Genomic DNA, 144,179 nt, shown 5'->3' with positions numbered 1-144,179 from the left:
ACCTGGGTAATTGTGTGCTAACTGAGCTGAAGCTGTGCTGACTTGAGTGAACAATATTGAGTGCTAGTGCTTTCTATATGACAACATGGTGTAGGCAATGAGAAATGAAGGGATTTGTGTGTAGAGTTTTGCAGTGACAGTTCAACAAATTTGACTCATGTGTCAAAACAGGGAATAGTGTTTATAGTTTAGTGAAATGGGTGTGCTTTTTGATAAATGGCATTATGGTTTTGAAATTTTAGTTCAAAAGCCTGGTTATAGTGTATAAGCAATCGAGAAAAACTGTAAATAAATGTAACTGTAACACTTAAGGAAGCAATTGCTCCATACATGTGACTCAAATTTAAAAAAAAAAGAAAAAGTGGAACAAAGGAATACAAGATTTAGTCAGTTTCTGCACCTGGAGCATGGGGAGATCACACAGTTAGTAGTGTAGCGTAGACTACACTACTAGACTCAGGTAAGGAAGCATAGCAGTCCATGCAGTTGGAGTCGTAGACGATATAACAGTCCAAAATAGAGACGAGACCAGACAATCTCTGGCTGAATCCACAATCCCTATTCCCTACATTAGTCTACTAACACTGTTCACTTGAAGGAGTGAATGAAAAGGAGTGAGCGAATTCGGACAGACGTTGAGCGTACATAGTTGTACACTCGTTATTGCAGTGGAATGTGGGATTGAATAAGTGCACTCAAGAACGTCCACTATGGTTTCGGACACCACTACAAATAACTCCCTATTTGAGAGTATGGGGCAATTTCGGATTCAGCCTCTGTGTGTGGTGGCTTATGTAGAGTGGTAGAAGAGGGTGATGACAAACAGGTGTGGTAATTGTGAAGTGAGGGCAGGGGATAACCAGGGAGGATTGTGGGAGATGTAGTGATAATATCTCATAGCTCATAATATCTGTGATAAATTTCAGTCTGTTTTTCGTAAAAACCATTCAACTGAAACTACCCTCCTTAGGGTCTCAAATTATATTTTGATGGCTGCATGATGCAGGTGAATGTTCTGTGATCTTGATAGATCTCAGTGCAGCGTTTGATACTGTTGATCACTACACTCTGATTGATAGACTGAACTCTCTAGTGGGCATTTCTGGATTAGCTCTGGATTGGTTTTCCTATAAGAAGTTTTTATGTGTCCATAGGATCTTACATGTCAGACTTTGTCCCTTGTTCCTGGGTAACACTTTATAATAACGTTCAGTTGTAAGTCATTTATAAGTGGTTAGTTAATGATAAACTAATCATTTACAAAACATTCCTAAATGATTAGCAAGTGATATACTAACATTTTATGTATGTTTTGTAAATTGTGTTACAAGTCATTTACAATTGATTAGTTAATGATTAACTAATCATTTACAAAACATGACTATGCATTCATAAATGATTAATTAGTGATATGTTCATTATTTTATGTATGTTTTGTATTCAGTTATAAGTCATTTACAATTGATTAGTTATTGATTAACTAATCATTTACAAAACATGACTATGCTTTTCATAAATGTTTAATAAATGTTAAAAAATGTTTGTATGTTTTTCTCACATCAGGTCCACAGTGGTTAAAGACTCCATGTGTTTCAGAGGAGACAGCTGTCTATACCCTCACCAGTCAGCACCCACACTGCAGTACACACTACAGTGTTCAACACCTGTTATAGATGTGTAAACGCATGAATAAATAATTTACAACTCTTTCTGCATCCCCTAATCTAAAGTGTAAACTATTCATCACTTGTAAATGTCTTACACTTCATTTGTAGATTACCACTTCAAGAATCAAAAAGGCATAAGATCTACGAATGTTATCTACAAATGTATATGTAACACATTTACAACTGATGAGTAGTTTACACTTTAGATTAGGGGATGCAGAAAGTGTTATAAATCATTTACAACACTTTCTGCATCCCCTAATCTAAAGTGTAAACTATTCATCACTTGTAAATATGTTACGCTTACCTGTTACAAATGATCTGTACGTGTATTCAAGGCATTTACAACACTTTCTGCACCCTCTAATTGCTACATACATACAAAAAAAATGTATAATAATAATAATAACATTATTTATTAAACATTTATGAAATGCATATTCATGTTTTGTAAATGATTAGTTAATCATTTACTAATCAATTGTAAATGACTTATAACTGAATCTACAAAACATACATACAATAATGAACATATCACTTATTAATCATTTATGAACGCATAGTCATGTTTCATAAATAATTAGTTAATCATTTACTAATCACTAGTAAATGACTTGTAACAGAATTTACAAAACATACATAAAATGTTAGTATATCACTTGCTAGTCATTTATGAATGTTCTGTAAATGATTAGTTCATCATTAACTAACCACTTATAAATGACTTACAACTCTAGTTTTAAAATATCTTAGCACTGTTATGCTGATGACATCCAAGTATATATATCTTTTAGTCCAGATAGATTAGATAAACTGTCCCTTCTGCAGAATTGTTTAGTCTCCATTAACAAATGGATGACAGACAACTTTCTGCAACTTAATACAGTCAAGTTAAGTCAAGTCATCTTCATTTATATAGTGCTTTTAACAATGTAAATTGTTCCAAAGCAGCTTTACATTGATAATAGGAAATTAAAGTAACAGAGATTGTTTTGGCTTTATAGCAGCTCTAGAATAAAGTTATTGTCCAGCTAAAGTTAGTTTGATTGATTCACTTCCGTCGCAACGATCATTAGTTATTAACTTAGAGGCCGCTAACACGACACCGTTTTAACAGAAAACTCTTAAGTTCTTTCTGCGCAAACTTCAAAAACGCGACCCAGTGAGAATGCCGATGGCGTGCACATGCGTATTACGAGTTTAGTCTACAGGCATGTGCGCTTGAACACGTGCGCAGGCGCGCAGTCCCTCCCCACAAATCAACCCTTAACATACTACTTGTCTGGCCTTAAAATAAATAATACAGAATTTTTATTGCTTCCACGTAGTCACACGAACCGGAATTATCCCGACAACGCTTTATCCATAGATAGGTAAAGGGAGTGGAGGGAGGCCTTCACAGAGAAGAGCCTAGTTGACATTTCAGGACTACACTGTCGTCACTTCCAGATGCAGCTCCTTCATCAGATCTGGATACAGCCTGGATCCGGCGGACTGCGGTAAACCTCGGGATAAACAGAGAGACTAATATTAGCGTAGCCATTCTCCTTATGATGTAATGAGTACATCAGGATTCATGGGAAGTGTTCCCGGTTCCGGCTGACCTAATCTATGCAGCCTAACATTGAATTATAAAAGTCTATAATGTGTTATGTGTATGCTAGGTCAAAGAGATGTGTTTTTAGTCTAGCTTTGAACTGACAGAGTGTGTCTGCTTCCCGGACAATGTTAGGAAGATTGTTCCAAAGTTTTGGTGCTAAATAGGAAAAGGATCTACCGCCAGCAGTTGATTTTGATATTCTAGGTATTATCAACTGGCTGGAATTTTGAGATTGCAATAGATGTGAAGGACTGTAATGCGTTAAGAGCTCGTTCAAGTACAGCGGAGCTAAACCATTTAGTGCTTTGTAAGTAATCAGCAATATTTGAACGTTTATACAATGTTTAATAGGGAGCCAATGCAGTGTTGACAGAACCGGGCTAATATGGTCATACTTCCTGGTTCTGGTAAGAACTCTAGCTGCTGCGTTTTGGACCAGCTGTAATTTGTTTATTAAGCGTGCAGGGCAACCACCCATAATAGCATTACAATAATCTAGACTTTTAAGATGGAAAAATGCGGTTTTACAGATACTAGACACGTGACTTTCAAATGAAAGATTGGTATCAAAGAGCACACCCAGGTTCCTAACCGACGATGAAGACTTGACAGGGCAGCCATCAAGTGTTAGACAGTATTCTAGGTTATTACGTGAGGAAGTTTTTTGTCCAATAATTAGAATCTCAGAATTAAGTAGTAGGAAATTACTAGTCATCCAATTTTTTATATCACCTATACATTTCGTTAATTTTGTGAATTGGTAAGTTTCGTTAGGACGTGAAGAAATCTAGAGCTGAGTATCATCGGCAAAACAGTGAAAACTAACTCCATGCTTCCTCATCTCTTCATTTACTGCAACAAACTGATAACGGTCAGATAAGTATGATTTAAACCATGTTAATGCAATTCCACTAATGCCAACATAATTTTCGAGTCTATTTAAAAGAATGTTGTGGTCAATAGTATCAAATGCAGCACTAAGATCGAGTAACGAGTAACAGTCACTGCGTTTACATGCAGCCAATAACCCGTTCAAAACCGGGATATTAGCAATAACCCGGTCGCGCACGGCCATGTAAACACCGGCAAAAACCCGGATATGCTCATATCCCGGTTTTTAAAAACCCGGATATTACCCCTGGGGTACCCCTTTTCTAACCCGAATATTTGGTCATGTAAACGCGTATCGGCATATCCCCATCAAAAGGAACATTGATTTGTGTTCTGCGGATGTTCTATTCGCAAGGAATCTTGGTCTTTTGAGTAGAGGAACTTCTTGTATGCGCCAGAAAAACCCGCGTGCAGGAAGTAAACAGAGGTTAACATGGCGAGACGCAGCACAGCACCACACTTTTGGAGCGAGGAGGAAACAGATTTCTTTCTTAGTGTGGTGAAAACCATGAATATCATGTCTTTTGTTGACGGCAGAAAGTACCGAGATAGTGATATTTACAAGAAGGTGACCGAAAAGTTACGCGAAGCAGGGTTTATACGGACGCCAGACCAAATTAAGTACCGCTGGAAGACGCTGAAAAAGGCGTACTACAAGGCGAAGAAACAAAACGGTACTAGCGGGTCCGACCCGTCTTCTTTCCCCCAGTTCGACATAATGGATGAGATTTTGGGGAATAGGCCCATCACTACTGCCGAAAACAGCGGGGTAGATGTCGGCTTTGAGGACGAACAGGAGCAGTTACCTGGCGACCAAGGTAGGTTAGCTCGCCTTATCTGAGCAAAATAGCTACGTAACTAAGGTCAATTGTATAATAAATAGTAATACTACTCATTAGTACCACAACTGCTGTCTAACATGCACTGTCCCTGATAAATAAGTAAAATAAACGTCAAATTAATGTAAAGTAACGTCAGTGTAAGGCAGTGTCTTGCTATTTTGCGGTCTCCTCATGATGCTGCGTAAAAAGACGTCTCTTGTTTTTTGTTAATTTTATGCACATAGTATTTATGCTATTTTGCAGAGAGTGATGCAACGTTTGACCTGACAGACGCAGTCACCCCTATGTCTACAGCAAGCAACGCAACAAGTGGAAGTGGCTCACTAGATCTTGAAGGAGAGGATGATGATAGTGTGGATGATAACACAGGTAAGTGGTTAGCTTAATAGGAGAAGTCCCTGAACAATAGCCTTCCCAACTATTCTAACATCAAGCTTTAATGTTTTGCTTATTTTTGGTGGTTTTTTTTGGCCAGATGCAGAGAATGGAGCAAGTGTACCTCCAACACAACCATCGGATGCCACTGCAGCTACTCCTGGTAGGATTTCTAAATAGTGTTACAATACTATGCTCTAACCAGTTATGCCTTAGTAATACTCTTAATTACTTAGTCAATCCTCTTCCTTGTGTAATGTCTAAAAATATACAGTTTCTTTAATGGTCACTTTGATTATAGTGATTAAGAAGAGATATTATGTAGTATACCTGATGGTGCAAGCTAAGGGCTGTCTTGTCTGCTCTAGGTGGATCAAGTCGCAGGTCCAGGCCCAGGCCCCGTGGAACTGCTTCACTTACTCAACAACAACAGTTCATGGAGAGAATGCAGCACGCACAGAACCAATGGAGTGAGCAGCAAAGGCAGTTGAGCCATGCCAGGGATGAAGCACTCATGTCTCAACTGATCGCAGAAACAACCCGTTCAACGGGTATCTTAGTAACCCAACTCCTTTCAGGGTTAGCTGCCTTATTCCAGCGGCCAACTCCTCAACCTGTCTTTACCAATTCTCAGCCCCAGCCAATGTATCAGCCATACAACAACCATTTTGACAATTACAGGCAACCCCCTGCTCCTCCACATCATGTCCCCTACTCACAAACACCTCAGCCTGAACGTGATGACAACGATGGTGACCAAGGTTTTACAAGATTCTTCCAACTGTAGTGTCCCACCTTTTAATCTATACCACTTTGATTAATGTGACAGTTTTGTTCTGTTATTGCGAAGTATGTACTTGAAAGTATTTTTGTAAAACATTTACACCTTGCACCTTTTTTTTAAACAATTTTTATTTATTACAAAACATTTTCAGAGGCACTTTGTGCCACACTTGGTCCATATGTTTAAAGCTACTACAAAGTTGACCCTTATTTGAACCTCAGTTTTACCACATTTGTAAAAACAAAACAAACAAAGCTGTTACTTTATGAATTATTTTGAATAAATGATATATAAAAGTTACTTGAAAACTTGCATGTGCTGAACTTCTAGTAGAAATTGTAAACACAACTTTTAGATACCTCTTCTCTGTCTTTCATAATTAGGGAGCAACAAACTCAAGCTGGTTTCACACTCCAGAGAGCAGATAAACATTTAAAGACCTTAGAAAAAAACAATGCGATGCAAGTAACAAATCATAACCTTAGATCCGCTTCCTTCCCATCACCCCCCATTCATCTTACTCTCTCGCGCTCTCCTATAAGCGCCTATGGAGTGGGACATGTGCAGCAAGGTAATCCGTTAGTGCCTGTCTGATGGCTGTGGCTGCACTGTTATTGGCCCTATTGGCCTGTGACACAGGCTGTGGAAACTGCCTTCCTGCAGATGTTGCCTCCTCTGCCCATCTGGGATTCACATGCTCCTTCTCCATCTCACAAAAATTGTGCAGAGCACAACATGTTGCTACCATGTATGGCGTAAATGTGAAATGGAAATCACTGCGCTTCAACAGAACACGGAAACGAGATTTCAGTCGACCAAATGCTATCTCAATACTTGTTCTAGCAGAACTCAAATACACATTGAAGGATTCCTCCTGTGGTGTCAGTCTTGGAGACTGCAGATAGCCCTTCATTAGCCAGGGCATCAGAGGGTAAGCAGGATCTCCCAGCAGGAAGAAATCCACATCCTGCCCCCCGATCTGCACTGCTCTCTAAAACGGGACATTGAGATATAAATATTAGTGTCTGAAATGATGTCATAACACATTTTAATTTTGTCGCAAGTATAAAATCTAAAACTCTGGTTTAATAACATTAATAGAAAATTAATAACATACCTCTTACATTTAACAACCAAACAAGATTTCAAATGCTTTTTTCATGCATTACCTACCTTTGGGAAGGAGTGGGCATTCTGGAACAGCTGGGACTGCCTGAGTGCATTAGCGTCATGCGCAGAACCAGGCATTTTGCAGCTCACACTCCAGAAGCTATGGAAAAATTATCACAGTGAATCAAAGTGTAATTGGGGCTGCTTGATTATGGCAAACATTATAATCCCAATTCTTTCAGGTCAATAATGACATCATAATTATTTGAACATGAAGTATGTGATTTTTTTTTTAAACTTCTATTTTTCTTTTTAACAGTGGACCTCCTTGAACTGTAATTTCAAAAACTTCGTAAAATATTCAATAAACGCTAGGGAGGGGTTCTATTATAGCTTAGTGGAGTATGTCTGTCAACATTATATACAATTATTATCATCATAAACTTTAATATAAAAGCTGGGAATGGCAAAACACTTACCAGTATTTGTCATCACAGACTCCCTGGAGGATATAGGAGGGCCATCCCTTCCTATTTATGAAGTCCCTGTAGCCATCACTTGGAGGCAAACAAGGGATGTGACTCCCATCCACACAGCCTATGATAAAAAATAAAGTAAAAATACGTTTACACACTGCAGTGTAGCCTACACACATAGTACAGTTCACATTTAGCCTACTCTCAGAAAACTGCACTGAAATTATCAAGACAAAAGAGCAGGACATATTTTTACCTATGATTTGAGGAATGGAGTGGGCCCGTTCAAATCTTTCTGCGATGGCACATGCCTCCTCCAAAGTTGGTACTCTGATAAGTGTTTTGATGACAGAGTCGACCATTCCGTGGCAGAATAAATACACCATCTTCTTCACGGTGCTCTTGTGCACTCCGAATTGGTTTGCGATCACACGGTACTCTGCGCAGCTTGCTAGTTTGTATAGCACCATGGCAACACGCATCCCTATAGGCACTGGTGTGCGAATGGTTACTTCACAGGGCTCCATCACTCTCTCCATCATACGGCAAAGTTTAACAAAAGATTGACGTGACATACGAAAATTGTCACGCCAGTCCGTGTCGGTGAACTCCATCATTACAACCCGTTCCCACCAGTCCTGACTGCGCACCTTCATCCAAAGTGTCCGGGGGGCTCTGGTGGTAACGGGTACCGTGGATATGTGTGGCACAGCTCCAGCTACATTTCCCATTTCTTGCTCACCTTCTCTCCTTCTATTAATGAAGACCATGAGGCACAGTAGTGTCAAGTGCTGCTGGTGGATCAGTACCAGCGCCAAAGCGCAAACAAAGGCGATCGCTATCTGCCCCGAACTACCGGTATTCATTATCCGCGTGCTGCTGTTGTTGTTGTTGTCTTTGGATACAGGAAGCAGAATCGGAAATGACGCATATTGCGTCTTAAGGTTGCCCGTACGTCCAGACGCTAACCGTGCGTCGCCGTTTACATCGGGATATTACCAATTGATTACAAATGCCATGTATACAGGAGTAACTCTCTCTGCTCACGCATGTAAACGGGTTATTCCGAATGTTTCAGAAACCCGAATAGTGACCTTAACCCGACCATAACCCGGATATTGGCTGCATGTAAACGTAGTCACTAATAGCGAGATACAACCACGATCGGATGATAAAAGCAAATCATTTGTAACTCTAATGAGAGCAGTCTCAGTACTGTGGTGCGGTCTAAATCCTGACTGAAAATCCTCACAGATATCATTTCTTTCTAAAAAGGAACATAGACTACGTTTACATGCAGCCAATATCCGGGTTATGGTCGGGTTAGGGTCACTATTTGGGTTTCTGAAACATTCGGAATAACCCGTTTACATGCGTGAGCAGAGAGAGTTACTCCTGTATACATGGAATTTGTAATCAGTTGGGAATATCCCGATGTAAACGGCGACGCACGGTTAGCGTCAGGACGTACGGACAATATGCGTCATTTCCAATTCTTCTTCCTGTATCCAAAGACAACAACAACAGCAGCAGCACCACCCGGATAATGAATAGTTCGGGGCAGATAGCGATCACCTTTGTTTGCGCTTTCCTTCTCGCTCCAAAAGTGTGGTGCTGTGCTGCGTCTCGCCATGTTTACCTCTACTTCTTGTTTACTTCCGGTATATTGCACGCGGGTTTCTGTATGCGCCGTCTCTACTCAAAAGACCAAGATTCCTTGCGAATAGAACATGCGCAGAACACAAATCAATGTTCCTTTTGATGGGGATATGCCGATACGCGTTTACATGACCAAATATTCGGGTTAGAAAAGGGGTACCCCAGGGGTAATATCCGGGTTTTTAAAAACCGGGATATGAGCATATCCGGGTTTTTGCCGGTGTTTACATGGACGTGCGCGACCGGGTTATTGCTAATATCCCGGTTTTGAACGGGTTATTGGCTGCATGTAAACGTAGTCATAGTTGTGAGGATACCGCCTTTTCTAGTATCTTTGACAGAAAAGGTAGATTCGAGATTGGCCTGTAATTGACCAATTCTGTACGATCAAGTTAGAGTTCTCCAATAGAGTTAAGAATGTCTTTAAATGCCAGTCCCAATGCATCTTTTTCGTTATCTACATGTATATTAAAATCCCCAACAATTATGATTTTATCTGCTACCAGTACTACGTTTGATAGAAAGTCAGCAAAACCTTTGATAAAGACTGTATGGTGCCCTGGTGGCCTGTATACAGTAGCCAGCACAAATCTCAAACGTGATTTATCATTTACACTATATATTGCTATATTAAGCACCAACACTACAAAATAATTATATTTGAAACTAGACTTCTTAGTAATTCTAAAAATATTACTATAAATTACAGCAACACCTCCCCCTTTGCCTTTCAGACGAGGTTCATGTTTATAACGGTAATCTTGTGGGGTGCTCTCATTTAAAGTCATGTAATCGTTTGGTTTTAGCCAGGTTTCTGTCAAACACAGCACAACTAGATTATAGTCTGTAATCATATCATTAACAATAAGTGCTTTTGAAGTACGGGATCTAATACTCAGCAACCCAAGCTTTATCATTTGCTCATCTGTATTATATCTGTTTTTTATTTGTTGAACATCAATTACATTTTTACCCTTAGATAGGTTTGGAAGTTTTTTGTATGTCCTAATTCGGGGAACAGACACAGTCTCTATATGATGATATCTAGGTGAAAGAGGCTCTATGTGATGGGATTTATCTGACCTTGGTGACGTGAGACAGCTAGCAGACGGTCGGTTTAGCCAGTCTGTCTGCTTCCTGACCTGAGCCCCAGATTGTCATGTTTGAGTTCTAAGACTATGTGCCATATTACTAGAGAGAAGAGCAGCACCATCCCAGGAGGGATGAATACTATCTCTTTTCAACAGGTCAGGTCTGCCAAAACAAATACAGATAAAACAGAGGTGATGATTATTGCCCGAGACAACATTACCCCTAAGATTAGGCTGGCAATTGGGGGTTTATCATCCTCTGACTGCGGTGATCAGTGATACGCGGGTCAATGTATAAACAACCCGCACCCGACCGACGTTTTCAACTAAAGCCTAGTTCACACTACAGGATTTTAAGCCTGATTTAAGCCCGATTTGCAAGTTAACAAGCTTGCCGACAGGTCGGGCTGTAATCGCGCGCAAATCTGCGGGTGATCCGCGCTCGCCAATCTTTAAGTGTGAAATACTAAACGACGCATCAAAAACGCTCGCTGACACATCGCCGACGCGTCGCCGACGCTAGACAAATATCTAGCATGCCAAATATCTGGAGCTGTCGGCCGACTCGATAGCGTGTGGTGTCACGTGTCGTGGCGAGCTACAGCCAATGAGAGAGCAAGGCATAGGTTGAGGTCACCGAAAGAAAAATAGCAGCAGCACCAGCAATGGCTTCAAGGAAATTATGGAACCAAGAAATGGAGCAAAATTTAATAGAACTGTGGCAGGAGCATAACTGCCTCTACGATATTTCAGACGAGATGTACCACAACCGAGCTGAGAAAGAGAAGAGGTGGACAGAAGTCGCTAATGCTCTTCAACAGCCAGGTGAGCTAACGTCAAATATGTTAATTCATTAGCACGATGAGAGATAGATGGAAGTTGTGTTGTAATAACACAATATTGTATGTATTAATATTTCAATGGACATTACTATTACTTTATAAATTGTAGCATAATTGTTGTACTTACATTTATTTTCATCAAATGTACAGTTACAGTTGTAGTCAAAGGCAGGGGCGTTTCTAGCCTTTTTGGTTTCTAGCCTTTGAGATTTCTACCAACTTTTTTTTTTTTTTTTTTTACAGTTTTCTAGTTTTAGAGTACTCACTGTATTTTCGGACATCACGGTATTCCGGACACTTGACCTTTTTCCGCAAATTCTGTAAATAAACACTTTCAGGTCACGGCATCAATATATATCCGTGTCGGTGTCATCTTTGCCGCCTCGTTTCAAAGAAATCAATGTGAGTTTCTAACGTACACCAACGACTGTTCAGACATATAAAAAATATAAAAAAACTCTTGGTGGGGCGGGGGCTCTCACTGGCGCCCCCCAGCTGTTTGCACCCTAGGCGACCGCCTAGTTTGCCTGTGCCTAGAAACAGCCCTGAGTCAAGGTGTAGCTATGATATTCATTTGCATTAAGCTATAATTTGCAGGATTGTGGTTGTAATGGTGATGTGGTCTTTGAAATTGAGATTTTATATTAGGTGAGGATGAAAATATCATATATTCTTTTATTGCATCTCCATTGTACTCTGTAATGGTAACATAAATATAGGTTCAATAAAATTAAAATGTTAAAATAAAACAAAACAAATGTGCATCTAGGCCTAATGGTACCTGATTCATATTGCTGGATTTTTGTGGTCACATTGTTCAAGGCAATTTGAAACAGGCAAATCATTTCTGGACTGCATTAACAACTGACAACTATAAAATGTATTATTTTTTTTCCTTCTTCAGTTGAGGACGTTAAGACCAGGGCAATATCCCTGCGAACGCAGTGCTGTAGGTTGCTAAACCAAAACCGAGTGGGAGTGGCAGCAAACCCATGACACCAAGGCAAAGGTGGCTCCTCAAGAGTCATGGTGTCATGAACTGCATGGAAGCAGAGACGGTAGTCGGATCTAAATGCAGCGATAGAATTTAATTAACAAAGACTTGGTAAAACGCAGAACTAGAACAGGGAAAACTCACGGAAGATTCATACATTCAATAACTGACCCCTAACAAGAGAGCACACAAGGTTTAAATACACAGCGGAATGAGGGAACGAGACACAGCTGGGGCAAATGAGCACAATAATCAGGACCATACAAACTAACAAGACAACACACCTGAAACAAGGGAACTAATAATTAACATGACTAGCAGACTAGAGCTGTGTCCCAAAGTGAAGGCTGCGTCCTTCGAAGGCCGGATTTGAAGGCCGGATGGCCGCATTTGAAGGCCGATTGCGTCACCGCGGCGCAACGAAGGACGTCCCAATTCAAAGGCTGCATCCTTGGAAGGTCGCATTTGAAGGCCGATTGCGTCACCGCGGCTCGATGAAGGCTGTCCCAATTCAATTCTCCATCCTTCGAAGGCCGTATTCGAATGCCGGTTGCGTCATCGCGCCGCGACGAAGGCTTCTCTGATTCAAAAGTGACGCCAAATGCACCCTTCGTTTCCCCGTGAAAAGAAGGATACATAAATGGACACTTAGCGGCCTATTTTACCCCATAATTCATTGCGCGCCGTTGACGACAGCATTTATTTATTTATTTTTAAAGGCGGCCGAGACTAGAGATCGGTGGTGGACAAATTCACATTTAAATGTAAGTATTATGTTTTCATTTACTCAAATAGCTAGCGAAACCAGAGTTAAATTTTCTTATAAACTTCTTCTTAACTCCTTCGTCACCATTGCGTGGCTTCATTTGTCAGGTAGTTTTAGGCAAAACTTGTGGTAATAACGTTATTAGTTTAACGACCTATTTGTAATATTTGCACTTGTGTATTATAAGAAATATCACTCACCCAATAAAGCCCAAAACAATAAGAAAAGCAGTAGATAAGGCAATGGGGTTTCACTTTTATGTGTTTTTGTAGTGCTGTCATGCAAGCTATGTGGTTTTAACCAAATTTTAGTATACAGAAATATGATTTCTTAAGTATTTTGTATGCATGTCTTGATGTGTCATATTTTGCAGTGTTAACAATGCACTTAAGATTGCTCCTCTGTGTTAAGTACCCTTTTCTGCTTTTTTAGAACAATTCAGGAAAAAATGGGTCTATATATATATATATATATATATATATATATATATATATATATATTAAAGAAAAAGTAATACACACATCTTTGCTGAAATGTATTGTCCTGTTGTTGTTAACAAGCCATGGTTAATTTGGTCTGCCTTAGGATTGCACGTGTCCTGGGACAGGAGAGGGTGTGAGTGGGAAACCCACTGCTGCAACTTGGCCCTGGATTTGTCCTCATGGATGAGATGTTGGGACAGAGGCATTGCACCAACCCCCCTGTCCTCATCGCCTCAATCCCTGAGGACACACCAGGGCCAGTAGTGGGTGCCCACGGTGAGGAGGAGCCAGGGGCAGCAGCACCAGCATGAAGGCGGCGAGACAGGACGAGTTTTTGGACTTGATCAGAGAAGAAATGCAACTACAGAGGGAGGCAGTGGCGAGGAGTGCACAGGTAAGAAGGGAGAGGATGGACAGGCTGTTTTCTCTTCTTGAGAGAATGATTGAAAAATATATATATTTTCTACATATTCTTGTTTAACTTTTTTCACTTTTATTTTTTAAAAGAAAAATTATGTACATTTATTTTTATGCAACTTTAATTGTGTAAATAAAAGAGAATGAATTGTTCTGGACATTGTTTATTTTTTTAATGACAGTAATACTTTCTGCATGAAACAAATTCTATACCTTTTTATTTTTTCAAATAAAATTGGTAAATGAAAATCATTTGTTCTATAGGCTACATTAAAGTACTTTTTCCAACTATTTACAAAATACGTTAAACATATCAAAATCAACATAAACATTTAATTGTACAATACAAAAAATAAGAAAAAAATGATGTAGACTCTATTGAGCTGAGCTGCTGGACCGGGATGGGCTGCCCCTGGTAAGGCCTCCTGCTGGTGGGACATCATCTGGGATGGTCTCCAGAGCGTTTGAGTGCATATTTCCACTATCCACATGTCTACCAACAGGTTTGCAGGGCTGATTCAATCGACGGCTTTCTGAAAAAAGTACTTTTAATAACTACTGCATTTATATTAGGCTACTACTGCATTACTGCGTAGGCTATGTTGCATTTTACTTCTGTATATTTTCAATATACAGTAATATCTGGTTGTTACATTATATACTTTTGTGTAGTGTAATGTAATCACATTGTGATGTGAGGGAAAAAAGTACTTCAGGTTACTTCACATTTGTAAGTGAATACTTAACGAAATATGCAGTTCCGAAAATTAAAGTAACAAAATGTAGGCTTATTGTCACAATATTAACAAATTGTTGCTAACTACAGCAGCGTCCCATATCAAAGGGCGCATCTGACGCGCTCGGACCGGTCGGACTTTTTATATTAAATTGGGTTTTGTATTCAAACAGGGCTAAACCTAAAATACATGATCCGGCAGCGCCGGGGCACACCATGTCCTCCAGTAAAATATAAAACATAAAAATGACAATAGCCAATTCTGGCTCCCTAGCTGTTTACTCAGTTATCAAAATGAATGATCATAGCAGCTGTCCTCTCGCACCGTTGCTTGGCGCCAGGAGCGGTGATCGGGAACACCTGGTTGCACAATTAGGAAAACCTAGGAAGGCTACATGGTGCGTCCTTCAGAGGACGCATAGGCTGCATCCTTGAAGTCTGCGTCCTTCGAAGGATGCAACCTTCAACTTTGGGACACAGCTTCTGTTACACTTTATTTTAACATGTCATTGTTATTGTATAATTATATATTTAAGTAATATTAATTAACTACATTTACTTAGGGTTAGGGTAGGATTAGGTTTTGGTGAAGGTTTATGTAATTGGACATAATTTAATTACTATGGTAAGTACATGTAATGTACAGGTGCTTCCCAATAAATTAGAATATCGTGAAAAAGTTCATTTATTTCAGAAATTCAACTTAAAGTGTGCAACTAATATATTATATAGACTTGTTGCATGCAAAGTGATATATTTCAAGCCTTTATTTGTTATAATTGTGCTGATTATGGCTTACAGCTTGTGAAAAACACAAAATCTAAATCTCAGAAAATTTAAATATTACATGAAATCACACAGTAATCCCATGGTCATTGAACCAGGTTTTTGTTATTTTGCCAGTGTGGGCAGGTGCACATCCTGCTGGAAAATGAACTCAGCATCACCATAAAGCTTGTCTGCTGAAAGAAGCATATAAAGTGCTCTAAATGTCCTGGTAGACGGCTGCGTAGAGTCAACGCAGCCGTCTTCCTGGTTTATGGTGATGCTGAGTTCATTTTCCAGCAGGATTTGCACCTGTCCACACTGCCAAAATAACAAAAACCTGGTTCAATCATATGGGTTCAATGACCATGGGATTACTGTGTAACTACTGTGTGTTTTCATGTAATATTCTAATTTTCTGAGATTTTGATTTTGTGTTTTTCACAAGCTGTAAGCCATAATCATCAAAATTATAACAAATAAAGGTTTTAAAAAATATCTCACTTTGCATTCAATGAGTCTATATAATATATTAGTTTCACATTTTAAGTTGAATTCCTGAAATAAATGACCTTTTTCAAGATATTCTAATTTATTGGGAAGCACCTGTATTTAACAAGGACAATGTAAAATAAAGTGTTACCAGTAACTTTCATAATCATCTCTCTTCCAGCTTGGTGCTTCATTCAGCGAGCTGGGTGACGCAGAGGAGCAGGATCTTTCGGAATCAATACCGGACTCACCTTTAGCACCAAGCCCATCATGTACAGCTTCAGTTGAATCATCACATGAAGGAGCTTCACCCACAGCTGTTGAGGAAACTCCTTCGACTGCCTCAACTGATCGGATGGCAGCGCAAAATGTTTTTAGCACCAGGGGAGGGAAACGCAAGAGGATGCCAGAAACGGATGTAGAGTTGCAGAAGCTTGAAGTCCTAAAAAGGATGGCTGCTAAAGTAGATGTTCAACCAACTCCAGATGCATTAACAGCATTTGGGAACCAGGTTGTACTGGAATTGAGGCAAATTCAAGACCCTGGATATTTAGCAAGACTGAAAAAGAACATAATGATCTATGACGCTCAGGAGACTGAAAGGAACAGATCCTTGTCTTCACATGCACAAGTCATTTCAGCTCCACCACCGGCACAGTCTCATCCTTGTTACTCATCCTTGTTACTCATCAGCTTTGAGTCCTCATCCAACCTTTTTGCAAACACTGCAAGATATTGGCCATTATGAAAGACTGTGAAAAGCTTACATTGTTACAGTGTTTCTGTTTACATATTGTTGTGAATTTATTTGTCATTTTTTTGCACTATTGCACTTGTAAACACATTTGAATATACCAGTCAAAAGTTTGGACACACTTTCCCATTATCTTGGATGTGTAAGTATGTCCACATTTTTGACTGGTACTGTCCATAACTGTTCTCAAAGTCTATGTTGACATTGCAGTGTAAAGTAAAAGCACTGATGGGTTTTGCACAGTAATATACAGTGTTTTTTTTTTTTTTTTTTTACTTTAATAAACTGTATTTTTTCAATAAATGTTTGAAAATCAATTTACAAAAACAGCATGTCTGTAAATTTTTTTAAAGCCATTGCATCACAAATTTCATAGTGTCTTTAAAGCCTGTCAATACATTACATTTTTACATTTTCTTTATATGTTTAATTGTCTGTTGGCCTTTTAAACACATTTAAAAAATATAGCTGCAAGCAGCAATACGGGGCCAAGCCACTGTAGCACAGTAGGGCTGTAGCAAAGTGCGGAGCCAGAAGAGCAAAAACAGCAGAAATAGAATGTACATGAAGAACAGTGGGTTCAGAAGTACAGATAGGATGAAATCAAAATGAACAGAAGTTCTGATGAGAAGGAAAACAGAATGTAGAAAAAATCCCAGTGTAGGAAACATAAGTACAGCTCTTATCCTGATAATAAAGGAATTCAAATGACAATTTTATACTCAATTTCAAAGTTGCCCCAGATAGGACTCGAACCCACGACCAGAATGGTTCGGAATTCATGACACATGGTTGAACAGATTGCGCCACTCAGAGGGTGTGTTTTACAAAGCTGTAGATGAGAGGGTTCAGTGTAAAAATAAGCACACAAAATCATGTTAATGAGATTAGCATGCTAAGCTAGCTTAATGCTAATGTAGCTTATGGTTATCCTGATAGCTGAAGAGCCACATTAGAAAGAATGGCATCTGGTTAGCATGCTAACCAATTATTATGCTAAGTTAACCAGCATAAGGCAAAAAACGCAGGCTAGGTCAACTTCGAAGATGAATATCTCTGGAACGGTAGCGAAAATCAAAAATCTGTTCACTCACTTCTGTGCGGCTTGGTCCAAAGATCATCTGATCAAATGTTGGACAAAATTGAGCAAGATTTGAAGGAGGAGTAGCGAAAAAACAGTTTTTCATTTGTTCCAATATGGCGGATAGTCACATTGTTGGAAAATGACAAATGAGATATCGACGGAATCGGCATAAGCCAAGGAACATAATGACGTAAAGTAAGTAACAGATCCGCACACCGAATAAGCTCCCATTCAAAAAAAAATTTTATTAGTGACGTTTCGGGCCTCACATGGCCCTTCCTCAGACTAACAGGAAGTGAACAAACAGTTACCCCTTTTTAAAGTCTGTATCACGTGACCCCACCATCACACAAATTGGATACATCCATCAACATACATTGATATTTACATATTTATACATCGTGTCCAGCAAAGATTAAGAATTATATATTAACATATTTACATATTGATCCCCACTGTTAAATTGTCTAACATATATTTTTTCATATTCCAGTGTAAACATATCAGATGGAACATCACACTTATTACATCATTTGTACAGAAAAAAAACTAAGAAATTCAAAGAGACTATATGTATTACCATTCATAAAGACTATCTGTACGTCAAGACAAAAAATATAGAGAATCAACAATCATTATTGAAAAATCCCTATTAAGATAAAAGTCAGATGGGGATTCGGACAATTTTCAAATTTGATCAGACAAGTAAAAAAGCATCTGTTATAAACACAGCATTTCATTATTTATATACAGAGGACCAAGTTATTCAAAGAGACTATACCTATAAATCAAGAGACTGTATAGAGAAAATAGCAAAGTAGAGAATAAAAAAAAACAAAAAAAAAACATATTGTTATTTAAATCATCCATTAATTTAGAAAAGGTCTAATATCAAAATCCTCATTGAGGCCTCTGGGAGCTAAAGTGTTTAATGTGTAAATCCAGAAAAGTTCCCTTTTTAAAAGCAAATTATCCACATTACCACCCCTTCTAGGACATTTGACATTCTCAATTCCCACATATTTTAAACTAGATACATTGTGTTTGGCATTCATGAAGTGTACAGCCACAGGGCTAGATGTCACACCATTTCTAATCGCACTACGATGTTCTGAGATTCTAGTTTTTAATGCTCTAGTGGTCTTGCCTATGTATGATAGTCCACAAGGGCATGTCAACATAAATTACATTCATAGTAGAGCATGTGATTATCTCTTTTATCTTGTATTTAATGCCATTATGTGGATGGTTAAATGTATTAGTTTTGTAAGTAAAGTGGCATTGTTGGCATCTTCCACAAGGGTAGTTACCTGTAGGTAAATCGTTTAAGAAATGAGGTGTAATCAAAGAAGGTACATCAGCTCGTACTAATCTATTGCGTAGATGAGCTGTTTTTTTAAATACCACTCGAGGAGGATATTGAAAACAGGATTGTAATGCTGGATCTGTATTAAGAATGTGCCAATGTTGTTTTATGGTGCCCTCTATAGCTTTAGCTACCGGTGAGTACTGAATGGCACAAACTATTCTATTCTCATCCCTCCTGATCTTTTTCTTTTTTAAACAGTCTGATTGTGATACATTTTCAAAACGTGTTGATGCCTCATCTATCCAGGATTCTTTATATCCCCTTTCTGTAAAACGTTTTTTCAAAATCGATCCCTGACACATAAAATCATCATCAGAACTACAAATTTGTCTAATCCTATTAAATTGAGAGATAGGTAAATTTATTTTTAAAGTGAATAGGATGGTATGACTCACCATGTAATAACGCGTCGTCGGGAAAACTCAATTTGCGTATCTACCCCGAATTGATAAAATAAAATTCTGAATCAAAACTATAAGGAAACACCAGTAATTTGTTTAGGCTTGGTTTGTAGGGAATTCCAAACCTGCACACATATATTCAAACGCACATAACTATAGAACCCGTTCTTAATGCGCATCTGAACGCCATCAGCGTTTCTCACAGGTTCGCGTTTAAAGTCTGTGTAGAGAGAATGGTGTCGTCTTGGCGGCCCTGATTTAAAAACAAATGATCGTTGCGACGGAAGCGAATCAATCAAAACTAACTTTAGCTGGAAAATAACTTTATTAAAGAACCGCTATAAAGCCAAAACAATCTTACGTTAAATTATAGCCTACATTTATCTCTGTAAAGCTGCTTTGAGACAATCTACATTGTTAAAAGCGCTATATAAATGAAAATGACTTGACTTGACTTGACTAAGATGGAATTTCTGTCTGTGGGTTTACGATAGAGATCAGTTTTCAACCTGTTATTCTCCTTAACAATCAAAATGTCCAGAAAGTTAATTTTTTCTTTATCCGATGCAATAGTGAATTTCAAATGTTCATTCTTGGAATTGACAAAGGAAAAAAATTCTTCTAACAGTTTTTCAGATCCTGTCCACAAGAAAAATATATCGTCGAGGTACCTGCTCCAGACTGATATGTGGTCCAGGTAAGGATTTTCTTGAGCGTTGTAGATACTTTCCTGTTCAAACAGTCCAACATATAAAGAAGCAAAGCTGGGTGACATTTTTGACCCCCGACACCCGAGATCTGAAGAAAAAAGTCATTGTCATATAGAAAGGCATTAGATGTCAGTACCTCTTTAGTCAACTCCAACAAACATTGGGTACTAGGAATAGTCTCAGATCTGGAATTTAAAAAAGTCTGTGTAGCCCGTAATCCCTCTTCAAAAGGCACATTGGTATACAAGGATTCAATATCCATTGTCACCAGTAGATCGGATTCAGCAACTATTTCGATTGACTTGATAACTTTTAAAAAATCCATAGAGTCTCTTGTATAAGAGGGTAATGTCATAACCAAAGGTTGTAGAGAATGATCAATGAAGGCAGATATCTTTTCTGTCAGTGAGCCCATGGCTGATATTATAGGTCTACCTGGAGGTATATCTGTGAATGTTTTATGAATTTTTGGTAGAATATAGAGCACTGGCATAATCGGAAATTCAACCTTCATGAAAGCATGTTCCTGTTTGGTAATCATGTCCCTTTTTAAACAGCTGTCCAGGAGATTATGGATTCGTTTTTTAAATTCATTAGTTTGATTAGAGTTCAATTGTTGTGGAATAAAGGTCGATTTACCTCTAAGACGGTAGGTTTTCTTAGAGGCAAACGTCTCGGGGATGTGTTCAACACAATCAAGTGTGGGGTCCGTCTCCATATTTCGCACATTAACCTCCGGTATAAAAAAAGAAAAAGATCAGGAGGGATGAGAATAGAATAGTTTGTGCCATTCAGTACTCACCGGTAGCTAAAGCTATAGAGGGCACTATAAAACAACATTGGCACATTCTTAATACAGATCCAGCATTACAATCCTGTTTTCAATATCCTCCTCGAGTGGTATTTAAAAAAACAGCTAATCAACGCAATAGATTAGTACGAGCTGATGTACCTTCTTTGATTACACCTCATTTCTTAAACAATTTACCTACAGGTAACTACCCTTGTGGAAGATGCCAACAATGCCACTTTACTTACAAAAGTAATACATTTAACCATCCGCATAATGGCATTAAATACAAGATAAAAGAGATAATCACATGCTCTACTATAAATGTAATTTATATGTTGACATGCCCTTGTGGACTATCATACATAGGCAAGACCACTAGAGCATTAAAAACTAGAATCTCAGAACATCGTAGTGCGATTAGAAATGGTGTGACATCTAGCCCTGTGGCTGTACACTTCATGAATGCCAAACACAATGTATCTAGTTTAAAATATGTGGGAATTGAGAATATCAAATGTCCTAGAAGGGGTGGTAATGTGGATAATTTGCTTTTAAAAAGGGAACTTTTCTGGATTTACACATTAAACACTTTAGCTCCCAGAGGCCTCAATGATGATTTTGATATTATACCTTTTCTAAATTAATGGATGATTTAAATAACAATATGTTTTTTTTTTTTTTTTTTTGATTCTCTACTTTGCTATTTTCTCTACAGTCTCTTGATTTATAGGTATAGTCTCTTTGAATAACTTTGTCCTCTGTATATAAATAATGAAATGCTGTGTTTATAACAGATGCTTTTTTACTTGTCTGATCAAATTTGAAAATTGTCTGAATCCCCATCTGACTTTTATCTTAATAGGGATTTTTCAATAATGCTTGTTGATTCTCTATGTTTTTTGTCTTGACGTACGGATAGTCTTTATGAATGGTAATAGGCTACATATAGTCTCTTTGAATTTCTTAGTTTTTTCTGTACAAATAATGTAATAAGTGTGATGTACCATCTGATATGTTTACACTGGAATATGAACAAATATATGTTAGACAATTTAACAGTGGGAATCAATATGTAAATATGTTAATATATCATTCTTAATCTTTGCTGGACACGATGTATAAATATGTAAATATCAATGTATGTTGATGGATGTATCCAATTTGTGTGATGGTGGGGTCACGTGATACAGACTTTAAAAAGGGGTAACTGTTTGTACACTTCCTGTTAGTCTGAGGAAGGGCCATGTGAGGCCCGAAACGTCACTAATAAAAACATTTTTTGAATGGGAGCTTATTCGGTGTGCGGATCTGTTACTTACTACTACATGGATTATACTGGTGATCCAGCACCCGTAATGAAAGTAAGATGTGCGTGATTTACTCCTGTGAATACATAATGACGTAAAGAAATCAAAATTTGAACAATGTTTTCAAAAGTTATAAGCGTTTTTGCAAAATACCTTATATCTCTGGAACACTAGGTGGCGCTGTGTTCAGTTTTCTCATGTACCTTCAGGGCATTGTGTCGATCATCCAAACTAAATTTTGTGAAGATATGTCAAATAGTTTAAAAGTTATTGCAAATTATGACAAAATTCAAAATGGCGGACACGTGGTACATCCCATCCTGGCAAAATCGGTATCCACGAATTTGGCTTGACGCAAGGAATCCATAGATACCACATTTATGATTTTCTGACAAACTGTTCAAATGTTATTGGCTGTTCCCAACTTTGGCATGGACCCTCAGGTCATGGCTCCGATGAAGCGTACCAATTTTCGTTTCGATTGATCAAACTTTGGCCGAGATACAGCCTCTGAACCAATTTTGGGTCGACCTCGTTAACTTTGCGACATCATAACTTTTTTTTTTCCAGTATAGCAAAAAATTCTGTTTGGTCATTTCTGTGCGGCTCAGTCCAAAGATCATTTGAGCAAATTTTGGAGAAAATTGGACAAATTTTGTAGGAGGAGTAGCGAAAAAACGGAATACTGTACTTTTCAAAATGGCCACTACTGTAATGGGCGGAGTCTTAATGTAAGGTATTGGTTGTGATCAGCATGATGAGTGGAATCAGGTGTACTAAGTTTTATGTCTCTAGATCAAAGGGTTCAAAAGTTATAACAATTTCAATGTTGAATTTTTGAACTGGTGGTGGCGCTATGGAGTTGGTGCTAGAGACTCAAAAATCAAATTGAGTTTCAAATCGCGTTCTTCTTCTTCTGAGGTAAAGCCAATGTAAGCTCACGGCACGTCTTTCAAACTCGACGAAAAGCTGAGACTTGTGAAGTTTGTTGGTGCTTTGTTTTTGAGGTAATGAGCGCGTTCGCGTTCCATGTGGAGATTTGCATGTGAATGTCTTTTGCGCTCGTAGGCGTGGTCAAATTAAAAAAATAATTAGGAAGCGTTTGAGAAGCTGGACATCTTGTTGGTTTTATACAAATTACTTAAACATAGAATATTTGGTTTCAGTTTGAATCCGATCATTTAAAAGTACACACTTAAATGTTTATAAAGGTATATGGCTCATAAATGTGTGACAAGTATTCGCTGAGTTTTGTTTCAGTTTATAGACGTGCTCAAGAAAAAAAAGTTCACCGCGACAGGGAGGCAGAAAGCACACCCTGTTTATTTTCTTTATTTTACAAAAACACAATGTTTTGATTTGATTGTAAGTGGACACATACAAAAGTAGAAATATCACAGATTATTTTTTTTATATTTCTTTTTTCTGTATGACCATAAATGACGGAGTAATTTAAGTTTATAGTGCTACAATGTGAAGAAAATCCAGCAAAAGAGGGTCAGAGGGTTAATCTGGGACCTCAGAGGGTTAATCGTTATCCGTCTTATCTGCTATCCCGGGTATGTTCGAACAATACCTGAATCATGTGCTGCGGTTGAGCGGTTCAGCCTTCACCGTGGGTGAGTCTGATTATGACATCACTGCTCAACCACTGTCACCAGCCATCTTCATCGCCACACATATCTTTGTCCTGAGTCCAGGGTCTTGTCCCGCCGATACCACCCTACCCCTCTAGAGCTTCTTCACGACGTGCCTGCCCAGCCAGAGACTGTTCACATCATGCCTGCTGTGCCTGTGTCTTCGGACAAGATGGCCGCCGTGCCTGAGTCATCTCTGGAAGATGCAGCGCTGATTGTAGTGGCCACAGCTATTTTGATGTGTGGGCAGCACACACATCAGCTACAACCCGTGAGCCCTCTGCAAAGATGGCCGCCGCCACTCCTGAGTCGGTTCCTGAGCCTGAATTCCCACCCAACCACCCTCTCCCGCCCCCTCTCATCCAACCGTCATCCTCATCTCCTCTGCCTCCTGTCAGCCCCATCACTCGCCCTCTACACGCTAGTGAAATGGTGGGTTCGCTGAGGGGCTTCCAGTCCTCAGTACCATCTTGGACTGTGGATGCCTGGAATCCTACTCCAGCCACCGTGTCCAGGATTCCACATCGGCCCATCAATTCACTAGCTCACCCTTGGCTTCTACCTCCTTCATCTCCACCGTGGCCCATCAGTTCTCCAGTTCCACCAGGCTCCCTCGCCCCCCCGGATCCGCCTTGGTCACTCTCACCTTCCATCACCTCTGAACTGCATTCCTCTGGCTTCGACTCGTCCCTTCGTTCCCCCGGCTCTATTGGACTCCTCACTCCCTTCTGCTCCTCCTTGGTCCTCATTCCCTCTGTCTCCACCGCGCCCTTCTCTGTCGCCATCTACACCTCAGTTGCCTAAGCCAGCAGCTTCCCCGTGTCCCTCTGAACCCTCTGCTCCACCATGGCCCGTCAAACTTCCGTCTCCACCCTGTCATCCTTCCCCATCGGTTCCGCCTCAGTCCGTCATCGCCCTAGAACCCTCTGCCCTTCAACCTCCATGGCTCCTCCCTCCATTGGTTCCACCATGGGTCACAAGTCTTCCCATTGGATACATCTCCCTTCTGCCTACACCTTCTTCTCCCAGTAATCCACGACCTTCTCCAGCCCTTCGACCTGTTGCCAGTCCTCCGCCTGCTCCTCCCAAACCCCCGCCTTCATCTCTTCCGTTACGGCGTGAGGCCGCACCTTCCAGGAGGGGGCGTACTGTCACTGTGTCACCTGTCTTGGACTTTGTTTTGCCTTCTGTGTTTGCACCATGTGTTTCCTTGTTATCGGTTTCACCTGTTACCTGTCATCATCCTCATCAGTCATCGCTCACTGCGTACCTGTTGTCACTTAGTCTCCTCATTTGTCTGTGTATATATTCTCCCTAGTTTCAGTTCTCCTTTGTCGGTTCTACGTCTTTACTGCTTGCTATGTGTGATGCTTGTCTTGTTCATAAATAAATCGTTATTCGTCTTCCTGAACGTGCCTCACGCAGCCCAAGTGTGGCAATATGGTTTGGTGTTTATTAAATTTATATGGTATTTGTACAGCTGTTATTTTATTTTTTACTGTAAAGCACTTTGTGACCCTTCCTTGTCTGTGAAAGGTGCTATATAAATAAACTTTACTTAGTGCGCAGAGGTGACAGGCATGGTGACTAGTGATCCTGACAAATATAATGACAAGATTAATTTCATGTTATCAATCAGGCAAAACAACTCAGATGATTTTTCATATTAAACTAACTATAAATTATTTGAAAATTAGAAGAGTTGCAGGGTTTTTTTTTTTTTTTTTTTTTGAAAAGGGACAGTGTACATTAATTAACATTCATAAATGTAAATGTACCTAAATTAGCCCGAAGGCTAATATAAAATATATACTTAATTATCCTTTAAACAAGTTGCTATTCCAAGTCTCCATGAAATCAAAATGGAATTGTTTTAGGCCTATATGTTAGCCTTAAGTAGGCTATGGCTAGTGCTCTCCAAAACATTGACAAAATTCACATTTAGAAGATATAATCATTTGAATCTTGGGGTCTCTCACTTCTGCCAATACGAATCAACGATTTTTTTTTTAACATATTCTGCACTTCAGCTTCTCATCAGATTTTCTGACCAGTCAAATGCTCTCTATAATCTGAAGTGCCCCCAACATTATAAATATAACCTTGCCAAAGTTACTGTTGAGGGAGAGAAAAGAAAACTACGACTATAACCTCTGTTCCTTGAGAACAGAGCACTTGCACTGCGTCGATGACGCTATGGGGAACGCCCTCCACATGAACAGGAGTCTGAAAAGCTATCCAATCACGGCAATCGATATTGACCGGCGACAGCCTATGACGTCACTACTAGTGTGACCCGGAAGTCTAAAATGGGTGCCTAGAGAACATGTCATCCACTTATCGTCTGAAGGGACTGTTCAGCAGGCATCCCCGAGGCATGGCGAATGACGCAGTGTCTCGTTCCCTGTCTGATTCACACTGAGAATATGTTGTGAGACAAAAAGGTCTAGGGCTAAAGGGGCAAGGAAATTGGGCACAGTAGTTTGTGTTTGTTCCTATATTCAGATGGATCAAAGGAACCTGAGAATGGAAACTTTGATTTTGTTATTCCAGATTTTAATATAAATGTTAAGGAACGAACACCAGATCATGTAATATAGTTGAGATGTTAGTCTTAATAGCATTGTAGAACACAAATTAAAAAAGATTATAATATGTTCAGATAGTTTATCAACGTTTATATCATTGCAATTATCTCAAAACAGACTTGATATTATCTATGAAATCTGAAACTAAATTTAGACTACAGCTACATCATCTGGGTGAAAAAGTTTTGAAGCAGGACATAGACTGATTATATAGAAGTATTTTTTAGTAAGCCAGCAACAATAATTTAGCCTAGTATCATAATTGCCTGCATCAATGGGATGAAGGACATAAAGGACATCATAAAATAAATCAAAAAGTGGGGAAAATGGAATCCGTAGAAGAAACCGAGAACAAGCGATCATATTAAGGATGAGAATAGGGCACACTTCGTTAAATAAAACAATAGTAAGAAAGTGATTGTGGAGATGAAGAGTCAGTTGAACATGTAATTTGTCACTGCCTTAATTATGGAACACATAGGATAAAGTTAAAGGAATAATTAAAGAAATATGAGGTGAGTTTTCTAAACCTTAAGAATGTATTAAAATTGAAGAAAAGAAGAATAACAACTTTTTTGAAGGGGGGTTTAATAACTATTGCTGTGTTCGAAATCGCCCCCTATAGGCCTTTTCAGAATGTTTGTAAACAATAGGCACCGAGTAACTTCGGGGTGGCAGAACGTGAGCGGCTTCCACTGACTAACTGAAGAGATCCAGCCAGCGACTGCAGCAGTTACATAGTTAAAAACACTGCTGTTGATCAAAGTTGAAACGATGATGAAAACGTGTTGTGTTTGTGCTGCCAGATATACAGCAAAAGGAGTAGGGCAGTGATCTCAAACTCAATTCCTGGAGGGCCACAGCTCTGCGCAGTTTAGCTCCAACCAGCTCCAACTCACACCTGCAAGGAAGTTTCTAGTACTCCTGAAGACCTTGATTAGCTGGATCAGGTGAGTTTGATTAGGGTTGGAGCAAAACTGCACAGAGCTGTGGCCCTCCAGGAATTGAGTTTGAGATCACTGGAGTAGGGGTTTCATCGATTTCCTGTGGGTGATAGGTTATAGCGAGTGGACGTTGTGTCGTCAAAAGTAGGAAATCTTAACGATCCCCTAAATTATATGATTCATCCAACGTTTACATTTCTGCTGCCAACCCTGCTTGCCCTTCAACTCTGCTTCGTGTATTCTCAAGACGGTCCATCTACAAAATCACAGCAGAGCATTTATCTTCCGCTGGGGAAATTCGAGACTAATATTAGTAAACTTGTCTCTTTTGATGAAGAGACTCATTGCCAGTCACTGCCTGAAGTAAAAGAGGGCTGCCCACTCTCACACATTCACCATGAGACTCACGCAATTGTCACTTTTCGCACGCTCTCACGCCACACATTTTCTCACACAACTTACCGAAAAGTGTATATTCCTCATACATAATATCGACCAATCAGTGTTTTTCAACCGCGCAAAGGTCAATATAACAGCTGGAGAACAATTGTCACATAACATTTACCTCAGGAAAGCCATTTAATGACTATGATAGGCTATATAGCACGTTATTTTGGCTAGAAAAAAGAGCTATAGAGAGTATTTTGCTAATTATGTGTAGGCCTACTATATTACATATTTATTATATTTTTTTACTTATATCATTAAACAGTTGTTATTATGATAAAAAAAATGCATTATATTTAATTAAATTTTTTATTTTTATTACATTTTTACTGTCAATAAATTGTTAATATTGTTAATAATATTGCTATTACAATAGCCTCCCTTCCAAGCAATTTACTAGCGTTGCCATAGGAACGCTTAGACTTTTGCCACCCGGAAGAACGTCTATTACTGTTGTGACGTCATGGTGAATTGTCTTATAGGCCTACCTTTATTCACTAGGCTATTCCTACATTAATCCACTAATATAGTCCGCTTGAAGGAGTGAATGAAAACGAGTGAGTGAATTCGACACTGAGTGCGTATGGAGGTAGATTTGTGTCTTTATTATTCAATCAAAAAAAAGGTTGCTTCAATCAAAAAATATATTTTCAATCAAAAAAACCCGTTTCAATCAAAGAAAAAAAGTGTTTGAATGCAAAAATATATTTGAGACTCAAAAAAATGCATTTGAACACTATTTTTTTTTGCTTGAAAATGTTTTTTTTGATAGAAGTGAAGGTTTTTTTGTTTGAAGCAACTTTTTTGATTGAAGTATTGTTGTTTTGTGTTTGGGCCATATTATGGGTAGGACATTTGTGTCTTTATAATTCAATCAAAAAAGAAGTTGCTTCAAACAAACAAAACATATTTTCAATAAAAAAATCACTTCAATCAAAAAATAAACCTTTTCAATCATAGAAAAAATGTTTTTGAATGCAAAAAAATATTTGAGATTCAAAAAATTGCACTTGAACACTTTTTTTTTGATTGAAAATGTTTTCTTTGATTGAAGTAATCTTTTTTGTGTTTGGACCATGTTATGGGTAGGACATTTGTGTCTTAATTATTCAATCCCAAAAAAGTTGCTTCAATCAAAAAAAAAACATTTTCAATCAAAAAAAAATAATTTCAATCAAAGAAAAAACTGTTTAAATGCAAAAAAAAAAAAAAAAATCATTTGAAGTGTTTTTTTTTTATTGAACTTTCTTTTTTTTTGAATGAAGTGAAAAAAGTTTTGAAGTCGTTTTTTTTTTAAATCATTTTGACACAAACGTACCGCAGTGGGGGCGGGTGCTTCCCCATTGGTCAGACATGCTTGAGTGACAAGTGTCTACACCAACGACGTCTTTCTGACAAGCAAGTCATGGTCGCCACTCGCCAGCGAGCCAGGAAGCAGTGGTGGAGTTGTTGGTAAGTAGATAAAACCGTATTAAAATGATTGGTGTCACGTTATTAGCCTACTCTGTTTGATATTTCGATTAAACATACAGCTTGCTAACTTAGCTCACGTTGACTAATTTGTGTGATGGTGTTAGATATCTGACGCCTCATATTGTCAGGCAGGCTAGCAGGGTGCGCTAACGGCTAATTGAATTGTTTATTTCACTTAAGTAACGTTACAGAGGCTTGCTATGTGCTAGTGCTATATTGTGTTATAATACGTAACGTCATTAGTGGTCAAACAACAGTCCACAGGCCAACTGTTGCCCACAGCGCTGCCTGTTTAGCAGCAACAGGTCATGCAGAGCCTGAGTCTATCTTCTCACACAGCCCACAGGATTACAGCTATTTGACCGTCCCGCTCTCTCTCTCGCTCACGGGTAGTGGTCTCCCCACCATCACAGTCAAATGCTCGCAGACACAGAGGCAGATGCTGTTATTTTGAGAGCGGGGCTTACATATGCCGTCCCGTACGGAAAATAATGTTGCATACCACCGGTAACATGAATATATATTCCGTTGCTCGGTGCGCAAACTAGCTGTGTCAGGCATTATTTATAAGTAGCCTAATGTCCTGCACAACTTCAGACAACTTTCACTCACACACCTTCTAATAAAACATCTTACATAAACATGTCAATAAATCAACACTGAATAAGGCAAGACTTGTAATGGGTTGACAGGACAATACTATATGATATTAGAAATCTAAATAAATGAATACTAATTAAACAAACCATCTTGTCTTCTTTTCCAAAGATTTTCATTAAACTAAGAGCTTTTGTGTCTCAACTGAATGCCAAATTTACCAGAAGGATCATTATTGGCACAATACTTTAAGCTAGTAACTACTTGTACACTATGTCAGACAATAAGCATCACTTCATTGAACTGCCAGTTTTCCATGTGGAGTTGTGCAGGACACTAGCGCACCCTGCTAGCCTGCCTGACAATATGAGGCGTCAGATATCTAACACCATCACACAAATTAGTCAACGTGAGCTAAGTTAGCAAGCTGTATGTTTAATCGAAATATCAAACAGAGTAGGCTAATAACGTGACACCAATCATTTTAATACGGTTTTATCTACTTACCAACAACTCCACCACTGCTTCCTGGCTCGCTGGCGAGTGGCGACCATGACTTGCTTGTCAGAAAGACGTCGTTGGTGTAGACACTTGTCACTCAAGCATGTCTGACCAATGGGGAAGCACCCGCCCCCACTGCGGTACGTTTGTGTCAAAATGATTTAAAAAAAAAACGACTTCAAAACTTTTTTCACTTCATTCAAAAAAAAAGAAAGTTCAATAAAAAAAAAACACTTCAAATGATTTTTTTTTTTTTTTTTGCATTTAAACAGTTTTTTCTTTGATTGAAATTATTTTTTTTTGATTGAAAATGTTTTTTTTTTGATTGAAGCAACTTTTTTGGGATTGAATAATTAAGACACAAATGTCCTACCCATAACATGGTCCAAACACAAAAAAGATTACTTCAATCAAAGAAAACATTTTCAATCAAAAAAAAAGTGTTCAAGTGCAATTTTTTGAATCTCAAATATTTTTTTGCATTCAAAAACATTTTTTCTATGATTGAAAAGGTTTATTTTTTGATTGAAGTGATTTTTTTATTGAAAATATGTTTTGTTTGTTTGAAGCAACTTCTTTTTTGATTGAATTATAAAGACACAAATGTCCTACCCATAATATGGCCCAAACACAAAACAACAATACTTCAATCAAAAAAGTTGCTTCAAACAAAAAAACCTTCACTTCTATCAAAAAAAACATTTTCAAGCAAAAAAAAATAGTGTTCAAATGCATTTTTTTGAGTCTCAAATATATTTTTGCATTCAAACACTTTTTTTCTTTGATTGAAACGGGTTTTTTTGATTGAAAATATATTTTTTGATTGAAGCAACCTTTTTTTTGATTGAATAATAAAGACACAAATCTACCTCCATAAGTGCGCCGGAAGGGCTGCCGCTTTTGTAGGCTGTTTGTGCTTGCTGTTTTAATAATTAATTGAAACGTAGCAAACTGGCAGCTCCAGTAGGCCTAGTAATAAAAAGATCTATCCTGAACTTTGCTATGGAAACTAGCATTTATAAACCATAATTAAACAATTTAATAATCAATTAAAAAGGAATTTATACCTGTATGATATTGATATCACGCTGGACCAGCTCGGTTTGGGAAATGGATGGATGATTTATTCAGCTGCGGCGCCATCTCCTGGCGAGACGCGGGAATTCATTCATTTGGGTATCCTCTACTGTGGCCCACACTCAGTAGGTGGCAGTAATGCACCTTAAATGTTGGTTGAACCATCCGGGAACCCTTAGCGCGGGAGGGCGAAGGTTACAAACAACATGGCTGAAGACACGCAGAAGGAGAATAGTTTTGTTGCTTTTCGGCAAAATAGAGAAGGATTTTGCTGATTTTTTAACACTTCACAGCTATTCCACAATTCCACGTATAAAACATGACGAGATGGACTATAGCGATGTTTGAGCAAGAAAGAACTTGCCTTTAGTATTTGAAAACAAGTAGAAATAACACCGCCTATCATCTGTTTGAGAGGGTTTGTGTGAATAAACTGAGGAGCAGCATGAACCGCAAGAAAGACAAGGGCTTTGAAAGCCCACGACCATATAAACTATAAGTATCAAAATGCACTCTTTCTCACCTCATGCATGGTTATGATTGCAGTTATTTACATGTCAAAACAGGAGTATAAATAATCAACATCGTATCTTAAATAAATAATCAACATCTCAACCGCCGCATGAATTTAATGCATTATTTTTTGTTTATCTCTTTACAACCCACCAGGTTGTCTGCATTAACAACATAAATTTTCAGAGGAAGTCTGTCATTGTGAGTAATCATGTATATTTGATTTTGAATATTATGTGTGTATGAAGCAGAAAATGTGAAGTAAACAGACAAAAAAATTCAGATTAAAATTTGTGAAGATTGAGACAAGACTGTAAAAACCTTTACCTTTTAACATTATGAAAAACTGAACAATACATTATAATGGACAGTCAAATAATTAGATGGGTCATTAACCTTTGGGGTGATAGGGCCTTTGCTGCAGTTGCCCCTAAGCTATGGAATATGCTACCACTTTATATTAGGTCTGCTCCGACTATAGGCTCTTTTAAAAGCCTTTTGAAGATTCACTTATTTCATATGTCCTCTTTAGGTGTAGAGGGATGAGCTCTTGTGCATCTATGTTTTACTATGTGGATTTTATTGTGGTGTTTTATTGTGTTTTATTTTTATTTTTTTTGTTTTTTACTTTTTGTTTTTTGTTTTTATTTTTTTATTTCTTATTTTAGAATTGCTTGTACAGCACTTTGGTACAACTTATTGTTGTTGGAATAGTGCTTTATAAATAAATGAAGATGAAGAACCTGTAATTCAAAGATTTAATGCAGATTTTTTGTTGCATATGAAGTATTTTCTGATAACTTGGCAAATAGTTTGTTGATGAAAATCTATCCTATCATTTTACAGTTAAAGCTATTTTGCTTATGGTATTGATAAATGTGCCAGGATTTTTTAAAGCACTTTCGTATGGATTTTTTATAATTGTTTTGCTCTGAGTAGGGTTATGTGGAGCTGACCATCTTTCCAACAGTGATGAACCTGAACCGTATTAAACTGAACAGCAAACAGTGCCGTATCTACAGAGTGAGAGTGAATGATCTTGAGGCTCCATTCATTTACAATGACCCTACACTGGAGGTCTGCCATCATGAATCCAAGCAGTAAGCTCAGATTTATTTATGAACTCTCTAAGTAGAAAACACACACACACACACACACACACTACGTAATATGAAGTGAGAGGAGTCACCCAGCCTGGGATTGTGCGGAAAGATGTAAAATAACTAACATAAAGATGAATTATGAATCTCACTAAAACTGTCATGAAATGCGTAATATTTCATCTTTCCAACAACCCTCTAAAAATATTTAAATTACATAGTAATACATACATTACAATTTTTAAAATACAATTTAGTATATTTCTTCCTCCAGTTCTCATTACTGTAAGGTGAAAAATAATTATTTAAATGGTATAGTATTTTCATATAATTTGCTGATTCTGCCTTTAATAAGATGATTTTCATTACTGTATTTCAGAAAGTAGAATTTTGGGGCGATGTCACAATGCAAAAATCATATTGGTCCTTGAATGTGCCTATAGGCTTTGTTTAATGTAAAATATAATACATTTTTCTAATTTTATTATCATTATTATTATTATCATTTAATGATCGTTATCATTATAATATTTTTATATACCTGAGAATTTCTGTCAGTATCTTAATTTCTAATGGGTAATAATGTATTGGTTTTCAAGTGTGTTCTTGTCTTCATCTTGGTGCATGTTTTCCTCTGGTTAACAGGAGGAACCTGAACTATTTCTCCAATGCTTACACAGCAGCGGTTAGTGCTGTGGATCCAGATGCTGGGAATGGGGAGCTTTCCATTAAAGTTCCTTCTGAGCTCTGGAAACAGGGAGATGGTGAGTAGCTCAAGCAGTATGATGTTTTAATTTAATTTTAATGTCTGTTCTTATGGTTTGAGTCTTTTGTAATCTGATGGTTTTAACCACTGAATGAAACCAATGAAATGGAAGCTTTGATAGATCCTTTTTTTCATACTGTGACGTACATTCGAGTGTAACTGATTATTGAAGAAGACAAAAATGTAGGTTGGGAATTTGTTGTTGATAATATTTTGAGTTGTGGCTGTTGCACTTAAAAAATGGAGAAACATGTGCGTGAGCTTGTCACCTGATAGAATTCTGTCGTTTTCACTGGAAGATAAAAAAAATATGGTATTTTAATTTTCTATCGAAGTGGCAGAACTTTTGACGTCAATAGTGCTCACTATGTCCCTTAATAATGCCTCAATTTAAGGCAAAGAATAATGTCTGTAATAATAATCCGTTTGTCTCTGTGTTTGTGTGCAGAGATGAAAGTTATGAAGGTGTACATTGAATTCTCATTGGATCAACCGAAAGGAGGGTTGCATTTTGTAGTACCTGATGTGGAAGGAAGTATGGCAGAAAGAGCAGCCCATGTTTTCTCCTTTGGCAACCAGAATTCCTCACGGTAAGCTGCAGACATTCATGTGCATGAAATGGAAGGTCATTGTCATGGTAGTTATGGCTAAAGATTTTAGGCTACTTCCACATAGTGATTCAGAATTACTAAGATTACAATCCTACATAGATTACATCCTCAGCATTATTATTGTGCTCTTTAGGAAGACTCAAAGTTGAGTGTCCTAGTTATACTTGTGTACAAAAGATTTAGATGAAAGTATCTTAATGAAGCTATATATATATATAAATTTAAAATCAATTAATTTAAAATCATTAACGCGTTAAAATAACTCAATGAAGCATGCAAAATTGATGATCTTGGGAGTTTATCACAATGGGCATCTACAATAACTCAAGGACCTGTAACCCTGGTAGGCGGAAATTTCTATTCTAACCTCTAAACGTGATCTCGCTTCTCTGTTTGCTATCAGATAATTAAGCCGCTAAACTACAGGATATTTTACAGTGCAATTACCCAGTAAGTGAATGCATTCAAACAATCAGTCCAAAACACCGCTAATAATGAAAATCTAGGCTTATTACATCAGAGATGGCAGAGAGAACAGAGATGACTCGCAACCAGTTTTCCGTGAATTATTCATTCCAGTGTCTGTTTAGCTTTAAAACACGAGCTGTCATTGTTTCTGAAGACCGCTAGCCCTCACTCATCGCTGTGTGTGAAATACAGACTGACCAGAACATCAAAACATCCCAACACTGTACGGCCAGATGATATGAAAACTATGTTTCTCAGATGGATGAGCCCTGTACTGACAATAAATCCAAAATAGAAACATTTTGTAATATTAACTTATCCTATTTATTCATAAAAAAAAAATGTTTAAAAAAAATCACTGTCAGGACAGATCATAAAACAAAGTGCTTAGACCTATTTTACTATTTCTATTTCTATTTCACACTGAACAAAAACTGTGCCGTTTTGAGCGGTGTTGAATGGATTCTGACTAACTTAAACATTCGATTGGCCATTGCATTCACGTGCTCAATAGTAGAGGTGGGACTAAATATCGTTTGGGCGATATATCGTTGTCCTTCGTGTGATAAGAGAATACGCTGGTGCCAAATATCAATATTTTAGTTAAAAAAATAAGGCGATCCAAACAGACTTCCCTACTCCTAGCGTCGCTACTTCATGTTTCCTCATTGGCTAGAGGAGAACTGGCCCCCTGACTGAGCCTGGTTTCTCCCAAGTTTTTTTTTTTCTCCATCCTGCTACCTGATGGTTACCTGCTACCTCAAGCTTTTGGCTTGCTTAGTTGAGGACATTAAAATAAACATTTAATTTAATTTTCAACAATAATATTGATCTGCCTGCATTGACACCATTATATGAGAACTGAACTGAGCTGAACGATGAAATAATGGTTTTCTCTAGAGCGGATATATATATATATATATATATATATATTAGAGATGCGCGGATGGGCTATTATTTCATCCGCAACCGCATCACAAAAATCATCATCCGTCCGCCATCCAGCCGCACCAACGTTTTTGACCAATTTTCAAAACCGCACCCGCCCGCCATCCGTTGATTTGTGTATACATATATTTTTCATTTGATTGGTTCAAACGCCCGCCACCCGCCCGAATTTAATTAAAATATAATTTTTCGTCACGTCATCCGCATAAACCGCGGAGTCCGCGGCTGTAACCGCCAACCGCGCATCTCTAGTATATATATATATATATACACGCACTCACCTAAAGGATTATTAGGAACACCTGTTCAATTTGTCATTAATGCAATTATCTAATCAACCAATCACATGGCAGTTGCTTCAATGCATTTAGGGGTGTGGTCCTGGTCAAGACAATCTCCTGAACTCCAAACTGAATGTCAGAATGGGAAAGAAAGGTGATTTCAGCAATTTTGAGTGTGGCATGGTTGTTGGTGCCAGACGGGCCGGTCTGAGTATTTCACAATGTGCTCAGTTACTGGGATTTTCACGCACAACCATTTCTAGGGTTTACAAAGAATGGTGTGAAAAGGGAAAAACATCCAATATGCAGCAGTCCTGTGGGCGAAAATGCCTTGTTGATGCTAGAGGTCAGAGAAGAATGGGCCAACTGATTCAAGCTGATAGAAGAGCAACTTTGACTGAAATAACCACTCGTTACAACCGAGGTATGCAGCAAAGCATTTGTGAAGCCACAACACGCACAACCTTGAGGCGGATGGGCTACAACAGCAGAAGACCCCACCGGGTACCACTCATCTCCACTACAAATAGGAAAAAGAGGCTACAATTTGCACGAGCTCACCAAAATTGGACAGTTGAAGACTGGAAAAATGTTGCCTGATCTGATGAGTCTCGATTTCTGTTGAGACATTCAGATGGTAGAGTCAGAATTTGGCGTAAACAGAATGAGAACATGGATCCATCATGCCTTGTTACCACTGTGCAGGCTGGTGGTGGTGGTGTAATGGTGTGGGGGATGTTTTCTTGGTACACTTTTGGCCTCTAGCATTGTTTCTGACCATGTCCATCCCTTTATGACCACCATGTACCCATCCTCTGATGGCTACTTCTAGCAGGATAATGCACCATGTCACAAAGCTCGAATCATTTCAAATTGGTTTCTTGAACATGACAATGAGTTCACTGTACTAAAATGGCCCCCACAGTCACCAGATCTCAACCCAATAGAGCATCTTTGGGATGTGGTGGAACGGGAGCTTCGTGCCCTGGATGTGCATCCCACAAATCTCCATCAACTGCAAGATGCTATCCTATCAATATGGGCCAACATTTCTAAAGAATGCTTTCAGCACCTTGTTGAATCAATGCCACGTAGAATTAAGGCAATTCTGAAGGCGAAAGGGGGTCAAACACAGTATTAGTATGGTGTTCCTAATAATCCTTTAGGTGAGTGTATATATATGAACTAAATTAATAACTTTTTTACAACAAAAATGAAACATCACAGAACTTACTTAACCTGGACTGTGACGCTATTTTCTGTGACGCCTGTTTTCTCTATAAACTATATAAATAAATGTGACTTGACTTGACTCAAGGTGGCACTCAACACATGAATTAGGGAAACGTGAACAGAAGTTAACTAGCCTAATAAAAAGTTTTTTAATGGGATGGTGGACAGCAGTGTGAGTAAAATAATAGATGCCCCAAGTCTGGACGCACTTGAGCTTTCATTGTTTATATAAAATATAAAAAAATAGATTTTTTTTTTTTTTACCATTGATGGGACAAACATTTTGTAAATAGATATTTTTGATGCTCTTCACCGAGCTCTTACACAGATACACACAGGAGCGTTTAAAAGCAGGTGTCTATCAGCGGATACCTAGTATATTCTCTGACAGACAGATCCGCTGATAGACGCCTGCTTTTAAACGCTGTTGGCGCTCGGTGAAGAGCGTCAAATATGTCTATTTATAACATGTTTTTGAAGCTTTGATCATTGTAGCCAATCACAGATATAAATGTTGAGCGCATGAACACAGTGGCCAATCAGAGGTGTTTAATAATCTGTTCAATAGCGCTCAAAATTCTAGGGGGAAATGCTGGTGTCGTCACATTTTTAAAATGTTAAAATACTTAAGTCGGTACCTTTGACAACACTATTCCCAGGTTTATTTTAAGGAAGCTGGTAAACACTAGGATGTTTCCAGGTTTAATAAGTTGATAAGGAGCTAAATGTGACAATTTACACAAAGAAAAGTTTAAGCTTTTAAAAAGTATAAGCATAAAATGTTTAATTTACTTAATGTTAAATTTAATTTACAGACTGAAAAACTTTTTGTGCTAACAGTTTGGACTTGAATAAAGAGAGAGCCTGCACTTAACCTTTTCATAGGCATTTATTTTTCATAGTTAGTAGATATCTAGGATTGGATTGTCTAGCAATATATCGATTATCGCAAAATTGCTGTATTGTGATATTATCGGTGCCATAAGTAAGGTACCGTGTAGGGCTGGACCCGAATATTCGAATATTCGTTCGGTGGGTTGGTATTCGATTTGAAAATTTGACATTCGAATATTCGGGGGGGGGGGTTTGTTTGTTTTTTTGCACACCTGGCATCCCCCTCGAAACGGTTCTCATTGGCTCTTGAATATGTTCAACACTATAAAATCTGATGAAATACAGTACTCTTTTTTACAATTATCTTATATAGCCTAGCCATTTTTAATAGGATGGACAGTTGAAGGAACCCAACCTCGTTATACTTAATAAATATAGTTGCTTCTTCTTGGCCTAAAGTGTTCCTGCAACGGGAGTATTCGTGGCTAGAGTATTCCCATACAAACTCCGCAGAACAGCGGAGTTTGTATGGACAGAAGTGCATGCCTGAGCTTGTATTTTGGGTTAAGCTGCGTTGCTTTGACATTTTGGAAAACAGAATAATAGAAACAAAATGTATTAAGCTTTTTACCTGTTATTATCAATCTAAATTAATCTCGGTTTTAATTTAACTTAATTTCGTTTTTCTTTATTTAAATTTCGTTTTTCTTTATTTAAATTTCGTTTTTTCTTTATTTAAATTTCGTTTTTCTTTATTTAAATTTTGTTTTTCTTTATTTAAATCTACCCTTTACTGTGTTAGTAATTTGTTAGTCAGAAAAATATTAGACTACCTTAAAAGTATTGCTTAAGTTAACAGACCTGTGCGTGTGTGTGTTTTATATCACTAGTGCAGTGTCCGTTCTTGGAGCATATAAGCCCTGCCCGCATGAGGTGCGCCGCTTCCCGCTCGCGTTGTTCTGTAGTTTATTAAAAGTTTATTAATTCTGAACGTGTCGCATCTCACGTGTCCATTTATATTGCACTGCACTCCCTTGTGAAGTCAATTGGATGAACGGTTCTCGAAATAATCAAAATGCAAACGGATAGACAGACACATAGAGAATACTGCCTTTATTAGAGAGAAGAATATGTTCAGCCACCTCTCTCCGAATATTCGATGTTCATTACTACCGAAGCTTCGAAGCTCAAAAAGTGGTATTCGGACCAGCCCTAGTACCGTGTATCGCAAGGTACCCTGTTATTCCTATTAGCTGGGAAGGAATATGTAAAAAATCATGAAGATTGGGCACTTCTGGAAAAGTTTTTGATTTTTGGCAGGGTGTTAGGTATGGGCCTAAGGTTTTTAAAAAACCATGGATACAAGTTGGGGTGGTCCCCCTAGTGGCCGGTATCGATAAAAACCAGAATGGTGCCTGCATAAAAGAGAACTCTACACCCCTCACTACACTCTAGCTCAATATCTTGACATTGCCATTCGGATAAGCTCTGTTCTTCACGTCACGCCCGTCCAGCCTGCTCTTCACGTCATGCCTGCCAAGTCTGAGTATCTTCACGTCATACCTGATTATCACGTCATTCACGTCATGCCTGTTCAGCCTGAGTCTCGTCCCGCCGAGACCGCCCTGCCAGAGTTTCTCCCTGCTGAGCCTGAGCTCCACGTCAGCCCTGCCGAGCCTGCACTTCACGTCAGTCCTGCCGAGCCTACGCATCACGTCGTGGCCACCGAACCTGAGACTGTTCACGTCGTGCCTGCCACACAAGAAACTTTTCACATCCCGTCTGCTGAGCCAGAGACTGTTCACGTCCCGTCCGCCGAGCCAGAGACTGTTCACTTCACGTCCGCCGAGCCAGAGACTGTTCACGTCACGTCCGCCGATCCAGAGACTGTTCACGTCACGTCCACCGAGCCAGTGTCTCCGGACAAGATGGCTGCCACCGAGCCAGTGTCTCCGGACAAGATGGCCGTCGCCTGAGCCCTCAGCAGAGATGGCCACCGCTACGCCTGAACCTGAGCCCTCAGCAGAGATGGCCGCCGCCACGCCTGAACCTGAGCCCTCAGCAAAGATGGCCGCCACCACGGTGTCTGTCCCTGAGCCGGTGTCTGTCCCTGTTCCCGAGCCGGTGTCTGTTCCTGTTCCTGAGCCGGTGTCTGTTCCTGTTCCCGAGCCGGTGTCTGTTAGTGTGTCCCTTGACAGGACTATGGATCATGTGTCATGATTCACGTCTGTGTTCCCGTCTTGTCCCATGTTAGCAGTTCCCCGTTATGTTGATTACTCTCCCCAGGTGTTTCTTATTAGCCACGCCCCCTTGTTATCTTGTTTAGCTTGTTTGCCTGTGTATTTAAATCTCTGTGCTTCAGTTGTTGTTTGTCGGTCGTTGTAGATGTAGCTGTTCCTTGTTCCTGTTTCCTGTTTGTTTCATTAAAGTAGTGCTTGCATGTGGGTTCTCTCTCCCCTTCGTCTTTGCCTCACCGTTACACCTTGTATCAAACAAAATAGAAAAAATTACATTATACAACAATTTAAGACTAAAGGAAGCTGAGATATAACCTTTTATCTTTTCGGCGGGGGGCAATTTGGATTTTATGGATAACTGCCACTAGGGGGACCACCCCAACTTGTATCCATTGATTTTTGAAAACCTTAGGCCTATACCTAACACCCTGCCAAAAATCAAAAACTTTTCCAGAAGTGCCCAATTTTCATGAATTGCATCCTAGCTATATCCCAACTCAACAGATATGTCTGTGATTGGCTACAAAGCTCATCACTGCAAAAACAAGTTGTAAATAGAAACCTTTGACGCTCTTCACAGAGCGCTTACACAAACACTCACGGGAGCATTTTAAAGCAGCCGGCTATCAGTGGGTATTGGTACTGCGGAACGGCAGGTATATTTTGGTGGCTGCAAAGATATTTTCAATGCAGGAAAAACCTGAGTGTGATATTGTAAATTGATTTTATTTTTATCCTTCATAGACAATTTTACCTATATAAGGGCATTTTTTTTCTAACCTAATTAAATGTATTGCCTTATCGTTTATGTCAAATTCTTACATTTAATCAATAGAATTATTTAGACACTAGACAATTAGAATAATAAGACTATTTTTACCAAACAAATTAAATTTGTTTTGCAGTGCAGAGGAAACACAAAGCTGCATCTGAAGTGGCATTTATATTTATTTACACAAACTGTTTAATGCAACTCAAAGGGGACATGAATTAATTTAACTTGTAGTTACAATGACATAAATAATGTTTTGAGATTAATGTATTAATTTTTTTTTTGATTATTAAAATGTGAAATTATAAAAAATAAAATAAAAGATACTTTAATGATACTTTTATGAAACTAAAACCGGCAGTAGGTTGTTGCAAGTCACTCTTAAGGAGTGATCAATTTAGTCATTCATTCAGCCGAATCGTTCAAACGGCTGATTAATTTTCTGAACAAAGTAATTGGCTGCATCCAAAATCTCATGTTTCCATACTATGTAGTACACGGAAAATGCCTACTATGTTGAGCAGTAATATGGTATCTACAGTGTAAGTCACTTAATATTAACTTCTTGTTTATTGAACAGTTGCATAAAATCAATATCAAATTTGCAATTGTGTCGATATGTCGCTCTTCACGTGATATTGTTTAACTATAACAAATTATATAAATATAAAAGACAGTAAAATGTTTTGCCCCTATATCTTGCATTTTGCATTTTAATAAGTTAAATCATGCAGAGAAGGCATGCACTCTAAATGCGCACACACATAATGCAGGCAATATATATAGCACACCCCTAATGTACATACACACCAACTTGTCTGTATGAGTGTAATAGTACTAGATTATTATATATTTCCTAATCTTCTTCACTAGGTTCTGGTTTCCATGTGTAGACTCATACTCTGAGCTGTGCACATGGAAGCTTGAGTTCACAGTGGATGCCTCCATGGTGGCAGTGTCCTGTGGGGACCTAGTGGAGACAGTCTACACCAACGATATGCGCAAGAAGACCTACCACTACATGCTGCCCATCCCCACTGCGGCCCCTAACATTTCCCTGGCTGTGGGGCCCTTCGAGATTCTGGTGGACCCCTACATGCATGAGGTGTGTGTGAGAAAATATAATGTCATTTTTAGTTTTGAATCCATAGTTTATACATTTGGAGGGTAAGACTAAGGTCATTTTCAAAGATTGTTGTGGGCAGAGGATTACAGCTTTCACCTGATCTGTCATAGTTGTAAACAATGCGGAAAGGTCTTCAAGTGGTTTTCCTTCAAAATAATACTTAAGTCAATTAAAACAGGAATATATTACTATTGTTAAATTACTTTAAATGTACCCCAAATGGCATATGTATAATAATAATAATAATAATAATAATAATAGTATAATAATAAAAGTAAAAGAAAAAAACTAATTCAGGATAAAATTGTATTACAAATAATTATATTTGTGTTGTCAGGTCATTTTTATTTATTCTCCTATTATTTATTTATGCAGGTTTAGGCCTCCATAGAAATACCAGTGTTATTTTAGTTTTTCTACAGTTTTATTAATAGTTTGAATAGCTTTTATTTGTATATTTTTAGTTTGACGTAAATTTTAGTTCAATTTTTGGTAATTTCGTTATGTGCTTTTCAGAGGTTGCGTTAACCGAATATTTCCCATCATTGACAGATTTTTTTAGCAGTGACGGAAAAATCTGACGGCCATCTGTAATTTTTACAGATCACACTTTGGGTGATCAATTGTAACTTGTAACTGTAACCTACTCCTGTCCAGTTGATGGCGATTGCACATATTAATTGGCAGTTAGCTTGTATTGTCTCGTCTTTGTCACTGCTCCGTACAGTTGCAAAAATATCACGGCAGCTGAGTGTGAGAAGTTTCTTCAAATGGCCAAATAGTTGTGATATTGTTAATAAAGATAAAAAAAGAGGAACTGATGCAATGGAGGATGAAGGACAAATAGACAACATTTATCAGTCACCAACAGCAGTTAAGGGGCAACCAAGCGGCAGCAAGGAGGTCAGGAGGGAGTACCAGGTTCAGTGGGAGCAAGAATTAACATGGCTGAGAAAGGAAGGTGGCAAAATGTTCTTCGACATCTGTAGAAAAGCTAACACGAGTAGCGGATTTGTCCGAGGGTGCACGACGATGCAGAAATCAGCATTGAAGGATCACAAAAGTAGCCATAGCCACATCGAAACTTCATTAATGGTCAAGCATGTAAAAAAATCACCAAGACACTGTCAATCACATGGAGGAGGCTATAGCAATGACCATAAATAGCTCTGTTGATGATCGTATCGCCAACAGCAGATACATCAGGATAATAGTTGATGAAACGACTAATATCACGGTTGAGAAAATGCTGATCACATACCTGACACTTCAGCAGAGAGTGGGGCCTGAAACTGTGTTCATTGTAAATCATGTAATACCCTCTGGCACTGCAGAATGCATCACAGCAAAAATAATATGTTGTCAGGCCGTGGTGTAGCTATGGATCAGGTAAGTTGGACTGGGAAGTGATGGAGTGATGGGCCAGAGTTGTGCAACATCTTCATCAGAATGACTGTCCCTACCTCATAAATATTCACTGTGGTGGCCACAGAGCGGCAAGTTGTTTCCGGGCAGACAACATAAAACATAGGTGGGCATTAGGCAAATGTGTTACCCAGTGACGTGTAGCCATCACGGAAGTAAGATTCGAATTCCTGATGACTCTTTTAGGTGGTTCAGAATCAGTTCTTTTCTTTTGAGAAACAACAACTATTTATCGCGTGCTCTTTCGTCTTCATAACTTGGCAGAAAGCTGCATTACACATTGCATGAAAGGGAATATTTGAAAAAGCATAATGGGGCACTTTAAATATGGTCTGAAAATCTACTGAGAGGTTTGGAAATTTGTGTCTGGAAAAGTATGGAATTTTGAAATGGAAATTGTGTAGGACCCCTGTATTAAGGTACAAATCTTGCATAGTGTGCCTTTGAGTACGAGTACAGGAGCACAGTATCGGGTATCAGTATCATATAAACATGTTTTTATGCATATAATTAGTTTAATTTTTATTTAACGACAATAACCCTGAGTAATACTACTACTTAAATATTATTTTTTGTTTTTTACAGTGTAATAGTAACACATGATGTGGACAAAACAGGAGACAAAGTGCATTGCTCGTTATTAACATTATATTAACATTGCGTTACATTACTAAAAAAACTGAACACGGCTGCAAGGGTGTTTCTAATAAAGCTGTTGAGGTAGTGAATGGTACATTTTATATCTTTCTATCTTCTGAGTGCTGTATCCATCTCTATACTTCTGTATATTTTTATATAAGCAATTAGTATTAAGTTATTTAATATATATACATATGAACACAATTGATTATGTAGTTTATGTATGTACACTATTAAAGTTCCTTAAAATGGTATTAAAAAGTATTAAACTTCCTGCATATACTCAGCATAGACATACCTGGCATTGTTATTGACTCAAACAAGTTTCCCTTTTGCAGTTGTCCACTAGATGGTGGTGTGCTTTTTTTATTTATAAATATGTGATATAGTCCATATGTTAGTCCATTGCCAGAATGTTTAATGTCCTAACTGTAGGTGAGTCACAGGTTAGATACATTAGATCATCCAGATTTCTCAGATTGAGATGATTAGGTACACACTTATATAATGCTTATATATTGTATCTAATAAACTTTTTCAAATGTAAATGTTTTCCAGTGCAATTATTGTTGCTTTCTTTATTCACTAAATTGTTCTAAATCAAATATGTTGTGCTTTCACAGGTGACTCATTTTTGCTTGCCTCAGCTTCTGCCCCTGCTGAAGCACACCATGTCCTACCTGCATGAGATTTTTGAGTTCTATGAGGAGATCCTCACCTGTCGCTACCCATATGCTTGCTTCAAGACCGTCTTTGTGGACGAGGCTTATGTGCAGGTCTCATCATATGCATCAATGAGTATTTTCAGGTATGTTTATAATGACATTACAGGGTTTTTCCTGGGTCCAAAGTGGTCTTCGGTCGAACATGGTCATCCACACACACGCAGTACACTGTACCCTATCCATGTGAACTGCAAGCCCAGTACTGGCGATAAATCCAAAATAAATTCAAAGAAACAGTTTGTAATATTAACTAGGAATGGGCAAGAGTACTCGAGTACTCATTAAAACGCATGATTATTGCGGCATTTGGGGCGTTTCCTGAGGTCTGATTTGTTAGCGTTAGACAGCACGCCTTCCAGACTGGCGAAATAAAGTGAAACTGGATTAGAAAGTGCGCTGCAGTGATGCCTGGAATCACTTTGATCATGAAATGCAGTTCAAGATGTGCAGTGCCAATCTCTCAGATACAGCACATTATAATGAGAACACGATTGTAATAGAAGGAAGAGCGTGTGAGTTACACATTAGACTAGCGTAATCAAGTTCATGTGTGCATCCTTTTGTGCAAAAGTTGTAAGATTACTTTTATATAGTCTATATCTGATTAATCTCAAATATAAGACGTGTTTGTTTGAGTTTAATAACCAGCTAGCAAAACGCTGCAGTTTGCCAAACGTTCATTCACTCTTCAGTTTCAGCTCAAATGCAGTGTTTACACATTGGAAATGCATTATTGACTATCATTGGCTTATTTGAGACTAGTCATATTCCTTTTAGATAGGCTATTTCTTTTTCAAAATCATTGATGTTATTAATAATGCTGCAGTGTTAATTTGTCCCAGTGCATCCATGAGATGTTTCTTGCATAGTTAATGTCTGGCTCAGCCAGTGACCCCTAGGAATAGACTAGGTGACAACCAAGAATAGTTTGGTCGACGACTGGAGAGACAGTTGACGGCACGGAAAGACGGCACCTGGGACAGTATGGGTTAGCACCCCAGCCTGTGTCTTTCGCGAGAAAGAACCCAAACAAGCTACGGAAAGCCCTACAGAGAGATACCCCCAGGAGATCCCGAGAGGGGGGGAGGATGAGATCTCCAATCGGACGGACCTAAGGTTAACAACCCATGCAAACGGACAGACGACGAATGTGACATGCATTTGCGGAAAGCTGTGCAAGAATCATCGTGGCCTAAGAATCCACCAGGCCAGAATGAAATGTTTGGAGCGGGAGAGTGAGGTGCAACGCACAGGTCCTGAACCTGGTGAGACGCAGGAGGAGCCCGGCCAGGAGGCAACCCACAGAGCCCAGTCCCTCCACGTACCAGAGCCTCCCAATCCCAGCAGAGTAGTTCCGCAGCAGCGGATTAAATGGCCCCCAGCCAGCAAACGGAGTGAGTGGCTGCAGTTCGACGAGGATGTGTCCAATATCATCCAAGCCACAGCCAAAGGAGATGCTGACAGCCGACTCCAAACGATGACTATCATCATCTTCAGTTACGCCTCAGAAAGATTTTGGCAGGTAGAGAAGGGAAAAACCAAGCCCCCCTCCTACACCATGAACCGCAGGGCCACCAAGATACATCACCTGCGGCAGGAACTTCGTACTCTCAAGAAACAGTACAAGAAAGCTACTGCTGAGGAGAAGCGACCATTAGCAGAGCTGCAAAACATCCTGCGGAAGAAGCTGATGATCCTCCGCAGAGCAGAGTGGCACCGGAGACGGGGAAGAGAGAGAGCCAGGAAGCGAGCGGCCTTCATCGCCAATCCCTTTGGCTTCACAAAACAACTGCTCGGGACAAGCGCAGCGGCCGGCTTGAGTGCTCTACAGAGGAAGTGAATCGCTTCCTCCAGGATACAGTGAGCGATCCACTTAGAGAGCAAGAGTTGGAGCTCAACAAAGCTCTTATCAGCCCCGGCCCCCCAACAACAGAGTTCAACCTGAGGGAGCCAGGTTTGAAGGATGTTGAGGAGATCATCAAGGCAGCTCGCTCAGCATCTACTCCAGGCCCCAGTGGAGTACCTTATTTGGTCTACAAGCGCTGCCCAGAGCTCCTACGGCACCTGTGGAAGATCTTGAAGGTGATTTGGCGAAGAGGAAGAGTTGCTAACCAGTGGAGGTGGGCTGAGGGAGTGTGGATCCCCAAAGAGGAGAACTCAAAAACCATCAACCAGTTTCGAACCATCTCATTACTGAGTGTTGAAGGGAAGGTGTTTTTCAGCATTGTATCACGAAGACTGACAGAGTTCCTCCTCAAGAACAACTACATTGATCCCTCAGTGCAGAAGGGGGGGATTCCTGGAGCTCCTGGCTGCATGGAACACACTGGTGTAGTTACACAGCTCATCAGAGAGGCCCATGAGAACAGAGGCGACCTAGCTGTCTTGTGGTTGGACCTGGCCAACGCCTATGGGTCCATACCGCACAAACTGTTCGAGCTCGCTCTTCACCTCCATCATGTTCCCAGTAAGATCAAAGATCTGATCCTGGATTACTACAATAATTTCAGGATGCGGGTCACTTCTGGGTCAGAAACATCAGACTGGCATCGCATTGGAAAAGGAATAATAACAGGCTGCACCATCTCTGTTATTCTTTTCGCTCTTGCCATGAACATGTTGGTGAAGTCAGCCGAGGTGGAATGTAGGGGACCCCTAACCAAGTCAGGTATACGACAGCCCCCTATAAGAGCCTATGGATGACCTGACCATTACAACAACATCAGTTCCAGGGAGCAGGTGGATCCTACAAGGACTTAAGAGACTCATCACCTGGGCAAGGATGAGTTTTAAGCCCTCCAAGTCAAGGTCCATGGTGCTGAAGAGGGGGAAAGTGATTGACAAGTTCCATTTTTCCATCTCAGGAGCTGTCATCCCAACCATCACAGAGCAACCCGTCAAGAGTTTGGGGAAGCTTTTTGACTCCAGCCTGAAAGACTCTGCCGCCATCCAGAAGTTCAACAAAGAACTTGGAGCTTGGCTCACCAAGGTTGATAAGTCCGGTCTGCCTGGTAGATTTAAAGCCTGGATCTACCAGCATTCCGTCCTGCCCCGAGTTCTGTGGCCCCTGCTGGTCTATGCAGTCCCGATGACAACAGTTGAGTCCCTAGAAAGGAAGATCAGTGGCTTTCTTCGGAAATGGCTAGGGCTTCCACGCAGTCTTACCAGCACTGCACTGTATGGGACAAGTAACATCCTGCAGCTGCCCTTCAGTGGCCTCACTGAAGAATTTATGGTGGTACGCACCAGAGAAGTCCTACAGTACAGGGATTCCAGAGACTGCAAAGTGTCATCAGCCAGCATTGAGGTGAGGACAGGAAGGAAGTGGAAGGCTGGGAAAGCAGTGGAGGTGGCAGAGTCACGCCTAAGACAAAAGGCATTGGTGGGCACCGTGGCAACAGGCAGAGTGGGCTTGGGCTACATCCCGAAGATTTTGGTCAGCCAGGCTCGTGGCAAGGAAAGACACCATCTACTCCAGGAAGAGGTCCGAGCATGCGTAGAGGAAGAGCGAGTGAGCAGGGTTGTGGGACTCCGGCAGCAGGGAGCATGGACAAGGTGGGAGAGTACACTGCAGCGCAGGATTACCTGGGCAAACATCTTGCAGGCAGATTTCCATCGGGTCCGTTTCCTGGTACAAGCTGTCTACGATGCCCTGCCAAACCCAGCGAACCTCCATGTCTGGGGGAAGAGTGAAACACCTTTCTGCCTTCTTTGCTCTGGAAGAGGCTCCCTAGAACATCTCCTCAGCAGCTGCCCAAAGGCTCTGGCAGATGGTCGCTATCGCTGGCGCCACGACCAGGTGCTTAAGGCAATTGCTGAGAGTGTAGCCTCAGCCATTAGCACCAGCAAACACCATCATGCTCCAAAGAAAGTAGTCCTCTTCATCAAAGCTGGAGAGAAACCCCTGGCGCGTCCACAATTAACAACAGGCCTCCTCCACAAAGCCTCTGACTGGCAGCTGCAGGTTGACCTTGGAAAACAGCTGAGGTTCCCTCAGCATATTGCAACTACAAGTCTCCGCCCAGACATGATAATTACCTCCGAGGCTTCAAAACATCTGATCATGCTGGAACTTACGGTGCCATGGGAAGAGCGTATTGAGGAAGCCAATGAGAGGAAACGCGCTAAGTACCAGGAACTGGTGGAGGAGTGCAGGGAGAGAGGCTGGAAAACCTTCTATGAGCCTATAGAAGTCGGCTGTAGAGGCTTTGCAGGGCGTTCACTTTGCAAAGTCCTTAGTCGTTTGGGTCTGACAGGGGCGGCCAAGAAGAGGGCCATTCAATCTGCAAGCGAAGCTGCAGAAAAAGCTACAAGGTGGCTTTGGATTAAGAGGGCTGATCCGTGGTTTGCTACTGGGACGCAAGTCGGGGCTTGATCAACCCCGGCTGGGTCGCCTGGGCGAGGGTGTATGATGTTGCGAGACCCGAAACACCCAATGATCCCAGGATACATCACTGAAGATGTGTCCCAGTGCATCCATGAGATGTTTCTTGCATAGTGTTCTAATTTTTTAACAGTAAATCTGTTTTATTTAGTTCTAATTTAACAGTAATCCTATGTTTTATTTAAAGTTGTTTCTCGTTATGACAAAAACACTGTTTTGATGACTTTCTGTCATTAAAAATAAAATAAAGTGCAAGATGTGCAGCGCCAATATACATGCCATATTTATCATTATAATGTGAACAGGATTGTGATGGAATGTTGTAAATTATGTGCTTTAGTTTCTCGTGTATCAGTGCGCTGTTAAGGGAAGAGCGCATCCAGAGTTTCCCTTTCAAACCCTAGATTGTAAAAAAACTAGCATGCTTAAGTTCACATTCACATTCACGTCCTTTTGTGCAGATGGAAGTTGTAATGTTACATTTAAGTTATATATCTAGGATATTGGATTTTAAATAATTTCACTTGATGTGTCATAGAACAGGCTTGAGTTTACTGGAGATCATTTACTCTACAGCTTTACCTCAAGCAACTATTTCTTTTAGATGTTTCTTTTTCAATTCGGTTTTCATTGACATGTTTTCGTGTCATGTTTTTATTTGTCAACATAAATTTTCGTAACAGTCTTAAAATATTTTTATATGTGACAAAAATATGCATCACATAGTCTACAGAAACCGAGCAAAGATCACTCTCATAATCACTGAAGCTGACATTTATTTCAGTTCAACGTTAGGTACACAAAGCTGCGCTCTTGCGAAAGTTATCCGTTATTATCAATTAAACTGTCTACTTTGTGCTATGAATTTCTTATTGACATTTTTTTATACTTTATATAGGATTATAATGAAAGGATTCACAAGCGTGCAGATCTCGTGCTGAACAAAAACTCAGCCGTTTGTTGAGCGGATTCTTACTAACTTAAACAGTTAATCTGATCCATTGTATTAACACACTCAACAGACGTGTCTGTGATTGGCTACAAAGCTCAACTCTGCAGAAACGTTGTAATTGGAAACCTTTGACTTTCACAAAAACCTTTCTCTTACACAAACCCTCACGGGAGTGTGTTAAAGCGTTTAAAGGAAGGACATTTCATTCTACCGAACTACCCGCAAGTGCTGAATTAATACTCGCACAGGTCAGTTTATTAGAAGAATGAAACTTGAGTTAACGCAGCGCTATTTCACTTGGTCTACAATATCACACTAAACAGCATTTGAGTGTGTTGAAAGTTATAATGTTATTCTATGTGTTAGTTTGTTTGTATGAGACTAACAGTAAGCTAGATCAACATTAGAATACTGCTGATAATATTCTAACATTTCATCATGTTGAGCTATATAACATTGATTAGTTTTATGTACATTTGCTCACCTGTCTAATAAAGTAGGCTACGTGCAAGAGCGTCAGTTTGTGACTCGTGAAGCTCTGTCAAGTCGAAGTTTGTCACGGACGTAGAGCTCTCGGCATCTCGAAAACGCCACGCTGATATTGATCCTCGTTTTAGTTCTCCTTTTGTCCCAAAGTCTGCTTGCCATGGTCCATAATGTTTGAACTAGAGATGCACCGATTGATCGGCTGGTGACCGGAATTGGCCGATTTTCACGTGATCGGCCATGACCGGCGACCGGCCGGTCAGTCTGACATATGCCGATTTTATGCCGGTCAAATGCACTCGGGCGCCGCCGCATGATTAACCTTTTGAGCGGTACGGTCTCATATATGGGATTTTTATTTCTGTGGCCCTGAGAGTACGGCGCCACATTTAGAATGTTCAGTGACGTCGCATAACTGCCAGATTCAAACTGTGCTTTCGCGTGTTGGCTGGCGCTGAGCCAGAGTCGGACGCGTTCAGCGCTGTCATATATCACAACTAAGCAGTGTTTACTCTATTCTTCTCAGTTCACCGGCCACTTTCTTGCATTTATTTCGGGAGAAACTGATGAATTCACGTGCTGTAAATCCGACTGACAGGACAACATTGCGGCGCCCATCTCATGTTATAGATCAAGATTATTTATAAAGGTTTTTAAACGACCAAACACACTCACTTACACGTATTTGAGAATCGGAATATCAGATAGGCTAGTTGATGACATGGTAAGCAAGTTTGTGAATATTTTGAATAAAAAAGGAAAAGCGAAATAAAAGCGACACATCTGTCATACAGTATTATTGTGGCTGCGGTGTATCGCGTGACGCGTCGCCATGGAAACATTAAAGGGAACGTTCACCTTGAAAAAACTCACTCAGGGAGTGTGGGGTGGGGGTGTCATTTAGAATATTTTAAACTTACGCGTGAAAGGGTTAAAGAAAAGATCGAAAATAAATATTTGTGTGTGCTGTAAAGTGGTTAGAAAAAAAATTTATCGGAATCGGCTAAAATCGGTATCGGCAGGTCAAACTCAATGAAAAATCGGAAATCGGAATCGGCCTAGAAAATTGTAATCGGTGCATCTCTAGTTTGAACGAAACAACGTCTGTCGCCATGGTTACAATGGCAGTACGAGCGGAAACCAAGGATAACGTGGATATTACGTCTAGGGCTGCACGATTAATCGCAATAAAACCGCACGCAATTTGGCAAAGGCTGCGATTATTTTATGCGCAGCTTGTCAGTTGAGTGCGGCTGATTGGTAGTAAATACTGCCCCATTTGAACGCCAGAGGGCGCTCTCATGCAAACACGATAAATATGCCCCGCCACAGAAGTACAATAATGCGCATCATTCCAGGAAATCCCTATCGCTGTAGCTGAATAAACAGAAGATTGAAACGCTTAAACGTGACTTATAAATAGTGTAAGAAGGCACATCATCTCACAGAATGATGCTCAACTGTCGTTATGAAGTGAGTTTGGAGTAAATGCATGTTATTAAATGTTGTATGTTGTTGGACAAGAGGTTCATAAATGCTTCTCATGTTTTGGAAAGATGTTTGACGCGTGTTGTTTTTTCAAATGCACATTATAAGTGACTCAAACTCACAGTGCTTTCAGATGGAGCAGCGTTTACAGAGCCGTACATCAATGACAAGCTGCGCATAAAAAATAATCGCAGCCTTTCCGATTTTAAAATCGCGATAAGCCATCTCGATTTAAGTGCGATTACATGTAAATTGAGATTAATCGTTCAGCCCTAATTACGTCATTGACAGGCGACAAGTGAACGGAGTCAGGGACGAGCCATTATTAGGGGTTCAAGCACGTAGTGCTGAAACGCTATTGTTATTGTTAATTTTCCCATGATACAGCATTCTCCATCTAAAACTGACCGGGCAGACCGAACCGTAAGTCGTAGAGACTTGAAACTTTGAGGGCTGGTAGTACTCACACAGCTTACAACGTCACCAAGGCCCGCCCCGATCGGCCTGATGGGGGCGCTACAGCGGTCAAAATTATGAAATGGCTCACAGCTGCTAAACCGTTGCTAAAGCGTAGACTCAAGTGTCTTATATCGTTGGAATCCTTGGCTCAAGGCGGACAAAATGCATGCCTCTGATTTGACCGGGGTCACTTTTACTAAAACGGCTATAACTTGTGAACGGTAAGAGATATTTTCACTAAGCTTGGGACACATGTTCATGAGCTCAATCTGAGGTCACATGAAAAAAAATCGCAACGATTGGCCACTTGGTGGCACTATAACAGGGAAAAAAATCATGAAAATGGCTATAACCGCACCCAACTGTTAGTCTGATGAAAATTGCCATGCCATGCCAATTTGTCCATACCACCCTTTGTCCAGGGTGTCATGATAGCCTATGAGAACATTGCCGTATCTCAAACTCAGTATAAGTCATCGGCACAATGCCCTGAAGGAGCCTGAGAAGTTTCAAGCCAGCGTTTTTCACGGGAGTGACCTCCTTAGACTCCTGAATCCTTGCCGAGTCCAACGATACCAAACATGGCAGGTTTCGCCTTATGGTTTGTGTAACTGTGTCATTTAGTGCTTAAAAACTTGCGATTATCTTCTAAACTGTTAGTCAGATCGAGACAAAAACACCACAGGAAATTTGAAAACATAGTTCAAATTTATACAATAAACGCTAAACAATAACGCCCAAATGTCAAAATTATGAAAGGAACTGACAAAAAAAAAATCCAAACAATGTCACCAATGGATCATTTTTATGCTCACAAGTATTAAGTAATAAGTATATAAGTGTCTAAACTTCAAAACGAAATGAGATATTTACAACAAATTTGACACACATATGTATGGGCACACTTTGAGGACACCTAATAAAAGTGGTGGAGATCAGGCAAGACATGGTGCTATAACTGGAAGAAAAAAAAACTTTAAAAAAAAACATATTTTTCCTTCGTAAATTGCCTATATTGGCTGAAAATTGTACAACAATAAAGTCAAGTCAATGAAACATACTAACCCAACATTCATTCCAAATATCAAAATCATCAATTTACTATATATTGTGCCATTTAATGTTCCTTTAAATATTTTTTTCAAACTAATTGTTCTTGTTAAAAAATGTATAATACCAATGGTAAATCATTCCATATTTTCATTCCTCTTCAGGATTCCATTCCACATTAGGAATTCTAGACACAAAAATATTTCTTATAAAACAAAGCAGAGAGACAATCCTTCACCAGTACATTCTTATTATATTAGCCCTTCTATTACAGTTTAACCCTCTGGGGTCTGAGCTGTTTTCTGGGCCCTGGAGGTGTTCTGACATGCTCTGACATTTGTGCTTATTTCTGTTACTTGTGACATTTTCATGGCTAAAGTCTTATTACACTGTATTCAGCACAAACTCTGCTACAATAATATATCAACAGCATGTGTGTAAAAGTTTGTAGTTTTGAGATAATGACATTTATGCGTGGTTTGTGAAAATACAAAAAAAAATTCTCACTGAAATAAGGTCATGAAACCCATACTGATTATTTCTTCACAAGACTTTTGAAAATTGTATGACGTAGCCTAGAATATTTGCTCTAAAACTATGTGAAAATCACCCTGACTGCTCATTCAGAGAAGACAATATATTGATTTAAAATTTTTACGACGTGTTTTGTGTGAAAAAGCAATATGCGAAGGGGCGGATCATCTCATTAATATGTAAGGCTTTTTACACCTGAGAAAGACAAAGACACTCCCTAATGGCCCTATTAGGAGCTTATCAGGGCCCATCATTCTGACCAACCTTGCACAAAGAATGAGGAGATTAAAAAAAGAATGGCTTTTAAAATTGTTTGGATTTATTTACAACATAATCCAAAGATACACAACAAAAAAAAAACACTTATTGATAACAATGATCCAAAGAAAAAGACCTTTGTGCCATTCCTAAAAACATTGTACATACCTTTCATTTCCAAGGTGTTTGATTTTCACTTTACCATGTTCATGTACAGAGACATGTACTGTGAATGTTGAAGTCAGCAGGACTCAGTGGCATCTGGGCCTTGAAAAAAAAAAAAATTGAACATACTGATATCAAGAGAAAGGCCTGCACGATTTTGGGAATACATTTGAGATTTTTCTGGTTAAAATAGCTTTTTAAAATTCACAGAATACACACACACACTCACACAAATGTTTCCAACAATATATTATATAATGAACACATGTTTGTTGTGCCTTGTAGGTATAGGCTATGCGCAGTGCTGCATAAAATAATAACAATATAGCAGCCTATATACATTTTCAAAAAGATTTCAGTAACAACTAAGCTAGAGAAAAATATATTGATTATCATTTTACTTCAAATGTTTCCATTCGTTATGATGATATGAAATGAGATAATAGTAAAACATGAAGCCGTTTGGAGCGTTTTGCTTTTCCAAAATATGATGCATTCAAACGCGATCGCGATAAAAAATATGATACATTCAAACGCGATCGCGCTCAAATATAAAACATTATGGTTAGGCCTACCATATACATATCTACGTTTGAGCAGATATCCACAAACACAGTAACAGTAAACACGGGTCTAAATATTATAATATTCACCATATATCTAGCAACAGTTCAACTGCAATGTGAAATTTATGCAACAATAACAAACTAATATGTAAGAATTTCTTACCTTATCTTTCTTGTCTTGAAATCGCATTCTTCTTCTGGGGTAAAGCCAATGTAAACTCACGTCTTTCAAACTCGACGAAAAGCAGAGACTGATGAAGTGTTTTGTTTTTGAGGTAATGAGCGCGTTCGTGTTCCATGTGGAGATTTGCATGTGAATATCTTTTGCGCGAGTAGGCGTGGCCAAATTAACTGTAATGAGCAAGCGTTTGAGAAGCTGGACATCTTGTTGGTTTTATACAAATTACTTAAACAGAAAATATTTGTTTTCAGTTTGAATCCGATCATTTAAAAGTACACACTTAAATGTTTATAAAGGTATATGGCTCATAAATGTGTGACAAGTATTCGAGTTATAAGAGTTTTGTTTCAGTTTATAGACGTGCTCAAGAAAAAAAAGTTCACCGCGACGGAGAGGCAGAACGCACACCCTGTTTATTTTCTTTATTTTTCAAAAGCACAATGTTTTGATTTGATTCTAAGTGGACACATACAAAAGTAGAAATATCACAGATTCTTTTTTTATATTTATTTTTTCTGTATGACCATAAATGACGGAGTAATTTAAGTTTAAAGTGCTATAATGTAAAAAAAGTCCAGCAAAACGCGGGGGCGCGTTTGCCGACCTCAGAGGGTTAAAGTGAGTTTAGAAGGAAATCCTCCTTGTTCCCAGTTCTGTTTGCTGTACCCTTTGCCACATCTCTCTCAAACATAATGTTTTTCAACTCATTAACAATCCATGGTGCCCTAACATTCTTCACTGAACATTTTTTCATAGGTGCATGTTTGTCCACCAAAGGGTAAAATAATCTTGCTGACAATGCATTATCAGGATGAACTTCCTTATAAACATCAATCCAACATACATTATTTACGTCTGTACAAAATGATTCTTGACTGAATCTCTTATATGAACTTTTATAAATTACTTTTGGTGTCCTAAGTTTTCTAATTGTTCACATACTTGCTAAATAAAACTTAATATCTTTTTACGCATGTGTGCTTAAAAGCCTTAAACGCTTGAACCCCGGTAAATGCTGCTTGCAGCTTTAATTTAAAATTGGAATTTCTCTGAAATTAAAAATCTTTGGGAACTTTTGGGATATTGTAAGCACACAACTGCAGGAAATATATCACATTGTGCAAGTAATTTTTGGATATTGTATTACAAAATTCTTACATATTGTAGCTTTAACAGAAGCTACAATGTGATTTGATGCACTGTTTGATTTTGTGTCTGTGTTTTTCTTTGTTCTTCTCAGTACCAACCTCCTGCACAGTGGTATGATCATAGACCAGACACCTATGACCAGGCGCTTTCTGGCTTATGCTCTGGCCCAGCAGTTTTTTGGTTGCTTCATCTCTAGGATGTCCTGGTAAGTAGGTAGGAATGGGGAAACCATAGTAGTTTAATGTTTGTTGCCAGCCACAAAACTGCATATTGCAGCATTTTTGTTGTATAGAATAGTATATACCTTTCATACATGAAGGTTGCAGGAAGGTACTTTGAGCTTGCTAGATATCCAGTATTTATTGAATGAGTAACTCCTGGTTACATGACAGATTGTTTTTTGTTTCAGTAAGCATTTGATTCTGCCAAGCCAGGTTTATTATTTGTCTCTTTGTAATATTTGTAATTTATTTATTTTAAATCCTTATGACAATGGGATTATTTGGCAGGTTTTTAATAGATATATTAAATAGAATATGGTCATGCAAGATAATTGACAGCTCTTGGCCAAATGAGCACTAGGAATCATAACTGATGCAAACCTGGAGCAGGAGAGACAGAGCTCGCTCTGAACGCTCTTTCAGCTCTTCAGGTTGCATAATTCAGTGGGAAATACATAGAAATGATATTTTGTATGACGAAATATTTTGCAAACGTGAGAAGAAATCAATATTTCTCCAAATATGCGCACTATTGGACTAAGAGCCTTAACGAACGCGGTCTAGTGCATCTATGTGAACACAAATAAACCGGAGCAGATGTGACAGAATTCATATGCATGTTATTCTATTCAAAATATAAAAAATGACAGATTGATTTTGCACTCCTGACATAAATTAAGATATTTTCACTGCAACCTAGTTTTATCATAAACAGTGGTCAAATATCGAAGCTGGAGTCTTAAATATTTCTAATGATACTTAGTTTGTCCTGATAAAGTAAGAGTGTGATGTTTTAAAGTGCAGTGAATGTTGAACAACAATAATCTGGGGCTGTCGGCGATCTTTGTCTTTAAAGGGGTTCATTTTGTCTCTGGCTTTATATTCAAACTCCACATGGTCTATGAACATTACCATTGTCCCTGAGCAAGACATTTAACCCAAAGGTTACTTGAGCCTGTAATATGTGTACTATTGCTTTAAAAATTGTGTTAGGTCTTTGATGTAGAAATTACCCATGAAGGAAGTATGATCATCACAGAGTCTCCTTTAGCCTGATTTCACTTTTCCTTTTCACTGCTCTAGTTTTGGACTACTTTTTTTCATCTTTCATTGTTTCATTGTCAAGCTTGGTAGATCCCTCTCTGTTTTTCTGTTCTGCATCATAAAGATGGTTTCTCCCATCGTGCTGGCTTTCTAACTGAAGTACTCTTTGTGTGTATGTGTGTGTGTGTCCCCGAGAGATTGTGAGTCCATTTGGTCCGATGCTGTAGTTCTTTGTCCAAAGCTTTGATTACTACTTACAATAAACTCCCTTGTGTGGTAAGTGTCTAAAATCAAAATCAGATGTGGAGGTTTCTATAGCAGACTTTTATTTATTTATTTATTGTTTTGAGCTTGTACGAGCCCCAGCTGGAGAACTGAAGTTGCTTTAAAATGGAGAACAGTCGCCTGCCTGCAATTAATGGTGGTGTTTGATGCTGTTTAACCCTGTAATTAAAGACAGTGTTGGGTTTAGAGTGATGTCATACTGTAGCAATTGCAAAGTAAAATGTGTCTTGGATGATTTTATTATTTTGAATATACTTTTGTTGTTTTTATAGGATATAGGGCCTAGATTTAAAGCAATATGTCAGATTGTTTCTTCTTTCTTTTTTATTATTTTTATTTAAAAAAAAAAAAATATATATATATATCCTAATGACAGTGGGATTATTAAGCTTTCCTTGAAAATGTGTGCCACAAGTTTAAATCTAAACTAAATCTAGTTTTGCACCTCATTTATAAATGTGAATACTACGTTATGAATGCCTGTGCGGCTGTGTGCACTTTAAATGCGCGAAGTGAGGTGAAATCTGACTCCTGCGACGCTCATGCTGAATTGAGCAGACATGTTCAGTTTTTAATTGTAGTGTCTGTTCTCTAACTGAACTAAATTATATTTATTACTATAAAAAATCTAAATGACGGTGTATTTTATATACAATGTGTAATTTGAATTGCAGGTCTGATGAGTGGGTTTTGAAGGGAATTTCAGGATACATTTATGGCCTCTACCTGAAGAAAACATTTGGAGTCAATGAGTATCGTCACTGGATTAAGGAGGTATAAAGTACAGTGGTCGTCAAAGGAGAGATATTGCCCAAACATCTACTTTTTAAATGCTGAACTGTTTGTCTGTTACTCTCTTAACCTTAAGGAACTGGACAAGATTGTGGAGTATGAGCTAAAGATGGGTGGAGTCCTGCTACATCCCACCTTCTCTGGTGGAAAAGAAAAAGACAAGTAATAACATCACCTCTATCATTGTTTATAAATTATACACACTCATCCAAACTTGCACAAAAGATGTTTCTCACAGAGTTTTTTCCTTTCAGTCCAACACCCCACCTGCACTTTTCCATCAAACACCCCCACACATTGTCCTGGGAATATTACAAGATGTTCCAGTGCAAAGCCCACCTGGTCATGAGGCTCATCGAAAACCGAATTAGCATGGAGTTCATGTTACAGGTATAGGAACTGAAACATTTAAGAAAGGAAGTGGTATATTTCATGGTGGTTAAATCTTGAATATGTTCCTCTCAAATCCTCAGTTTTAGACAGCGGCGGTTTCTTCATTAGGGCGATTGGGCGACGCACCACCAAAGTGTGAAAGGGACTTTTTCAATCACAATCTCATTCAACCACAGAGTTACGCTAGCAGTCACTCACTGTTGTTCTGCCTCTGGATATAGTCCAATCAGCGCCAAGTCACGTTCTGTGGAGTACCGCCTCTTTTTGGGCGATTTCACTATGGCCGAAAATCGCCCAGAGTGTTCCCATAGACTTACATTCAAAGACTTTTTTTTTCGAACTGCAGGCACTGCAATGCATTCTCTATGGGTTCCGGGAGGGCTCGCACTAATGTGCTTTCGTCATCACACGTAAACTTCACTTGTGCAGCGATTGGTTGAAACAAATATACCTCTAATAATATTTAGCCATAAGCTGAAGTGACATCCAATAATTTCCTCAGTGCATAACTTACATTTCACGGACATATTCTCCATCTGTAAATGTTAGAAAGTCAATATTTCCAGCTTGCTGTCATGAGCTAAACATCCGTGAACGAGCGTCGCCGCGTGCATGCGCGCCGAACAGACGGAGCGCAATAGAATAGGAGCACAATTATTCTGACTAAAATATACATTAGCACTAAATTATAAATATATTTAGCTAAAATATTTGTTGTTGAATATTTGTTGTTGTTGGTGAACATAAATGTGCTAGAGAATTTCAAACCTACATGTGTATTTTTATGATATTAGCTTTGTTTTTATTTATTTTTTATTTTTTTAAGTTGAGTAAATTTAACTACTTCTTTAAAAAGCATTATTTTGTTTTTAGATTGTAATGTTGCAATGTTAGAATGTAATGTGATTTGACCCCTTTTTTGGATAGACTGCAGACAGCAAGGGTTCACTATGTTTGTTTTTATAACCTTCAATATGAACATTGTTTGTAGGACAAAATTGATCAGGATATTAAATATATATCTAAAAAAATATATATATATTTTTTATTCAAATAGAAAAATAATAATTAAATACTCAGATTATACCATACATCGCCATTTAGCCCAAAAATTCAGATTTATTTGGCAATTGGCTATTTCCCAACCCTACCGGCTGAAGTTTTAGCTAAACTTTAGGCTAATGATAGCTACATTATCACTGTTAAATTGTTATTTAACAATTAGCCTACATTCAGTCCTGGATTAATAATTCAGTTTGTTGCGCCCCCCCACATTTTTTTAGCACCAGCCGCCACTGGTTTTAGACCACCCACACACATTAATTTGCAACTAATTCTTTATATAAAATTTTAATTGTCCTTGTGATTTATTTACTGTTCAGTCTAAGGCAATCAAATCTCTCTTCAGGTGTTTAACAAGCTCTTGAGTCTGGCCAGCACAGCCTCATCCCAGAAATATCAGTCTCACATGTGGAGCCAGATGCTGGTATCCACCTCTGGATTCCTCAAATCCATTTCCAACGTCTCAGGGAAGGACATCGGACCCCTCATCAAACAATGGGTGTATCCTTCAAATGTTCAGCCTTTATGTGGATTGAAGTTATGTTTCTTGATTTCTTTTGTGGCTCCTAAGAATACTTAATTCTGATTGGTCAGTTGCTGCATTCTGCCATCAAAACAGTTTTAGCTCCTTTAAGACTTGTCAGTAAATGACCACTGTTATGATTGGTTAATATCAGAGATGTGAATATGCTGTCTGAAGAGGATTCATCAAAACAAACGTTCCAAAAAAGGTTACTCTTTCCTTATCAATTTGCCATGTTGTCAGGAGTAGCTCATCAGGGTCCCTGTGGGTAAAATAGTCTTAAATTTAGTTTTAGCAAAGTCTTAATTTCTCAAGAGGTCTTAAATATGGGGACAGGAATCGCGACATGGCTTATTGTGAATATTAAACTTCAAAGGGCGATGATTTAAATACATATGAGTGCTGCACATTTCACAGTAAATGCATCAGCCCATATTTGTATGCAGCGTATACACACATTAACCTATGGATCAAAAATAAGCAAATTTGCATTCTCATCAGAATATAAATTTAACCAGTTATAATTTTGACTCGTTTATCATTTTATAAAACTTTGTAAAAACCTGTATTTGAACAGCAACATTGTTTAAAGTCAGAATTGCAGGATATAAACACCCAATTGTGAGAAATAAAAAGTTGCAATTACCTTTTTTATTTTTTATTCCATGGCTGAAACATGCTTCCATACCTGGCTCATTGATTATAAGTTTTATTTGCTTTTATAGTGACACGCCACTCGCATCCACGGACAGCACAACATTTGGTGATCTTCCCTGGCAAATTCATCTCTGTGAAAACACAAATGTTTCAGTTGCTTTTAACTTGAAAAATGTTGAACTCAAGTTCTTAAGTATTGTAGTTCTTCAATATATTATTACCGTTGACTCATCAACCTCAGAGACCAGAGTGGGGTGGTAAAATTCTTTGGAAGTTTTGCCTTCAACAGGAAAAGAAATGTTTTGGAACTAGAGATCCGTCAGGACTACACTTCATCTGGCACACAGAAATATGTGGTGAGTGACTGCAGAGAGAATACCATAAGGAAAATTGTGTGAGAGAATGTATAGATGGATAAAAGAAAGTGTTTCAAACAGGTAGTGAAAGCACAAAAATGGTCTTATAAGTGGTCATCATGTGTATGCTTTTGATTTTCATCAGGGCCCTATTAAAGTGACAGTGCAGGAATTGGATGGGTCATTTAACCACACATTGCAGATAGAGGAGAACAGTCTCAAACATGACATTCCCTGCCACTCCAAAAGCAGAAGGTAGGACTTGCTTCCAGAACAAAGATCATGCCTAAATCTAATCAGAGTATATGCCTATAAATAATAGTAGGTTATTGGTGTTGTTTTTAGGGGTGAAACCCACGGTTCGGTTCGTATCACGGTTTTAGGGTCACGGTTTTCGGTTCTGTACGGTTCTTGTTGTTATTTTTTCTTTTAATCTTTAACACTCCAAAAATTTACTTCAGCATATGATATATAGCTTAATTATCTAATTATTAATTTATTTATTTCATAAATGGGGCGTGTTTGCAAAACGCAGCTTCTCATTTCCCATTTCGAAGTAATATAGTGAGTGAGCGCTCACTGTGAGGAAACTTTCAGTGGCCCTGGAGGTCCATCCATCTGTAGTGAGCGCTACGTGGGCTGTGTCGGACAGTTCTTTGTCAATTTCTCCTCGTGTCTCATGGGCGTAATTTATGGGTGGGACATGTACCCACCACTTTTTGCCAGGGTCGATATCTCGCGGCTCGGATGTACCAATACAAATAAATAAAACATCTCCGGTTAGCTAGCAAATTATTCGTTTCGTTCGCTTGTTAAATAAGAAGCAATCTAGCGCTGAAATTAGTTTTTTTTAATCAAGTGATAAAACTGCTCGTTGCCGCTGCGATCAGTGGCGCTGATACTGTGTTCTCTTGTGGCTCACGCACACGCTGCACAGTCTTCACTCGGACGCGCGCTTCAATCCGTTGAGGCGACTCTCTATTCGTTCCGGTGAAATCACAAACAAAATTCACACAAATCTGTCCCTGCTTGATATACAACCACTGATAAACATAATCGGTTTTGATGAAAAAGAAAAAAAATATATACGAGTGCGGATTAGAACTCAGAACCTATGACACGCTTGGCAAAAGTTCTGCCACTGGACAATTAAAGTAGGCTACATAGGCTACCTGAAACTGACAATCTATGTATTTATTCACATGAAAAAACAACATAGTGGAGTAGATCTCATTAAATGTCTAAGTAAACCCAGTGTACTATTTAAATCGATTGCTGGACATCATAATGTTATTCTACATACACCTGATTTATGATTTAGCATTGTATTAGCACGGGCACGAGGCTACATTGCGCATGCGTCGAACCGTGCGACGCACACACGCACTGAACCGAGACAAGCGAACCGAACGGTTCGTATGTTTTTTCATGTACCTGTTTCACCCCTAGTTGTTTTAAAAAATCTTCCTAGTACAGCACTTTGAAATAAGATATAGGTCATTATCTTCATTTTCTTTCTTTTTTTTTTATATATATCCTCTTACATTTTCTCTCTGCCAGGAACAAGAAGAAGAAAATCCCTCTAATGAATGGAGAGGAAGTAGACATGGACTTGTCAGCCATGGAGTAAGCTGTTTTTATGACTTATGCTTCCATCCCATGCAGATCAATGAATATTCCAACATTTAAGTGGGCAACACTTAGGAATTGCAAGAACATTTTATGCTCATTTCCACTGAGCGGTACAGTACGATTCGGGACGGTAAACCCTGATCCGGCTTGCGTTTGTACCGCCAACAGTACCCTTACTTGATAGGCATGGTGTAGCGAGCAACGTCATTCTCACGAGAAGAAGAAAGCGACACAGTAAACAACAGTGGAGGACAGCAGATCTTGTTCTTGTTCACAAAAACACAGCTGAAAAAGCATGTGCAAGTAACGATTCTCTGTCAACCAATCAACGTTCTGCAGTGAGTCTAGCTCCACCCTTAGGTACTGGGCTACTGTGCTAGTACCCCAACGGAAGCGTCCCAAAAAAGTGGTACAGTTCGGGATTTTGGTACCATTCAATAATTTTGACAATGGAAACGGAAATATTCACGTAATGTACTGTACCGTCCCGCTCGGTGGAAATGAGCCAGTAGTTAGATTTAGAGCTGCCCCCGACTAAAGATTTTTCTAGTCTACTAGTAGTCTACTAGTTCATTTAAGCCATTAGTCGACTAAACACCTTTAGAGAGAAATGCAGCAAGCTTTCTATAGATATATTTCTCATGTCTGTGAGGCAAGTAGCCTATACTCTTGAGTTTCAATTCATTTTTGTGACGCGCTTCAGTTCACGGAGACGGCAGAAAGCGAATCTTGTTTGGTTTCTTTATTTTACAAAAGCACAACGTGTTGTTGTTCTTGTGTGTCTACACACAACTTATATGATTCTGCGACTTACCGACTAATACAGTTTTGGTGGACTAAGCCTTCTCTTTTTAACATTTAGTCAACTATTAGGAGGCAGCCATAGTTAGATTAATGCCTTTCTACATATTTGTCTAGTTATGGAATGTATCTTTCTGTTCAACATGCACACACAAAATTTATGTTCTTACACAAACAAGAGACAAAGAGCTTAGTTTCTCTTCTTCTTGTACATTCTTTTCTCTCCTTAATGCTGAATCAGCATTTGATTAAATGCTAAATTTTGCGTAGCCAAACTGTTAAAATATGAAATATCAGCATCGTAATTTTAAGTATAAAAATAATTCTTCCACAATAAACAGACCAATTTTATAATTCCAATAGAGATTTGCTGTACATAAGTAATAATTAATTAGCTCTTAATTTAATCCGCTAATGCCCACAACACTGGTGTCAACACTTGCTATATTTTACATATTCATTACTTTTGCTGTTTCCTTGTGACAGCTTAGGTGCTTTATTGGCAGCGCCACCATGAACGGCAGCACCGAAAACATGGAGATTTTTTTCAATCCCTGTTTTGGCTGGGGGAAACCTGATCAGAAAATGTAACGAAAATGTAATGAAACGTTGTAGAAATGTAGTGGAGTAGAAAGTATAATAATTGCTGCAAAAAGTAACGAAGTAAAAGTCAAAAGTATGCACTACTGATTCTACTTAAGTAAAGTACAGATACGTGAACAATTTATTTAAGTAACGAAGTATTTGTACTTCGTTACATTCGACCACTGCATTTTTCAAATAATATCCTTAGTCAGAATTTAGAATCTATGGCAATTCCAGGCTATAGGAAGGTCCGATTCTTTAGATTCTTTTTAGTCCAAGTCAAAGAAAGCTTGATTAATTTCAGCATCATACCTGCAATAAACCATTTTCCTCTGTTTTGACATCACAGTGCTGACTCTCCTCTGCTGTGGATCCGAATTGATCCAGACATGTCCATCCTGCGGAAGGTAGAGTTTGAACAGGCTGATTTCATGTGGCAGTACCAACTACGGTTTGAGAGGGATGTCGTGGCCCAGGAGGAGGCTATTTCAGCGTTGGAAAAATTTCCCACTCCTGCGTCACGACTTGCTCTTACGGATATCCTAGAACAAGACCAGTGCTTTTATAAAGTCCGCATGCAGGCCTGCTTCTGTCTTGCTAAGGTAAAACAAGTATTAAGCAACACAACCACTTACAACTGTGATGATGATAAACAATGTTTATTTTGTACCTAATGAGCATATTAGAAGGATTTCTGAAGGACCATGTGACAAAAATGGCCAAGTAATGAGACAGGAATAATTTTTTTTTTTTTAAGTTTAAAATAGGAAAGGTATTTAAATTGTAATGATATTTCACAGTTTATATAGGCCTAAATTATAGCAGAATAATGATGCGCAACATACCATACTTTGCTTGTACTGCGAGAGATGGTAACACTTAAGTTTAGGGTCCAATTCTCACTATTAACTAGTTGCTTATTAGCATGCATATTACTAGGATATTGGCTGTTTATTAGTAATTATAAAGCACATATTAAAGGGTTAGTTCACCCAAAAATGAAAATTCTGTCAGTAATTACTCACCCTCATGTTGTTCCAACCCCGTAAGACCTTCGTTCATCTTCAGAACACAAATTAAGATATTTTTGATGAAATCTGAGCGCTGGCCAGAAAAGTTATTAAAGAGATCGTTAATATAGTCCAAGTGACTACAGTGGCTCAATCTTAAGTATATCAAGCGACGAGAATACTTTTTGTGCGCAAAAAAAACAACAAAAATAACGACTTTATTCCACTATTCATTTCCTTCTATCTGGGCCTCGAGTTAGTTCACGTAGTGTTTTACGTGATAGATAGTGTTACACGTCACCACGTAGGCTCACTATTGGCCGACGCTGGTCATGTGTGTGATGCGTGTGACGAACAACACAGACGCGCTGCGCAAAAACACTACGTGAACTAACTCGAGGCCCAGATAGAAGGAAATGAATAGTGGAATAAAGTCGTTATTTTTGTTTGTTTTTGCGCACAAAAAGTATTCTCGTCGCTTGATATACTTAAGATTGAGCCACTGTAGTCACTTGGACTATATTAACGATCTCTTTAATACATTTTCTGGGCCAGCAAGTTTCGGTCACCTAGAAGTCTATGGAGGAGTGAGCCAGCGCTCAGATTTCATCAAAAATATCTTAATTTGTGTTCCGAAGATGAACGAAGGTCTTACAGGGTTGGAACAACATGAGGGTGAGTAATTACTGACAGAATTTTCATTTTTGGGTGAACTAACCCTTTAATGCCTTATTTTGCATGAACATATTCTAAATCCCTTAATCATACCCAATTCCTACCCAATACCTTAACTTAACGACTACCTTACTAACTATTAGGGGTGTGACGAGATCTCGTGTTACGAGATCTCGCGAGATTAAAACGCGACGAGATTTCTCGTCGAGGTAAAACTTTGTCTCGTGAGTTGTTGTGATGTCAGTGTGATGGAGCGTGAGGGTGAAATTAGTAGCCTATTGAAGATGCCCCTGCCACTTTTAAATCATTTGTGTGCCGGGCCAATCACACACACACTCACTGTCCCTTGCTCACTCACTCGCGCGCGAACACACACACACACACACACACACGCTCACTGGCGGACGCACACTCACTGTTGCTCGCACTCTCACTCACTCACGCACACTCACTCTCGCTCACACTCAACCCTCAACGTTAAAGTTAAACATGCTAGTCTTTCTGTCATGATGTCCTGAAGCATCGCAGACGCGTAGGTTGTCGCCCACTATGACACACTATTCGAAATGAAACGATCGAATCTTGCGTCCCGACGCCCGTTGTCCTTTACGAATCTCCACGAAACGGATCGTGCCAAAATCGCGCTAAAATAGTGTAATCTGAACCAGGCAGGTAATAAACATTTGACCTATCGCGCAAAGAACCTATTAAAGCACTAAGACATGGGAACAGTATAGCTAACATTCACATATCACAAGTCATATCGACATCGCAATATTAAACAATGTTATCGCACATCGCAGCTTTTCCTCATATCGTGCAGCCCTAGTTAGCTACTGCCCAAAGGTCTCAAATGCTGCCAGAAATCGTCGACATGCTTATATTCTTGAAAAAGAACATGACCATAATCTTAAGTCTGTTCTGTGTAGTTAATTTTATCTCTTTTTCATCCTTGAAAAAAAAAAAATTGTTTCTGTTTGAACTTGTAGTTTTGAGAGAGCAGTACTTTGATTATGGATACACACTTACTGTTTGCATTTAAAGTGTTATTTCAGTTATTTATATTTATTTTATTTATACTGTTTTATTTTTTCTTTATGTTCGATTTGTGGAAAGGAGTTAGATTTCTCATGTGAAATCGTACAGGGGAGAAGCCAGACAGTAGAGTTTATAGCAAAACATTTTGCAGTGTTTGCATGTCCTTTACTGCATAGAATTCATTAAAATAGAAGTAAAATAACATTCATTACAAGTTGATTTCAAAATGAACCTAAATTGTTTAGCATTTTGTGATTTTCAGTTGAATAAAATACTATTTTCCATTCATATATTTCATCATTGAGGATTTCTTAAAAATTGTGTAAAAATCTCGTCTTGTCTCGTTCTCGTGAACCCAATCTCGTGTCTCGTCTCGTCTCGTGGAGTAAGCGTCTCGTCACACCCCTACTAACTATTAATCATTTGTTTATAACTTTAACGTGACAGTAATTGAACATTTCTAAACATAAATGTGCCAATTAACCAATGTACATTACTGTTAAGGTCAGTTAACAGTCAACATCCCTTATTAGCACTATATTGTTTCCTTGTTGTGCAGTTGCATTCCCATGATGTTTGAAATTATAGATTTCAAACAGTACCCATACTGTTTGAAATGTCTTCTGTTTGAAATTAACTTTGTTTACCTTTGTTAGATTGCTAATTCCATGATGAGCACCTGGAATGGGCCCCCAGCCATGAAGTCTATCTTTACACGCATGTTCTGCTGCAAAAGCTGCCCAAATATCGTCAAGACCAACAACTTCATTAATTTTCAGACCTACTTCCTGCAAAAGGTAACACCTGATTCTTGTCCTCACCCAAAAGTATCATGGAGAACAGTTGGTCCTTGCGAACCCAGTCATTCATGGCAGGGATGAAATATCACTGATGAAGATGAGGAAGCTCTTCCACAGGAAAGATGCTTAGAGGGTGGTTCCCAGTGGTACTTCAGTGGCTGATAAATATATGTTTTTCTTAATTAGCAATTAGTGTTTACTTATTTTGTGCTAGATAATTATTGCAAACTCATTCCCTGCCATATAATTTACTAGGGGTGGGTTGAAAATATTGATTTCTTGATTTCACATGAACTTGAACATCATACGAATGTCTCATGTAAATCGTGCAATTAGTGTTTCAACCATAGAAAGGCATCAGCTTGCAAACAATGTCACGTAATATTACATTTATCTCATTACTTATAGAAAAAACATTTAGTGTCCATAGATAGTTAGTAGGGCTGTGCGATTAATCTTAATTGATTTTGGCTACCAACGATTATGAAAACAAGATAATCTAGGTAAAACTATTATTGTGCCGCGGCCTCTTTCCTTCACATGTTTTAATGTGATTTAAACCAGGGGTCCCCAACCCCCGGGCCGCAGACCGGTACCGGTCCGTGGGACATTTGGTACCGGGCCGCACAGAAAGAATAAATAACTTACCGTATTTTCCGGACTATAAGTCGCTCCGGAGTATAAATCGCATCAGTCAAAAAATGCGCCATGAAGAGGAAAAAATATATAAAGCCTAAGTCGCACTGGACTATAAGTCGCATTTATTTAGAAATTTATTTCACACAAAAAAAACAGAACAAAAATTTTTTTTACAGACGGGACAGTTCTCCGTTACGGATGTGAGCGCTCTGAAAGCGGCACTAAAAGACTGCTTTAAAACTTTCACAGAGACCTCAAACAGAAAGCACAAAGCCTGTCTTTAAATTTTATTTCGTTTTGTATTAATTGTATCTTAATTTTAATCAATGTTTCATCAACCAATTGTCTGGATTTAATAAATAAGAAGTAAATATATTAGAAAATAGATAATCACGACACGGAGGCTCCGGTGCGTGAACTGGAGCTGGTCTCATAAATTAACCGAAACTCAGAGTATAAGGTAGCCTACTTGCCTCACAGACCTGAGACAAATATAAAAAAAGCTTGAAATGTCTACTTTTAAACAGAACAATTCAAAACGAAAGAAAACTGACTGTTCTCTGCTTATGTAATCCGTATGAAATGTGCATTTCTCTCTGGTGCGTTCACTACTGCGAGGATCGCGAGTCAGCATCGTCAGCTTAATCTTTGCAGCCGACACTGACATAAAAAACCTGGTTTATTAGTAAACAATTAAAATGTCTCCTGCTATATCTTACATATTCATAATCATTAATCTTGCCGGTTCGTTGAGACAGCTTTTACAGACCTGCCAACCTGTACGCATTTTGCGTAGCGGATACGCATTTTGACTTCAAAGTACGATGGTACGATTTGTTACTCTAAACTACGCAAAAACCTGGTGACGCCTCTGCACGCGCAGTCCTCAAATCAAGCAACAGCAAAAGAAGAAGAGTTCGATCAATCATAGCGCTTGGTTCATTCCCCAAATAGCAAGCGGGGATGATTGACAGATGCGTAAGGCCTATCATTAAAAAGAGACTGAAAATCGACACCAATAAAGAATCCCGCGTGATCCCCCTTCCACTCCAGAGGCTGCCGTCTAATTTCATAAGCGAGGACAGTACAGTAGTCACGGTACTTCTGACTCCTGAAGGTAAACGGCCTGTGCTCGATGTGGAAAGTTGAAATATTGTATTGAGTTAACTTCTATGGATTCGATGATGGATCGCATGGATTATCTTAAAATACTCCGTTATTCATGGTCACTCAGATAAGAGGAAGACATCATTCAGCCATGCAAATAATAAAATGCTCAAGTAATGCTGAACAATTAATCTTAATAAATTTTGAAATCGCTATGGCTTAGTGATTATGAAAGTGCTGTGATTTGTGGATTACCGATAAGCGCGAGTCTGGAGAAACAGGCGTTTATTTATTAATTCTCAGTGTTGAGAAACGTTGCCTTCATGTGTTACGTTATTGTGTTAATAATAACTAAAGTACCTAATTATGTTACATATTTATTTTGTATGACAACTAGCGCGTTAGTTACTTGGGTTAAAAAGTACCGTTGTATCAGTGCTGCGCGAGCTCTCACAAACACGGACGCGCGCGCACAGAGAAAGAAGATAACTGTAAAATGAAAATTGACGGGCTAAGTTTAAAATTTGTTCTTGCTTGTTTTTTTTCTGTCAAAATGTCAGTAAGCATTTTGTATTATCCATCCGTGTTTTTAAAATTCGTTGATGACGGACGTTTTACTGTTAAAGGGATAGTTCACTTTGAAATTAAATTTTGGTATGTTTTAGCTTACCTGAAGGGCATCCAAGATGTAGGTGTCTTTGTTTCCGCAGTAGTTTCAATTTTGATATTTTTAGGTCAAACCGTTCTTGTCTGTCAGTCAAATAATGCAGGTCTGCGGTCACTGTCTCAAAGAGCATGAACAAGTCCAAATTAAAACAATTCCCCATCGTCCAAATGAAACAATTCCCCATCGTAAGTACACTTTGATGGCCTAAGACACGAAACGAGCGGTTTGTGTGAGAAAACGAACCGTATTTATATAGTTTTTGCCTCTTGAACAAAGCCGCGTCCAACTGATCTGACGGCGCGGGCGGGTATAGATATATACACTGATGTCGCCTTGGCTAATGAACTGCAATAGCGAAGGCGACATCTAGTGCTAGTGTTTCTATACCCGCACGCGGGCGGATATAGATATAGAAACACTAGATGTCGCCTTCGCTATTGCAGTTCATTAGCCAAGGCGACATCAGTGTATATATCTATACCCGCCCGCGCCGTCAGATCAGTTGGACGCGGCTTTGTTCAAGAGGCAAAAACTATATTTAATACTGTTCGTTTTCTCACACAAACCGCTCGTTTCGTGTCTTAGGCCATCAAAGTGTACTTACGATGGGGAATTGTTTCATTTGGACGATGGGGAATTGTTTTAATTTGGACTTGTGCATGCTGTTTTGAGACAGTGACCGCAGACCTGCATTATATGACTGACAGACAAGAACGGTTTGACCTAAAATATCAAAATTGAAACTACTGAGGAAAAAAAGACACCTACATCTTGGATGCCCTTCAGGTAAGCTAAAACATACCAAAATTTAATTTCAAAGTGAACTATCCCTTTAACACAGCCCTCATTATATGTCTGATTCGTCTAGAATAAGTGATTCGTTACGCTATTATTGGACTCCTGTCTATTCATTGTCGACTGGGGCCCGTTCTTCGTACGTCGCTAACTCAGTTAGCTGGATTTGATTGTTGGGGATTTGGCATGATCTTGGATTGTTTGGTTCTTCGACGCTCATCCTGGACTTGCTGTCATAGCAACAGGTGCGCAATCTTAAACCTGCTCGGGAGCAGGCTTATTTCATGTTATCAGGATTAGACTGCGGCTTCATAAGCGGAGCTGATACGGGAAGTCCAGCGCAGCGCGATAGTGCACTTTCTGAGATATATATTTTTTCTCGTGACTCGTGAGATTGTCGTTTACATTATTAATTTGTTGGAAACGCACATTTATTTTCGACTTGTCGGAGTCGGGCTTTAACTAGGCTACAGCCCAAACTGTTTGCATTGCCCTAAGATTATTTGCGAGTGGCTCTTTCCTTTACACTATTGGAGATGCGGAGAACTTGATGGAAAGTGCTGTCTGTCGTGTCATTCGGAGTTTACCTGGCGCTTTTAGGTTTAGAAAACAGTTTTAGGTTTTTTTTTTTTTGTGGCATTTCCAAGCCACTTAAGACCCAATGTTGTAAAGCATTTTAAAGCCTTTTTTTAATTTTTAGGCTATCATAATTTTTTATGAAGTTCATGCAATCATGACCATGGTCCATGCCGATTACAGTATATGTCACTCAGGCTTCACTAACGTGATTGGTAGACTATAGTCAAGTCAAGTCATCTTCATTTATATAGCGCTTTTAACAATCTTAAATTGTTTCAAAGCAGCTTCACAGAGATAAGCGTATAATTTAAGGTAACAGAGATTGTTTTGGCTTTATAGCAGAGTTAAGTTATTTTCCATCTAAAGTTAGTTTTGATTGATTTGCTTCCGTCGCAACGATCATTTGTTATTAAATTAGGGGCCGCTAAGACGACACCATTCCCTCTACACAGACTTTAAACGTGAACCTGTGAGAAACGCTGATGGCGTTCACATGCGCATTTAGAATGGGTTCTATAGTTATGTGCATTTGAAAATACGCAGGTTTGGAATTCCCTACAAGCCACGCCTAAACAAAGTACTTGTCTTTCCTTATAAATTTTGATTCAGAATTTTATTTTATTTTGTTGCTTTGGGGTAGGAACGCGAAACAAATTTTCCCGACAACGCCTTATCTGTATAGTGGTAGAGGGATCCTCCATAGGGAGAGACTAGTTGGCACTTCAGCACTGCGTTGTCATCGGTCCAGGCGAAGGTCCTTCGTCAGATCTGGATACGGCCTGGATCCGGCAGGCTGCAGGAAAACCTCGGGATAAACACAGACACTAAAATTAGCGTAGATGCCATTCTTCTCATGATGTAACGAGTACATCAGGAGTTATGGGAAGTGTTCCCGGTTCCGGCTGACCTAATCTATGCAGCCTAACATTAAATTATAGAAGTCTATAATGTATTATGTGAATGCTAGGTCAAAGAGATGTGTTTTTAGTCTAGCTTTGAACTGACAGAGTGTGTCTGCTTCCCGGACAATGGTAGGAAGACTGTTCCAGAGTTTTGGTGCTAAATAGGAAAAGGATCTACCGCCAGCAGTCGATTTTGATATTCTAGGTATTAGTAACTGGCCGGAATTTTGAGATCGCAATAGACGTGACGGACTATAATGCGTTAAGAGCTCGCTCAAGTACTGCGGAGCTAAACCATTTAGTGCTTTGTAAGTAATCAGCAATATTTTAAAATTGATGCGATGTTTAACCCTCTGGGGTCTGAGCTGTTTTCTGGGCCCTGGAGGTGTTCTGACATGTTCTGACATTTGTGCTTATTTCTGTTACTTGTGACATTTTCATGGCTAAAGTCTTATTACACTGTATTCAGCACAAACTCTGCTACAATAATATATCAACAGCATGTGTGTAAAAGTTTGTAGTTATGAGATAATGACATTTATGCGTGGTTTGTGAAAATACAAAAAAAAATTCTCACTGAAATAAGGTCATGAAACCCATACTGATTATTTCTTCACAAGACTTTTGAAAATTGTATGACGTAGCCTAGAATATTTGCTCTAAAACTATGTGAAAATCACCCTGACTGCTCATTCAGAGAAGACAATATATTGATTTAAAATTTTTACGACGTGTTTTGTGTGAAAAAGCAATATGCGAAGGGGCGGATCATCTCATTAATATGTAAGGCTTTTTACACCTGAGAAAGACAAAGACACTCCCTAATGGCCCTATTAGGAGCTTATCAGGGCCCATCATTCTGACCAACCTTGCACAAAGAATGAGGAGATTAAAAAAAGAATGGCTTTTAAAATTGTTTGGATTTATTTACAACATAATCCAAAGATACACAACAAAAAAAAAAAACACTTATTGATAACAATGATCCAAAGAAAGAGACCCTTGTGCCATTCCTAAAAACATTGTACATACCTTTCATTTCCAAGGTGTTTGATTTTCACTTTACCATGTTCATGTACAGAAACATGTACTGTGAATGTTGAAGTCAGCAGGACTCAGTGGCATCTGGGCCCTGAAAAAAAAAAAAATTGAACATACTGATATCAAGAGAAAGGCCTGCACGATTTTGGGAATACATTTGAGATTTTTCTGGTTAAAATTGCTTTTTAAAATTCACAGAATACACACACACACTCACACAAATGTTTCCAACAATATATTATATAATGAACACAGGTTTGTTGTGCCTTGTAGGTATAGGCTATGCGCAGTGCTGCATAAAATAATAACAATATAGCAGCCTATATACATTTTCAAAAAGATTTCAGTAACAACTAAGCTAGAGAAAAATATATTGATTATCATGTTACTTCAAATGTTTCCATTCGTTATGATGATATGAAATGAGATAATAGTAAAACATGAAGCCGTTTGGAGCGTTTTGCTTTTCCAAAATATGATGCATTCAAACGCGATCGCGATAAAAAATATGATACATTCAAACGCGATCGCGCTCAAATATAAAACATTATGGTTAGGCCTACCATATACATATCTACGTTTGAGCAGATATCCACAAACACAGTAACAGTAAACACGGGTCTAAATATTATAATATTCACCATATATCTAGCAACAGTTCAACTGCAATGTGAAATTTATGCAACAATAACAAACTAATATGTAAGAATTTCTTACCTTATCTTTCTTGTCTTGAAATCGCATTCTTCTTCTGGGGTAAAGCCAATGTAAACTCACGTCTTTCAAACTCGACGAAAAGCAGAGACTGATGAAGTGTTTTGTTTTTGAGGTAATGAGCGCGTTCGTGTTCCATGTGGAGATTTGCATGTGAATATCTTTTGCGCGAGTAGGCGTGGCCAAATTAACTGTAATGAGCAAGCGTTTGAGAAGCTGGACATCTTGTTGGTTTTATACAAATTACTTAAACAGAAAATATTTGTTTTCAGTTTGAATCCGATCATTTAAAAGTACACACTTAAATGTTTATAAAGGTATATGGCTCATAAATGTGTGACAAGTATTCGCTGAGTTTTGTTTCAGTTTATAGACGTGCTCAAGAAAAAAAAGTTCACCGCGACGGAGAGGCAGAACGCACACCCTGTTTATTTTCTTTATTTTTCAAAAGCACAATGTTTTGATTTGATTCTAAGTGGACACATACAAAAGTAGAAATATCACAGATTCTTTTTTTATATTTATTTTTTCTGTATGACCATAAATGACGGAGTAATTTAAGTTTAAAGTGCTACAATGTAAAAAAAGTCCAGCAAAACGCGGGGGCGCGTTTGCCGACCTCAGAGGGTTAATAGGGAGCCAATGCAGTTTTGACAGAACTGGGCTAATATGGTCATACTTCCTGGTTCTGGTAAGAACTCGAGCTGCTGCGTTTTGAACCAGCTGTAGTTTGTTTATTAAGCGTGCAGGGCAACCACCCAGTAGAGCATTACAATAATCTAGCCTTGAGGTCATGAACGCATGAACTAATTGTTCCGCATTTGTCAATGAGAGCATATGGCGTAATTTAGATATATTTTTAAGATGGAAAAATGCAGTTTTACAGATACTAGACACGTGACTTTCAAATGAAAGATTGGTATCAAAGAGCACACCCAGGTTCCTAACCGACGACGAAGACTTAACAGAGCAGCCATCGAGTGTTAGACAGTATTCTAGGTTATTACGTGAGGAAGTTTTTTGTCCAATAATTAGAAACTCTGTTTTTTCAGAATTAAGTAGTAGGAAATTCCGAGTCATCCAATTTTTTATATCCGCTATGCATTCCGTTAATTTTGTGAATTGATAAGTTTCGTTAGGTTTTGAAGAAATATACAGCTGAGTATCGTCAGCATAACAGTGAAAGCTAATTCCATGTTTCCTAATGATATCTCCTAATGGTAGCATGTACAGAGTGAACAGCAGCGGTCCTAGTACTGAGCCTTGTGGTACGCCATACTGAACTTGTGATCGATGAGACATCTCATCATTTACTGCTACAAACTGATAAAGGTCAGATAAGTCTGATTTAAACCATGCTAGTGCATTTTCCGTAATGCCAACATAATGTTCTAATCTATTTAAAATAACGTTGTGGTCAATGGTGTCAAATGCAGCACTAAGATCGAGTAACACTAATAGCGAGATACAACCACGATCGGATGATAAGAGCAAATCATTTGTGACTCTAACGAGAGCTGTCTCGGTACTATGGTACGGTCTGAATCCGGACTGGAAATTCTCGCAGATATCATTTCTTTCAAGAAAGGAACACAGTTGTGAGGATACTGCCTTTTCTAATATCTTTGACAGAAAAGGTAGATTCAAGATCGGCCTGTAATTGACTAATTCTGTAGGATCAAGTTGCGTTTTTTTAACAAGCGGTTTAATCATAGCCAGCTTAAAGTTTTTTGGTACGTATCCTAGAGACAAAGATGAATTAATGATATTAAGAAGAGGATCTATGACCTCTGGAAGCATCTCTTTCAGTAGCTTAGTCGGTATAGGGTCTAACATACATGTTGTCGATTTAGATGATTTAACGAGTTTAGTAAATTCTTCCTCTCCTATAGCAACGAATGAATCAAATTTTTCCTCAGGGAGACTACAATGCACTGCCTTATGCGATACTGTAGTAGACGGTTGCATAGTTATAATTTTGTCCCTGATATTATCAATCTTATAACTGAAGAAGTTCATAAAATCATTACTGCTGTGTTGCTTGGAAACTTCGGTGCTTGAAGCTTTATTTTTCGTTAGTTTAGCCACCGTTTCAAATAAATACCTAGGATTATGTTTATTTTCTTCTAATAGGGTTGAAAAATAAGCAGATCTAGCAGCTTTTAAAGCCTCTCTGTAAGCAATCGAGCTCTCCTTCCATGAAATGCGAAATACCTCTAGTTTTGTTTTCTTCCAGTTGCGCTCCATTTTTCTGGCTGCTCTCTTAAGTGCCTGATTGTGCTCGTTGTACCACGGCGTTGGACTATTTTCTTTAATCTTCTTTAAGCGCAACGGAGCAACTGTGTCTAAAGTGCTGGAAAAGAGAGAGTTAAACGTTTCGGTTGTAATATCAAGTTCTTCTAAGCTATCTGGGATGCTGAGATGATGAAACTGATCAGGAAGATTATTAATAAAGCAATCTTTAGTGGCAGAAGTGATAGGTCTAACATATTTGAAACACGGAGTTGGCTTTGCAGCCTTGGCTAAATGCAAATTACACAAGACTAGATAATGATCTGAGATGTCATCGCTCTGCTGCAGAATTTCAACGGCATCAACATCTATTCCGTGTGATAATATTAGATCTAGAGTATGATTACGACGATGAGTAGGTCCTGACACGTGTTGTCTAACTCCAATTGAATTTACAATGTCTTTAAATGCCAATCCCAATGCATCTTTTTCATTATCGATGTGTATATTAAAATCACCAACAATTGTCTGTATGGTGCCCTGGTGGCCTGTATACAGTAGCCAGCACAAATCTCAAACGTGATTTATCGTTTACACTATATATTTTTACATTAAGCACCAATGCTTCAAAAGAATTATATTTAAAACTTGATTTCTTAGTTGTTTTGAAACTATTACTATAAATTACAGCAACACCACCCCCTTTGCGTTTCAGACGAGGCTCATGTTTATAACAGTAATCTTGCGGGGTTGATTCATTTAAAGTAATGTAATCGTTTGGGTTTAGCCAGGTTTCTGTCAAACACAGCACATCTAGGTTATTATCTGAAATCATATCATTAACAATGAGTGCTTTTGAAGTAAGCGATCGAATATTCAGCAACCCAAGCTTTAGCATTTGCTCGTCTGTATTATAGCTGTTTTTTATTTGTTGAACATCAATTAAATTTTTAACCTTAGATGGGTTAAAACGTTTTTTGGATTTCCAAATTCGGGGAACAGACACAGTCTCTATATGATGATAGCTAGGTGAAAGAGGCTCTATGTGATAGGATTTATCTGACCTGGGTGACGCAAGGCCGCTAGCAGACAGTCGGTTTAGCCAGTCTGTCTGCTTCCTGACCTGAGCCCCAGATTGTCATGTTTGAGCTCTAAGACTATGAGCCATATTACTAGAGAGAAGAGCAGCACCATCCCAGGAGGGATGAATACCATCTCTTTTCAACAGGTCAGGTTTGCCCCAAAAACTTTTCCAATTGTCTATGAATTCTATATTATTAAGCGGACACCACTTAGACAGCCAACCGTTAAGCGAACACAATCTACTAACTATCTCATCACTCCTGCGAACAGGAAGGGGGCCAGAGCAAATTACAGTTCTTGACATCGTACTTGCAAGTTCACACACCTCTTTAATATTAATTTTGGTGATCTCCGACTGGCGGAGTCGAACATCATTAGTGCCGACATGAATAATGATCTTAGAGAATTTACGATTAGCATTAGCCAGCACTTTTAAATTTGCTTTGATGTCAGGCGCTCTGGCTCCCGGCAAACATGTGACTATGGTGGTTGGTGTCTCTATTTTCACGTTCCGTGTAATAGAATCGCCAATAACTAGGGCACAATCATTCTCAGTGGGTGTTTCACTGAGCGGGGCAAATCGATTTGTTATGGTAATCGGAACGGAAGAGTGGTTTTTAGATCCGCGACTAGAGCGATCCCTCACTGTCACCCATTTGCCAGGCTGCACAGGCTCTACTTCAGCCGGAACCGACTCATGTAAAGTGTTCACTATGCTATGCGCATCCAAAACATCTGAAGCTCTAGCACTCTTACTATCCTCAATTAAAGTTTGGATGCGTGTTTCTAATTCTGAAATCTTCTCTGTCAACCTAACTGTCTCCTTACATTTATCACATATAAATCCTATATTGTCGACAGAGAAGGCTATGCTAAACCACACCTGTCAACCCTCCCGTTTTTCCCGGGATTCTCCCGTATTTTACATTGCTATCCCGCTATCATCCCGTTTAAATATTTTCCCGTATTTCTCCCGTATTTTTTATATTTCTATAAAAAAAAATATATGTTAAGCGGAAATCCCGCCCTGCAGCTAATTTCATTGGTTAAGGTTACAATGACGGGTAGGTTTAGGGATCAGTGTTTGGTGTAGGCAATCAGTACTGTGATTCACATGACCAATAAAATCTTTAGAATCGGCTGCAGGGCGGGATTTCCACTGAAGTAGTTTGGGGGGAAAAATCGCTCGAAGAAGAACAGCAGCATCCGAGGATGGACGAACATGAGAGAGATGGCATTAACACATGCAATTATGTCAAAATGTCCGTTTTGTCGAGTATCCTCATAAGAGCAGTCTTAAATTAGTTAAATAAAGTCGTAAATGAAAGCAAAGAGTTGTGAGAGAATGAGACGAGTGTGAAATCCGTGTCTCTGTCAGCGGCTGGTTTTAAAGAGACAGTAGCCAATAAAGCTTTCTGTCAGTAAAGTTAATCAAAGAACAAAGGTAACAGAAAAACACTCACTGCTCTTGACTATAGATTATTTTATTTTTTTTTACTTTAATAAGGATTAATCTATGTACAATTTTGATGCAGTACAAAAATTGTATGCAGTACAAACTGTTTGATAACTTCAATTTCTATATATTTTTCCTACCTGTTAGACAAATATTTAAAATATAGCCTACTGTCTTTGTTTTTCTACATTAATTTCTACATAAATTATTACATTATAATATGTTAAAAAGTTTTTAACATCATGATTAATTAATGTAGTTAATACATTGCAATCGATAAAAATAAAGAAAGAAACATGAATAAGTCTTATTTATGTTTATTTTAATTGAATATTATGTAGGCTATTTATTTATGTTAATATCTGCGCAATTAATGTGTATTTAGCCTGCCTGCCTCTGCCATCCCCCCCCCCCCCCCTTCAGATTTCCCGTATTTTGGTATCCAAATGTTGACAGGTATGTGCTAAACATGTGACATGAAGTGCAGGTGACAATAACAGGACAAGACAAGACATTACTCACCGTGTTTGTTGAGTGATTCTTACTCACCTGAGCTTTTATGAACTCAAAGGCGCGAGCGCGCGAGAGAAAAATAAATAAATAAAAATAGCTGAGCGCACGGGTGGCGCGTTAGCAGGCTAGCGAATTACTAGCGTGTTGTGCTAGTAGTAACGGAAGCTAGCGATGTCAGGTTAATCTGAGATGTTGGGTAAGCTGTATTTAGTAGTAGTATAAACAACTAAAAATTGTAGTAAATGATGGTTCAAAACAAGGAAATACGAGGCTAAGACGGAGCTTACAGCACCGAAGCAAACACACTCACAGCAGGCAGCGAGGCAGACAGGAGCAATCGATCAGCACAGGAGCAATCGATCGATCAGCAAGAGAGAACTATAGGCTATAGACTGCCATCAAGGCCTCAATGAAGGGGATTATGTGAACAGAAAGAGGGTTCACAATGTAAATGTGCAGCCCAGTTACTATTGTGATTCTTATTATTCCAGATTAGTAATATTATATAGCCTATATATAAAAAAAAAAAAAAAGGCAATTGACTAAAATCTTCCATATCATAAATGTGAAAGCAAAATGGCCAGGGTCTGTGCATGACTTAAGCATAATCAGAGATTCACATTTATGCACATTATTTGAAAGTGGTAAGAAAAGTTCCACAATTAAATATCAAGCTCACTGTATTACATACACTTATGCTGATCCTAACAGAACTGCATTTTTTCATAGGTGATTATGACATGTTCCTGCCTGCAGACAGGTGTTTTATGACCACATTCCCTGACCCAAACCAGTTACAATGCAGCTCTTGCCAGGACAAGGGCACACAATGAAATTAACTTTGGCTAACTAAAGGAAAGATGTCAGTGTCTGAAAACTCTTGAGGATTGCACACCTGACAGGGCCTGTGACATTGTTGCATGTGCCATATTACACAACATTGCCAAAAAAACACACTTTTCATTAAATGTTTAATAAAATACAAATATGCTTAGTTCCTTGAGTTTTATTTCAGTTGTTCTTTGTAAAGAAAAGCCAGTGGTCAAGTGCCTGCAACAAGAGATATTAGACACATGCCTCATGCAACAAATAAAAAGGAAAAGTTGGCTATACACTGCCCACCTGTAGGCCTATGTCTCCTCTGTCTGTGCAGACTCTTCTGTAGGCCTTTCTGTAGATGTGGAATCCTGCAACTTATATTGCAGCCATAAAGCATACAAGTATAAATTAAGTAAAGTTATTTATGCACTTGCAGGTAGGCTAGTTCCTCCATATGACAGTCATCTGAGAGGGTTTATTCACTGTCCAGTGCAATGGAAACAAATGGACATTACAAAGTCTTATACTTTATTTATTTTGGAAAGTTAGAAAATGTCCACTTACTGCACATATTTCAGCCACCATTTTCTTGGGAACAGATAGAAGTGTTAATATTTTTACATTAACATAAGTTTATCAGTTTTCACTTTCACAAGTCAAAGCAATTCATCATTACTCAAGATTTAACAGTTGAAATTACTATACGGCCTTAATTTAATGCAGCAAAAATTATTTTACAGTGTAGGCTACTAAGATCTTTTCTTTTCTTTTCTCAGCCTTTTTCTTGGTTGCTTTTATAATCAGACAACCATTTATTTAATAGTGCCTTTTATAAAATAGACTATATAACAAAAAATTACCATTATGTAGAATATTTTTGTACTTCACTTTTATTTGTTCCCATGTTCTAGTGTGGTGACTCTGACATTACAATGAACAAAGTAATTATGCAATTATTAAAATACAAAAATTTAGGCTAATAAGTGATAAAAACATCTAACATGGCCACTTCTCACGGATTTAAATTGTTTGCTACTTTTTGCCAGCCCTCTCTCCTCGCTTTTGCAGACTTTGAGGTGTTCCCTGGCGTTTTAATTAAACATTAAAATTCCGAATAAACTTTGACTATCAGTTCTTGCTCTGCTGAGGAGAAAAACTGAGCGCGCTCTTTGGCCACGCCCACGCTGAGCAGCCAATAGCAGCGTTGCTGATCAATGTTTCTACTATCGATACATATCCCCTTTTTAACCTGCGCATGAACGTGCAATTATCTCAGATGACTCAATCCAGCTATACTAATCATATCCGGCAAGTGTGTTCGAAGAACCGAGTTAGCCAGATCATGATTAGCACAATGATATCATCTTGGATGTCTCATTTGATCTCGGATGTTTTAAGCAACGTACGAAGAACGGGCCCCTGTTTTCTATAAATATGTTTGTATTGGCTAAGATTTATTCAGCTAATGCGTGTCCTGTTTAAAATGTGCAATGTTCAAACGCAAAGGCAGCACGTCACAAATAGAAGCCCTTTTCCCTGTGGTATAATAAATTCCCTGAGTAATAAATTAAGTAGCCTATCCTAATTGTGCACAATGTTCCTATGTTTTTTTATTTTTTTTTACTGTTTTCTAGGGATTTCTTAATTTTAGACTATAGTTGACCAGCACACATTATATGCAATGCAATATAATGCATGTGTGTCGTCGTCTAAAAAGGTTGGGGACCGCTGATTTAAACCATTCAAGCGCAAGAAGACTTACTTGCTATTTTCTGTGCTGTGCACACATCCAAAACGCGCGCACAGAAAGCCGCCTCTCATACTGAATAGTGTGCGATACTGAACTGAGTTCTCTTCTGCTTTTTTTTGCTCTTGAATACACACAAAAATGTGTCAAGAAATTCTCGTTAATACAGTCGGTTATGTCTCAAGGGAACATAAATAGTTGACAAAGAAAACTCATAACAGTATATTGGAGCCGTGCTGCTCTTAAAGTGACAGCAGCCTAAAATTCCTGCTGTCATCTCTATAATAACTTTAATCAAACAACAAAAGACAAAGAGAAAATTCAGTCACTGTTTTTGACTAAATAATATTGTAACTATATTTGTAATGTATATTTTATTTATAAAGTGCAGTGTTATTTTACATTTGATTACAGTTTCTGAACCCGAAAAAATCTTAATACACTGTTTATTTCAATCGTATCTTTGTTCAGTTGTATATTTTGTGCGTTTCTCTACTGTGTACCAGGCACGGCGTCATGGGTGGGCCTGACGGGCCTGGGCCCACCCACTTTTCAACAGGCCCACCCAAAAAAAAAAAAAAAAAACGTAATATATTCAAATTTTGTCAAGAATTATAAAAAATCGTCAATAAGCTCATAATTTGTACTAAAATAGTCTAAATGTTTAGCTTTAAAAACAATTTAAAAAGCTGGCTATGTCTATTTGGATGTTTCTGCGCAAGTTCAGCAGACAGTGGGGTTCGGGTTTGTTCCGATCAGAGCTCGTGAGTGGAGAGCGCATTTCTGAATATTCCGCTACGCTCACTCATTCCGTAGCGTCGCTCGCTCAACCCAGAATGACCTGCTGGTTCGAAAATATGTGGAATAAGGGCTGCCTCCGACTAATTTTTTTTTTTTTTCTAGTCGACTAGTAGTTGTTAATTTAAGCCATTCGTGGACAAATCGCCCCTTTATATTAATTTAATTACTTAGGCTATCCTACAGGATAATAAGCGTTATGACCGCACGCATAAAGCTTGCCACAAAGAACCGGTTAAAGTAATTATGAATGTGTCTAAATTAGCAAGGAGACATTTAATTGTTTAGTAATAAACTGGTGTTTTCTGTGTCGCTGCAAAGATGAAGTTGACAATGCGGACTCTCCATGAACGCCAGAGAGAAATGCACATTTCATATGGATTAGGCTACATAATCAGAGAGTAGCCTATTTATTTTGGTTTGAATATTTTCGTTTAAAAGTAGACATTTCAGCTGAGTTTCGGCGCCCTCCAGTTCACGTGCAATGCAAGTGATCGTGCCGGCGCCTTATTACATTGTCTGCTGTATATGCTTCTTATTTATTAAATACGGAAAATTGATTGATAAAACGTTGATCAAAATTAAGATACAATTTATACAAAACGAAAATCTTTTAAAAAGAGTTTTCTATAAAACAAAACTTAATGAAGTCGTCAAAATCTTTTTTTACCAAAAACAGCGCTGTTGCTAGGAGGGCGCCAGCGCCTCTGCCTCGCGAGTGGATGATAGCCCTGAAGACACCTAGCAATGATATACCTTTAGTGGTAGTATACCTTTAGTTAAGTTATACCTTAATAGTCTTCGTAGCGCGCTATGAGACAATGTTATCGGAAAATGCAGCCCAGTATGATGCGTATGATGCGTAATGGAGATTCCAAAGCGCTCTTCTTTGGTCAGAACCATGGAGAGCGATCGCGGATAGGTCTGTCCTATGCACCGAAACTTTTAACAATGCAACAAAATATTTAAAGAGCATCAAGCTATTAAAATCTATATTATGTATACGCACAGATAATATAACAGTAGGCTATATTAGTCAATATTTTTGCAGTATATATATCCAAGCAGTGATTGGATAACGTTTTTTTTTTTTATTTAACGTTTTTAATTTAAGGCCCACCCACAATTGGTCTGGCCCATCCAAAACTGGAATCCTGGTGCCGTGCCTGCTGTGTACTATTGTATCAGTTTATTATTTTCAAATGTTATTACTGTCCTTTATTTGCATTTCTTCAGTTGTCACATGGTGCACCAATCACCATTTTTATTTTAACTTCACTGATGTATACAACCACAACTGTGTGTACACTACAGTATGTGTAGTGACCCCTAATCCCATTGTCTCTTGACCTTGGTACTTACCTGTTGTCATAGTTAGTCTTTTTTGCAGTTTACAGTGTGGATGTTTTACTCTTTATTGTTGTGTGTATTGAGCTGCAGTGCTGGTGAAACAATATTTTCCTCAGCTGTATACTGTATATTGCTAGAATGACACTAAAGTAGACTTGACTATTCTTTTCTTGTAGACTATGCCTGTGGCCATGGCTCTGCTCAGAGATGTTCAGAACCTTTGTCCCAGAGAGGTCCTGAGTTTTATACTGGACCTCATCAAGTACAATGACAACCGGAAGAACAAGGTAATAGAGCAAAGAAAAGCAAAAGCATGTAGAAAGCATATGTGAAAGTATGTGAGCATTTTTGTGAAAGGTATAAGGCTAAATGCAAGTGTTCCAATTGAGCTAATGCTGAAAGCTCATGGTTTTTCTATAAATTGCTGTAATTATTGACATAAATTACTTGTCAGCAGAAACATCACAGAACAGTTGTATTTATGTGTTTTCCCCACTGCAGTTTTCTGATAATTTCTATCGTGCTGAGCTGATTGATGCCCTGACAAATTCACTGACTCCTGCCATCAGCATTAATAATGAGGTGCGCACAGTGGACAACTTGAATGCAGATGTTCGCCTGATCTTGGAGGAAATCACACGCTACCTTAACATGGAAAAGCTGCTGCCAAGCTACCGTAACACTGTAACAGTCAGGTGTGTGTTCCCTTCACATCACCATGAGGGCCTAAGCACAGGTTTTCAAACCCTGGGTTGTAACCCTCGGGTAGGTTGCGAGACTTAAAAAATGAGTTGCCAGGATGATTTAAGAAAAATGGAGTTACATTAAAAAAAAATATTTTATTCAAAATAACTTTTATGATATTATTTTATATAAAAAAAAAATTGTTTTCATAAAATCATAGTCTAGAGGCCTATATAAAAGGAATAGATATGTGAAATATATTTGACTTAAATAATTAACATAAAAAAACCCAGTGTGTGCCAGTATGCTGCTGAGTTTGGTTCATTTTTGTGAGGCGCGGCGCTCCACAAACAAGTTGACTGAAAGGAAAACGAGACAACAGAAAGCACATCCTGTTTGATTTATTTATTTTACAAAAGCACAATGTTCTGTTTTTTTTTGTGAGTGTACTAGTGCTGTCAATCGATTAAAAAAATTAACTAGATTAATAAAAAAATAAAAAAAGTGATTTAATTATGATTACGATTTGTATACATTTTACAATGTAATAATTTCACAGTTAATCTCCAAATTAATGTAGAGATAATATAAAGACAGTATATTTTAAGTACTTGTTTAATGGCATCTTTTTATGAATGAAGGCCAGTATCACTGATACTAATACAGCTTCTGATGTCTCGATGAAAATGATAGTAGTGTTTATAATGTTTTTAGTAGGCCTTTCGCTTTATTTACCGGTACCAGTTGGTGGCGCTGTGATTATGACTCACAACAGTCACATCCATGTGATAATCCTCCTTCATCAAACATGCAGCTAGATATAGTTTGATCTAAATCACTCAATGCATGCAAAAGATATTAGACACTGCCTGTTGTCCTTTTTCACCATCAATTTATTCCCCCGGTGTGGTGACAAATCAGGTCCACCCTCGAAATTGGGTCTCTGTAAGGTCCCCAAGCGATCCCATTGGTTCAAATTACTTTTAATAGGTACTCTTTTTAGTGCCTGATTACAATTCCTACAAAATCATGTTATGATAAATACTGTGTGAACTACATTATGACCATTAATGTCTTCATTAGTTAACTTATGTACTAGCATAACATGCATTACAAATACCCGAATAGCCTGATAGCTTAGTTTATACACGCATTTGCTCTTGAAAAATCTGTTTGCAATTTAGCATCCTCAATGTTTTGGCATCATAAGTATTATACTTACACAGAGTGAATTGCATAACCAGATTACTTTTTCAAGTAACTAGTAAAGTAACACATACATTTTAAAGTGCCCCTATTATGCATCAAAAGTAAAAAAACACTTACATTTTCTCATATACATTGCACATCACCACATTGTTCAATGATTCTCAAACGACACGCATTTTGCGAATCCTGTTTTGAACCGAGATTTGAAAAGCAGTCGTCAGTAAAATTATGTCTTCAGTTTGTGGGCGTCAAGTTGTTTCTGGGTATACAACGTACAACATAGACGAGCATTATGCAAATGTATCTTCTAGTGACAAAGAACCGTAAAGCAGTAGGATTCAACTTTGCAGAACTGTACAGAACACGCCTGTACAGAACTGTACAGGCGTGAATGTGCATTTCCTTCAGCTTCGGCTCGTTCATTCACTTATGGTGTGAAAGGGCCTTTACATTTGCCAAAACTAGAACTCTTTCTTTTTTTAACAAACAAGCAACACTGCTTATACTTAAATTGTATGTATAATTAGTATACATGACTACAATTAAATAATATAGAATTACATATGACTACTACAGTCATTCTTATGTGAATAAGTTCATGGCTATGAACCACTGTGGAAGGTATTTAACGAGTAGACAAATTTTGTAGTCATTGTGTAAGCCTAGCTATAGGTGCCACAATCCCTAACCCTACTAAACCAAAGACATTTTTGACCACAGCATTTTTGACCCTTGACTTAATTATTTTTTGATTATTCCAAATCATCCACTGAGATTCTTACTGTTTCCCTATTTTGTAATTTATTTAATTAGATTTTTAAGCAATTTAACCAGTTAAACCTGGAGTCTTTGGAAGTGACAAATGAAAAACAAATCAAACGTATATTTCAGGTTTTTCAAAATAGCCACCCTTTGCCTAGATTCAATCTCTGCACACTCTGGGCACTCTCTCAACCACAATCTGGAGATGCAGAAGTTTTAATCTTTGCTGGACGATTGTCCATTAAAAAAATAATCCATCAATAATAATTTGTTGGCACTTAAAGAAAACTAAAGTATTTAAACAGAAGCTTTTATATATTGAGTCCAGACTTTTTCCTCCACCTCTTATTTGCATCTGTATATATATATATATATATATATATATATATATATATATATATATATATATATATAATATATATATATATTTTTTTTTTTATAATTCTGTACTGTAGTTGCTTACGGGCCATTCGCATGCTACAAAGGAACGGCCACATCCCCAGTGACCCCAGCCTGTTCAAGGCCTACGCTGAGTATGGCCACTTTGTGGATGTGAGGATTGCCGCACTGGAGGCTGTTATAGACTATACAAGAGGTACACACTCTTTTCTTTAACCACTCATTTTCTTTCCACCCTTCTCTTTCTTTTTTTGTTATGAAAACTGGGATAATTTAGTTGGTCTGGAATTACTTAGTCTTTTTTCTTTCTTTTTTTTTTTTTTTTTTTTTTTTTTAAGTCTGCATTGTGGAGGCTGTATAGCAACTGTTCTTTCCACATAGTAGGTCTCATTGTCAATGAAATTGAACCCAACTTCATTTTCATCAATACAGCAATAAATATACCTTTGTCGAATACGGGGAACTATTGAAGTTTATACATGAAACCTTGAAAGAATGTTTATTTCTCTTTGTATAGTTAATGACAAATTGCCAGTTAAAGTTTTATGTGGAAAATGGTGTTGAAAAGCCAACCATGATTGTTATGGGTGAGTCTGTTCAAGGCTCTCCAGTAAAGCAATAGAAAGCAAAGTAAATAAATATAAAAAATCAGTGATGAATATTTTATTTTATTTTATTTTTATTATTATTATTGTTGTCACTTTTACATCTTTCTGACCATGCAAATTCTTTGCTGTAAACAAGCATCTAAAACAGAAATCCCATGTCTCAAAAAACAAGGGTAACAGACTTCTACTGAAAGACTGGTTGCCCACTGAAGCTAAGCAGGGCTGAGCCTGGTCAGTACTTGGATGTGAGACTTCCTGGGAAAACCAGGTTGCTGCTGGAAGAGGTGTTAGTGAGGCCAGCAGGGGGTGCTCACCCTGTGGTCTGTGTGGGTCCTAATGCCATAGTATAGTGATGGGACACAATACTGTCAAAAAGCACCGTCCTTTCGAATGAGACGTTAAACCGTCGTCCTGGTCATTAAAAATCCATGGATGTCCTTCGAAAAAAAGAGTAGGGGTTTAACCTTGGCATCTTGGCCAAATTTGTCCATGTCCATCATCATGGTGTTGGTTGAGGAGATTTACCCTGCCATGTAAAGTGCTTTGGATGCCCCCAAAAAAGTACTATATAAATATAATAATTATTATTACATTGACAGAATCAATGTAGGCCAAGGTGGCCTGATTGTTTGGCCGGTGAAGAAGAGCTTTATAGTTTGTCAACATCTTGTAAAACTTGCATTTTATGTTCTGTATTGGCAGTTGATAGGAGTTCCAGTGAACTGCAGTGGCTTCTGGATCTGGTACAGAATGACCCAGTCCATTACATAAGGTCAGTAATGATTTCAAACACTGTCTTTCACTGTTTTTTTGTTTTGTTTTTTTTACACTTACCACTGCAAAATTTGCAGTTTCTCTGGATTTACTTTTTATATATATGTGTTTGAGTAAAATAAAATTGTTGTATTTGTTCTATGATCTATTGACAACATTTCTTCCACATTTCAAGTAAAAATATTGTCATTTAGTGCATTTATTTGCAGAAAATGACAACTGGTCAAAATAACAAAAAGATGTCGTGTGTTTAGACCTTAGATAACGCAAAGAAAACAAGTTTGTTCATTTTTAAACAACACCATACTACTGTTTTAACTTAGGAAGAATTCAGAAATCAATATTTCTGACTAACTAATAACCCGTGATTCTGGCGACTATGTTCTTGTGCTTTTAGATTTAACTGCTGCATTTGATACAGTAGATCATGCTGTTCTTATTGCCCGGTTGGAACATTTGCAGGCATTACAGGCAGTGCACTGGACTGGTTTAAATCTTATCTTACCAACAGAAGCTTCTCAGTGAAGATTGGAGAACATACCTCTAGTAATGCTGTTATCTTGTGGGGTTCCTCAAGGGTCTATTTTGGCCCCCATTCTTTTTTCTTTATGCATGCTTCCACTTGGTTCTATTATTAGAAACATGGGCTGGCATTCCATTGTTACGCGGACGACACTCAAATTTATCTGCCGTTAAAACGGTTTTCAGATGGTCTGTTTTCAGATGGTCTTACGGCCTGTTTGACTGATGTAAAGACCTGGTTGTCTTTAAACTTTCTGAATTTTAATGTTTTAATTAAATTTGGACCCTCCGATTCCTCTATCACTCCTAAACAAAATTTTGGTGTGGTGTTTGATGAATCTCTGAAATTTGATAGGCAGATAAATTTAGTAGTGAAATGCTGCTTTTTCCAGCTCCGACTGCTATCAACAGTAAAGGTATTTCTTTCTTTTAAAAATGTAAAAAAAGTAATCGAACTTACTTATTTCTTCAAGGCTGGATTACTGGAATTCTCTTTACGTTGGATTTAGTCATTCAGCTATTTCACAATTACAATTAGTTCAAAATGCAGCCGCTAGACTTCTGACGGGTGCATAAAAATGGGATCATATCACTCGTTCCCTTACACTGGTTGCCAGTGCGCTAGAGAGTGGATTTTAAACTTTTACTTCTCATGTACAAATCTTTAAATGGTATGGCTTCAATACCTGTCTGTCCTATTGACTGAGCGCCATCCAGTTAGATCACTCCGGTCATCCAATCAGAGACTTTTGTCTATCCCCAAGTCAAGATTGAAGTGTAGGGGGGACCATGCCTTTTCTGTAGTTGCCCCCAGACTCTGGAATGACTTGCCCATTTCGATTAGACTGGCCACATCTTTAAATCTAAGTTAAAAACATTTTTCTTTGAAAAAGCATTTAATATGTTGAAGCACCCTTCCATTGTACTTCATTGTTATTTTAAAATGTTGAAGCACTTATTTTATGGTATTTTACTTACATTTTTATTAGTACTGTTGTGTTTTTTGTTATTTTTTTGTGTTTGTAGTTATTGTAAAGCACATTGGACACTGTGGGTTGTATTTAATTGTGCTATATAAATAAATTGCCATTGCCATTTGGTGGAATAACCCTGATACTTCCAATCAGTTCTCATGCGCCTTGGCATGCTGGATTGATAAACAATATATCGACTTATCACACGATATATGGACATGACCGCAATCCACTGTTCGAGTGCAAATATAAACGTGACAGCGCAAAATGGTGCGCGCTCACAGCTGCGCTAAGGTAGCGGCTAAGGCCGTTTCACAAGGGGACGCAGCAGTCACGAGTGTCTAGTTAATTTTCACAGAGAACAGTTTTGCATTTCACTGCACTGTTTTTCCATTGTTTTTTAATGTAAACGTGCGCTGGACAGACATGTTTGACCTTTGCGCTCACATCTTTTGCAGCATCTCATGCATGACGCGGCGGCATTGTAAATGCACAGTGCTCAAGTTAAAAGAACTTTTAAAGACCCCCTGTGGTGAAAATCAAGTATTTTACCATTCTTGTACATTAAATTGTAGACAAACCTGTATAAAACTCTTCTCCTATTGTGTGCACCATTACGTTACATTACAATATATCACCCAACAAACAGTAGGTATCATGACAGGCCTATTCTAAATGACTTTACATTTCTCCAAGCCAAGAAAGTGTTTGAGATTCTTACATTTTCTGAAATACATTTGGGCTTCTTAAAATGTATTATCAAGGGCAAAACATTTATTGGGAATGGAGTATAGAACACTGATTCCATATTTAACCACATAGAGTTGATACTTTTACTGTATGCTTTACCTGCGCTGACCAATACTACAGTCGAAAAATTGGTAAAAGTGATACCTCTCTTATCTTTTGGTTTCATTCATTTAGCAAGTTTAAGAAAGTCATTTTACTGTTCCATGAATTTAAGAAAAAATATATATCTTTAAAATGGAACTGGGCAAGAAGCAAGAGAGAGATTGGAACAGATGTAACAGTTTATGGTGGATATTAATTTTAATTGTTTATTAACTGCTGTATATTCATTTTAGATTTTCATAATTTTCTACCCTCTTTAGGCATGAGATTCTCAGCATGCTTGCCAAGAATCCACCTTTCACCAAAGCAGTGGATTCTTCGTTGTGTAACGAAGCTTTAGTGGACCAACTATGGAAGCTGATGAACTCAGGTAGAATACACACATTGACTTTTTCGTCTCGTAAGATTTAACATCTGGGCCCAGTTGTTCAGAATTATCTAGATTTGGGAATCCCATGTTTTTCTATCCATCACTTTGATCCAGATACACACTTTTTTCGGATTACCAAATCTGATATACCAGTGATCCAAATGGGGTTACTTTTCACAATGTTGGCTACTAGCTATGTAAAGGACAATAGGTTAGGTCAATGTGGGGTCACTTTGTTTTATTTGAAGAGAAAGAAAACAACATAAACAATCATCTCCTTCCATTTTCAGTTTCCTTGAAACAATCAGACCTCTATTGGGGCACTAAAGGTACATGGTGATGGTAATAAATATATGAAATGGAAGAAACATTATATATTTTAATGTTTTTTGTGTTCTCTCGCAAAAGTTTTGTGTTCCCCCTAGAAACATTACATTCACATTTTAAAAGAAAAAGTTATTTGCAAATGAACGCAAAACATTTGCAAGAGAACCCAAAAGCATTCACATTAATCCAATCCAATAGCCGAAATCCGATCAGATTACTTTTAATGCAAAAGTATTAGACTCTTCTACCTGTTGTTCTTTGCATACAGTAGCTAACAGCCTACATTGTGAAATGTAACTCTATTTGGAACACTGATAATCTGAAAAAGTGTGTATCTGGATCAGGGTGATCCAATCTTATTTTGTTTTGAAAAACCAGCACAAAAGTAAGATGGATTGCCTGATCCTTGATAGCAAAACATGGGATTTTCAAATCTAGATAATTCTGATGCAGATTACAATTTTTGAACAACTGGGCCTTGGATTTAATCCATCTATTTACCATTGTTGACTGGGCTAAAACCTAAACGGCCCATGTTTGTAGACAACATTTAGTGAATATGTCCTGACATTTACCAAACCCCTCTGCCAATAATCATTTAATATACTGATCTGTTATGCAACCCTCAAGGTGGTTTGTTTTAAAAAGAACTCTTGAGTTTGTACATGTATTCATCCTCAGAACATATTTATGTGCAGATGATACATTTAAATTCTGGTTCTCTACCAGTAAGGCCCTATTGGCCTGAAACACAAAAGTAAGTTTTGACTGAAAGCAGCTATTCAATACTATTGAAACCACAGCACATTATAAACTGCTTTTGATTATTGGCGGTTCTTCTTAGGAACTGACACAAATCTTTTTTCTTTTTTTTTCAACCCTTGGCATTGGTTCTTAAACCAAAGTCTCTTAAAGAGCTGCTGCTGTAGTGAGCAGTTTCTTGGTTTATATTCTGACAGGGAGGTCTTGTTCTGCTCTCATTGTGTTAAAACACACTTCTGTTCATTCAGGGTTTGTAGCCACTCTTGGCAGTACAAGTGCTGAGCCATTGCCAGCTCTGATGAAAGTCAGTTCTCGTAAAATTGGATGAGTTTGTAGACTGTTATAGGACTTTGATATTTTATATTTTCTCAGTTCATACCCTGTGATTCCTCCAGAGATTTTTGAAGTTGCACAGTCTATAATTTTGTTTAATATTCATGACTGATCCAAGAACATTCTAAGTATTTTCTCTAGAATGCATGACTTCATCTCTTTCTTTTTTTCTTCTTTAATTTCAAAAACGGCACATGAAAATTGTGCTAGAATAAAACAATGAACTGCAGGTTCATATGATGATCTTTCTCTTTGTAGTCAGCCCTTGCTGTTGCATAAAGTTCTGTGCATAATTTGCTTTAAATCCAATTGTGTACTCTGCATATTGGGATTAATCACCACAAACATTTCTCTCTGTAGATAGTGCTTCTTTAGAGTGGTGCATTGCCACAGAGAGAGAGAGGGATTTCCCAAGATAAGGGACTTGACTGAATTTCCTCACAAATTCTTCTGAATTCGTGATTTTGATTGGTTGACAGACATTCCTAAGGTGTTGATTAATTTTCTATAACTGCAGGTTATGTAGTAGTTCCAGGTTTGTTGGTTTGCTTACAGTTCAATGCCATATAATTTTTCTAAAATTGGAAGCAAGAAACTTAAACTTAAACCTATTATGCAAAATTCACTTTTACATGGTGTTTGACTGTGTATAAACAACCACCTTATAAAAAATTAGCTGTTGGGGTATTTTGAGCTAAAACTTCATATACACACTCTGGGGACATCGGAGACCTATTTTAAATCTTGTAAAAAGGGCTATAATAGGTCCCCTTTAATAAATAGGCTTTTATACGTAATCAGGGGCATAAAGAAGTAGATCTAAACACAAGAACAGTTTAGGAACAAAAACCTGAAAGATGTCACAATATATATGCAAATATACAGAATACTTGATTCCAGGACACTGAATTATAGACAATTTAATGTACACATCATGCTTGCTTTATTATGATTATGATAAAATCAAAAGTCTGACAATCTTTGCTTTCAAATCGGGTTTGTTGAAATCTTCAAATGTCTTTTTTGTGTCTCAGGTACCTGTCATGACTGGCGTTTGCGATGTGATGCCGTAAATCTGTACTACACTCTGTTTGGGCTGAACCGACCCTCCTGTCTGCCGTTGCCAGAGTTGGGTCTCGTGCTGAACCTGAAGGAGAAAAAAGCTGTTCTCAACCCCACCATCAAATCTGAGCAGGGCCCTGGTGGCCCAGAGGTTACCCCGAACATGACCTTCACCAGCATTGTAAACATCTCACTTAAATTCTTACTTTTCTCGTTACAATTAAATTTCCTTATGCTGTGATTGGTGAACTTCATCGCACCGTATCCATAGTCTGTGTTACCTGTGTTTTGATGCTTAAAGGTGGTATCAGCGATTGTGGGTCACTTTTGTGTTTGAAGCGAGATCCCAAACAAACCCAGTTAGCTCGCCCCTCCCTCCCGTTTCGTGCATCATGAAAAAAACGATTGATTCTGGTCAGCATAATGTCGCCTACGTTAGCTAGAGCTACCCAAGTTTAGTCGAGCTTCGCTTATATTTTTTCAAGAAGGATATTTTCACACACAGTTCACATCCAAACAAGTCAGCACTAGCAGCTACTCACCTGTCCAGAAGAAACAATGCAACCTCGGCGTCCGATTTAAAAAAATTTCGTTCTTTAAGTTCTCTCCACCTTTCCATAGCCTTCCTGATAACTATTCGTGTCGTTGAATAAACACGATGGTATTCCCTCCAACAAATCCTCCTTCTCCTCCTCTTTGGGATTGACTCAGCCATGTCTTATGTCCACTGATAGACGCTGTTGATTCACGTGCTGCCGTGCACGAGCGCAAAACCTCACAACACCCACCCCTGTCGGTGATTGGTTGGAACACTGTTTATTTTGGTTTTGAGTGTTTGGCTAAACCATTTGTTTTTGTGTGCAGATCTCAGAGGCTGCCTACAGAGACGCGTTTTTTTGACAGCCTGCTTGTGGGGGGGGGGGGCAGCTATCGGATCATTAGAAAAGATTAGATGAATTTGAACATTTATTTTTGGGCCTGAAATAGCTGATACCACCTTTAATACAAGATATTTAGAAAAACTGGCAGGTTGAGAATAATTAAGATGAACAAACCTAAACTCATTCAGTCGTTAAGGCACTTCATTAAAAATAAACTTCAGCCATGCATTTCTAATAGTTTGATGCAGTTAGGTGCCGTTTGTCTTCATCTAGGAACAGAACAAAGTCGGGCGGTCTTACTTGACAACAGTATTGGGTCTTACAGAGCTCGAACTTAGCACTGGTGCTCCCAAATTCAAAAAGGTAGGAGCACCAGCAAAAATTTAGGAGTACCACAACTAAAATTTTTATATATATATTTACAGTTTTATGCACAAGTTTGGGCACCCCTCTGAGGCTGCATGATAACTTAATTATTTAATTTAATTAATGATAAGATAATTTGCATAATTTGTCTTTTTAAGAAAAAATCGTAGTGATATGCTATTCAGTTTCTAGAGAAAGCTGTGACGTTTTTCAGACAAAAATTCTTACTATAGCAGTATTGAGTATAAAATAAAATAAAATAAAATGCGAAAAATAGGCTGTGCAAAAGTTTGGCCACCCTTTCAATTTCAATAAATTTTGACAGTTTATCGCGTAAAAAATAAATAAAGCAGTTAACGCTGCATCCGTTTTTTCTGTTATCCTTTGACTAGACTTACATTATATGATCACGCTCTTATTCATGCAAATACTTTCAAACCATTCAAGCGCGACAAGACAAAATACGCTCTCTGTAAATGTCCTGTCTATGTGATACAGACGACGTGCTCTAGTATCAGATGTGCAGATGTGCTCCAGTATCGTGCGTACTCTTTTGCGCTTGAACCAACAATAACACACAATTATGCCAAAATGTCAGTTTTGTCGAGTAACCTCATAATAGCAGTCTTTAATGAATGTAAAGAGTTGTGAGAAAATGAGACGCGCGTGAGATCCGCGTTGTGCAGCAGTGGCAGATCTTAAAGTGACAGCAGCCACTAATAATGCTGTCTGTCACTAATGTTAAGAACAAGGGTAACAGAAAATTACTCACTGCTCTTGACTAAAGAACTTTGTAGATTTGTTAAGGATTAATCTATATTTAATTTATAATTTATGCAGTGCAGTCTGTTTGATAACTTTATTCAGTTTCTGTATATTTCTTACCTGTTAGACAGGTAAATATGCCATTTATTGTGGGTTTATGTGAGGATTGTTTTAAGTTCACTTAAATTAAAAGTTAGCTTTTTAAAGTAAAGCAAAAATTGATAGCTTTCAATTACACTGTAATGTTGAATGGCTATAATTAATGTTGTGACAATTGTGTACAAAACGTTCACCAATTACTGCACAGTATGTGCAATGCATATAGATTAAATTTCGGGAGCATATGCAAACCAAAATGGTCGCAATTTCGAGCCTTGTCTTGTGATTGATTGGACAGACATGATTTGTTAAGAGCACACCTCTGTGATTTATATACATGTTATGCCAGGTTCTCACTACATCACTTTTTTTTTTTCTGTTACGATAATCACTGTCAGATTTTGACTCCTAAATTCTTATGTCGTGGACAAGAAATATGTCAGAATACATGTTGCTTCCCAACAAATCATGGCTTGCCGTTGTTAACGACGTGTGTGATGTCATCGAGAAGGCAGAACTAGCAACCGAGTTCTGGAAACAAGAGCTTAAACAAACAATGGCTACTGAAGCGGCGTCTTGGCTTAATGCTAATTCCTGTACTCACCGTGTTGCTGAAACACCTCCACTGTCATTTGACAGCATTTATTTTTCCACTCTCATGGTAGTGTCTACTGGAAACAAACATCATAAAGGCAGGGGTATTGTTTCCATAGCTCCACAAACCTTTCCTCCATTGTGTAATTCCACAGCGCAGCACCAATACTATCGTCTTTCTTTTGTTTCAGCATTTTTAAAAGCTGTGTACGGAAGAGCTTCTGTCAGCTTCATGTCACAGATAAGAAAACAATTAAACTTGCTAGTCTTTCTTTCGGGACTTTGTAGCGTTGCAGACACTGCGTCGGTTGTTGTCCACTGTGGCACACTATACGAGATAAAACGACTGATTCATGTGTCCTGACAGCTTTATAGGGCTTTTCACAGCTTTATAACCCCGGGTTATATGATTAATGATTGGATAAACATGGTTAATGATTGTTTTTTATCTTACCTTTTATAGTCTGAAATGTCCATTCAGTATAAACTGGATAGTAGTTCAGTTGGCCGTTAGGGGATGTGCAACGCTAGAGCTTTTATGTAAACAGGCCGCATGCTGCTTTCATCTAATCAATGACACCGACACCATATTATGCAAATAAGTACGTTAACCCAGGGTTTAGGAATTTACAATGTGAAACGTCAGTTTATGAATACCCAGGATTAATTGTTAACCCCGGGTAAATTATGACCAGTGTGAAACGTGAAGCAATAACCCAGGATTCCCTTTACCTGGTTTAGAATGACCCAGGATTAACTATTTCAAGTGTGAAAAGCCGTATTGTCATTTAAGAATCACCACGAATGCTACATCAAATGGTTCGTGCCAAAATCAGGCTGATATCGTGTAATCTGAACCCAGCATAAAGGGGCGTGAGAGGAAAATTTTGACGTTGTGAATGGGATGATTTTTTTTTTATCCTGGCCTTTCAGAAAGGTGGAAAACAAACTTATTTTAAAAACCATTATAAACTGGGGATTTAACTTTGATATATGAAACTGACAGGAAGGTTTTTTTTTTTTTTTTATTGTGGCGTTACCGATTATCACAAACTGAATGTCATGTTCACCATGACATTCAGCACACATCTTGTTTTCTGTTGGCTACACAGCAGAATCAGCACAGAGGATGACAAATCAGTGTAGATGTGTCTCAAATAACCCATTCATTGTCAAAAATGTCGGACATTGCATTTGAGCTGAAACTGAAGAGTGAATGAACGTTTGGTAAACTGCAGTGTTTTGCTAGCTGGTTATTAAACTCAAACAAACACGTCTTATACATATTTGACAAGATATATCAGATATAGACAATATAATAGTAATCCTACAACTTACATCTGCACAAAAGGACGCGAATGCGCACATGAACTTGACTGTGCTTGTCCGATGTGTAACTCTCGTTGTGGACGCGCTCTTCCTTTTACAGCGCACTGAAAAACTAAAGCACAGAGAATTTACAACATTCTATTACAATCGTGTTCTCATTATAATGTGCTGTATCTGAGAGATTGGTGATCCAGTTTCACTTTATTTTGCTGGTCTGGAAGGCGTGCTGTCTAACGCTAACAAATCAGACCTCAGGAAACGCCCCAAATGCTGCAATAATCAATCAGAAATTTTTTTTTTTTTTTTTTTTTTTTTTTGCAGGCGATCATTATTTTAATGATCAATACTCACTGTCACTTACAAGTACTCTTACTATTACTCAATGATTATTTGAGTAAATACAATGTAATAACTACATCACCTTAAAATAAAGTGTTACCCAAAATTGTCGAAATGCCCATTATTTGCGAGCATCCTCATAAGCACAGTCTTAAACAAGCTAAAAAGGCTTATATGAATGTAAAGAGTTACGAGAACATTGGATGCGTGTCAGATCCGCATCGTGTGCAGCAGGTCTTAAAGTGACAGCAGTCTAATACACCTGCTGCTGTCTGTCATTAATGTAAATCAAACAACAAAAGACAAAGTTAAAATAAACAGCTCTTGACTGAATCACCTTTGTAGCTTTAATAAGGATTTATCTATATCTAAAGGTAAAAATCAGAACCGGCCCAACAGGGCCAGTAGAACAAATCCTTTGCTATATTTGCTATATAGGCACAGCTAAATGTGACATTTATTATTTTAGGCTATAAAAAATATAACAACTTTTAATTTAAAAATTATGGATCACGATCATACTTGTATTGTTGAATGTCTATAATTACTAATTTCATTTTGAGATATCAATTTGCATCAGTAGCTGTGATTCTGGCCTTCATTCGTAAGGATGCCATTAAGCAAACATTTAAAATATACCATCTTTATGTTGTTTCTACATTTCAATTTTTTCAATATAAAAATATAGTTTTAATTAACATTTTAATGTTAGAATAGGTGAGATTAAAAATGTGAGCTTTTTTATTTTATTTTATTTTTATTGATTGACAGCATTAGAAAAATGTCAAGAGACATTAAATATTTTTAGTTTGCCTAGTAAGAGCTTGATGAGCTGGTTCAGGTGTGTTTAATTGGGGTTGGAGCTAAACTCTGCAGGACAGTGGCCCTGCAGGTGCAGGACTGGACACCCCTGTCTTAGGTAGTTTAAAAGAAACACAAACCAGAATGCTTGAAGAATGTCAATACCCTTAAAAACCCCTGAGGTGCTTATTAATCTTTTCTTTTCTTTTTCTTTTCTTTTTTCATTAATCATCCTCAGCTGAAGGAGGAGCATGTTGTCATGGAGCCAGCATTGAGTGGTGTGGCCATGGCCCCACAGGGTTTAAAGAGGAAGGCAGAGACTCCGTTAGGTTCATCTCCTGAACCTGGACAAGTTATGCAAGAGGAGCCCAGTGCTAAAGCACCAGTGAAGAGCAAAGTGAGTAATCAGCAATGAATATGCTTATGTTACACAGTTACAATTAGATCCATGTTACCATAAATAAGAAACCCCTAAATATTTGAATTGTGTATAGTGTCAAATGTTCTAAATATATCTGCTCACTCGACAGTCACTCTATGGCTAAAAAAAGAAAAACTGAAAATATACAGTGAGGAAAATAATTATTTGAACACCCTGCTATTTTGCAAGTTCTCCCACTTAGAAATCATGAAGGGGTCTGAAATTGTCATCGTAGGTGCATGTCCACTGTGTGAGACATAATCTAAAAAAAAAAATCCAAAAATCACAATGTATGATTTTTTTAACTATTTATTTGTATGATACAGCTGCAAATAAGTATTTGAACACCTGAGAAAATCAATGTTAATATTTGGTACAGTAGCCTTTGTTTGCAATTACAGAGGTCAAACGTTTCCTGTAGATTTTCACCAGGTTTGCACACACTGCAGGAGGGATTTTGGCCCACTCCTCCACACAGATCTTCTCTAGATCAGTCAGGTTTCTGGCCTGTCGCTGAGAAACACGGAGTTTGAGCTCCCTCCAAAGATTCTCTATTGGGTTTAGGTCTGGAGACTGGCTAGGCCACGCCAGAACCTTGATATGCTTCTTACAGAGCCACTCCTTGGTTATACTGGCTGTGTGCTTCGGGTCATTGTCATGTTGGAAGACCCAGCCTCGACCCATCTTCAATGCTCTAACTGAGGGAAGGAGGTTGTTCCCCAAAATCTCGCAATACATGGCCCCGGTCATCCTCTCCTTAATACAGTGCAGTCGCCCTGTCCCATGTGCAGAAAAACACCCCCAAAGCATGATGCTACCACCCCCATGCTTCACAGTAAGGATGATGTTCTTGGGATGGTACTCATCATTCTTCTTCCTCCAAACACGTTTAGTGGAATTATGACCAAAAAGTTCTATTTTGGTCTCATCTGACCACATGACTTTCTCCCATGACTCCTCTGGATCATCCAAATGGTCATTGGCAAACTTAAGACGGGCCTTGACATGTGCTGGTTTAAGCAGGGGAACCTTCCGTGCCATACATGATTTCAAACCATGACGTCTTAGTGTATTACCAACAGTAACCTTGGAAACTGTGGTCCCAGCTCTTTTCAGGTCATTGACCAGCTCCTCCCGTGTAGTTCTGGGCTGATTTCTCACCTTTCTTAGGATCATTGAGACCCCACGAGGTGAGATCTTGCATGGAGCCCCAGTCCGAGGGAGATTGACAGTCATGTTTAGCTTCTTCCATTTTCTAATGATTGCTCCAACAGTGGACCTTTTTTCACCAAGCTGCTTGGCAATTTCCCTGTAGCCCTTTCCAGCCTTGTGGAGGTGTACAATTTTGTCTCTAGTGTCTTTGGACAGCTCTTTGGTCTTGGCCATGTTAGTAGTTGGATCCTTACTGATTGTATGGGGTGGGACAGGTGTCTTTATGCAGCTAACGACCTCAAACAGGTGCATCTAATTTAGGATAATAAATGGAGTGGAGGTGGACATTTTAAAGGCAGACTAACAGGTCTTTGAGGGTCAGAATTCTAGCTGATAGACAGGTGTTTAAATACTTATTTGCAGCTGTATCATACAAATAAATAGTTAAAAAATCATATATTGTGATTTCTGGATATTATTTTTTTTTTGATTATGTCTCTCACAGTGGACATGCACTTACGATGACAATTTCAGACCCCTCCATGATTTCCAAGTGGGAGAACTTGCAAAATAGCAGGGTGTTCAAATACTTATTTTCCTCACTGTATATGGCTTCATTTTACACTGTAATGTTTCTCAACTACTCTCTTCTCACCCAGGAGGAGGAAGATATTGATATGGACACAGTTCATGACAGCCAGGCATTCATCTACCACCATCTGAACATGTTGGAGAGACCTTCCACTCCAGGCATGACAGAAATACACAACACACTCAACAGACACATTTTTGGAAATACACTCACCTAAAGGATTATTGGGAACACTATACTAATACTGTGTTTGACCCCCTTTCGCCTTCAGAACTGCCTTAATTCTACGTGGCATTGATTCAACAAGGTGCTGAAAGCATTCTTTAGAAATGTTGGCCCATATTAATAGGATAGCATCTTGCAGTTGATGGAGATTTGTGGGATGCACATCCAGGGCACGAAGCTCCCGTTACACCACATCCCAAAGATGCTATATTGGGTTGAGATCTGGTGACTGTGGGGGCCATTTTAGTACAGTGAACTCATTGTCATGTTCAAGAAACCAATTTGAAATGATTCGAGCTTTGTGACATGGTGCATTATCCTGCTGGAAGTAGCCATCAGAGGATGGGTACATGGTGGTCATAAAGGGATGGCAGTGTTTCCTTTAGGATTTTTTTTAGCAGTGGGGGCAGGTCTGGCGGTGGTTGTTCGGACGGAAGAAGGATTTTATCTTACAAAGCTATGAAATCCAGAGGTAAAATCACAGCTTTTTTTTTTTTTTTTTTTTTTAAGTGTTACACTTAAAAAAAAAAAAAACTAATAGTCTTATTTTCTACCATCTACAATTGAATACCATTCAGTTGTAAATGCTGTAGTTTATTAAGGCTAAATCTTGCTAACCATATAGGCTGTACTAAAGGGTTACCCCCTAAGGGGCACACCTTACGTTCTTATTTTAAGGTGTTCTGTAAATTATTTTTTTGAAACACTTTACAATATGGTTTGATTTAACATTAGTTTATTACTAACATGAACCATGAGCAATTACTGAATGTATTCATCTTTATTAATCTTAATAAAAATACAGCTGTTTATTGTTTGTTCATGTTAGTTCACAGTGCATTAACTAAATGTTAACAAATACAACTTTTGATTTCAATAATGTAGGCTATTAAATGTTGAAATGAACATTAGCAAAGATTAATACATTCTGTAGAAGTGCAGTTTATTAAAAGTTAATGTTAACTTATGTAGTTATAACTAGAGTTTAATAAATGGAACCTTATTGTAAAGTGTTACCGATCTGTTATACACCGATTCAGACGTCTCGTGAGTTCAGTGTTGAAAGATCAGTCGTTTAACCATTCATTAAAACGTGGAACCTTGCTTCGCAAAGAGAGTGCTCGCACCAATTTTGGTGAGCTCGTGCAAATTGTAGCCTCTTTTTCCTATTTGTAGTGGAGATAAGTGGTACCCGGTGGGGTCTTCTGCTGTTGTAGCCCATCCGCCTCAAGGTTGTGCGTGTTGTGGCTTCACAAATGCTTTGCTGCATACCTCGGTTGTAACGAGTGGTTATTTCAGTCAAAGTTGCTCTTCTATCAGCTTGAATCAGTCGGCCCATTCTCCTCTGACCTCTAGCATCAACAAGGCATTTTCGCCCACAGGACTGCCGCATACTGGATGTTTTTCCCTTTTCACACCATTCTTTGTAAACCCTAGAAATGGTTGTGCGTGAAAGTCCCAGTAACTGAGCACATTGTGAAATACTCAGACCGGCCCGTCTGGCACCAACAACCATGCCACGCTCTCAATTGCTTAAATCACCTTTCTTTCCCATTCTGATATTCAGTTTGGAGTTCAGGAGATTTTCTTGACCAGGACCACACCCCTAAATGCATTGAAGCAACTGCCATGTGATTGGTTGATTAGATAATTGCATTAATGAGAAATTGAACAGGTGTTCCTAATAATCCTTTAGGTGAGTGTAGCTATTAACTTGAATAAGTCTGATCTTTAAATTGATCTATGCCTATAGATATTAGCCCCTTTCAGACATTGATTACTGACAATCATGGTGCTGATGTGATGTGTTAATGGTATCTTATGAGCAAAAAGATGGAATACTTTTGCCTGTGTGAAAAGCACATTTGTGTATTTACTGGAAAAATAAAAAATCTGGTAATTTAGTGTAATTTAGTTTTAATTGGTTTATATTTTGCTTCAACTTTTCTCTCACTGTTTCATAGGGAAGGAACCATCTTCAGTTGAGCAAGCCATTCTGTCTATGCCAGGAACACCCATGCCCACACTGAGCAAAGAGAGCACATCTGCCAAATATGGAGATCACCACCACCACCATCATCATCATCATGAGCACAAGAAGAAGAAGAAAAAGCACAAACACAAACATAAACACAAACACAAGCATGAGAGTAAGGACAAAGATAAAGACAGAGATTCTCACGCTTTTAGTAACAGCCCTGCCAGTGGCCGCTCCATTCGTTCTCCATCTCTGTCTGACTGATAGTCCTAGTCCTGACTAACATTAAAATACAAAAAATTTTAATACATTTTTTATAATTATTTTTGCTCTAAAGGCTGGATTGCCATATCACCCAACATGCAATAGGTCAATAGTTCATGCAAAAATGAAAATTCTTTGTAATTCATGTAAATCAGAATTTTCATGTTGAGTTAACTAATCTCGGCTTGTTTCCCATTTCTGTAACAACCTAACATGCAGTACATGAGAAGAAAAAAAAAAAATCTGCAGTGTCATCTGACCACACGTAAAGCTGACTGGTTTATGCCCTCTTAACCGCACACACACAGATCCACTGACTCTCACCACTCAGGACCGCTAGGGTTAAATCCAGCCACTGTATCTCAAGATAAATGTCAACATTCTGAAAGTACTTTGAGGGAACATTACACTCTGTGGTCTCTATGGTTTACTTAAGGTGAGCATTTTTTTAAATAGGAAATATATTCATGGGTTATTTTAATACAGTAAATGTAAGTAGTACTTTTCACTGAACTTCCTGTTAATTGGAAAGTGTAATAATTAAAGCCATAAGTCATTTTTACCAGTTTCACATCTACACCCCAGCCCAGTTTTTGTTTCATTATTGTAGGAATTGTATTATTCAGTACTGCAATTAATAAGTTTTTTTTGTTTACTTGTTTCCTTTTTATATTGTATAAATCCATAAAGACATTTTGTTGAATAAGCTTTGTATCTTTGTGTTTTTTTTTTTTTTTTTTTTTTTTTTTTTGAAAACTGGAGTTCTTAAAAAAAAAAAAAGTTCTTAAACTGGAATTCTGTTTTGATAAATACTGTAGGTAAAAAAGTAATTGTCTTAATTATTTCTCAGGCATGTAAATCTATACATGTGGTGAGGAACTGTAAGCTTATTGGAATTAGTGTTTGGGATGCATGTTTGGAGTACCCTGATATTAAGAACAAAATAAAAATTGAGCACATATCATGTGATTTCATGATTGTTTAGGGGCCTACTAGCGCGATGATGTTATTTTACTAAAACTTTTATTATTCCTTCTAATGGTTCTAATCTTTTTAGACCTAACTACAAATTAATTTGGGCCCAAAAATAACTCATTTGTTGAATACAAATACAAACAGATAACTAGAACTGCTACAGTTTGAGAACCAATAAGGGAATCTTAATGTTAACATTAATTGCATTCATTCGTGTTTTTTTGTTAGTTTTTTTTTTTTTTTTTTTTTTTTTTTTGTCAAATGTCTGCTTGATATCAATGCTAAGTGTTGTGGGGGCTTTTAAAAGTCTCAGTGTAATTCGTCACAGGTTTGCCAGATGTGACGTTAGTTCATGTTTCCTTGTGTGTATTGGTTGAGGGCAAAGTAAACATGTGAATCTCACTCAGTGCTGCAGCGAGTCAGGGACCAGACACGCATCAACCATGCTGCAACTGAAATGGGTACGGTACGTTTTTGTGTTCTCTTTATAATGAGAGTTATACATTTAGCTGACTTTTCTATTACATTTTATAGATGTGATTAAATAATATGCCTTGACCCAAAGGCATTATAACGCCATTTTATTGCATATAGGTATTTTCTTATAACATAGTCGCATGAAAACTTTTAAAAGGCAGTTTATTGGCAGCTGAAAATATATTAGACTGCTTGGATTTGCTGTTTGGAAACCTTCGCAATGCAAGAAGCCTAATAAAAATGCTATTACATTATGTCCTCTCTACCGTCCTATATGTTGATAGAAATGTGAAATTGACGGGCGCTTTAAATGTGCATTATTTTACAACCTCTACTACCTCATTCATAGTTTGAGTAGATAGAGTGTGTTTTACTGCTATATCTGTAGGCTACCCATGTGTTCTCCGTTTTGTCTTCTCTAACGGTGTGTCTGTACGCAGGTATTCTCCGTCATGTATCTTCTCTCGCGGTGCACTGTGTTTGAGGCTTATGTGGTCAGGCGATCCGACAAGGCAGGATCATCAGATGAGTCTTTCTCTGGATGTAGGTTTATACTTCAGAATTTGTTTTATATAGGCTACATATACTTACTATATAATATAGGCCTATATAGATTATGTGGCTTTTGTGTCCTCATGCAGGAAATATCATGTTCTTACTTAAAATATTGTACAATATAAATTGTAATATTAATTGCTTTGTAATATAATTTAGCCCTAAATAACACCATTTAAACTCTTAGCATATTGAAGTTGTTAAAAAAAACATTTACAGCCTTTTGAACCAAAAAAACTTTCCTTTGTCCTGAGGCATGTGTTCTCCATTTTTATGATAAATACAACACTTTCTATATGTGAATTTGTTCCCCCATTTTGTTATATATCAGTTATGATTCTCTCTAATAGAGAGAATATTGTTTGTTTAGTTTTTTTATTACATTTATTTTAACAATTATATTAAATGTTTTTAGCTTGTCCCTCAATGTATTGTCATTTAGTACACACAAGTAGACTATATGTAGTACTTTGGACTACTTTCCCTTCTACTGAAATTTGGAAAAATTAAATAATGTCATATCATAAAGCAGTCATCACTTCTTAGGAGGGATAACAACTTGGAAAAATTTGTGAGATCCTCTATTTTAATTGTGTATATTTGACCAATTTTATCTTTTAGATTTGATGTGGTCAACCTCAATACGTCCACTATGTTGAGGAAAATATGAAAAAAGTTAGTAGAAAAAAATCTTATTTTTAAAAACCAAGCAGTTCTTTATTTGATAAATATTTTGTCAGCTTATTTTTGCTCAGACGCGCATTGGCTGATTTTAAGTCAGAATGTCCAATCTGTAGATACACTTTAAATATTGAAATACATTTAAAGACTGATATTATACAGAGATCATACTATCTTTACTAATAGTGATATTTAACACATTTTAAGGCTTAATATCAAGAAGTGTGCAGTAAAGTACTCCAAATAAAGTTTAATTATAATATTTATATCAGTAAGTCTCAAGCAATATGTCATAATATGTTAATGGATTTGTAGTATGCTTCGAAATAATTTTGGTATAGGTTTTTTTCAATAGGGCTCACGCTTTTACTAATGTTAACAAATATAACATTTGATTGTAATACTGTATTAATAACTGTTGGTGTTAATGTTGGTTGAGGAGATCCCGCTTCCATATGTAAAGTGCTTTGAGTACCTGAAAAGCGCTATATAAATGTAACAAATTATTATTATTAACATTAACAAAGATTAATAACTGCCGTAGAACTGCAGTTCATTATTAGTTTGTGTTAACTAATGTCAACTAATGAAACTTTATTGTAAAGTGTTACCGATAATTTATTAACTGATATTCTTTTAAAGGAACACGAGTTGTTTAAAATAATCTACACAATGATACACATAATCTATTTATGATTAGAATCATAAGTATTTTAAACTGTTGTTCATTTGTCCCTAACGAGGGGACACATTTCTTTTAAATTGGCACTCAAAGTTCATCAAATCAAAGTTTGATTTTCTCAACTTTATGATGTCCAAAAGGCACAGAAAACTGGGAATAGCCCATATATAGCTTCAATTTGTAATTGAATTAATTTTTTCATTTAATAAATGTGAAAATGTGAAATATGAAGAAATAAGCTAAACTTGATGTTCAGTCACATCAGATAAGGAAAATATTAAAATATAAGAGTTCTAAAGAAGAAAATTCTGTTTCTGTTGAGTGTGGGTCACCCACTCAAAGGTGCTGCCATATTGACATAACATGACCAGGCGTGTCATATGGAATTACTACTAGAACTACTTCCATAGATATCTATAACCTACGTATATACTGCATTAGCAGCTATTTCTATGGGCTGCTATACACAAGTTGTCTGCCATATTGAATACGCAGATTCATTCACACATACATAGATTAAGAATACAGCTGCAGGAAGAGAGCTCATAGTCCAAGGCAATGAATGAGCCAGCCTTGTAAAAACACAAGCCACCAACAGTGCACAAAAAACTAATAATTATTTAGTCCAACTACATTCAGTATGAATGTGTATATTATTTGAAAAGCATGGATGAAAAGGAACAAAACTAAACATGAACAAACAGCTTCACTGTGAAGTGGCAGCCGTTAATAAACAAACTAAGCGTCAGTGTAAAGTCCAAGACTATCAATGCTACTGGGACATTTACGGATAGCTAAACGTAAAGAAAAACTTACAGAGACCTCTTTTAAATTGATAGAAATTCAAAATATAATCAACTGTAATTACGTGCTTGTAATATTTTGTAGACTGAACTGTCATTGGTTTCTTTCTTTCTTAGTTGTGCCACCATTTTTAGTGTTAATATCAGGAAAGGAATACGAGAATAAAATAAGAGGAAAATAATAAAATAAGAGGCGTCAGTAAAATAAGTTCTTTGATCTTTTTTTCTTTTTTGTCGTATGATGGCGTAATTTATGTTGTACAACTAAATGTGAACGTCTCTTTAAGTAATGTTATGAACTTTATTTTTATCACAATTATATTTATCACAACTATTATGTAAACTCAGGACATTCCTGAGAGAACCCATGGCAACAGGGCCATGGTTGGCCTAAAAATTGACATTATGACTGAGCAGCTCTGTTGACTACTTTTATTATTTAACAGTCTTACACAAACTGTTGCATGAACAAAGTAGGCATTAACTGCCTTAAAATTACCTTTACCTCCTTTACCCAGATTATTAACACTTTCCTTGCAAATTGCAAGTATTTCCTTACAAAGTTTACAGTTACAAAGTTTAATGATTAAAAGATCACTAGTTAACGTACATTCAGATATTAGAAATATTAGAAATTTTGTTAGAAATGTAATGAAATGTACATTTATGTTGATGTGTTAAATGCATGCATGTAATAGCGTTGTGAGTCCAGCCCGTGTGATATAGAGGTTTCACTCAAGTTGGTTTTGCTGTGTATGTTGGACAGCATCACTGTGTATTTGGTCTGTTTATCTACCAGGCCAATTCAACTGAAGCCATTCTAAACATGTCAAGACTGTTTCTGTAGCCTAGCTTTGAGAATTTAATCGAGCTTGAACGAAAGGAAATAATTTGACCTTGCATTATCCAGTATTCAATGATTCATTATTCATTCTGCAATTTATCTTCATAGCGTCATTTGTTTGTTTAAATGGTCCGCATTTTTTTTTAATCAAGCCTTCATGTCAGTCAGTTCACGTAGGTTTGTAGTAATGAGCCAGGAACATTTAATGAAACAGCCACTTTCTGTTGCTCTCTTAGCTGGTGATCGAAAATTAAGGAAATATTTGCTTTGCTCTACCCTCAAGTCAATATTGAGATGTACAGAGAACATTTCAGCTCCTTGACCCATTTTTGAGATTTTACAGGTGGAAGTAATTGAACTGCATATGCTTGTCAAGGCTTCATTGGCTTCAAAGCAGAGCAGTCTTTGCACATGCATGACAAACGTTTGATTTTGGTGGTATGTGCTTTAAGATCTAAAATTTCTCTTTAATCTTTGTTCTATCTTCTTTTTTCTCTTTCTTGATCTTTATCCCCCCCAAGTTCTCTCTGACCATCCTCTTAACAGCCTATCAGGTTCCTGCAAAAACAGGTGCTTTGAACTAGTGGAAGCAGAACCCCCAAACTGTCGCTGTGACAACCTGTGTAAAACATACAATACGTGTTGCTCAGACTTTGATGAGCACTGCCTGAAAACAGGTAAGCCCTATCTACATCTGTTTTTCTTTTCAATTACGAGATAGACAGTGGGGTCCAAAGTCTGAGGGCCCTATCATACATCCAGCGCAATGCTGCGCCAGGCAAGTGTTTTTTGCTAGTTTCAGTCCGACGCAGTTATCATTTTCACGTCCTGCGCCATGTTGTTTAAATAGCAAATGCATTTGCGCCCATTTGTGCGCCCATGAGCGTGCTGGTCTGAAAACGAGGTGTGTTCTGCCGCATTATTGGCGCGTTGCTATTTTGAGGCAACAGAAATAGACTGCGCCATGGACCAACAAAAACATGGTCTAAAGTCAATGCCGCTGTTTTGTTTGTTTTTTGTTATTTAAAGAGCGCGTTAGTAATGTGCGCCTATAGGCGGGTCCACAATGCTCGTATACTTTGTCCCGTAGATGATCGGATCTGTAGAATCGGATCTGCTCATGCACGAGGTTAAAGCACGCAAGAAGCGTGCTTTAACCTCGTGTATGAGCAGATCCGATTCCTCGCTAGATAAGTGTTCGGTTTTTCCGCTTGCAAATTCCGCCATGTAAATAGAGAATCCGCCATGGCACGAGCGCAACTGGCTTTTAAAGGGAATGGGAGATGAGACTCTGATTGGTTTATTGCACATTACGGCCAAAACACACCCATTAATCATTAAGAGAATAAGGACAACCCTTTTAGACCATTTCGTTAAACTAGCAAAAGTGGATTCGGAAAAGTTCCTAAGTGCACTTGCGCCGTGCGCTTACATCGTTAAAGGGATACTCCACTTTTTTCGGAAATATGCTCATTTTACAACTCCCCCAGAGTTAAACAGTTGAGTTTTACCGTTTTAGAATCCATTCAGCCGAACTCCGGGTCTGACGGTACCACTTTTAGCATAGCTTAGCATAGATCATTGAATCTGATGAGTCCAGTAGCATTTCTTTCAAAATGACCAAAGAGTTTCAATATTTTTCCTATTTAAAACTTGACTCTTCTGTAGTTAAACCGTGTACCAAGATCGACGGAAAATGAAAAGTTGCGATTTTCTAAGCCTATATGGCTAGGAACTACTCTCATTCCGGCGTAATAATCAAGGAACTGTGTGGCTGTACCATGAGTGCAGCAGGCGTAATGATATGACGCAGCGCCTGAAAATAGTCCCCAGCTCGGTAACTTCTTCCAACGTGACCGGGACTAAGTTTGTCTAACCTATTAGACCTATTTTCAGGCGCTGCGTCATATCATTACGCCTGCTGCACTCATGGTACAGCCGCACAGTTCCTTGATTATTACGCCGGAATGAGAGTAGTTCCTAGTCATATAGGCTTAGAAAATCGCAACTTTTCATTTTCCGTCGATCTTAGTACACGGTTTAACTACAGAAGAGTCAAGTTTTAAATAGGAAAAATATTGAAACTCTTTGGTCATTTTGAAAGAAATGCTACTGGACTCATCAGAATCAATGATCTATGCTAAGCTATGCTAAAAGTGGTACCGTCAGACCCGGAGATCGGCTGAATGGATTCTAAAACGGTAAAACTCAACTGTTTACCTCTGGGGGAGTTGTAAAATGAGCATATTTCCGAAAAAAGTGGAGTATCCCTTTAAAATATGGCCCTGAGACTTGAAGTGAAGGAAAATGTAAAAATTTTGCAATGTTTGGTCAATAATGAAATAAGCACATTTTTTACATTGACAACTCACTTGTACAAATGGTCACATTTAATTGCATCCATTGAAGCAAACAATGCTATTTTGGAACATTCTCAAATCATGCTGGATAACATGGATTCATCAGGTTTTGCACAAATGTTTTTCTACCAAATACTAAGAAGTTCTCAAATTCATGATTCTCAAATTAAAGTAATTTTACTTTTGGACCCCTCTGTACTTTTTGTCTTTGTCTAAGGACAGGCTTACCTTAAATTGTTTGTGTCAGGCTACTGTAACAGTTTCCTTTAATTTTGCATTATGTTGATTTTGTCTACGAGAGATGTTTCATTATTTTGTGCCTTCAGCGGGAGGGTTTGAGTGCAGTAAAGAGCGCTGTGGTGAAACTCGTAATGAGCAGCAAGCCTGTCACTGCTCAGAGGACTGCATGGCCAAAGGAGACTGCTGCTCCAACTACAGGTCTCTCTGCAAAGGTGGGAGGCTTTCATGTATTTCATTTTTATGTAATTTGCAGAAAGTTTAGCAAACCTGGTTTAAGGTGGAGGAAACAGACCACTCTTAGAAAATATTTTAATTTAAAAGTGCCTACCACATATTGGCAAATACATTGCTGTACTTTTTGCTCTAGAACGCCCATCATGTATATTTTAGTCAATTCCCATCAAGCTCTTAGGCACAGTACTTGCGTAACTAGAAAGTAGGGTAACACTTTAGAATACTGTTCCTTTATTAATGAATAACTACACATGAACAAATGAGTAACGAATTATTAACACATAATTAACATGAATAATGCATAATGTATAATATAAGGTAATGGTAACCCACTAGTAATGACTCAAGTATTACTATATCCTTCTTAAGGAACTACTCAAAATTTAGATCAGTATTCTAAACTGAGAAGCATGTTAACTCCCTAATATTGACTGAAGACATTGTAAGCTTTTGAGGGTTTTGTAAGGTTTTGGATAGTAATAACTCAAGGGTTACAACATAAAGGAACTACTAATTATTTGGATTGGTATTCTAAAGTGAAGATCATTGGAACACACTAGTACTGACTAAAGTGTTACCAAATCCATCGGAAGGAATTACTATTCAAAATCTAACAAAAATCTCAAAAGTTTACAATGATTTCAGTAATTACTAGAGAGTTATCAAGTTTTTCACTTTATAATACTGATCTAAATAATTAGCAATTCCTTATGAAGGATTTACTACTAATACTAGTCATTGCTAGTGGGTTACCATTACCTTATATTATACATCGTGCATTATTCATGTTAATTATTAACTTGTATATTGTAGTTTAGTAATCCTCTGGGAGGTATGAAAAAATAGTAGCTACTGATTAGCTTATAGTGAACTACCACATTCAACTGAGTGCTATTACTTACTAATTTGTTTATCAGAATTTCTTGTTTGTTAACAGTAGTTACTGGAGTGTTAATAATGCATTACTTTTTTGTTCCTCTGTATGTATTCATTAATGATTGAACAGAATTCTAAAGTGTTACCGAAAGTAGCTGCCAGGGCGTTATCAAGATTTGCTCCAATAATGATTTGATATTTGTCAAACCAACTACTAGTGTATTTGTATTTGTTCAAATGGTGTATTTCTAGTGCGACTGCAAAACAAGAGCACCGTTTTGCCTGGACATTAGACGTGTTTGCATATGTATGACTGTCACCTGGTGCATCACTGACTGACTTCCTCTCTCTGTCTAGGTGATGTTCCCTGGTTACAGGACGAGTGTGAAGAGATTAAAAACCATGAGTGTCCTTCCGGGTGAGAGACACAGTTGTGATTTCAGTGACAAACATCACACTCCCCATTCATCCCCTCTTTTATATTCAACACTAGGTCAACGAAACTCATATTTTCACAACTATGCTTTACATACTAGAAGAAAGGGAATTATTTATTTATTTAATGCTGTGAAGTGCTGAATGACGGCAAACACAGTGGGGTTAAGAGATGGATATTGGGTTTCTGTGTGACAACACCTATCCAGGAGGACTGCTGGCTGGATTGCATGACAATTAATGTTAATGCATGCACATTAAGTGTGAGATTTTGAGCCTAAACATATGCCTAAGGAAGCCTGTTATAAAAAGAACATTCAAATAAAAGACCACTTGTCCACTAGAAATGAGGACACATTTTAGCAACAAATCTTAATTTCATTTTGTTTGTATTTGGTGTACTTATGCTTCTGCTTTTCTAGGTTCGTTCGGCCCCCTGTCATCATGTTGTCTGTTGATGGCTTTCGTGCATCTTACATGAAAAGAGGAAGCACGGTGATCCCAAATATCGAGAAACTCAGTAAGAACTATGTCTTTTCATTAAAATCAACAAACTGAATTTGAATGAATATTTAAAGCTGTCAATCAGTTAAAAATGATGAAGTGTATTACATTATATACAGATTAACTGATCAAATAAATCCCAATTAATTATATATATTAAAATGTAAGGCCTCGAAATGAAAATAATTATAAAGGTAATATATTGCTTTTTTTTTCTTTTCTTTTTACATCTTTGAACTTTAAGCACCACACGATTTAATCCGAATTGGTTCTGATTCATATCAGATTCTAAGGCACATTACAATTCCAAAATGACCTTATGATATGTCTATTTTATTTATTTTTTCTTAACTTACGTGAGCTGCCACTCACTGGTGATCTAGCATGTAGTAATAAACATGCATCACAGGCCATTGCACAGGTCACTCTTTCTGCTTGAAACTGAGACCAAACATCAAGCAACATCAAGCTAAAGCATGTTATCCACAACAGATGGGTGCTCCCCAGATTTATATGGCACATAAAAAAACTCATGAAAAAGGGTCCTATGTTCCCAAGGTCATATCCCAGCTTTATATGACACATAACTGTAGAAAAAAAAAAATAATAATTTTTGCCATTTTAATGGTAAAACACTGTAAAAATGCTACAGTAAAACCTGTTAATTTGTTACCGGCAAGTTCCCTTACTATATGGTGAAAAATTGTATTAGATCTTACGGGGCATTTTACGTAATAAAATATTGTTAAATGTACAGATTTTGTAAGTACTCTTATTATCTACAGTGAAAAAATGTAAACTGACATTCCCACAATTCCATGTGTGACTACATTTTATGGTATTTTGTTTAAATTATTGTTTCTCGTCAATTTTTTTACTAATTCCATACATTAGGATTTTATGGTACATCTTATGTTGTGTAAATAGTGTAATTACTGGTAACACTTTATAATAAATATATAATAATAAAGTACTTATAAATCATTAACAAACTATTAGTTTATAGTTAATTCATAGTTAATATATTGTAGTCTCTACATTGTTAATATATTAATAGGCTGTATACAAATAGTAAGTTATTCATTCTTTGTCACTGTAATTAACACAATTATCTATGAGTTAACAATAAACTAATAGTTTGCAAATGATTTATTAGCACTTTATTACCGTATACTTATTATAAAGTGTTACCAATAATGTTTATTGCATTATACTTGCTCTGCTGCCGCAGCAATAATTCAATAACATGCTAAAACTGTTTTGAATGTTGCCATGATTGAAATTAGTATATACCTCAGCTTGTGGAAAGGCCTCTTGTGATGAATCCTACTGTAAATGCAGTTCCATAAAATCCAAATCTCTTTGTTGTTTTTTTTGTTTGTTTTTTTGTGCTAGCAACAGCTGCCTTTTTACTGTCAATTTTACAGGTTTATTTTTACAGTGTGGGAACCTGAAAAAAAAAAAAAAATGTATTTCAAGCACTGTTTTTGCTTAAAGGTCCCATTCCATGGATTATTTTTATTATTTTATCATGTTTCCAGGGGTGCCCTTATAATGTTAGTATGTTTTTTAGATCAAATTTTTTTATAATTTAGAAATAAAAGGCATATTTCCTAGCCTGATTTCATTCCCTGGTTTGAACACTCTGTTTGAAGGGGCGTGTCTGCTGAGAGACTTCAGTGTAAACGCCCTCTGCTGTGATTGGCTGAAATGCTTGCATATGAAATATCTGGCATTACATGTGGAACTATCTGGAAAACTTTTACTATTACAGCTATTATACGTTTTTACTATTACAGCTATCGGGATTAACGAATCGTGAGAAGTTTTTTAAGTATTTAGATCTCTTTCAATCACATAAAAAATTGCAGTGACGAGCATTGAGCAGATGACAGTCTGTTGATCACGTGAAAAAAGATCTTATCATTGCAACGCAGTTTCTGCACTCACTAATGATTTCACCAATGCAAACATGAGGCATATAAATACAGTAAGAGCTTCGTTGTGCAGTGTAACAGCGTCATTGATTTCATAACGAGTGTTGGCAAGTGTCCATATAAACTCGCGCTGTGTGATTGACAGCTTGGACGATTGGAAAGGGATTGTTCTTTGATCGCTTTCTGTATATTAATCACAGTTTAAGTTAGATTATTTTCATCCTACTAAGAGAAACGATGTGAAGTTGATCGCTACTTCCATATTAAATCACTACTTGTACTTACCGCTTGCTGGAATATAGTTGAAATTGTCCCCTTCGTCAGTATGAAACGCTGAGAGAAGCCTGCTTGATATTATCCCAGGTTAGAAAAACAGTTCGTGGTGAAATGGACAGAGCAAACTAACTTCGAATTAAACTTTTGCGGTATCCGATTATAGATAAACATCAACCATCTGTTGACATTTCGCCATCAATACGCCTGTGTTCCTGTGGGCGGAGGTTAGTCTAAACACGGTTCTGGTGATGTCACTAATGACGGAAGTAGAGGGGTGTAGTCCAATCGAGCCGTTTTTTGTAGTCAACTTCTGTTAAATAAAATATCTCGCTTGGCATTGAACTTTGAGCTTTATAATTTTACAGATATTATTTATACTCTAACAACAACATTACACACTAACTAAAGTTTGAAACATGGGATCACGTAGAACGGGACCTTTAATATGACATGGGTTATTGTGGGAACTTGTCAAAGGGGTTTTCTTTTCCCCAGCACTGGTGTACTATATAACAGGCCTTGACTAGAGAACTAAACATATGGTTAGAGTATTAGAATCACAAAAGGTCATAGCTTCTTCAGGTGAGGTTTAGGGGTAGATGTTTATAAAGTTGATAGGACCCTGGGAAAGTGAGTCCTGACCTTTTAAAAAGTTTACTTAATGCGTTAACTGACCTTTGAACTGGGGAACATAGGACCCTGGGAACATAAGACACATTTTCATGTGTTTAATATGTACCATATACTGTAAATCTAGGGAACATAGGACCCTGGGATATGCTCACAAATCTTGTGCTATGAAACTGCATAAATTGCACTATAGTAATCTTTAGCTTTACCCTTTCTAAACTCTGTCAAGTCAGGTCAAATTTATTTGTATAGCGCTTTTCACAATATATTGTTTCAAAGCAGATTTACATCAAATAATTATGTTAATATATATATATATATATATATATATTTATTTCATACTAAGTATACAACAAATCTATTAACATATTTACTGACATATCGCTTGAGACTTACTGATATAAATATTATAATTAAACTTTATTTGGAGTACTTCTTTATTTCACATTTCTTAAATAAAAAAAAACATTTAAAAAAATCACTAGGGTGTATAAAGCGCTATATAAATAAAGGTGACTTGACTATATCCAACTTTATCCGCATATATATGCGGATAAAGTTGGATATAGTCAAGTCACCTTTATTTATATAGCGCTTTATACACCCTAGTGATTTTTGTTTATATATTTTTTTTATTTAAGAAATGTGAAATAAAGAAGTACTCCAAATAAAGTTTAATTATAATATTTATATCAGTAAGTCTCAAGCGATATGTCAGTAAATATGTTAATAGATTTGTTGTATACTTAGTATGAAATAAATGTATTTTAAATATATTTTGGTATAGGTATATTATTTCACTAGGGCAATACATATTGTTTCAAAGCAGCTTTACAGTGATAACAGGAAAATGATTCAATGATGCAAACAGAGTTCATTTAATATATAAAGCAGTTCTACAGAAAAAAGTGATGTCATTGTCCAGCTCATGGTCCAGCTAAATTCAGTTCTCATCCAATAGTGTTAGTATCCTTATACATCCAACTTTATATAGAGAGCTGCTCGATAATGTGGTTTACATTTTACTACAATATAAAAAAAATCACATTGTATAGTTACTATTTGTTATATAGTATATATTGCTTTATGTGAGTGTACTGTTTTTATGCTGGTAAGTTTTGTTGTACTATATATCCAATTTAATATATATATATATATATATATATATATATATATATATATATATAGTTTATAATTTTTCTTTTTCTTTTTCCTTGTGGAATTAGCAAATAGACTCTGTCTTTAGCGAACACAAAATTGCCATCATGCGCAGCAGGGGTTTAAAATTAAACCCAAGAATCGATTCTGAATTTGTGTGGTTTGATTCAGAGAAAACTTTGCTGACTTTTCCCCCACTTATTACTGGCCTGCAGCCTACAGCAATCCATTTTGCAGTTGAGCTTTTCTGAAGACAATATACAAAGTAAACACAGTCAACCTAGGACACATTCTTGTTCACAGAACATGTATTCTATATGTGCTAATAGACCTTAGGTCTACTAAGACCTTTGGCAGGGTAGCACCATATTAAATTTCTGAAAACAAGATTATCTCAAGAGATAGAAGTATAATTTGTTCAATAGATTGTATACTGCTGTTTAACGACATGGTAATTTTTCAGCTCATCTTTCCAAAACTTTCAGCAGAAACATACTTCACAAAACAGTTGTGAAAGTTGTGGGCTCTGAAATTTACATTTGAACTAGGACCTTCATGTCACTGTAAAGGCTGTCAGTCTATCCCTCACAACCTCAAAATTGCAAGGGAAGTTTGCAATATATATATTTTGTACTAAATTAATGCCTTCGATTAACAGTCCTAAAAATGACTTGTCATTTCTCTTGTAGGATCATGTGGAACCCATGCACCATACATGAGACCTATGTACCCCACCAAAACCTACCCGAATTTGTATACAATTGCAACGGTATGTATTAATTTTGTGTACCTTCTTTTACTTTTGCTCATATGTTTGCAGAATCTGCAAGATGTTTATCTTTCTTTTTTTGCATTTATTTTTTTTTTTTTAACTTAGTGGGAAAAAAATACAATATCTATGGTACTTTTTTAATGATAGGATTTAGGTTCTACAAGGGGAATGTAAACTTGCAATTACAACTTTAAATTATAATATTATTTCTGTATTTTTCTTGCAGGATTAACAAGTATGTGCTTTTGAAACCTAAATGTCCCCAAACCTTGGGCCAAAGTCAGTGTGTTGTCTGAATTATATCTGAATATAACAAAAAGGGGGAATTAAACTAGACAGTTATCTAAATATATAAGCTCATGACTTTGAATAACAAGGTGAAGTAATCAAGAAATCAGGATTTGCTTTTACCTATTAACAGAAGGGTTTGCTGAATTACATATGAAGAACCAATCATATTGTAGAAAAATTATGTTATGAATCATGTCACCTTTGCCATGCTCCTATTCTATAAAAACTGTTGTAAAAACTGTCTTTTTGCTGGTGCGATTCTCTCTGAAATTGGTCTGCGGTCCTCCGGCCGTGATTAAAGCACACTCAAAGGCATTGTCTGGAGTCTGTTTGACTATTGCTGTGCAGCCGGCAAGACACTAGAGATCTTACTTCTATTCTCAAATGATAGTGTTTAGTGGAGCAGGTTAGTGGAACAATAAAGACCTTATATTCCCAAGTGATAGTGTTCAAAAAGGTTGAGACGTCGACCGGCTCGAAACCAGTTATCCACTGTCGACGCAGTGCTAGAGTATACATATTGTTAAGTGTCAACTGTGGTGTTGATGCCCCAGGTAAACTTAAGTCAGGTGCAAATGGCAAAATCTACCACACATCTTAAACAGTTTGATTTGAACATTTTTCTTTTGTTTTTTCTTTGCTTTAGGGTCTTTATCCTGAGTCACATGGAATTGTGGGTAACTCCATGCATGACCCTGGCTTTGATGCTAACTTTAACTTCCGTGGGAAAGAAAAGCTCAACCATCGATGGTGGGGAGGACAACCTGTGAGTTACTATTCCATTCCATTCCTTTTTTTTTTTTTTTTTAAAGGGATAGTTCATCCAAAAATGAAGTTCCAAAAATGAAGCAACATACAAGTTGCTTGCAAACTTCACCTCTAAAAAGTGTGAAATTAATAGGCATATATATTTCCATGACAGATAGCTCTATCCAGGAACAATAGGCTACTCAAATTTTAACTATCAAAGGTCAATCCAGTCATGTACATACCTCACCGGCACAGTTTTATGAAAGTGCAAGCAGTGGAATCATAAAGCATAATGTAAGTGAGCTTTTTAGATCTGTGATCATGTGCAAGCTACATGAAAACAAGGAGACATCTCCAACACACATGTCAGCTATTAGCCCAGCAGCTGGAATCAATTCTTAGTTTTCACTGAACTTTATTTCTTCTGGCTGTTTCTAGACCTCACTGACTGAGCTGTGACGGTAAATGAGGCCATCACAAATGGTACTTACATAGCCTCGTCACTCCAGTTTGAAAAGTTCTGCCAAACACTTGTGAAAATTACCCAAACATATAGAACAGTTGTCTCTCATTTATGAATTGTGATCCCTTTTTTTTTTTTTTTGTCCAAGGATCTATCAGGTTGTCTGAGGTGTAAAATGAGAGACAGATTGTTCTTATAAACGTGAAAGGAAAAACTCTTTTTCCACAGTAGTACAACATTTTCTCTGATAACACATGTTCTTCCATTTCTAGATCTGGATAACAGCAGTGAAACAGGGAGTAAAGGCTGGTACATTTTTCTGGCCAGTGTAAGTCAACATGATCCAAACTCAAATGCAAACAATGTATATTTAATGTCTTTATTCTGTTACATGGCTAATTAAATAACTCATTACATACGGTTTATGTTACGGACATGAGTGATACCTCAGATCATGTGGCTTGTTGAGTAGAGGTGTGCAATCTCACAATTTTCTAGGTGGACCTAGGTGGGCATGTTGTGGGCCAGTAAAACAAACATCAAACATCACTCTAGAAACCACAAAGCAATGGCATGTAGAGTTTTGCACAGGCAAGCACCACTCACATTTTCTTAAAAGGACATTAAAATTACAACTGAACTGCACTAGTGAAATTTCATATGACAGAGGAAATCACATGTTTTTGTTCTATGTGCTCTCTGGCAAGTCCTAGGCTTTCCTAGGACTGTAACACAAAGGTCTCCTCATCTGCACTAACATTTTTGATTTTCTGCACTCAGGGTTTTTTTCACTCAGGCATAGAAAGAGACAGCTTGAACTGTTTTGCGTGCAATTTATGATAAAAGGTCCTATATAGTGAAATCAAGGCCCTGCATACTTTAGATCAACTGCATACTGAATTAAGCAAATTGGAAGGGCAAAGTGCTTTTCAGAGCTACTTACTTTGGCCTCAAAGCTGGAGGAAATTAAATCTCATATTCTTATCTAAGCCAGTATGTTTAGGGAGCCCTAGCTAGTGCATACATTGACCTAATGTTGATACAACTGGACAGGAGGATAGGATGAGTGGAGGTGGTAGTGGGGAAAGGGTTTCCTGTAGAGATTGATTGAAATCTTTCTTGCTCCCTTGACCCATGATACCCTACATAAACACTATGTGCTGTGCAGGCCTCAAACTCAGATACAAAGGTTTGCCAAAACTGCCCAGCCGACAGTTCTTTGAGAAAACTTCAGCTATATATGCTTTAAATTTGCCTGAATATGGTGACTAAATAATTTTAAAGGGCCATTTTTGTGCATGTTCTGTATTTACGTAGTATTTGTGTGTATGCACCAATTCTGATGTGTGGTATATTAACAGTGGCATTCCATTGGAAAGGAGAGTTCTGACTATGTTGCAATGGCTTCACCTTCCGGATGCAGAGAGGTCAGTGTGTATTATTTATTGTAAACACCCCCCTAAATGCTTTATGAACATACATTTTTGGTTGAGCATTTCATTTAAAATGTTCTTAATCTCCTAAAAACTCCCTCCAATCATTCATTTTTACTCAACTAAGTTCAATATTCTGTATTTTATAGTGAATGGGACATTGACATGTTTCTCTTTGGGTTCACTATGTGGTACATTATTCGTTTTTAATTGCTTTAATGTTAGACTTTGCCTTTTAGTAACTGTGGCTTTGTAGATAGTACTATTTACTAGTAATAGATACTATTTGTTTTTTGTATTTTTGAGGGGGTTTTTTTGGGTTAAAGGTAACATGTGTCTGTGTTTTTGCAGGCCATATGTTTATGCAATGCATTCTGAACAGCTGGATTCCTATGGCCACAAATTAGGACCCCACAGCACCGAGGTAAGCAGATTGTACAGGAATCATATAGTTCATGAAATCAGTTGGCTGACCTTGTTTCTCACATCGGCTTCAGTCACACACATTACTCATCTAATCATATATGGTCATGCTACAAATGTAGTAGTAATGAAAACAAACTTCTCAGCACAAATACAGACTCATTGCAAACGCTGCTCACATTCACTAACCATAGTGTGTCAATTCAAACTTGCCTCAAGTAAATTTGAAGTATATTGATGTTTCACCTTGAGCATTATACAAATGTTGTTTCATTCTACAGCTTGACAGTGCTCTGAGGGAGATTGATAAGGTGATTGGACAGCTGATGAATGGCCTGAAACAGATGAAACTGCACCGTTGTGTCAATATCATCCTGGTTGGAGACCATGGTACTACATTTAGAAGTCCTGGTTTAGGGTTTCTAGGGATGATGCCTTTTTTTTTTTTGCAAATCAATTATAAATGTCTTTTCTTCTTCAGGCATGGAGGAAGCTCATTGTGACCGCACAGAGTTCCTAAGCTCTTACATGTCCAACACAGATGACATCATCCTAATTCCTGGCTCTCTGGGAAGGATCAGAGCCCGAAATCCAAACAACTCTAAATGTTAGTTATTAAAAAGCAGAAGGAGAATTTTAGCCTGTCCTTGTCTAGTTGCATTAGAAATCACAGGATTTTTTTGGTAAATACTGTATATCCTTAGTGTTCGAACAAATTGAGTACAATCAAATCAAAACAGTCTAAGAAAGAAAAATATTTTTTCCTTTTTTACACACTTTGTTACAGGTTTAAATTTGTGTAGTTTTATTTTTTAAGTCAACATGTAACCAAAATTGACTTCAATTTTTTTCCTTAATTCTTTCTCACAATTTATCAGCACATTAGTCCTTAGAAAAAATATATATGTTTCCCTAATTTGTGTAATAGCTTACTGTGCCTAAATTACTTTCTCTTTTTGGCTGATGTCACCTAGGGCCTGTGTGGGCTATTGGTTGGTGTTAATGAAATGTCACATTACAATTGAAAATTGGGTTGAGAGCATGTGACTTAAGAAACTAGAATAGAGTATAATGCACTATTTCTAGGAATTATTTTGTTTTAAAAGCATCTGGCATCAAAACATTTACATTTTTCTCTTTTTTCTCTAGACGATGCAAAAGCAGTTGTAGCAAACCTTACAGTAAGTGACATTCTTTAAATTTCTTTATAATGATATACTTACTGTAACTTTACATCATATTCATTTCCATCATAAGCCTTTTATAAGAACAGTGGGCCCAAAATGTGACACTTTCTGGTTGTCAAACATAGTAAAACTTGTCCATAGTTAATGTAATGACCTATCCTGTGGTTACTTTCCTACCACATCTCTGTGAACTTGAGGGGAACTTACTTTATTCAACCACTAAAAAGTTGGTTAAAACTCTTTGTAAAAATGGCTCAGAAAAGTGAAGATAGTTCTGCGGAAAGTCTAGTATTATTTGTGTGACTAGTCTCCAGTAGTCTCTAAATACTTTTAGGACCACTGTATATTGATTATTTTAATGGTTTAATTTAAAATGTACTTTGAATGTTTCAGTACAGAATGCACTGTTCTACTTCACCAAACTTGGTTCTCCTACAGTGTAAAAAGCCAGACCAGCACTTCAAACCATACTTGAAGCAGCACCTTCCCAAACGTTTGCACTATGCCAACAACCACAGAATCGAGGAGATTCACTTGATGGTTGAGAGGAAATGGCACATAGCACGGTAAATAATATAAGCCTTCTTTGTTAAAATTACTGAGTTTGTGAATGTTTCTTAAAAGATGCTCAAACTTACAAAAAGAAAATCTTAAGGAGTACTTTGTTTTATTTTCCAATAAAAATATCCAATCATCTATAAAACTAGATACATTTACTCGAGAGGCAAAATTATGTTGGATAAAAATGTATAAATATACTAATGTTCCTTGTTTATTCATGTTATGTATTCATAATACATTCATTAATATAAATTTACACAACTTGAAATGTTAAAAGCGTGTGTAGAAATAACATTAACCTGGATCGATAAATACTGTTGTTCATTATTAGTTCATGATGCCTAATGCATTAACCAATTGAGCCTTATTGTAAAGTGGTAACATTTTCTCTTATTTTATTTTACTAAATGTTCTTAGAATTATACTATAAAATAGGCTTGATTCAAAATATATTCTCTGAAAACAAGTATTAATATCTTTCAATTTTGACTGTCATGAAGATACAGATATTTCAATAGTGGAAAACCAGACAAAAATACTGATAAAGGAATTTTTTTTTTTTTTTTTTGCAGTGTATGCTGCTCAGTTGAAGTACCTTTTTAGTTTTTAGCTTTTCTTTAGATGCTTAAAACCACACTGTAATCCCTGGAATGCTCATTTCCAACTGAAATGGAAAGCTGTAATCTCCAAAAAGGAAAATCAGTGAGGTCACTGAAATTAGCCATTGGTTTACAACACATCCACCATAGATGAGGATGCAGAAAAAGAGAGGCAGGTCCAGAGACGGTTCCTCACAGCCGGGTTGGGACACCCTCCTTTGTTTGCTTTGGCTGACACTAGATACCTAATGAAAGAAAGCTTTCAGGCACACTGGTAGAGATATAGTCATGTCTAATCGGTGGCACCAGACTCATGAAGTGAACTACTTCATAGTTAGGGTAGTCTCACCTGGCCTGTAGGTCCTTGCATGAAGCAGACAGTTAAATCAACTACTCAGGTTTTATGAAATGAAATAGAATATTTATGAGCAGGTCTCTTGTTATTTGAAGATGCTGAATGCTTTTGGGGCTAAGACGTATTGCTGGAATATCTGGATTTAATGTAGTGTCTGCTTTCCACTGATTTAAAACGGACAGTTTACAGCACAGTGATGACTGAGGTTAAGTGTGCTTCATACAAGCCATTTGGCTCTGGGACACAGCTTCACTCAGCATGTTCAGTGACTTCTAAATACTGATTTATGCTAGGGAATTTAAACACTGGACTTTTATGTTCAGTATTTAAGCATGACATCTGCAACATTACCACGTGACTGTAACATGTACTTACCATAGTAATAACAGTAAATTATACATAATTACATGCAACTAACCCTCAAACAAATCCTAATCCTACTCTAACCATATAGTAAGTACATGTAGTTGCTTAATATTACTCAGTTCTTAAATATATAATTACACTGCAACAACGACACCTTAAAATTAAGTGTAACCAAATTAAATACTTAAAGTAGTTAAACTGTTGTTTAGAGGTGTTCACTAACATTTCTTTTCATCATTGGTATCAAAATTAGCTTGAAGAATCATTGTATTTCACTGGTATTGGTCAGGGATACTGACAATACTAACTCCTAGTACCCCATCGTGATGCATTGAGAATCGATTTGTAACCGAATTGTTAACTTTTGAAACGTTATTAAAGCAAGTCAGTGAAGATTCACACCTTTATTCTTATGGATAACATGGAATCAAAATTGTGATTTGTGTGTGAGTGAGAGTGATCCATTTAACAAGAACCAAAATGTAGGACACGATTAGATTTTTTTTTTGGATCACAAGTGAAATTACTTTATTGTGACTGATAAAATTAAAGGGTTACTTCAGGATTTAGCATTAAGCTTTGTATTAGTAGAAAACCTGTAGTATTTTAGAATTACCATGCTTTCCACCCTCATATCCCCCTGAGACAAGAGATTTATGTATTTTTTGTCTGGAAAAAATCCTCCGATGACGCAAAAATCGTCATTTTGCATCATCGGAGGATTTTCTGGACAGAGGCTAAAGACTACAGCCAGTAGATGGCGTTGTTCCGCATGTTTTCAGCCCGCCCATACAGGGTGGGATCTCACTCACAGAATGTACACAGTGTCAGCCGTCTTTCTTTGGAAGCTAAGCTAGCAGGCTCTTGTTCTGTGGAGAAAGCTGAATAGTAGGAGAAAGCTGAGTAAGTAACCATCCTCCTTTTCCCGGACTTGTCCGGCGGGCGAGATCGTTCAAAATGTACGGGATTCAGCTTTTGCTTTCTGCGGTCGCTATTCCTTGTTTACATGCACACCTTTTGTTTCAATCTAACTGAATTCATTCCGAGTGGTGAATTTGAATGTAGTGTTTACATGAACGCTAAACAAGTGATCGGTTGATGTGCGTTTTACCATTGCTAAGAAAAATTCCCGCTCCTCCGTGAGAGATGGGAGACCCGGCGCGTCTCAGTAATCATGCCACCGGCCTCGCGCTGTTCTCCCGCGGCCGTCAGCCTCGTCCTGCTCGCCACAGTAAACATGATGAATGGCGACTGTAGAACGCAAAAGCCGAATCCCGGACATTTTGGGCTATCTCTAAATCCCTCGCAAACTCATCACGTAGGCTAGCTTTGTTGTTTTAAACTGCGCACTCTTACCGGTAGGCGTGGCCTCCTAAGACAGCGAAGCAAGTGCATTCTGGGAGTTGTTGTCTTTCATCCACATAAGCCAAAAATACATTTTCTGGCTTTTCTCAGTCTAGAAAGCTCCAAATTCAAAAATTTCTTCACATTTCTTCTACTTAAATGACCTATTTTAAATACACATTCATCTTCCCAGAGGTGAAGTATCCCTTTAAGTCCTCCCATACTTTTTTTTCTATAGTCATAGAAAAAATACAACAGGTTAGGAATGTTGACTTTTGACTATTGCTGCATGTCTCCTCCTAATGTTTTTCTTGAGATAGAATCTGCAATGACCTACTATTGTTGTGTCTTGTTTGATACAGAAAGTTCTATGAAACCAAAAGGAATCATGGGAAATGTGGGTTTGCTGGTGATCACGGATATGACAATAAGATCAACAGCATGCAGGTTTGTTGTTTGAATTGCTTTTTTAATGGCTATACAGCTGAAAGTGTTATGTTAAAGTTGTGGTACATTAGTTACTTATGTTGGCTTTTTTCAGACCATTTTCCTTGGATATGGACCAGCTTTTAAATTCAAGACAAAAATCCCACCATTTGAGAATATTGAGCTTTACAATGTCATGTGCGGTGAGAAAAACTGCCTTTCATTTTTTTTCATTCTCTAGACTTGATCTTGACTACTACAATTAATTTTGAGTTTTAATACAAAAGCACTGATCTCTATTCATAACATTTGCATAATGATCAAGGTTGCCAGGTCTGCATGACAAGGACAGGTAAATGTCCAACCAAAATTAGGCAAGCTCAAAATATATCCACTCACAAAGCAAATGCAAAAAAAAATATTTCCCCGATATAAGCAGCTTAAAATCTTTGGAAAGTTAAACATTTCCCTAAGTTCTTGCACTATTTTTCTATATAAATCAATGTAATAATGGATTAGTGGCATTATAGTGAGTAAAGTCTGTGAGTGCCCTCTTCTGTCTTGCATCAGAGATCAGTTAGGATCTAAGAATTGATTAAAAGTAGTATTATTTCATATAAATGTAATTGAAATTCATTGAAATTCATTCATAAATTAATTTAATAAATTTATACAATTTAAACAATTAAAAAATCATTATACATTTAAATAAATAAAAAATACCCACAGCAAACATGTAAAAGTTGCTCAATACGATAAAAACTGCATACTTGGCAACTCTAATAACACTTGATTGTTTAATGCTTTACAAGCACATCAGCACATCAAATCTTTTGCCTCCATGATCTTCCCAGATCTCCTTGGCTTGAAACCAGCCCCTAACAATGGTACCCATGGTAGCCTTAACCAGCTCCTAAGGACCCCTCTGTACGCACCCAGCATGCCTGAAGAAGTGTCCAAGCCAAACCCTGCAGGACTAGTCACAGCTGTTAATGATGATCTGGGCTGCACCTGTGAAGACAAGGTCAGCAATAGAGTACTTTCAGATCTTTATTAATCTTCTTAAACTTTTGCTAAGAAATGTTGATTCTAAACACTTAAAAGCTAGGTTATTATTGGTGTTTGCTGAGGCAGGCATCGATATTACTGTTGATTTTAATTACCATGATATCGAACTTTGGAAATTTGTCCCCATTGTGCTATTACTTTAAGCAATTTGACTTTTTTTTTTTATCTGGCAGGTAATAAAACAAGCAAAATACATCTCATGAACTTTCACTGAAGTAGGGACCCATATCATATTTTGGGACCAGAATATCATAGACACTTGGCAAGGTTTATTTTAATTTTTTCGGCTAGTAAACAACAACTCAGCAATGTGCTGGCAACCACCCAGAACATCACTGCATTACTCACAATTCCTGAGAAATTATAGTTTAGAAGATTTAGTTATTTCTCATCATTTCTATTTTAGTAATTAGTAGATTTAGTTCCTTCTGTTTGTTTCTATTTTAAAACATACAGTTCAGGATTATTGTGCTACATTTTATGATTGCAATTTAATGAGGTAGATGACCAGATTCTAAAGCAGTATTTACTGTTGCATTTCATATACTATCACAGTTTATTTTTATTTGCAGAAACCCTCATAAAATCTTGTAAAGTGCTTGTAAAGTGTGTGCATGTACCCATGCTTTTATCAGTTATCATTGTTGCATGCTTTAATGTCTGTAAGTTTTTCCCTAGAGTCCTGCTCAGAAATGATAGTTGGCTGCCATTGCTTTTCTCTTGAACTGCCTAGATCAGGGGTTTTCAAAGTTTCTTGAAGCCTCCCCAGCACTGCACATTTTGGATGTTTCTCTTATTGGACACACCAACTCAGGTCATGGAGTACTCTGCTATTCAGCCGATGACTTAATTCACTTGGGTTAGAGAAGGGAGACATCCAAAAATCGTTAGTGCTGGGGAGGCTCCAGGAACGGTTTGAAAACCCCTGGCCTAGATTATTTTGACATTTCCTTGTATTGGATCAAGGTGATTCATCCTCTTGCCTCTGAAAGTGCTTTTGCCTTCTGCTCAGATGTAGATCTCTTGCTGGAGATTTTCTCCTTTAATCTTTTGCAGTTGCGTTCAAAAAATAGGGGGCAGAGGGCAATGAAAGTGACCCTTGTAAGAGGCTATAACCTGGAGTCACTGTGGCTCTGTCTGTTACAGAACAAAGTGGAAGAGCTCAATCAACGACTGAGACAAGTTATTGATGGTAACTCCTTTCCCTTCTCTTTGGAATGCTTTAGTGATGCTGAACAGCTTTTTGATGTACAGCCAATGGTTCATATTGAGTGTTATCTTAATATTGTTTGCCTATTGAAAGGGAATAGCTAAAGGTCCTTTTTGGAGCCCCCATCAATTTAATTGTGCAGAATTTTTCATTTTGTGTTTTACAGAAGAAAGAAAGTCATATGGAACAGTGTTTCCCATTCATGAACTATGTCCCCCACAGTTTTATCATTAACCGAAGATATATTAATACTTATCTTTATAACATAAAAGTTCTTTAACGTTGTGTTTTACGCATCTCAGAACAGCTCGGTTCACAGTGGATGAATGCAGTGAACAGCATGTATTGTGAGTTTAGCATGCATTTGGGAACGCAACGGGCACCAGCTACGATTTGTTTTTACATTCGCATAATTTCCAACATTTTTATGGGCAGATGATTACAGCATTTTTCTAGATTTGTAATGAGACACATTTGTATTCACAGAAATTTCACAGAAATTGCTAGTGACAGGAAAATAAGAACAAAGAAAACAGGAACTAGAATTAAACCAAAACAGAACATACACGTGACAATAACATGCTGCCAATTAAAGTGTTTTTATTTTTGGGTGAACTAACCCTTGCCTGGCTTAAAGGGATTATTCAGCCAAAAACTTTTATTCATTTTAAGAACACAAATATATTTTTAATAATCTAACATAATTTTTGCCCATCCACTTAAAGTCCATACAACCAATACTTTGAAACTTCAAAATGTACATAAAGACATTGTAATCCATATGAATCAAGAGCAGAAATTATCGCTTTTTGAAAATGTTTGGTTTTGTGGACTTTTAACTGATGTACTAATTGATGGAGTACTATTTTGTTATTCTGTTTGTTTGTTTTTCATATTAAGAGATTACTCCTACTTTTGATTTTGTTTTTCATTTTTCATTTTTAGACAACAAGAATCTTCCTTATGGTCGTCCAGCGGTCATGTTCCGCACCAAATACTGCATCCTTCATCATAGTGAATACATTAGCGGCTACAGTGAAGCTTTGTCTATGCCTCTCTGGACATCTTATACTGTATCTAAGCAGGTACAATTTACAAAATTATGTTAGTTTGTTGTCAATTCACAAAAAATAAAATAGGTAAACTGTTGACTGTTGTATTAGAGTTTAAACTTGAATGTGTGGCTTTTCTGTTGCAGGTAGATTTCACCCCTCTGACTGAGGATCTGAGTAACTGTGTTCGGCCTGATATTAGAGTTCTTCCAGCCTTCAGTCAGTCCTGCTCAAGCTACCGCGCAGACAAACAGATCTCCTACAGCTTCCTCTATCCACCTCGTGAGGCTTCCTTCTCTTTATAGTGTACACCCTAGCCTCAGTAATGTCATGTACTAAATATAAGCCAATTCCAGAAACCAGCAAGACAGAATTAGTACAGCATTGGGCTTATGTCCTGAAAATCAAGTTTATAGGACCCAAAACTGTGTCAAAGGATAAAATTAAAATTGATATCTCAATTGATAGAATTGGGTCAGAGCATATTTTTTAGTACAGTTTTTTTTGTGTTTTTAGTTTTGTGCTTTCACACAAAATTGGTATAAAAACTGCAAGAATTTTGACTTTATTATTCGATGTCTGTTAAAAAAATAAATAATTATGATCTTACAATTGACAGAGCTTTCCTCCACCCTGGAAACGAGATATGATGCTGTTCTCATTACCAATACTGTACCAATGTATCCAGCATTCAAACGTAAGTGTTCCTTTAATCCTTGCATTGATTCCTCATTGAGTCAGGCAAGATCTTTTTTTGTGAGTGCATGTTATAGGTATTTTGTGAACAATTCGTCCGTGCATATGTTTCTTTTAATTTTTTACATTTTGACCTTGTAATTAATCAAAATGTCATGACTGGACCTTCTGGTGAAAATGACACTTGATCATATAATTAAAGAGCAAGGGAGAAACAGATTTGATGTGCTGTCTATATCTAAAGGTTTGATCTTGAATTGAGACTGAGCTCTCAGATTACAAATATAAAACAAATATATATAGGACAATATATAATATATAAATATATAAGACAAATATAAGCCTAAAGGTGGAGAAGGGTAGAAGGAGGGATGCTTGAGAAACACCATCAGAGAAAGGTAGGCTAAGTTCGTTCGTTCGTTAGTAAGTTACTGCTTATATCACTCGGATGGATGTCACAATACGGAACAAAAGATCGGTTGCTACTTCCACTTCATCAAGACTTAAATAGTTGGGCAGATTACACAGCTTAGCTTTAAACATAAGTCCTGTATTGTTAGGTAGGAGGTATGAATTGACTGATAGGCCCATGGGCCGATAAACCATGGAGGCCCCTCAGAGGTAATGTTAATAAAATTAAATCCACCCACTACACCCACAAATTAAATTAAATAATAATCAAAAAACAGGTATTGTCATTTACTGAATTTTAAGAATTAATTAGTTAATTATTTTTTTAAAAGCACTTGGTGCCAGATTTATTAACAGTTTGTGCCAGCGCAAAACCTTCTTTGGCATTAAAAACTACTGTCAGGGTTTACAAAAGACTTGCAGTGAAATATTTTGTGATGAAAAGGCATAGACACAGTCATTTTTAAGGCTGACCTAATTGTATATGCATTTGTAGGATTTTCCCCTTGCAGGGAAACTTTATAGGAGGAGAGTATTTAAATTAATCCTGCAACGTGATTTACTAAGGTATGCCGTAGTCAATTTACTGGTATTTGCTGCATTATTTAACGGCCCAAAAAACAAGTCTTAACCCATTTTGCACTTTGATGGCTGCAATTGTTGCTGCTAAGTGGAGGCACTGCAGAGAGCATGTGGTAAAAGGGAGAGAATTTTCTCCACTTATTGTGAAATGCCAGTTCAGACGTTATCCGAACATATTGGTTTGCTGTCCCTGTGTTGTTTGTAGATTCCCCGTACCTGATTGGCTCTGCTTGTTTGCGACCAAACACTTATTTGTGCTGCTCTTTGTAGATTGCGTTGGAAATGAGCAGGCTCTGCCTGTGTTCTTTTATTCGCGCATTTTATTTTTACTCCCATCTGCACTTTTCATATCACAAGAATGTAAACCGCAACTGCTTTAGTCTTATCGTTTATGATAATGTGTTTACAAATATTATTGAGCCACAAATCTAAAGAAACATTACCCTCATTTTATGTTTGCTATAAGGTTTGCTGGGATGGTTTGTATCTTTTAGGAAATCACAAGTTTTACTTAACCATTATGGCCCCCAGGAAACCCTAAAAAAAAAGGTGAAAATGAAATTAAGTGTTAATGTGTGTGCGAGAGTGAATTAATTTGTACATCTGTCTGTGAATTAGAAGCATATGTGTGCGTGGCCTGTAGTAGCACTTTGAAAACAAGCCACCTAAGAGCCACCTCTGTTTCAGAAGAAGGAACTGTACACTACTACTACTGTAATAAAGCTGCTACTACTACTACTACTACTACTACTACTACTACTACTACTACTACTACTACTACACAAACGTTGCATCCCCTCAAAGGAAATGAGTTCCCACAAAGACACCCAAACAAAATGCTTACTCAAATATTCACAGAAAACATAATTTAGATGTAAATAAAATTTCCTTTATACTAGTTCAGGTTTACAAACAAATTCCCCACATGTAATATGCCTCTCTGGAATCTGTAAATGTGTATTTAGAGGGTTTGGCAGCAGAGGTGAAAGGAGAGTGCAGTGATGAATGGTGTGTCTGCTTTAGATTAGCTGTGCTAGGCTCAGGCAGTTAACTGAGCTGCCACCCACAGAGGGACACAACCCATTCCATAGCTTACAGCAGAATGTGTTCTCTGTCTTTTTTCAAAACATGTTTTAAAAAATCCTCTCTTACTACTCTGTACTAAATTTAAAGAGCTATTTCTGAAGCATTTAACAAATTGTTTTGTTAAAAACATATTTCAAATTGTTTTGCTGGTATAAATGAATGTATTTGTCATACGAGTGGTTGTAGTGGAGCATCCAAAACAAGAACTTTATTTCTATTGGAACCAGGAACACCCAGGTGATTGCATGAGTAATATTAATCATAGAACACAATGACTCAAAACAATGACAATAACCAACCGACTAAGACTGCAAACCAAATACACATGACAAACAAGGGAACTAGACAAGACATGGGATAACATAATGGTTAACAATAGAAACAAATGGGCACATAATCAGAAACCAAGAAAGCCAAAACTAAATAGAGTGAAGAAGGAACAGGAAAAAACATAAACGGAACATAATCATGACATAACACCCCCTCCCGAAAGCTGGCGAGCTGATGACTGACAGGACACCTGTGGAGCAGGCAGAGGAAGATCCTATGGTGAAGCTGACTGAGGGAGGAGCTGGGGTGAAGTTTTGCTGATGATCCAGGCCAAACCTGGGGCAGAAATGGTCTTATGATTGGGAGATACCAGGGTCTGTGGCTCTACCAGTGGAGAAAATGTAATGACCCACTTGTATCCCGTGTGCCTTGATAATCAGTCACATTACAGCCTTGATGTAGCCTGGCTAACGTCAGACCTCGTCTCACTGAGATGTGGTCTGGGAACCACATGTTCATTTTCTCGTATTTGAGGCGTGGTTTACGAATGCCCAGAGCCGTTTATTGGGCTTCCATTGAAGCACAAGATGCTCTTTTTCAGATTTCCAGCAAACTTCTAGAATTCACAGTACTAAGAAATTCTGAAATATGCATTCAATTAAATCTTTCACTCAAAATCATTATGCTAAAGTTTATTCTCTGGTCTGTCCTTTAAAGATGCATTTCTCATCCTAACTTTTAACAATTCATCTCTCTCTCTCTCAGGTGTGTGGGGTTATTTCCAGAAATCACTTGTGAAACGTTATGCTAGTGAGAGAAATGGAGTGAATGTGATCGTTGGGCCCATCTTCGACTATGACTACAATGGTCTTAGAGATTCAGCAGAGACAATAAAACAGTAAGTTGTCTTCACAGTCTAATACTTATTGCATATACAGTACATTCATTATTTTGTCACGGAAGTGAGAGAGGACTCAAGCACAGAATGAGTTTTAAACAGTTTATTGAGACATACAGCAGGCAGGACAAGAGATGTTAGGAAAGGAGGTGAACATAATCCAACAGAAGGCAAGGAACGAAGCACAAAGACCAACTTGACTTGACTTTGACTTGACCCACACAACAGAAAACGTAGTCAGGAACAACATACAACGAAATCCACAACTGGAACAATGGGAAAGAAAGCAAATGAGGCAATAAGTAACACAGGTAGCAAAACACTCAATTACAACGACCTGGCAAAATTAGTGAGAGAGAACACAATAAATAGGGAGCAGAGATGATGAGGAACAGGTGAGCACACTCAGAACAATGACTTAAAGAGGGCTTAAACAAGGGGGCATGGTAACAGAAAACATGGAGGCTGGAGGAGAGGGGCACATGGCCAAAGCAAACAGAGACAGAGCATTAAACATTAAACCAAGATAAGACAGACAGAACAGACAGATGAGAACCCTGACAAATTTAAGTGCACATACAGTGGATATAAAAAGTCTACACACCCGTTAAAACAGCTGATTTTTGTTATATAAAATATTAAATGAAGATAAATCATATCAGAACTTTTGCACCTTTGATGTAAAAACCTATGCAGTGCCACTGAAATCCAAAGTGATACATTCCAGAGAAAAAAGAGAAAAAATTTAATAACTTGCCGTGAGTGTGATAATTGGGTTTGTGACTGTTTTCTTAGCTAAATTAGCTAATTGAATTAGCTAAGCATTAAGTTCATGTGAAACAGTACACACCTGTCTTCAACTAAAGATTTTTCTGACATCTTATTAATTGTATGCTAATACAAGAGCCATGGACCACAAAGAGCTTATGAAGCATCAATAGGATCTCATTGTTGAAAGGTATCGCTCAGGTGAGGAGCTCAGGGCTACAAAAACATTTCCAAGGCAATAGATATAGTTCTTATATAATTTATCTTTGTTTCATTTTTTCCATCATAAAAATACAGCTATTTAAACAGGGGTGTGTAGACATACTGTATGCATACATTATGATTTTACTAGTTATCCCAAAAAAATGACCAGTAGTCGACTGGTCTGTGGGTCAGAGTTTATCTTGTGTAAATGACTCCACATGCAGCAGCAGCATCAGCGGTTTTTGCTCTTTCTGGCAAAAGCAATACTGTGTTGACAGACAGTATGTGAGTGGAAAGAATGTCTGTGCATCTGAGATGATGTGGGGTTACAAATAAAAGTATGCATATCTCCATTATCAGATTCATAATGCAACTGTTGACACAAAACTAGCATTTTACAAGCCCTAATATGTACATAATTTAATTTTATATAATCCTTCAGTCTGAGTATGTAACTCTTTCTTTGTTTACAGATATGTCAGTGGCTCTGTGCAAATCCCAACTCATTACTACATTGTTGTTACAAGTTGTCTGGATTACACACAGACTCCTGACTCCTGTGCTGGCCCTCTAAGTGCATTCTCTTTCATTCTTCCACACCGATCAGATAATGATGAGACCTGTAATGTAAGTTTTCTTCTCTTCTCTTCTCTTCTCTTCTCTTCTCTTCTCTTCTCTTCTCTTCTCTTCTCTTCTCTTCTCTTCTCTCCTCTCCTCTCCTCTCCTCTCCTCTCCTCTCCTCTCCTCTCCTCTCCTCTCCTCTCCTCTCCTCTCCTCTCCTCTCCTCTCCTCTCCTCTCCTCTCCTCTCCTCTCCTCTCCTCTCCTCTTCATGCTGTTTATTACCAGACATTTACAGTAACATTACTTACATTGGTAAATGGAAGCTTAGCTGGCAGTCTCACTGTTATGTAAGATAGTAAATATGCAACTATTCTGCTGTCAGAAGAATTTCTGCTAATACAATCACTTACCAAACTTACCTGTGCCAAGTTACATGGACAGGAGCGCCAAAATCATACTTTTAAAAATTCCAGTGTGAATATGTTCGCTGCAAACTCTATTTTGATGGTCCCTTTAACACATTCTGTAGACTGCAAGTAACATTGCACCTACATGTCATAAGAGTATTAGTTGAGTATTAGTAAACTTATAGGGTTAGGGTTAGATTAAGTTGACATGTAGTTGCAAAGTTACTTAGTCAGTAGAATGTCTGTTGGGGGACCATCACAATAAAGAGTTAGCAGATATTAAGCAGACAATCTACTAATACTCTAATCACTGCTAGTTGACATGTAGTTGCAAAGTTACTTATAGTCATAGTTCAAAAGGGACCATCAAAACAAAGTGTTCCCAGTATTTCCAACTTTTTACTTCTAAGCAAAGAAGAAAAAAGAACTTCGCTGTGTGTATATCGGTGCCTTAAATCACATTATTGTACATTAGGTGTGCACGAGTAAAAGCAACAAGCTTGTTTGTTGTTTGCAGTTTACTTAAGGGCCATCAGTGTCGGTTTCTGAATTCTACATATAGCCGTTTACACGACAACGATGTACTAAAAACGGAAACGTTTTTCCTTTGTGTTTTTCGCACAACGACGTTGTCAAAACGATCCCTGTTCCCACGGATCCGCAAAACCAATTAAAAACGCTGTATTATGCATGCAAAGAAAAGTTTTTTTTTTTTTATGTGAAGAAAAACGACATGCCTATACAGCATTAAACACACTTTTTGTCATCCAGAGTTCAGAAGACGACTCAAAGTGGGTGGAGGAACTAATGAAGACACACACAGCGCGCCTACGGGACGTGGAGTTACTCACAGGACTAGACTTTTATCGTCGCACCAGTAGGACCTATGAGGAGATTCTCTCTCTAAAAGTGTACTTACACACATACGAGAGTGAGATCTAAACCACTGCATCCCTGCATTAGCATTCCCTACATCTTAACTGTCAAAATGCAGAAGTAAGGTGTATATTTTTATAGAATCTATCATATTTATTTTTGGTTGCACTTTATTTTAAGGTGTCCGTGTAGTATAGTTATACATTTAAGTACTGAGTAGTAATAATTAGCTACATGTACTTAGTATAGGGTTAGGAATGGGGTTGGTTTAGGGTTAGTTGCATGTAGTTATGCACAATTTATTGTAATTACTATAGTAACTACATGTAACAAGGACACTGTAAAATAAAGTGTTACCTATTTTTTTATTGCTAGTCCTTAAGTGTATGTTTTTACATTCTCCCACTTTATGACTGTAAATTATAACCATGAGTAAATGTTTTTGTTTTTACTTTTTACTTTTGTTTTGTTTTTATTTTGTAATACTGTATAAATGTGTTGATTGGTGATGTTATGTGCTCAAAGTAACCAATTTTTTTCATGTCTGTACAAATTGTCCTGTTTTAACATTTTCAAAATGTTTTGTTTCAGGCCATTAAAGATTTTAGCATACATTAAACCATTAACATGCTCGTTTTAAAGAGAATAGCTCCGACTGGTGGTTATATGGCAGTTTGCAGGTTATTGTCCAACAAGAGATTATTTCTTGTATATGTTACTTTTGTTGTTCACAATGTTTTATTTTATGGATCATCAATAAACATACAACAGACTTGTGTTAAATGTTTGTCTCTTTCATCCAGAGTTCATTACATTCGAAGGTTATTTTGGTTAGAAGGCAGGCAGGACTTGAGTCTTTAGAATCCTCTTGAATAAACACAGGCAGAAAGTACAAGAACCCAATGCAGGGGCTGAAGAGGATACAGATCCACAGTAGACTTGATAAAGGCAACAATGTCCATAAATCTTTAAATGTAAAAAAAGTATAAATATAAACAAGTCAAAAGAGTTTTTCAAATAAATCCAGGCCATGGGCCACAAGAGAACAGGCAAATCCCAGGATGTTTATCTTAACAAAGGAACACCAAGACTGAAGAAGTTACAAACAAATTAAATTAGATAAATCCAGGGGCGTAGCCAACAGACGGGCCTGATGGGTATAGGCCTCACTATGACAAGGCCCCAGTTATTGTACAAATATTATATTTATTAAAGTATTTTTGTTTCATTTGTTTTAATATAATTACAAACATTATTATAACATCTCAAATCCTAAAATAAATTAAATGTGTTTTAGTATAATGCTTGAGTTTGATTGACATCTTTATCCAGGCAGTCTCAAGCAATTTCGCACCTGTGAGTTTGTGTATTCACCTATTCAGTTATAATTTGTGTAACGCGTCTGGTGGCTGTAGAAAGTGCACGACGAAAAAGATGGTGATAGATACAATGGTTGAATCCGAAATCACCCCCTATACCTTCAAATAGGGCGTTATTTGAGGGGACCGCCATTTGTAGTGGTGTCCGAAACCATAGTGTATGTTATTGAGTGCACTTATTCAATCCCACATTGCACTACAACAACAAGTGTAATCCCATGCTTCCTAATGATATCTCCCAAGGGTAACATATACAGGGTGAACAGAAAATGTCCTAGTACTGAGCCTTGTGGTACTCAATACTTAACTTGTGATTGATATGACATCTCTTCATTTACTGCTACAAACTGATAATGGTCAGATAAGTTAAACCATGCTAATGCATTTCCACTAATGCCAACATAGTTTTCGAGTTTATTCAGAAGAATGTTGTGGTCGATAGTGTCAAATGCAGCACTAAGATCGAGTAACACTAATAGAGAGATTCAAACACAATCGGATGATAAGAGCAAAGTTTTAACTCTAAGAGCAGTCTCAGTACTTTGATATGGTTTACTTTAAATCCTCACTGGAAATACTCACAGACAACATTTCTTTCTAAAAAGGATCATAGTTTTTAAATGGCAGGCATGCTCTATCTTAACCCCATTAACTGCTAATCATTCTTTTCTCCCTTCCCAAATTGATCCAATATTTCAGACCTGGTTCAAAAAAGGGATACGTTCCTTCCAAAATGTGTTTATTAATACATGCTTTCCAACATTTCAGCAGTTACAGCAGATATTTGATCTACCTAGCTCACATTTTTTTAAATATCTACAAGCTCGCAGCTTTGTTCAAAAGAATTTTTCATCATTCCCTAATGAACCGTCAACCTCTCAGATGGACACACTGTTTTTACAGAATCCATTTATCAAAGGAGGAATATCCATTATACAGTATATAATAAATTATCACAGTTGGAAGGTGATGTTTCATTAGAGCATGTAAGAGCAGCATGGCAGGAAGACCTTGGAATAGATATTGCAGACTGGCACAAGAAGCAGCACAAGAGCGGGTTCACTCTTCTTCTTTGTGTATTAGACACGGTTTAATACAATTCAAGATCTTACATAGACTTCATCTGTCTAAATTAAAGCTCTCTAGGATGTTCTCCTCTGTGGACCCATTATGCGATAGATGCAGTCAAACGCCAGCATCACTAGGACATATGTTTTGGAAGTGTCCTAATATTCGTAATTATTGGATTTCAGTTTTTCAATTACTGTCAAAGGTGTTGGGAAAACCACTAGACCTAGACCCAGTTATGGCTATTTTTGGTGTCAATAGTGACAATGTGGAGCTGTCTAAAAAACAGTATATTGTGCTTGGAGTTGTCACACTCTTAGCACGTAGATTGATTTTGCTCAACTGGAAGCAAAAAAATCCACCAAGCTGCTCTGCCCTGATTAGAGATGTTATGCACCACCTTCAACTTGAAAAGATTAGATTTACCTTAAAAAGTAAGACTGATCATTTTTATGCAGTATGGAAACCCTTTATTCATTATTTTAATAAGACAGCAATAATTGAACCTTAACCCCACTACTACTACTACTACTACTACTACCCCCCCCCCCCTTTTTTTTCTCTCTTCTTCTTTCTTTCTTCCCTATATCATTACTTGTGTTAAAATATTAATTGTTTACATATAAGAATATTTCTGCACACTGTATTCGCAAAGTGAATTTTGTTGGAGTTTTTTTTTTTTTTTTTTTTTTTTCTGTGTATGTGCCAATGTAGAAAATTTAATAAAGAGAATGTAAAAAAAAAAAAAAAAAAGTAGATTTGAGATCGGTCTGTAATTGACTAATTCTCTAGGAACAAGTTGCGTTTTTTTTTATAAGAGGTTTAATAATAGTCAGCTTAAAAGTTTTCAGGATCTATGACCTCTGGAAGCATCTCTTTCAGTAGCTTAGTCGGTATAGAGTCAAACAGACATGTTGTTGATTTAGATGATTTAAAGAGTTTAGATAATTCTTCCTCTCCTATTGCAACGAATTAATGGAATTTTTCCTTAGGGAGACTACAATGTAGTACTACGATACTGTAGTAGACGGTTGCATAGTTATAATTTTCTCTCTAATATTATCAATCTTGTAAGTAAAGAAGTTCATAAAGTCATTACTGCTGTGCTCTTTGGAAACTTCAGAAGAAGTTTATTTCTGGTTAATTTAGCCACTGTATCAAATAAATACCTAGTGTTGTTTATTTTCTTCTAAGAGAGTCGAAACATAAGCAGATCTAACAGTTTTTAAGCACTTTCTGTACGCAATCGTACTCTCTCTCCACGAAATGCAAAAAACGTCTAGTTTTGTTTTCTTCCAGCTACGCTCCATTTTTCTTGCTGCTCTCTTGAGGGCCCGAGTGTGCTCGTTGTACCACGGCCTTGGACTATTTTCTTTTTTTCATTAAGCGCAAAGGAGCAACTGTGTCTAAAGTGCTGGAAAAGAGAGAGTCAAACGTTTCTGTCGCAATATTGAGTTCTAAGCTGTCTGGGATGCTGAGGAGATTAAACTGATCAGGAATAGTATTAATAAAGCAATCTTTAGTGGCAGAAGTGATAGTTCTAACATATTTATAACACAGAGTCGGCTTTGCAACCTTGGCTAAATAGAGTATACACAAGACTAGATAATGATCTGAGATGTCATCGCTCTGCTGCAGAATTCCAACAGCATCAACATTGATTCCATGTGATAAAGTATGATTACAACAATGAGTGGGTCCTGACACATGTTGTCTAACTCCAATGGAGTTCAGAATGTCTCTAAATTCCAATCCCAATGCATCTTTTTTCATTATCTACATGGATATTATAATCACCAACAATTAGCACTTTATCTGCAGCCAATACTAACTCCGATAAAAAATCAGCAAATTCTTTGATAAAGTCTGTATGGTGCCCTGGTGGCCTGTATACAGTAGCACAAATGTCAAGCGGGATTTATCATTTACACTAGACAATGTTACATTAAGTACCAACACTTCAAAAGAATTATATTTGAAACTAGACTTCTCAGTAATTCTGAAGATATTACTATAGATTACAGCTACACCTCCCCTTTTTCCTTTCAGACGTGGCTTGTTTTATAACAGTAATCTTGGGGGTGGATTCATTTAAAGTAATGTAATCGTCTGTTTTTAGCCAGGTTTCTGTCAAACACAGCACAGGTTATAATCTGCAATCATATCATTAACAATAAGTGCTTTTGAATTATTCATCTGTATTATATTTATTTTTTATTTGTTGAACATCAATTAAATTTTTACCCTTAAATGTGTTTGGAAGTTTTTTGTATTTCCTAGTTCGGGGAACAGACACAGTCTGATGACTGAGATGTCTCTAGGTGAAAGAGTCTCTTTCTGATGGGATTTATCTGACTTCTGTGATGTGAGACAGCTAGCAGACGGTCGGTTTAGCCAGTCGGTCAGCTTCCTGACCTGGGCCCCAGAATCAGATAGTCAATGATCGACTCTGAGACTATGTCCCATATTACTAGAGAGAAGAGCGGCACCATCCCAGGAGGGATGAATACCATCTCTTTTCAACAGGTCAGGTCTGCCCCAAAACTTTTCCAATTGTCTATGAACCCTATATTATTCTGCGGACACCACTTAGTAGACTGTCCTCACTCAATGGCTAGCTGTCTGAGTATCTCATCACTCCAGCGAACAGGAAGGGGTCCAGAGCATATTACAGAGTCTGACATCCTATTTGCGAGTTCACACACCTCTTTAATGTTAATTGTAGTGATCTCCGACTGGCGAAGTCATCATCATTAATGCCGACGTGAATAATAATCTTAGAGAATTTACGATTAGCATTAGCCAGCACTTTTAAATTTGCTTTGATGTCAGGCACTCTGGCTCCCAGCAAACATGTGAATATGGTGGCTGGTGTCTCTATTTTCACGTTCCGTGTAATAGAATCACCAATAACTACACTGTTAGAAAAATCTGTAGAAATTACAGTATTACTGGCAGCTACTTGCCAGTAACTTACTGTAGATTTAAATTGATGTTATTTACTGGCAACAATTTGTTCAAAATTAAATGAACATTAAACATTAACAAGTCTTTATCTTTACAGAATAAAACTAAAATAACAGCCTCATGCAAAGCATTCTGGGAACCAAAATCTGAAGGAAAAAAACAGAAAAAGGTTGATGAAGATTTCTGGTTCCCAGAATGCTTTGCATTAGATTGTTATTTTATAATTTTATTCTGTAAAGACAAAGACTTGTTAATGTTTAATGTTCATTTAACTTTGAACAAACTGTTGCCAGTAAATAACATAAATTTAAATCTACAGTAAGTTACTGGCAAACAGCTGCATAACTACAGCAAATTTTTTACAGTGTAGGGCACATTCAACAGGATTCTCAGTGGGTGTTTCACTGAGTGGGGAGAACCCGTTTAATGCTGTTATTGGAACGGAAGAACGGTGTTTTGTCCAGCGACTACAGCGTCTCACGGTCACCCAGTTGCCCTGCTGCACGGGCCCTACAGCCGGAACCGAACAATGTACAGAGCTCACTAAGCTAGTCGCATCCAAAGCAGTATCTAAAGCCCATGCATTCTTACTATCCTCGATTAAAGTTTGTAAATGTTAAACTAAAGAAAAAGGGGATGGTGAGGACAGGAACAACACTAAACAATACACAGTGACACACACATAACTGATGTTAAAATTTGTGCAAAACAGATCATGTGTTATAATGTTAGTATGAACTTACAGTAGTTACATGACTCACCGTGTTTGTTTACTGATCCTACTTACTACAGTTGTTTGATGGACTCGTAAAAGATGGCAAGCACGGATGGCAGGTTAACAGGCTAGCGAAATAACGATTTAGATAAAAGCTAGCGATGTCATATTAATGTGATAGGCAATATTAGACAATATCTATTATATGATAATATAAGTTCATAACAGCACAATTCTATGCTCAGGTTAGTAAATGGACTGAAATCCATCTTAGGTGGAGCACACAGACTGAAGTTTTAGAGATCCGACTAACACGTCGGCATTAGTCAATGTATACTTAGACTGGAGAGGCTAATAATGGGTTTTCTGTTTAGAATAACAGAATGTTGTTAGACCAATCTGAATAGGGTGAGCCTCAACCTCAGATTATTGTATAGTATTATGCTAACTATGTGTACGTGGGAAACCATGGCATGATTATACAAAGTTACCATTAGAAGTAGTTAAGTTGGTCAGCTTGGTTCTATGGTAATGGTTGTGGC

General features: G+C 37.7%; 4 protein-coding genes across 6 annotated transcripts; 3 read left to right on the top strand and 1 right to left on the bottom strand.

Moving 5' to 3' along the window:
- Positions 1 to 4,586: 4,586 nt before the first annotated feature.
- LOC311306921 (uncharacterized protein) lies at positions 4,587 to 6,668 on the top strand. The gene is made up of 4 exons (XM_084435554.1): positions 4,587 to 4,976; positions 5,244 to 5,369; positions 5,476 to 5,538; positions 5,744 to 6,668. The coding sequence occupies exons 1-4, from the start codon at positions 4,592 to 4,594 to the stop codon at positions 6,160 to 6,162; spliced, it is 993 nt and encodes a 330-aa protein (XP_084291680.1). The 5' UTR covers positions 4,587 to 4,591; the 3' UTR covers positions 6,163 to 6,668.
- A 26-nt stretch (positions 6,669 to 6,694) lies between these two features.
- LOC311276374 (uncharacterized protein) lies at positions 6,695 to 8,762 on the bottom strand (the record flags this gene model as incomplete). The annotated part of the gene is made up of 4 exons (XM_084386012.1): positions 8,002 to 8,762; positions 7,749 to 7,866; positions 7,333 to 7,429; positions 6,695 to 7,150 (listed from the first exon to the last, which is right to left on the bottom strand). Exons 1-4 carry the CDS (start codon positions 8,609 to 8,611, stop codon positions 6,695 to 6,697), a joined length of 1,281 nt encoding a protein of 426 aa, XP_084242138.1. The 5' UTR covers positions 8,612 to 8,762.
- A 23,092-nt stretch (positions 8,763 to 31,854) lies between these two features.
- Positions 31,855 to 105,487, top strand: taf2 (TAF2 RNA polymerase II, TATA box binding protein (TBP)-associated factor). The gene is made up of 26 exons (XM_084435541.1): positions 31,855 to 32,167; positions 32,332 to 32,385; positions 33,124 to 33,284; positions 33,930 to 34,048; positions 34,499 to 34,640; positions 42,308 to 42,539; positions 45,248 to 45,432; positions 57,113 to 57,226; positions 59,246 to 59,345; positions 59,440 to 59,525; positions 59,618 to 59,753; positions 61,165 to 61,319; positions 62,240 to 62,354; positions 62,500 to 62,609; positions 63,915 to 63,980; positions 65,722 to 65,974; positions 68,752 to 68,892; positions 85,514 to 85,624; positions 85,839 to 86,032; positions 88,448 to 88,587; positions 89,702 to 89,771; positions 92,382 to 92,491; positions 94,948 to 95,156; positions 100,388 to 100,546; positions 102,382 to 102,472; positions 104,504 to 105,487. Exons 1-26 carry the CDS (start codon positions 32,117 to 32,119, stop codon positions 104,779 to 104,781), a joined length of 3,582 nt encoding a protein of 1,193 aa, XP_084291667.1. The 5' UTR covers positions 31,855 to 32,116; the 3' UTR covers positions 104,782 to 105,487.
- Positions 105,488 to 106,087: 600 nt separating this feature from the next.
- Positions 106,088 to 139,253, top strand: enpp2 (ectonucleotide pyrophosphatase/phosphodiesterase 2). 3 transcript variants are annotated; one of them, XM_084435543.1, is made up of 25 exons: positions 106,088 to 106,217; positions 106,674 to 106,776; positions 110,320 to 110,475; positions 112,485 to 112,610; positions 113,866 to 113,926; positions 114,366 to 114,463; positions 119,138 to 119,217; positions 120,158 to 120,277; positions 120,997 to 121,052; positions 122,086 to 122,151; positions 122,509 to 122,581; positions 122,862 to 122,970; positions 123,062 to 123,187; positions 123,730 to 123,761; positions 124,206 to 124,333; positions 127,355 to 127,439; positions 127,534 to 127,621; positions 128,273 to 128,442; positions 129,543 to 129,678; positions 130,642 to 130,781; positions 130,895 to 131,030; positions 131,368 to 131,445; positions 134,559 to 134,691; positions 136,137 to 136,290; positions 137,404 to 139,253. In XM_084435543.1, the coding sequence occupies exons 1-25, from the start codon at positions 106,200 to 106,202 to the stop codon at positions 137,572 to 137,574; spliced, it is 2,643 nt and encodes an 880-aa protein (XP_084291669.1). In that variant the 5' UTR covers positions 106,088 to 106,199; the 3' UTR covers positions 137,575 to 139,253. The 3 variants fall into 3 exon arrangements, with proteins under 3 accessions (XP_084291669.1, XP_084291671.1, XP_084291670.1); XM_084435545.1 differs by having other exon boundaries at positions 106,090 to 106,217; positions 129,633 to 129,678; positions 137,404 to 139,250; XM_084435544.1 differs by having other exon boundaries at positions 106,131 to 106,222.
- Positions 139,254 to 144,179: the final 4,926 nt, after the last annotated feature.

Source organism: Rutilus rutilus (genome assembly GCF_951802725.1).
Source record: "Rutilus rutilus genome assembly, chromosome: 17".
Classification (NCBI taxonomy): Eukaryota; Metazoa; Chordata; class Actinopteri; order Cypriniformes; family Leuciscidae; genus Rutilus; species Rutilus rutilus.
The sequence above is the reverse complement of the archived record's forward strand: the minus strand, read 5'-3'. Positions and strand labels throughout refer to the sequence as shown.

Coding starts and splice junctions, on each gene's coding strand:
- LOC311306921 (XM_084435554.1), top strand. CDS start 4,592: ATGGCGAGACGCAGCACAGCACCACACTTTTGGAGCGAGGAGGAAACA. Junction 5,370..5,475: donor TAGTGTGGATGATAACACAG/GTAAGTGGTTAG, acceptor TTTTTTGGCCAG/ATGCAGAGAATGGAGCAAGT. Junction 5,539..5,743: donor TGCCACTGCAGCTACTCCTG/GTAGGATTTCTA, acceptor TGTCTGCTCTAG/GTGGATCAAGTCGCAGGTCC.
- taf2 (XM_084435541.1), top strand. CDS start 32,117: ATGAACCGCAAGAAAGACAAGGGCTTTGAAAGCCCACGACCATATAAA. Junction 32,168..32,331: donor GCCCACGACCATATAAACTA/TAAGTATCAAAA, acceptor TATCTCTTTACA/ACCCACCAGGTTGTCTGCAT. Junction 62,355..62,499: donor CTGGCACACAGAAATATGTG/GTGAGTGACTGC, acceptor GATTTTCATCAG/GGCCCTATTAAAGTGACAGT.
- enpp2 (XM_084435543.1), top strand. Junction 106,777..110,319: donor AGATGAGTCTTTCTCTGGAT/GTAGGTTTATAC, acceptor ATCCCCCCCAAG/TTCTCTCTGACCATCCTCTT. Junction 113,927..114,365: donor AACCATGAGTGTCCTTCCGG/GTGAGAGACACA, acceptor CTGCTTTTCTAG/GTTCGTTCGGCCCCCTGTCA.